The sequence below is a fragment of the Gobius niger genome, assembly GCF_951799975.1.
Source record: "Gobius niger genome assembly, chromosome: 18".
Taxonomy (NCBI): Eukaryota; Metazoa; Chordata; class Actinopteri; order Gobiiformes; family Gobiidae; genus Gobius; species Gobius niger.
Genome location: NC_136869.1, coordinates 26285430 through 26427631, shown reverse-complemented (window position 1 = coordinate 26427631; position 142202 = coordinate 26285430). Strand labels below are relative to the sequence as shown.

Here is a 142202-nt window from a genome sequence, read left to right as displayed (position 1 = left end):
TTTTGGTCGCGACAGTGCATGTTAATGAACAAGCCACACCAGATCGTAGTCTTGGGCTACTGTCCATCCGTCGTCCCCCATGCGCACTCTCAAACACACTCTCATTTATCCAGGCCTATTGTACATGTTTTTAGTGGTAGGGGAAACCTGAGTACCCGGTGGAAACCTACGCAGACGCAAGGAGAACATGCAAACTCCACACAGAAAGGCCCCGTCCAGGTGGGAATCGAACCCGGGACCTTCTAGCTGTGAGGCACGAGTGCTAACCGCTGTACTACCATGCCGGTGGTTGTAACACAATCATCCCCTATGTACAGTTAATAACACTTACTTGTTTTTAATAGTTTTACAGAATGGCTAGACAGTCAAAAGGAAAGACTGACAGATTTGTGCTAATGTTTAAAGAAAAAGCATCTGATGTGGTCAGAAAAAGGGCAAGTCAGATCAGTTATGAAGACACATGAGATCTGCCATGTAAAACTGAGCAGAAACTGCAAAACACAGCAGAAGCTGAGAGAACAGGGTCCAGTGGTCATCCCAGTGGAGGTTACTGAGGCATCAACACAGTTTTCTCTGAGGTGCAGGAGGAAGTGTTGGCGGATTATTTGACTCAGACACAGACCTGTATTATGGACTGACTCCACCTGAGGTTAGCATGACAGGCTAGAGAGAGAGACTTTGTTCTGGATTGTTCTTTTATTTAAATAAACCTCTAATTGAAGCGTATCACATGATGTGGCCTCTGTTTTATTTCTTTTGCCCCCCAGTAGTGGGGTAGGTTGTAACAAAGGACCACCATGTATTTGACATCAACTCACAAGGTCTGTGATATTCTTGCAGAGGCTTGAATTGGTGCCATTTGAAGTTAACAAATAAAAGTTTGAGAGCTCAAATATTCAGTGAGTTACAGGTGCTGGAGCAAAAAGTGTTGCAACCATACCCGGTCTCCCCTATACATCGTTTTATATATACACTGCCTCTCTAAAGTACTAACACAACCATACACATAATATATTTTTTTTACTGAAAGTTCACACACAAGCAACAGACAACTGTGAAGTGAAAGCAAAATGATACATGATTCTGTTTTTGTTTTGTTTTTTTTTAAATAGAAAACCGAGAAATAACTATTCATACAGCATGCATGAATACTTTGTGGAACCCCCTTTTGCTGTAATAACAGCAGCAAGTCTTTTGGGGTTTGACTCTACAAGATTTGCACATGTAGAGACTGACATTTTAGCCCATTCCTCTTTACAAAACAACTCCAGCTCTGTCACATTAGAAGGAGAACGTTTGTGAACAGCAGTTTTCAGATCTTTCCACAGATTTTCAATAGGATTTAGGTCAGGACTTTGACTGGGCCATTCTAACACATTAATATGTTTTTATTGAACCATTCCATTGTAGATTTATCTTTGTGTTTAGGGTCATTGTCCTGCTGAAGGTGAATCTCCGCCCCAGCCTCAGTTCTCTTGCTGACTCCAGCAGGTTTTCCTCCAAAATGTCTCTGTATTTGGCTCCATCCATCTTCACAACTATTACAATCTCCCCAGTCCCCACTGAGGAAAAGCAGCCCCACATCATGATGCTTCCCCCCATGTGTGACACTGGGGATGGTGCACTCAGGACAATGAGCAGTGTCAGGTTTGCTCCATACATAACGTTTTGCATTTGGGCCAAAACGTGAATTTTTGTCTCATCTGACCAAAGCTCCTTCTTCCACATGGAGCTGTGTCCTCCATATGACTTCTAGCAAACTTTGGGATTTCTTATGGCCTCCTTTCAATAATGGCTTTCTTCTTCCACTCGTCCATGAAGGCCAGATTTGTGTAGATACGACTTATAGTTGTCCCATGTACAGATTCCCCCAGCTCAGCGGCAGCACTTCACAGCTCCTCCAGAGTTATCTTGGGGCACTTGGTTGCATTTCTGACCAGTGCTCTCCTCGTTCGGTCTGTTAGTTTAGGTGAACGGCCGTGTCTTGGTAAGTTCTCAGTGGTGCTTTACTCTTTCCATTTCCGAATGATGGATTGAACAGTTGCTCCGGGAGATGTTCAAATCTTGGGAAATCTTTGTAGAACTTAACGCTGCTTTAAACTTCTCCACAGCTTTATCCCTGACCTCTCTGGTGCTCCTTGACCTTCATGATGTTGTTTAGTGACCACAGCTCTGAGGCCCTCACAGAACAGCTGTAATTATACTGGGAGTAGATTACACACAGGTGGCCTCTATTTACTGTTTTCTGTCTGTTTTGTGGACCCCCTCGAAAATGAGATGCTACATCTCAAGGGGCTTTCCATTAATAAACAAACAATATTTAATGGTTAGGCCAAGGAGTGAACCTTCTGCAGTCATTAGGAATGTTTTAAAGGCAATTTAATGCACTAAATGCTGTATGAATACTTATGCACGCCCCACTTTCACTTTTCTATTATTTTTTTTTAAATAACAGAATCATGTATCATTTTGCTTTCACTGTTGTCTGTTATGTTTGTGTGAACGTTCAGTAAAACATTCTAATTAAAATCTTTATGTTTAGGGTTGTAAACATGACAAAATGTGCAAAAGTTCAAGGTGTATTAGTACTTTCGAGAGGCAATGTATGTATGTACGTAATGAATGTATGAATGTATGTGTGTGTGTGTGTGTGTGTGTGTGTGTGTGTGTGTGTTTGTGTGTATGTATGTATGTATGTATGTATGTATGTATGTATGTATGTATGTATGTATGTATGTATGTATGTATGTATGTATGTATGTATGTATGTGTATGTAAGTAATGAATGGTACCAGCTCTACCAGGCCACAAACTATAAGATTCACAGCATACGATAATGTGGATCAGGCAAAAACAAAACAATAATCCCTATTAAGAATGGCTGTCTTGTGTCAGTTGCATGTAATACCTCTGTAACTGGTTGGAAGCGTTTTCTGGGTGTTAAACAGCACGTGTCTCATAGGCTATGACAGGGAATGAGAAACTTTAACGCAATCAGGTTTTGCTAAAAAAAAAAAAATGTACCTAGTGGCCCTTTGGTTGACTTTTTTTACTTCCTTCCACACAAAAGACAGGATTATGAGTTAAATATCCCATACATCCACTGTGCACCCTCCTCTTACTCTCAGGATAGAAGACTTTCTCCATAAAATTGCTACTTGACCAGTATAAAACAATAGTCATTTACCACCGCAAGCACTATCCCATCATTATACAACTAAATAATTTGAAAAATATAAAAATCTGTCACATACTATTAGCATTTTTCTTTGCAAACACGAGTGACACATCTTTATTGTTGATAGGTTTTCTTCTTTCTGCTCATGATGCTATATTTATGATGTTCTGTGCCGTCTGTAAGCTCATGTATGAAAAGTTGTCGCTGCTGGGCCCCTCCCACTGGCCCGTCCCTTCTCCACAGTAGTTGTACTGAGGACGTCTGTGCGATCTCACTTTCCTCTGTCAAAGCCTGCGGAGCATACAGGGTAAGAGTGGAACTCCTTTACTTCCAGCTGCATGTACTGCATGAATGTCCTCTTGAGGAGGCTGTAAACCTGAGTCTGTGTGCACTGTGAGATGGACAGGTGTCATCAGTAGGCGGGACAGACAGGACAGGTGTGACGTGCACCAGATATGACCAGTGTGATAGCACAGGTGTGATGTAGGACAGGTGTGACCAGTGGGGCAGGTGTGGTGTCGGACCCGTCTGGCCAATATGGCTGATGTATTGTTTGCTGATTGACATACACAGATTGTCATATTTTGGTCCTCCAGTTGAAATGAAAAGCTGCTTGTAAATCCTATAAAATTGACGGAACTAACAATAGAAATAGAATTTCTGCCAGTAAAAGTATTTGCAGGTTATGGGCACGTTTGCTCTCTGTATTTGTTAATATAGATCTTTCTTTCCAGATTTATTTAGTTTTGATTGAACCACAAAACCTGCAAAATTAGATTTTTTATTTTTTTTCTTAAAAAAAAAAAAAAGAAAAGCTAATTCAAAAAAAAGGGAAAATATCCAAAATGTCCTCGGAAAATGTTGTATCTAATTTATTTATCAAACAAAAAACATCAATTCAAACCTGGCTCTTTCCATTCTTAAAATGTTGTCAACAAATAGCTACAAGCTTTTTTGTTGTCATTTTTTTTACACATAAAATAGATAATTTCTATCTGAAAATATTCAATACCATACATCTTTATGTGAATAATACAGCAGAAGTTTCAAATTGATTTCTGTAATTTTTTTGTAGATTGATCTTCAATATTATCTAATTATAATATTTTTGAGTCTGGTTCATCTTGCGTTACTATTATGACAGTGTACTGAATGTGCAATATGACAATTTGAGCCTATATTAAGTACAAGACTATTATTGTCTATGCCCATTGTGTGACGGCAGTATATGCAGCTTCTGTTAAGTGCCTTGCCCAAGGACACAACAACATAAACCATTCTATTGAGAGACAAAAATAACTTTACAGGAGGAAATACAGGCACTTGTTACGGCAGCAGACATTGTGCAGAGTGCGGGTCTGAAATGACATCAAACGCCGTGTCGTTTTATGAAGTGGTGACACTGGTTTCGACATCTGCACACAAGGAATGCAGTGCGGCTGCGCTGAGGCGACCACAGCGCGGTGACTCTGGCCGCGCTCTCGCTCATTAGTGCGACGCGCACACATGACTCGGACGCACGTTCGGCCACAACCGCTAACGTGCACCTGGGACTGCCGCAGGGAGCTGTCACTCTCCTTTGTGTTTGTGAAGGAAAGAGGAGCAAACATTTCCAAAGAACCATCTCAAACTAAATATAGCACTGCTCGGAGCGAAGGCGGCGCTCCCGGATTTGTTTTGGGGCTGGTTGGAACTGCAGGAAGGTCCCGGGTACTGTATGTTAGGGCAGGGGTGGTTGTGTTTCCCCCAGCAACAGAAAGCATCGGTGGAGTAGCTCAAATATAACCAAACATAATGAGTGAAAAAGTACCTGGGGATAACGCTACATGAGTACAGTGAGTACAAAGTCAAATTTTCAGTCGCGACAGACTTTATGTGTCACATGAAACTTTTGCCACTTCATAGAATAGTTCACTGTTTTTCCATACTGTGATATGACTGTGAGCTTAGACGAGTTGATGTGTACCTGTCTGGCCTGTGTGCCCGTGGAAGAGCGTGGTCGCTTCCAACTTCTCCCCCGTTTGGAGCCATAGGAATACATTGGGAGAGGCCAAATGCTAACAACATCTTTGGTCTTTGTGCGTGACTGAGCGCACGCACAAAGACCAGACAGGTACGCATCAACTCGTCTAAGCTCAGGTAAGAACATGTCTCAGCATGGAAAAACTAGAACTATTCCTTTAAAGGTTTACTCACTGTGGAACGAGTAACTTTTTTTTTCTCCAGTAAGAGAACAGATACTTCATTGTAATAGAAAAGGGAAACAATGCAAGTATCAAGGTCATTATTGGTCCAGGAATTAAACCTGCCTGGATCTTTCACTCAGTATAGTAGTAAGTACAGCAACATCTGATGGAGTGAGTTATTAACGGACAGAGAGGAAGAGCCTGATCCAAGTGGAGGCCAGTCTTCACACGGCTCTCCACTTGTATCTCATCTGTGATTTGGACTGCACCACACATGACAGCTCCTCCCAAACACGTACTGTAAGGACAGGGCATCTCATCCAGCTCTCATCAGAGTCTGTCATTACTCAGATGAGATGGATATGGCCTCAGAGGTGCGGAACTAACCGCTCGCCTCATTTCAATTTAACAAAGAGAAAGAAGCACATCAAATCCCTGCACAAAAGCTATTGTTCAACTGCCTTTTATACACAACCTTTGAATAATAAGACAGGAATTTGGACGGCTAACAGCCTAGTAAACATGTTTTCACAGAAAGAAACAGGTATTAGCCGAAGTAGTTCCTTAAGCTGAAATCATGATCAAGTTGCCTTGAGTTGCCTTGTGTATGAAATGCATGGTGTAAATAAACTTGAAATCAACCCACCTCAGCAACAACTCATGTTAACGGCTTCAGGCAGTGTTTTTGTATTTCCACTGAACGCCTCTCGACTCACTTTCGGGTCAAACCCACCATTTTAGAACCACAGGTTGTTTTTTGTGTGGCTTCGCTGGACGGGACACACAATATTGCCGCATCCCGGTGCCTTTCTCTACTTTTTCAGCCAGGACCCTGGCCTTCTGGACTTTTAGCCTATTGCACATGTTTTTACCACAATGATTGAACATGGCTGAAACAACAAATAAATTTATTGATTATTAATTGATTTTTGTAATCAATTAACTGTTTTCTGGTTTACACAGAAAAGAGCCAAACTGACAATGCAGAGTGTTTTGGCAAGGCAAGTTTATTTGTATGACACATTTCATGTACATGTACAACTCAATGTGCCTCACAGCAACACCAGACACAATAAAAAATGCAATAAAAAGCATTTAAACACAATAAAATGACATTAAAAAATTCCCTTCCCTAAAAATATGTATATCTATATGTTAAGATTTGTTAAAATACAATCAATTGCCATAGGCATTAGTAAAAAGGCGTCCTTTCAGCCTGGACTTAAACATTGTCAGAGTTGAGGCCTGTCTCACGTCCTCACTGAGGCTGTTCCAGACTTTTGCTGCGTGAAACTGAACCGCAGCCTCACTGTGTTTGGTGGTGACTCTAGGAACCACCAGGAGACCCCTCCCTGAGGATCTCAGGGCCCGAGATGGTTCATACGGCTGTAACATGTCAGAGATGTACTTTGGTGCCCGACCATGAAGGGACTTAAACACAAGCAGAGCTGTTTTAAACTCAATTCTCTGAACAACATGAAGCCAGTGCAGAGACCGGAGCACTGGACTAATATAGTTGTATTTCCTGGTTCTGGTCAGGACTCGAGCAGCAGTGTTTAAGATAAACTGCAGTTCTAACAGTTCGTTTAGAGAGGCCGTTACAATATTCTAACCGACTGGAGACAAACACATGAATTAATCTTTCCAAATCTGTTTTTTATTTCGGCAATGTTTTTTTAGATGGTAATAGGCCGCTGATGTAATGGACTTAATATGACAGGTCTGAGTCCATGATTACTGCGAGATTTCTAATTTGACTTCTCGGTCCCAGTGAAAGGGTTTCAAGATGACCAATGATTATCTCAGTTTTATCTGTATTTAACTGGAGGAAATTGTTTTGCATCCACACACTGATCTGTTTGATACAGTGACACAGTGAATCTACAGGCCCATGTTCACCCGCTGTCAGTGAAACATACATTATATCATCTGCGTAGCTATGATAGGACACGTTGTTACTGGATATCAACTGACCCAGTGCGGAAGCATGTACAAGCTGAACAAGAGGGGCCCCAGAATCGACCCCTGGGGAACCCCACAGTTGTACATTGTAAACTTCATCAATATCTGTCTGTGTCCTGGGACAATCATCCAATCAGAAAGCAGAATCAGCGCCACTCTTATGCTGTAGTACCAGATCATGTAGTTTAAACCAGTTTGGAAATAAAGTCAATCTCAGCTCCTGTCCCGGATAAAGTCCCAGTCAGTGCCAGTGCAGCCTCCAGTCATTTCAGCTCAATGGCAGCACTCTGGAGGTTCTTTGCTTTCAAATGAGGAACGGTCCGGGCAAACTCATGCTTGTGTTCATGTGCAGCTTTGAGCAAAGTTCAGCTGGAGTGACTTTTTTTTTTAAGCACTAAGAGCCTCCTATAAACATTCACTCTAACTTTACTCCATCAACAGCAAAACATGCACCTTTCACAGCCAAGCAATTAATCAACTCATCGTAAAAACAGATCTGTAGGTTGATTGATTACCAAAATAACCACTAGTTGCAGCCCTGAACATGGTGGTGAAAGTGCTCCATACTTTGTCCGTTTACTATTAGAGTAATAGTGTGTTGTCCTAATTGGGCACCACTCACTCACTCTGCAGCGCGGGGTTTGCTCCGTCAGGGTCTTGATAGTCCATTCTGATTCCTCAGTCGCCTGTTGTTTTATCTGGCTCTGCGGTTACTCTAACCATGTTTGTTCTGCTCGACCAAGCCCAGCCGCCAAACAAAACATGGTGCGTATAAAGGCTGCTGTTTTGCTGGGATTTCACAAGGAAATCAAATCTCATGCGCGGCCACACGTGTTTGTGCCAAGTCAACATTACAGCAGCAGACAGCTTTTTTACGGGCGAGCTTTATGGACAGCTGCGACGCCCAGACGCGCGCCACGGCTTGGTGCTTTCACAAAGATATATTGGTTCTGAACGCACGCTCCTGCTTTGTTTCGAACTTTCTCTGGCATTTATCACCAGAGACGATCTGTCACAGCTCTCAGGCCACGCTGCACTTTGTCGCCACACCGAAGGCGGGGGCAACAGGCGTTTAAACCGAAGCCACATTTGCAACTGCGTCTAAATTAACCAGCTAATGTGGGCTCACGAGAACGCCTTATCTGTGTTGTGGGGACCTGTAAAACACAATGACACGGCCTATTCACATGGGATGAATTGAATGATGACAATGAGACGAACAAAAGCACATCCACCCACTTCCTATCAACCGTCTTTACAGCAACTCCTGAGTGAGGCGTGACCGTGATAAAAGGTTTTATTTGATCATCAGAACAACGTCGTGTGGCTTCTGGAATTTCAAGAACAAATGCTGACATACACTCAACACACATGTAAATCCAACGCTCTTGTTTTTTGGTCTCGTTTTTAATGGGGGTGAAGTCAAAGACATACAACAGCTTCTATAAACACAATTTCTCTCAATTATTGTTCACAAATCTGTCTGAATCTGTGTCAGTGAGCACTTCTCCCTCCTCTCCGACGGCATGGATATTGCACAGGAGGCTTAGGCTGTCTACAGTAAAAGGACACTCTGAAATGCTTTATTGGAGGGTCAGAAAACCAGTCAGTGTCTGGAGTGACCATCTGCCTCACACAGTGCAGCACGTCTCCTTCATAGAGTGGTCAGGCTGTCGAACACAGGTGTGCTTTTTTAATGGCACTTTGAATGACATGTCCCCCATTGCATTAGTGTCTCCAACATGGAGACACTAATGCATGCTTTTATCACCAGTCGTATCCACTACTGTAATGCCCTGCTTTCTGGTCTTCCCAAAAAGAGGATCTCAGGTCTACATCTTTTGCAAAATTGTCCTGACAAAGACCAGGAGGCGGGACCACATTACACCGGTTTTAGAATCGCTGCATTGGCTCCCGTGTGTTTCAGGATCGATTTTAAAGTTCTTTATTGGTTTTTAAATGTCTTAATGGTCTTGGTCCTTCTTATCTTTCAGAACTGCTTTTACCTTACGAACCTTCACGGCCCCTTCGCTCCTCCGGCAGGGGCCTCCTAGTTATTCCTAAAGTCAACAAAAAGACTCATGGTGAGGCGTCTTTCCAATATTACGGCCCTCGCCTCTGGAACCACCTGAGGAGGAGCTCAGGGCTGCAGAGAACGAAAATGTTTTTAAGAGCAGCTCAAGACCCACCTTTAGCTTAGCCTTTAACTGACTAATCTATTTATTTAATCCTAATATAAAATATATATGGGAGGGTGTGCCAGGCGTATTGTTTTGAATGTTGTAATCTGTAAAGCAGAAAAGATGATCACGATTTTTTTCCGCTTGACTTAGATTTTCGATTTGATACTTTCATAATAAAATAAACATATGTAACCGATTCATGAACTTTTGACTTTTATACAAACCTCAGCCTTAACAAAACAAATGCTTTCTTTTGGTTTCATGATAATGTCTTACACGTATTCCGCTTTACAAGCCTGTGTTAGCAAGTTTCTCAAAGCGCTCCCACCACCACCAAACTCACTCACTCACTCACTCACTCACTCACTCACTCACTCACTCACTCACTCACTCACTCACTCACTCACTCACTCACTCACTCACTCACTCACTCACTCACTCACTCACTCACTCACTCACTCACTACATTCATCCAGGCTTTCCTGGTGTTTCCCAAACAGGCTCCCATCCAAGTACTGACCAGGCCCTTCCTGCTTGGCTTAGAGATCTGACAGGATCGGGCAGAGCAAAGGCGGCATGGTAGTGCAGTGGTTAGCACTCGTGCTTCACAGCAAGAAGGTCCCGGGTTCAATTCCCACCTGGACGGGGCCGTTCTGTGGAGTTTGCATGTTCTCCCTGTGTCCGCGTAGGTTTCCTGCGGGTACTCTGGTTTCCCCTATCACTAAAAACATGTACAATAATTGTCCTAATCTCAGTGGGACTTTCTTGGTTAAATAAAGGTCAAAATAAAAAATAAAAAATAAGAAATAAAATGGCCTTTAGTTCTGGTTCTGGACAGCCAGAAAATGCTGTAAACTTGACGATTATAAAGTCCCGTGATGATTGTTGAAATTGACCACAGTAGACGTTGAAATTTTGATTCATTGCCCAGCCTTATTTCGGACGCTGTTCCAGTTCCTGACAATGTCCAGTCACTTGGCACACATTGAAGAGGAGAAGACCAGCATTCCACCATGAACTACCTGATCACCTATGAAGGAGATGTGCTTCAATGCATGAGGCAAATGGTGTCACAGCAGATGCTCACTGGTTTTCTGACATTCCCAACCCTCCAGATAAGCAATTTCAGAGTGTCTTTTTTATTGTAGACAGCCTTAGGCACACCTGTGAGAGGGGATGGATTCTCTGACAAAGGGGAAGTGACAGATTTGTGAGATATATTTGAGAGAAATAGGTCTATTGAGTTTATAGAAAAAACTGTTATGTCTTCACCCCATGAAAAATGAGAGCAGAAACAAAAGTGTTCCATTTTAAACTTCTGTTGATGCAAATGTGTTATGTCTCCTATGTAAACTGGCCTTATTCCAAACTGCCTTTTTGAGCTTGAACCATTTCCTCGTTGTTTAAACAAAGCATACCTGGAGTAGTGTTTTCTTTCTTTTGCCCATATCCGAGCGTGCTGATTCTGCATATTTAACGAGTGTCCCTCATATTCCTTCTAGAGTCTCCATGTTTTTAAAGGCCCTGTAGCCAGTTTTGAAATGCCAGGGACTGTGCTTCTGTGGTCACTGTGGAGCGCGGTGCTGCTCGCGACCTCTGCTGTTGAGGATGACAGCGTACGAGCAGGTAAGGCGTCCGACACATGAAGGAGCTTTTCACTGGATGACCTTATCCTCGTGTGAACTGGGCGCAGGCTGCAGCACTGCCCAGAATGACCTGGTCTACATCGTGGACGGCTCCTGGAGCGTTGGACCCGAAGACTTTGAAATCGCAAAACAGTGGCTCATCAACATCACCAGTAACTTTGACATCAGCCCTCTCTACACACAGGTGAATCAGTGCCACTTGTTTGATAGAACACAATAAGAATGTCAAACTATCTAACTTAACAGGCTCTGACTGTCTGTGCTCAAAGCTCTGTGGCTCTGTGTCCTCCAGGTGGGTGTCGTGCAGTACAGTGACACCCCGCGACTAGAGATCTCTCTGGGGAGACACCAGGGGGCAGCAGATCTCATCCAGGCCCTCGGCAGTATCGACTACATGGGAGGAAACACTCAGGTAAGACTCACCACTGATGTGCGCTTTCTGTGTACTTGATAAGGTGCCATCACCCTGAGCCAGTCCCAAGATCTGAAAAAACAAAATACAGATGTTCTATAATGGCAAAGGTCTTTTTTTTGTTTAATCTATCATCATTAAAAACAAACCTGGAGTTCTTTCATTCGACATTTTTCAGTAATACAGACATACTTCTCCAGCAAGAAGATTACAAAGCGCAACCAAGTCCTGCAGGTACTTTCTGACACATATTCTGTACCTGAAAGTAGTTGCACTTCTTAGAGAAGTTTTATCATATGGTACTTTTTACTTCTACTTGAGTAATATTATAATGAAGTAAGAAATGTATAAATCACACTTTTATGCTCAAACAGTCACTCACAGTGTAAGAAGTATTTTCCCCAGGTACTCATTTACTCCTATGTAATTATTTTTGATCACTGCTTTTTTCTTCTTCTTGAGAAAAAATATTCCAAAGTAACTTTACTCTCACACAGCTACTCTACCCACCTCTGACCTGGAGTAGAAAAATTACTTATTCATTCTTACTGCTGCCTAGAAACGGCCAATTGAATATGACCAGTCCAGCCTCTCACTTGCTACTGTCTTCACATAAACATTCATTAAAAATCTAAAACATAAGATGTCACTGATAAGGCACCCCAGAAGAAGTTTTGAAGCCCGAAACCTGCAAGATATGTCCACTTTAATGTTGACTGCATACAAAGAGAAAGAGGATGTTTGTAGGTTATAACTTAGAAAAGGGTGAAGCTGAAAGGAAAAACAGGATGCCTGATCGTGCTAGCCATAGCGTTGGTAATTGTATTTCTACTGTGTGTACAGACAGGTAGAGCCATCAAGTTTGCCGTGGAGCATCTGTTTGGCTCGTCGCAAAGAGGCAGCCAAGTGAAGAACCGCATCGCAGTGGTGGTGACCGACGGCAAGTCCCAGGATGATGTGGTACGTACTGCAGATCTCCATGCTCCGAGGTGTGGCTGTGTGGATGTGGAGTGAGGAAGAGGTTGTGGGGGCAGCTGTTGGAGCTGCCCAAATCACACTGCACCAGCCCCTATGGCTCCTCCTGCAGGTGGTGGGTCCATGGAAGGACGGCCTCACGATTCTAACCAGGCAGTCTGGTCTCTCATTCTGACCCGTCAACTAGGACCTGTTTGCATGAGAAACCCTACCAGGGGCACAAAGCCCCTGACCCAGAGCTCCCAGGATCATTCGGGTGCTCAAACCCCTACACCATGTTAAGGTGGCAGTTCGAGGAGGGGAAACTAATAAAACTTTTCATATTAGCAGGTCTTTTCTCTCCTTTAGTTGCCCTTCATTGACTACAGGTGAAGCTGAACTTCCCCTAAAATTTCACAGTCCAAACATTTAGGTATTAAATAAATTACATAATAAATTCACGAGAGTGTGTTAAATTTTTTTGAGAAGTGTTTAAGTGCAGTCTCTGTAGCTTCTGACTGGCTAACTGTGCTAACGGTGAAGCTCAGCTTCAAAGTAACACCCTCCAGCTGAATGCTGATTGGCTGCCTCCGCCTTGCCTGAAAGCTCTGCTCTTCTACTGACGCTCCTGCTCTGTGAGATTAGCATTAGCATTAGCATTAGCATTAGCATTAGCTGCTGTCACTGTGAAGCTACAAGAGCTGCTGACACCAACGTGACAGGGATGGACTTTGTTTCAGTCATGCGCGACATGTTTTATGGAAGCTTTCAAAATAATATACTTTTGTGGATAAGAGATTTCTGTGGAGAGAGTAAAAGTGTTTTCTGGTGTTAGCTCCTCCTGCTTTAGCTGCTGTTAGCCACATACAGCTACATCATGACACAAGCACAGCAGCTCAGAGTTGGTCCAAATGTGGGCCTGGTTTGTTTCTCATAGTTTGGACATGGTTTAGTTCTGGTTTACTCCCAGATTTTCTTTGTTTAGTCCGTTAGTTTTGTTTTGTTCCAGATTAAACCCTGTTAACATTGTAGCTGTTAAGCAGTTGTTGTAGGAATACTTCATTTCTGCCTAAAATTAAGCCTATTTCACATTTTTATTTTAACTGTAAGTTAAAAGTCTAAATAAATGGCGTTTGCTCAAAAGGCTGTGTTTAAAATGTGTACAATGTTGGTATAGGTTTTTGCAGGTCCTTTATAAGGTCCATATATAAAACATCATGAGCTTCCCTTGTTTGCAAGAACACCAGCCGCCACTGCCTACACATGATTCTAAACTATAAAGTTAAAGTCTAAAGGGCTGTGTTGCAGGTGGATGGGAGCGAGGCGGCGAGGGCACAGGGCATCACCTTGTTCGCCGTGGGGGTCGGGTCAGAAATCACCACGTCAGAGCTGATCACCATCGCCAACAAACCATCCAGCGCCTACGTCCTGTACGCGCAGGACTACACCAACATAGACCGCATCCGAGAGGACATGCAGCAGCGACTGTGCGAAGGTTCATTTCAGTCAGTTTGTGTTCTCACTGGGAGTCCATAATAATGCTAAATACTGGAGTTATTACTGTACTTCCATCCCAAAATCTATTCTTTTAAGCCAATTTTGGGTTCAGTCATTTTACATTTTCCTCTTTTGGACTTCTGTATAGGGCTGTTAATCATACATCTTGTTTATTGCAATTACAGCAGTCCTGATTTTAGACCCATGGGTAGATAAACACCATAATATAAGGCCTACAATCAGAATCAATCAGCAAATGTAATCCATCCTTTTTGTTTGATGTGGATTCCCATAATTATTGAGGCATTAACCATAAACAAGGTCAAAACATCTGTTCCTCTCCATTAATATGAAGCTACAGGATGTCATGATGTAATGTGAGCCTATTTACTGCCTTTTTTCTGCAGAGTCTGTGTGTCCCACTCGGATCCCTGTGCCGTCGCGTGATGAGAAAGGCTTTGAACTCCTGCTGGGCATGAACATCCCGGCCAAAGCCAAGAGCATCCCGGGATCGCTGTCCACAGAGTCGGCCTACGCTCTGAGCTCAGGCGTGGACATCACAGAGCCCACTCGGTGCGTGCCTTAGCGACTTCTCGGTTCGTAAACTCCTTGATATCATCTTAACCTTGAAGCCTCTCTGCAGGGACATCTTCCCAGAGGGCCTGCCGCCGTCTTACGTGTTCGTGGCCACCGTGCGCCTGAAGAGCGGCGGTAAGCTGACGTTTGACCTCTGGAGGGTGCTCTCCAAGACGAAGGAGGTCCAGGTGGCGGTGACTCTGAGCGGCCAGGACAAGGCGGTCGCTTTCACCACCACGGGCGTCGCAGAGCTGGAGCAGAGGGTCAGCTTTCCGACCGGCTTCCAGGTGTGACGTTGTTTTCCCTCGCTTTGTGCGGATGCTGTGTCTCAGCGAGAGTTAGCGTTTTGCTTCCCCCCTCCCCCTGCTAGGCCCTGTTTGACGGAAAGTGGCACCAGCTCAAAATTGTGGTGAGGCCTCTGCGGGTCAGCGCTTTCCTCGACGACCACCTCATTCAGGAGCACCAGCTGCAGCCCGTGGAGCCCATTTACATCAACGGATACACCCAGATCGGCAAGAAGAGCAGAGCCAATGCCACTGTCACTGTAAGAAGCCTTTAAGAGCATCAATGTTTAGAGAGGATAAGGAGGCAAAACTGTTTCCTATCATATCATAACAATAAGGTATGGTTTATCAATACCGATATCGGAAAAAAATACGTTTAGGTACTGCTGATATAGAAAAAATAAAAAAGTCTCAAATGCAGGTACCAAAACCAAACAGCTTTGATGCTGTTGGTCCAGGGACAGCATGAAAGGAAATGACTTGGGGCCTCATTTATAAAGCTTGCGACTCACAAAATTAGGCCAAAAGTTTGCATAGCCGCTTCTCTGCACCAAAGGTGGTATTTATAGAAATCAAATTGAACATGAAACATTGCGCTCCTTTATGCAAACTGTATACCTGCCGTCCAAGGTCTGCACTTCTCAGAAACACTGCAGAGAGACGAGGAGAGGAAAGAGCGAGGGGAAGCCAGTTTGAGGAAGTCAGGTTTTATCGCTTTTGAAATCATTCATTCTAACGTCATTTTCTTCAGAAAGGTAAGAGGTAAGAATTCTTTATAGCCTCATGTTTTGGTAAATTTCATACAAAAGTCAGTTTGCATTGCCTTTTATGGTCAAATGGAGGCGGGCAGAGGGCGTGTTGTGACGTCCGCAGCTTTCTGCTAAAGGGGAAATCATCGAAAGAGAGACTGCGGTCTGGTGTGCGGTCAGGTGTGTGTACTGGCACATACGCAGGGCTTTAGAACAGAATTATGCATTTTCTACGCACTTTTAAAGTCAGTCTCACGCACAGTTTTTTAAATGAGACCCCTACTTGTTTCAGCTAAAAGTTGTGGTAACACTTTATAATAATGGTACTTGAGCTCATGCAAGATTTTCATGAACTTATGTATGAACTAATGTATGATTTCATGATACATTCTTCATGCATTACTAAATCATGACGTCTCAGGAACAAACATGATCACATGTTGGTTCATGGACGACTTCATCTCTGAATTAAACGTGTAACTACTGTAATGAATGTACATGAAAATCTTAATAATTCATCAGGATCATGAGGATCACATAAGAATAACATGAATTCAATAAAACGGCAATGAATTGACAAAATAATCAACCAATCAGGATCATGAGGATCAAACATGAACATCATGACTCATATGGAGGAAATCTACCTGCAAATGATGTCCCCTCAGCTAAAGTGGTGCATTACTTTAAACTTTTTAACCTGTTAAAGACCATATGCCCTGACGAAGAAGAAATGATTTCTGGATTGTTTTTTGGTTGTTGTTTTTTTTCAATTTTAATTTTTGTGTGAAAAACACAGTTAAAAAACTTTTGTAACAAATTATTACAATTAATTGTAATAATTGCCGTAAATTGTGTCCTATAAAGTTATACTTTGTGTTTTTGCCCATAATTTGCAAGTAAATTTCCTCCATATGAGTCATGATGTTCCTGTATGATCCTCATGATCCTGATTGGTTGATTATTTTGTCATTTCGTTGCCGTTTTTTTTTAATTCATGGTGTTCTTATGTGATCCTCATGATCATGATCATGATGAATGACTAAGATTTTCATGTACATTCATTACAGTAGTTACACGTTTAATTCAGGGTCAATTCAAGTCACCAATGAACCAACATGTGATCATGTTTGTCCATTTTTCACACATTTCTTGACATTGGAGATAAACCGTTCTGTTTTCTGCTTCTGGTTGGTATCAAAATAAATATATAATTCAGGTATCGGTATCGGAAACCAAGTATCGCAAAAGTACTGGAACCGTAAAATAAAAAGTAATGGTACGCAGCGCTACATAACATCATAACATATATGAACAATTCTCAGATCATGTCATAGCTAGCACTGCTTTCATTTCACATTTTTATTCAAATCATGTTATTTTCCAACTGTTTTTTTTGGGGCATTCGACTCTTATTCCAACTTCACGTGTTGAAATAGAGCTTACATGTATAAAACACACAAACAAAGCACGAGGTCAGCCTCAAATCCAGCTGACAGAGACTTGTGCTGTGCAGGTGGACATCCAGAAGCTGCGTCTGTACTGTGACCCAGAGCACAGTGAGAGAGAGACGGCCTGTGAGATCTACTCTGTGGTAAACACTGCTACACAAAGTCACGATGGTCCAATATGTGGGACTGATGACTAACTGTTTGTGCTTTTCCTCTTCGGTCACGTGAAGGATGACCCCAGGGTAAGTGCGAGACCATTATTGTTTTGTTGTTTTCAAAATGCTACGAAAATATGATGTCCACCTATGGATGGGAGCAAAGTCTACGTCACTGAGAAGGTTAGCGCCCCCTGCGGGTGAAACAGAAGCCCTCGTCCATTGGCAGGGAAGAAATGTGTTCATAGAGGTGACGTTATGGCTTTTCAAACTGAGCTGAACTCGCTGTGATCATTACATCAGTCACATTTGCTTGATTCGCTTATATAATTACAGCTACAGCTTTTGTTGTGTCTCTTTTATATTGTTATTGAATGAAATGTCTGCAGCCGACAATGTAGTTCTGTATGTTGTGAGAGCTAAATATGCTTGGTACATTCTCAAATCTGCTGCTGTGGTAATGTGTGTTTAAGACCCAGAGAATCATAAAGGCCTTATGCTGAGGACGTTTAATAACGACTTCTTTACCGATTAATCAGGTCACAAAGGGCTGATACAGGGAGCAGTGCTCGATGAACTCTGTCGCTGTATTAATTCTCCTTTTGTTTTCACCCAGAGGGGGCGGGGCCTCAGCAAAAGTGTGCAGATGTTGCTCCTATCTATGACTGCTATATGGATCACTATGTCTCTGTGTGGTTAAAACTCTGTCCTTCTGTCATAATGCCTCTGTGCTGCCCTGTCCTCAGTGTCCTTTGAACCGGACCACCTCAGTGGAGCCGGATGACTGTAACTGTGTGGTGGGCGCTGCAGGGCCGCGCGGGCCCCCAGGACGCATGGTAACTCCATGCAGCTGCTCCTTATCAGTATACTCCTATATTTACTCTGTGCCCTCAATGAAAGGGAAAACAGGCCGATCTGATGTGGAAATGTGGCTATTTGGCCAATCTGTATTTTGGTGACCTCACTGTAATACCACACACTTCACACATGCTCTGCTTAGATTCCACTAAATATATCTTCCATACATACACTGCAGCAACACTAGTGCCCCCCGCCTGGCTCCTCAGGTGATGAGTCTTGTGTGTGCAGGGTTTCCGAGGGGAGAAAGGCCGGGAGGGCCCCCCTGGCCCTGATGGGAAACCTGTAAGTTCACCCTCTCTTCTTTTTTTGTCATTTCCATTTCCAAGGGAAAAATCATGACTTTGTGGCATGTTTGTGCAGGGCAAGGACGGAAAAGTGGGGGATCCTGGGACACCTGGAGCACCTGGGAACAAGGTCATATCACTTTCCTCAACATAGTCCCTCCCCAAAACTAAAATCAGTTTTGTTATAACTGCAACAAGTAGCACACACTACTTTGAGTGTAAAAATACAGACTCACCGCTTTACCAGAGATCGAGTCTGATAAGAGTCGACATTAACTACATTTCCACAGCAGAACATACGCGAGCAAACAGGAAGCAGAGTAAACAAATCACAAAACTCTCCTACTGTCGATGTGCTTTTGGTCATTTACCGCCGATTAGTAAAAAGCTGTCTCTCCTGTGCGCCGCCCGGAGATTGTTACTGAGGGACTTCCACATCCGAACAACACGTGACCGCAAATAAACAAACTCAAATCCATTTGAGTTTGGCAGCAGCTGCAAAAGCCACGCCCTTTCCAGACTGATATTCCTGTGAATAAAATATACAGGATGTTCACTTCAGCACTATTTGTATTACAAGAAGTTAATCCGAGTCATGTCTGGTCTGAACTGAACAGGGTGAACCAGGGCCCCCAGGACTACAAGGAGAGTCCGGCTCTAAAGGCGTCCAGGTAAGTTTAGAGAACATCAGTCATCCATTATTATTGTGTGTCAATAAAGCTCAATGTGATCCTAGGGAGACCCAGGGGAACCAGGTCTGCCCGGAGAGCTGGGACCAAGTGGATTTAAGGTAACAGCAAAACCAATCTCTGCCAACTTTAATATGACCAGCAGGTTTGAAGTTGTGTGTAATAAGTTCGCTGTTTAAGCAGGGACTGTGTCAAAGACTTTTCATACTTCTCAACCGTGTACAGTCATACAAAATTTGGTTTACCCAGCCGTTTTTCTATATTTATATTTAGAGGAGGAATGACCTACTTACAGCAATAGGCAGATGTTACCAGGAAGCTCATTTATTCAGTTATGTTGAAATCGGTGAATGTCATTGTGTAAAACTGTCCAAATCCTTGTTCCTGAAACTTTTGCACTTTTTTCCCCACATTCTTTGACCTTTTGAGAACCACCACCAGGCCTGGATCAAGATCGAAGTCAAACCCAGTCTTCTAAATGATTGAATGAAAGTTTTTGACGCATTTTAAAGCGCTTTTCCCCGCCTCTGTGTAGGGTATCCCTGGTGAGAGAGGGGAGACAGGGCCTCCCGGCGAACCTGGAGCGACCGTAAGACCCCATTCACCAGCTCACGCCCAGTTCAGTGTGTTCATGTGTTCACTGTGACGCCGGTGGGTTTACTGTGTGTCTGTGCACAGGGAGACCCGGGACCGGTGGGGAAAGGTGGACAGGCGGGACCCCCAGGCCTAAAGGTCAGTCTCAGATGTAATCAGAATCAGAATAGTTTTTATTACCATGGTAGCAGGTTCACAAACTAGGATTTTTTTCTTCATGCAACACATAACACAGAATTTAGATAAAAATAAGCTTTAAAATATAAGGCTATAGGGGCCTGCATAAAGCATACTGTTCAAGTGGCGGGATCTATGGGTCTGGATAGATTGTAGCCTCCTGCCTGAGGGGAGAGGAGTGAATAGTCCGGGTCCGGGGTGAGAAGAGTCAGCAGTGATCCGACCCACACGCCTTCTGGAGGTGACCAGGACTTGTAGAGATGGAGCTCACAGCCAATCACCCTCTCAGCAGCAGCACAATGCGCTGCAGTCGGTGCTTGTCCCGCCGGGGAACCACACGGTGATGGAGGAGGTGAGGATGGACCACACGGGGATGGAGGAGGTGAGGATGGACCACACGGTGATGGAGGAGGTGAGGATGGACCACACGGTGATGGAGGAGGAGAGGATGGACTCTATGATGGCCGTGTAGAACTGCACCAGCATCTTGGTCGGCAGCTTAAGTTTCCTCAGTTGATGTCCTTGAGGTGGGGCAGGACTGAGCCCTCAAAAGACTTCATGACCACAGCCTGTAGTCACTAAGTAAGGAACAGGGACGATGGTGGACGTTTTGAAGCAGGACGGTACATGGTATGACTCCAGGGAAGTGTTGAAAATGTCTGTGAAGACGGGAGCCAGCTGTGTTTCATCCGGGGGCATTCCGCGGTTTCAGCTTCAGGAATTGCCAACGCACTTCCTCCTCACTGATGGAGTAATGTACAGTAAAAAAAAGGAGACATTTATGGTTCAGCAACATCTCAACATGCAAACAATTGTAAAGTAAAAAGTCCCATCGATTTCTTTCATAGACATAAAAAAAGTTGGTATCTTGCCAGTGCAAAAAGGGCCTCGCTGAGGAAACATAGACTAAGGCGTGCTGTGCTACAAGCAGTGCCACCTCTCCCTCTTCACTCTCTTCTTTGCAGTAACATCGCGCTTCTTATTAAGCAAATTACAAACTCTCCCACTGAGTTAAACACTGTCATGTCTGAGAAAGGTCCCAAGTGCTTGAGGTCTCCACGCCGCAGAAACGTGGTCAAAACACCAGACCCCACACCCCTCTGCCACCCACAGTAGCAGAAAATGGTACGGTCTGTCTGAGGAAAAGGTCGGGGGGATGGAGCCTGTTCAGTCACTCACTGCACCAGGTATGAAGCTGAAGTTTGCACAGAGCGTCCCTCGACTGCGCAAACGTCTAGTCTACAGTCTATATTTAGAGACACAAGAGTGGGCGACTTTAAAGGCACGATGGAGGCTAGTAAGCTATGTGAGTCAGTACTTAGAGGCCCATACCAGTTCTTCTGATTACAACAATGAATGAGCAAGCCACTGAATTTATATTTTTTTATTTTTTTTTGTTATTTCAGGCAAAACACAAAACAAAACCAACAACAACCTTAATTTCAACATAAAAAGCAAGCTCCAATTTTGCCTGAAAGGAGGTGGGAAGAAAAAACATTTTTAATCCCACTCCCATTTCACATTCTCCGTTACATCTTCATTTAATTAAAAGCAATGGTAAGGAAACAAAAGCACACATCAACACTATTAGACAACATATGAATGTAACATTTAAGACCCATATAGATCTGTCTATATAGTGACCAGGGGTCTCATTTCTAAAGCTTGCTACGCACAAAACTTTGCATAGCAGCTCCTCTGTTCCAAAGGTGCAATTTATAGAAACTAAACTGAACATGAAACATTGCGCACCATCACTTGAGAGACGAGGAGAGGAAAGAGGAAAGAGCAAAGAGCATAGAGCATAGAGCGAGGGGAAGCCAGTTTGAGGAAGTCATGATTTGTCACTTTTGAAATACAGTTGTTCATTTGAACTTTATTTTCTTCAGAAATGACGAAGATAAGAATGAAATGAGATTGAGCATATTCCCACCACATTTGTGCAAAACATGTAATGTACAGCAGGAACCATATGTTCCTGCTTTACGTCACTGTCTGACTTTAAACCAGAATTAACAGGTCATGTCTCTGGCAGGCTACTTAAACTAGCGATCATCTTCATAATTACATTTACAGTGCAATCCCTGCAAAGTGTTTAGGTTTAGTAGGTCAACAGAAGATCAGTACGATGGACGATGATATCGTCTATTGGAACAACCCAACCCAGACCCAATGTTTATATAACAGTTTAAATCTGTGGATAGTTTGAGTTGAGCATTGCTTGAGTTGCATATCCAGTTTGTTCCAAAGTTGTAACTCTTCCGAGTGGATTGAGCTATTGGCAATGTAAATTATTAGAATGTTATTAGAATGTTAGTTGTGCTGCCAATCAACTTTTCGCTTAATGAATGACCCTCTTAATATTATGCTAAAGTCCATGGGAAAAATGAATAGGAATTTAACCCCATCAAAAATGTACATAAACAAAAAAAAGGAGACACTATAAATTTAAAGCTAGTGCTCTATCCATGATTCTGATTTCACTCCCAAATTACTGGCAAGAATTTCTTTTCTAATAAACATGTCTGTTTACTATTTTATTACTATTGTTTTAAATAGCCTCTTTTTTATTAACCTGCAGCGTCTTCGTCATTGTGTCGGTTCGAGTCTGTATTAATCAAACATGTAAAATATGTCGTAAATGGTCTCTGAAGAGCTTATCCCAGTGCATTCATCTGCGGAGAGGAGCCCACATCTAACAGACCATTCAGGACCTTCCCGACACGCTGACAATTACAACGCCGTGTCCTGCATTGTCCTCTGGTAAAGCCGACTTGTCTGTCTAATTAAGGGCCCGCTCTTGTGGTCGACCCGCACTCCTCTGTATGTGCCATGTGGCCAGACGCTTCAAATAAAAAGCTGCTCCTCCCAGTCTGTCCCGGCTGACCCGCTAACGGCATTGTTCAGAATATTAGGCATGTATATTTCAATCTTTAGGTCAAAGTAAAGTTCAACCTCAAGTCAGGGTCAGGTTGTGGGTTTTGAAGGCCCTTTATCTTCTGCTGCTTGACTTTTTGAGCCGGCTCCTACTGCAAAAGTTTGTCCTCCATTTGAACTTGTTCCTCTGTAAACGGATGTAGCATTAGTTATGCAGCTTCGCCTACACGACGTCCCCAAGACATGTTTCCCCTTGTGGGACGTTAATCTTGATATTTATGAGTCACTTTCTCCAGTTGGTTTCCTGCATCAGCCATAACACACGGCTTTATGCAAATGCAAACATTTTCATTGTGCAGGTGGTGTGTTTTAGAACAAATTTGGGTTCTAAGTTTTGTGAGCTGAATCCAAAAATCATATTGATCATTTCTCCCCCTCAGTCATATGTTGCTCAAGGGTATTATTGTCTTCATAATGTGTTTGTCCTGGAGCAGGTCTGTCCACAGTTTGGGGGAGACTGGGGCTTGTTGGAACATCGTTTACATTTGTGCAGATATTTTGGAAGCGGCTGAGCTTACAATCGAGCGTATGTTGGTGACGTTTTAAGTTTAGAAATAAAACAGACACTTTTATTATTTGATACGTAAGTTCACTTCTTTGAAAAATGTTGTTGAAAGTGGCCCCATGGCTGAGGTTGTTTTTTACAGAACTACAGAAAGTCAAAATCACGGCCTCAAGGAATACAGAGATTGGAAAATCACTCAAAAACCTGACCTGATACAGAAAAATGAATGTTATTTTCATATTTTGCATTGCAAAATTGTTCAATATCAGAATTTTAGACTCCTCACGAAAAGTATTTTTTGCACCCCTGTGTTATAAACTAACTAGTATTTATATTCATGTTGTAAATCCTGATGCACTAGTACTAAATGGAACATTTTTCTTCCTCAGGGGCTGAAAGGTGACCCTGGACCTATCGGTCCAACTGGACTTCAAGGGGATCTGGTAAATTTGATTGTCCACTCTCATTACAGCTCCTTCTGCAGATAAGTCACTGATGTTACTCTGTTTGTTAAAACACAAGGGTTTCCAAATATCAAAGGAAAGCTGCATGTCAGCAGTGGTCAGGCATCCAGGTCTTAAAAGACAAGAAAAGCATGTTCTATTTACACAAATGTTTCAGAATTGGCCTGTTCATAGTTCTTTAATTACAAACAGCGGCCAGACTTAATGTACAGGACTCGGTATTAAAGGATAAGAAACAAATGCTCTTTGTGTGCACAGAAACATTCCCCGACAATGCTGGCTCTGGCTGGCAGCGCTGAATGAAGTGGTTTCATGTTTATGTGGATCCTCTGTGTACTGTTCAAGTCGTTATGTTCACACCCAGTCTGTGTACAGGCACTCATTAAAGCAGCAGCGGTCACCAGCGCATGGCCTGAGCCAGTCCTGCGTTCTGATAAGTGCAGTAGGCTGTGTCAGCTAAAGTCACTTCCATACAGGAGCAGAGTGATGCAGGTGGAGATACTGTTGGAAGGAGAGAAGGAAGGTGTAGACAGGGCAGAGTAGTTGTAATGTACAGTACAAATGCAAAAGCAAAAGCTTCATTGATGTGACTAATGTCGATGATTTATGCATGGAATAAAATACTTGATACTGTATAAATATTAAAGGTGTTGCTCTGTCCAAAGGGTGAGCCGGGAGCTGTGGGTGTGCCAGGTCCCATAGGTGCCCCGGTATGTTCACTCTCCATAATCCTTGTTCAAATGTGCATGGTGTATGTTTCTGACAGTTCTTCTCTTTGTTTCAGGGAGACAGAGGCATACCTGGACCTCCAGGGCCCACTGGTGTTAAAGGCATAGTGGTATGTGTTCTTGTGTAATGTAGTATATTTATAACTACAGCGAAGGTAGAGAAAACCTAAATACTGTATATATTCTGAATTGTAACAGGGAGGTCAGGTGTTGGTTTTATTTTCTGTATGTGAAGCTATATCTATGGTACTGCTCTAGCTCAGTTAATTCCACTCTTTTTCAACAGGGAACACAAGGCCCCCAAGGACCACCAGGAGAATCTGGCCCAGAAGGCCCCATGGTAGGTTCTATCGTTGTATTTGAAGCTTAAACTCTTCAACCCCAACCGTCATCCAAAGTGATGAACGGCCTTCCCAGAATATGTATGAAACAAAAACCTTAGGAGCTAAAACTGATCCCTGAGGGACCCTTGTATGGATTGTGCTTTTGTCAAATGTGTACCTCCGAATGAAACGTTTGATAGTGATACAGTCTCTTGTTTTCTGGTCATCAGGGAAAGTCTGGAGATCCAGGTGCAGCAGGATCTTTGGGTCTGCCTGGAGAAAAGGTAAATAAAAACATGACTTTTACAATTGTAAAGATGTTTGGGCGATCATTTGGCTCCCATGGTTATTGGGCACTTCTGTTCTCAGTATTGTTATCGATCTGATGTTAGTCTGTTTACTGTCACAATGCAGCTCAACTATTTGACAACGTAGACATTTTTCATTTAAATGGAAAGTCATTGTGACCTTTACAGGGATGTTCCGGTGAGCCCGGTGCTCCAGGCCTGCCCGGTAAAGTGGGGCTGCCGGGAATCAAAGGTCACAAGGTGAGTGCAGAGGCTAAACATGTGTGCACGTGTGGCCAACTGTGTTTTTAGGCAAACATAGAGTTCCACATTTTAACAAGTCACTCTTTCTGGAATCTCAACAATATGCACATGGGGACCACACATTGTAATATACTGTTGTACACACAGGAGGAGAACACAATATAGTGACAGCAGAGCACTTCAGTGTACACAGAATTCAGAGTAAAGTGAACTGCCGAGGGACGAGAGAACACTGGCCTATAAAGAGTTTGGACATGTTAGAGTGCTCGATGATGATGAAATGTCAAATGTATGGTTTTGTTATTTTCAGGGACATGTCGGGGAAACAGGATGCAAAGGCACACAGGTATTCTCTATTCTGTCTTTTTCCACAGTCATGAATTCCTCCACATTTATATGGTTCTACTCAAATATATCCTTAGTCCTGAAATAGGCTCAGTGAGGTCAATTCCCAGTCCACTGAATGTTAAAGGAATAGTGTTGGTCCATGTACGGAGCCCTGTGGTACCACTTACTTCTAATCAAATCAATCGTGACCCAGAGATGAGTTATTTTTCTGTTGTGTGGTTTTCAGGGGGAGCGAGGCAATGATGGAGATCCTGGTGACCCTGGCCTCACTGTAAGTATGGACACTCTAAACCTGACACCCTCCTAGTGTTCGAAATGATCACCTTCCACATCAAAATCACTCTCACTTAGGCATGGCCTTTTAAAGCTGATGTACTTGTGTGTTGTTGTTGTTGTCAGGCTGATGTACTTGTGTGTTGTTGTTGTTGTTGTTGTCAGGCTGATGTACTTGTGTGTTGTTGTTGTTGTCAGGCTGATGTACTTGTGTGTTGTTGTTGTTGTCAGGCTGATGTACTTGTGTGTTGTTGTTGTTGTTGTCAGGGTGAAGTGGGCCCCGTAGGAAGGAAAGGAGAGGTTTGTGTCGTTTACTCTGAATATAGTATCATTACATGTCACCATTAGTCCTCACCACTAGCTATGGGCTCCTCAGAGAGGTTACCCCGGATACATGGGCCCCAGTGGAGCTGTGGGGGCCAAAGGAGACTCTGGCCACACAGGGGCTGTGGGCCCCAGAGGTTTTCCAGGCCTTGATGGACCCTCAGGTCAGCCTGGACAGCAGGGACAGCCCGGATACCCTGGAAAACCAGTGAGTGCCTCTCCTCCTTAACAATGCGATGCACTGTTCCACATCAGTGACGCTTTGGTGTTTTTAGGGCAAACCACCAACAGATGACCTTCTGCTGAAGCTCTGCACCCAGGCTCTGCGCAGTGAGGACATATTATTACCAGATAGGATCATCTCTCTCTTAGTGACTACTTTTATTGAGTAGTTTCCGTCAGACACTTGGAATATCATTGGAACATCATAACTTGCAACATTAATAAGCAGTGTGTTTGTCTGTAGGCCAGCTGCCCATGCTGCTGCGGACCGTCAGCCCCCCAAACAGATGTGCCCCCTGTATGAGCGTGAAGGGACCAGTGGGAGAGCCTGGCACACCAGGTCCCAAAGGCTCTATGGGAGCACCGGGGTACCCTGGCGCAAACGGAGCTACAGGTTACCCTGGTCCTACAGGCAGGCAAGGAGATCCAGGCCTTAAAGGTTTGACTATTTTAATTATTTAAATTAATTATATGGTTAGAACTAGAAAAGCATTCTAGAGGCAGCAGTGGCATCAGAGTTGATTGTTTTCAGTCATAATTTGATTTATATAATATAATGTCACACTCCAGAGTCTCTCTAGACCAGTGGATTCTATTCAGGGGGGCGGGCCTCCCCAGGGGGGGCCCACGGCTTTGTCACAGTCAGAGTGTCACGTCATAAGTGATATTATTTCAGCAAATGTAATGGTTAAAAATCATCCAATATGACTGACAAAGGAGAACAGTTACATAAAACACTCACATATCCTTGTAAATACTTAAATAAATGCTTTTTAGCAATTATTTTTACATTTGGCACATTTATGGGGGTACGGCCTGACTAGAGCATTCGCAGGGGTGGCTTCAAGGAATAAAGGATGGGAACCACTGCTCTAGACAGTGTAACGGTCTCTGCCGTTTATTTGCAACACTGTTTGAAACGCTGTAATGTCTCCAGGTGATATCGGACCTAAAGGGCAGAAGGGCAATAAAGGAGAAGGACACCAAGGGCCCCCAGGAGAACCCGGACAGCCAGGTATGTACACCTGACTAAAACCTAGTTTACCAGGAAATAAGAAAATATGCACTTCACACTTTTTATAGTTCCTATGGTTGTCAGGACACTGCACATAATCTGAAATTGCACAAAATGATTGCACTAACTTCTTTTACTACAGGCCCTCGAGGTCTTCGAGGCTTTGAGGGAGCTGGTCATCCAGGAAGCCCTGGTGCTCCAGGAAAGCAGGGAGCCCCCGGATATCCTGGAAAACGTGGAGGGCCCGGTCTGCCAGGGGTCTGCGATGTGTCCATGTGCTACCAAAGCTACAACCTCAGGGACCACTACAGCAAGGGCCCCAGCGAGTGACCTCAAGGGGGCAGAGACACTATCACAGACAGAGGCATCACTGCTGTGTGCAGGCTGGCTTTCCACCCCAAACACGGAATGTCTTTTCTACGCTGACAACAGCACGGGGACAACGCAGTACTCCAAGGACGTGTGATGGAGCAGGCCTATTCAAGCCAGAAAAATGAAGTTTGATTTATTTTTGTAGTTTTTGTTTTCTACTTTTCCAGTACAACCTACAACAGCACCAGATTGTCTCATTTATTTGACTTTCACAGTACGTTGGTCCATGCCCGTCAGTCCCATCATGTCCCATGTTGTATTGACACTGCTTTGGCTCTGCAGATACTGAGAACAGCTTCAAGCAGCTGCAGACAAAAGACACTACACAGGCACCAAAGTCCTCTCCATCTCAGACACACAGTTTCATGGTCATTTCAAATGTTGAAGAGCGCATTATCCACGATGCAGTGAGCGGCTGCTGACATTCTTGAGTCATTTGGACGATTTATTATTGTGCCCTGTGCATAGGACATCTAGAACTGGAGGGCACAAACATCATGTGACTGAGTGACTCTACATCACTGCACTCAAAGATGACTTGTGGAGTGGAAGAAAACGTATGGACTCTAATGGTTTTCATGTACTTGCATATATTTGCATCCATGTTCATGTGACTCAATGATAGGGCTGGGTATCATTAAACAACACCAGTTTGGTATCGGGAGAAAGGTTTAGGTACTGCTGGTATTGAAAATCCTTATTTTTGCCACATTATTGTTCTGTTTTCTGGTTCTAGATGTGTCGAAACAGTATCGAAACCAATATCATTCTTGCATCTGTATCAAAAACCAAGTGCCGTTAACATACTGGTGTCCAAAATAATGTAACCGTACCCAGGCCTGCTCAATAGTTCTGACGACAAAGTGTGATTCTCGCGTGGTCGGGTGTTTCTACATAACATTTCTTGGTGAAACTCTTCTCTCTGGCGCTGTTTTAGCAGTTTGCCAGTCGCTATCATTGTTTACACTTTTGTTTTGAACTCCTTCCTCCATCACAGCAGAGACAGATGTACGCCCTCTGCTGGCCTTTTGCTTAACTACATTCTATAACATTTGAAGTTGTTGTGGTATTTTCTATGTAGATACATGCATTAAGTGACTGTGTAAAAATACCAAACAGGTCCAAAAGTATTTTCCAAAGCACATTTCTTTTGCAATCTACCCATTATCTTTTATTTGACTGAATCGTTTACAAAATAAAATAAAAGGTTTGGATGCAGCGAAATGTTGACCTCCATTTTCCCTGCGACGCTGGGGCCGGGACAACACAACAGTCCCGTCACACAGAGGCAAATGTGAGGAAGCACGTAGGCCTACTGTACATGTGGGTGAGGCCGGCTTCCCAGCTGCTGATGAGTTACTGAACGCTCTGACGGGGAAGGGGAGTGCGTGGATACTCCTGTCGTCCTAATGAGTAATAAGTACGTACCATCATTTTGTTTTTTAATAAACAACTCAATTATTATACAAAACATTATTCCCGGCGTCTGACTTGCCCAGTTCAGAATGTGACTGAGTAGAAATAAAGTGCGGACACTGTGTTGATTTTGACGACATACCTTTTGACCAAAATGTCTTTTCCTTTTAGTCACGATTTTAGACAAATAAATCTCTTCAATGTTGGTCTATAGTCGACTAAATCTAAAGGTAATATCTGTCAACTTTACATGAATAATCTTTAGTATAATCCTATTTAACCTCTTAACCTCCGCCTTAACCGAGCACAAAAGAACTGTTACAAAAAAGTGACAACAAGAAAAGCGATGGATGAAAAAGTTACAACAACACAGCGACAATGCGAGGAAAATCTGTAGATCCGCTGTGTAGGTCTTAGCTTTCAAATGAGGCGTTCCACCGGCCTATAGGCTGTAACCTCAGGTCAAGAAGCTCTTAGATTTGGGTACAGCTGAACTGAAAATGTGCTTGGTTAAGGTCCGGAGCGGTTGGATATGAGGCTCCTTCAAACTGTCATCTTAATAAGTTTGGATAATTTTAGTCTCTTTTCATTCTTATTTCGTCATGTTTTAGTCGACGAATGAAAAATCCAAAAAAGAATAAGTCTTTGGGCCACAGGGAGCAGGTCTGGGGGCCTGTACGTACACCCAATCATAATTTATGAGTAAAAAATGCATTGTTTCCAGCATGAACCGGCGTCCACTCCCCTGTTGAGGTTGTAAGGGAGTTAGGGAAAATTTGGGGTTTGTATTCTTTGTATTATTAATACTAGACATAATGCGGTAATATTAATATTATTAATACTAGACATAATGCGGTCAGTAACTCTTGTTACTAATAAGCATCACTCATTAATGGCATTAACAGTCTGGCTCTGACTACCCAGACTGTTTATGGTCAGTTTGTGCGCTTCTTTCTTTCCTATGTTTGTGTTTTTCTTCTTCTGTTTTTACACATATAGTGGAGCAAGACGAATGGAGCATGTGTGGGCGTTTATGCGTAGGTGCGACAGAGGGGATTTTTTTTTCTTTTAATAAACATCATCTGTATACAACTTACAATTTCAAAAGTCACTTTAATAAAGATAACTTGAAAAGATGTTTTAGTCGACAAAACGGTCTGGATCTTTTAGACGTAGTTTTAGTCTCAACACAACTTTTTCTACTTTATTGCCTTTGGACACAGAAACAGACCATTTACATTAAAACAAACAAAATAGAATGCTGAGACTCAAAATCAAAATAATAATGCAGAAATGTAGAAAAGAGGAACATAAAATAGTAATAATAGGAAGTAGCAATAAATGGTAAGGTTCAATACTTGAATTAAAAAAAAAAAAACATAACATACATCACCAACAGAAGATTTTTGACACACGTGACCATCTTCTTAAAAAAACATCCATTTTAAGTTGTAATCGAGTCGTTCATCCTTCCATCAAATAAACATGGTGTGACTTTTGTGTCCATTGTGAAACTCTGGGTGGAGATGATGATAGTTTTTCTCCCCACCCTCAACAAGACATGTAGAATGTAGCGCTGAGCGTCATTAAAGGCACACTGCGTAACATTTTGGACTAAACTGTAGCCATCAGTACAAAACACGCTCCTAATGACCAGCTCGACAGAAAATGCTACTTCTGCAGTGAGAAATCAAAGAATGTATTTGGATGGGAACCTAGCCTGTTTAAATCTCAAATTCTGCTGACTTTAGTCGACATCTCCATGGAGACGAGCTGGAGACGTACCCACTCCCGGTAAAGTTATGTCATGTCTTAGGAGAGCTGAGGTATTTGAGGTATTTTTCCATGCTGAAAATATCTGTCATAAAATAAAGGCTTGTATTTCAATTTTTTGGGGTAAAAATTCTACGCGGTGTAGCTTTAAGTATGCTGGGATATACATCTAAAATGAACAGGAGGGGATCCAATGGGAGATCTGTTCATAAAAAAAAACCAGAAAATCCTTTTTGTTGTATTTTCCCAAAACATTTTCATTTCAGAAAATATGTGCGAGATCTCCAAACCAAGTCACACTTCCAGTCAAACTCTCTCCAATTTTGGCTATTTATCCCTTCATGACATTAGGAGTCACTTTCCACCATGAATCATCTGCTATAATTACATTCATCTCCAGTTCCTCACACAACTTTTAATTCAGTTTTAGTCTCACTGTAGTCAGCAAAAAAATCACTTTGACTAAACCTGATGATGAAATATTTTAGTTTACGAAATCAGCACTGCACCCAGCCTAAAATGTAATGAGGTAAAAGTATTATGAAATAAGAGTATCTGAGTACTTTTGCCACTCCCCGTGTGTGTTTTTCAGTTCCCATCCTTAAAGATCACTGATGGGGCCATGTTTTCACACTAGCACAGAATGCGAGTGTGCAGATGAGCCACACTTCCTTCCTCCTCTGACTGACTTCTATGAAGGGATTGAGTCACGTCTCAGAACGTAGCCTGCGTGAGGACCGAGCTGGACCGAGAGTTACCGACTGTCCTCCTATCCGACAGCCTTGATGCAAACCGCGGAGATGAACGCAGATGTCTACAACAACGACTACTATGGGAATGAAAGTGTCGACGAAGTGGGTCCAGACGAGAGTTGGGTCCAGCTCTACAGTGACCGCTTCCTGGGCATCGTCTATTCCCTGATGTTCATCTTCAGCCTCTCCACCAACATCCTGGTGCTGGTCATCATCCACCGGTGAGCAGAGGCCGGCAGTACTCGCTTACATTTACTCAACTACAAGCACTTGAGTCACTTTCGGAAGAAACTGTACTTAATACAGTAGTTATATCATTCAGTGCTTTTCACTTCTACTTGAGCAATATTATCATGAAGTATCTGTACTTTGGATGTGGTCTATTACTACTGCGTCAGGGCAACAGTTGCAATAGGAAAACTGAGGGGTCTGATCCCGGCTCGATTTGTGATAAATGCATTCAATAAAAACATTAACATTCAAATTGAAAAGACACCTGAGAGAAGGACTTCAAACTAATTCCAGAATCACAGATAATTCCGATCATGTTTGCAAGTCTAAACTAAAAGGTTTCTACGCGTGAGAAGATCCCACCATCATGGAGACGGGACAGATGAAGTTATATTAAGATAAGATTAATTACTAAAACTAAAACTCACTAAAACTTTGATCCAATTCCAATTAATGTTGTGGCAAGACATAATAATAATAATAATAATAATAATAATAATAATACATCTGTGGTTTGCAGATGTGAAGAAGAAGAAATTTCCCTTGATAGCACCTGTCACAGATAAAAGACTCCGGGATCATCTCACTGCATTCGACTGTTCCTTCATGGTTTTAGTCCAGTGACTCCAAACTCATTTTGGGTCTTGGTCTGAAGTTAGTGGTCAGGGTGTGCCATGGGCCCAATACTATCACAAACATCAACATTTACATCTACATTTGACTTATATATTTGATGTAAATGAATGGTAATATAAGGACCCAGGTGTTGATTGGATTAAAATACAGAATAACAAGATGCCTCTATTAAAGTGATGAAGGCAGTGCAGTGCAGCAAAGTTCATTGTAAACACTTCTGGACTGATCAGACCCGGGACCTTCTAGCTGTGAGTGCTAACCACTGCACCATCACGCTGACTCCAGTTTGAAAGCTTGGCTCACAACAACTTCACTACTGTAATACTTTACTCCACTGGCTCAGAAAATATCACTTATAAACTGAGAGTGGCCTTGAGCCCAGCTGGTGCGCTCCAGGGGGCGCAGCCACATGAGTCTGTTTTAGACTCATGTGTCACACGCCCCACATAGAAACAGCTTGTGACAAAGAGTCATGCCAGCTCCTCCCGGAAGATTCTCAGCACACCTCACTCCCTGTTTGTGCACAAGGGGAAGGATTTTCTGAGAAAAGCAATGAAGCATTGAATTGTCTAAAGTGCAGCAGATAGTATAGTTGTGTAGCCGATAGTCTAGTGGTTAAAGCTACTACTCTGCAGGCAGCGTCAGCGCGGCGTACCCAGGGTGTGCAGGGCCAGCACATGCCTCCATGGGGCCCTGAGATTATTTGAGTTAGGGCCCTTCATTAATATTAATGATTGTATTTAACTTCTCCTTTGAGATGGCGTTAAAAAACTAAGGACATTTCCCACACATCATTAGTTCAAAAATAAATGTTGGCAACATAAATGTAGCCAGACAAGGCTAAGTAAACACATTTCATTATTTTGTTAACTATATCGAATGTTGTACTCAATGGCCACTAGCTGCTCTGCTTTTTGGGGGCCGCCATTGTTGTAGTACCTCCATATCGCCGCTAGTTTCCCATTGAAATGCATTGGACTTTAGACACGTGAAAAACAACTTTGGAGCCTTGTACATCATTTTCTTAAACTTTCTACAGCTAGATATTCCTCCTGTGATAACGCTGGGTTAGTTACAATTAAAGGCACCAGGCTGGTTTTCGTAAGAACATTTTTTCGAAATTTCGTACTAATGAGGGTCAGACTGTTAGCATTGGAGCTGCGCGACTGACACGTCCCATAAGGGCGGAGTCTACAGTGAAGATCCCGCCCTTATGCCCTTTTTAGGAACATGCTTCATCAGAACCGGGGAGGGGGAGTCTGTAAACCTGCCATGATTTCCCCCTCGAACGTGGTCATTGTGGTAAATGGGGAGGAGTGAGCAGGAGACGTCTATTCTTTGTTTGTACTGCAGCTTTCACTGCATTATTTTCATACATTTTCTGTAATGACATCATTGAGCCCTGAGTGTGTGTTGTCGTGTGGACTGACAGCGTGTTGTGTTGCAGATTTGAGAAGCTGACCACTGTGACCAACCTGCTGCTGCTGAACCTGGTGCTGTCCTGCCTCCTCTTCATCGTCAGCCTGCCCTTTCTGGGTGCAGACTTGCTGCTCTCAGACTGGCCGTTCGGTGACCTGATTTGCAAGCTGGTGGGCATTCTGTACTACCTGGGCTTCTACAGCTCCGTGCTGTTCCTGACGGTGCTCACCTTTGACCGGCACCTGGCCGTGGTGTACTCTCTGAACGCGCAGCGCGTGAGGAGCAGGACCTACGCGCTGGTCTCCTGTGCGGTTGTGTGGCTGGTCAGCGCTCTGGCCAGCATCAAACCCATGATTATACATAAGTCTTACTACCAGCAGATGCATGAGCGGACCTACTGTGGGGAGGTGGGCGGCTCTCAGGTGCTCTGGTCAGTGGGCTTTTACACCCAGCTCCTGCTCTTCTTCCTGTTCCCTCTTCTGGTCATCATGTACTGCTACACGCGCATCGCCTGCACCGTGCTCTCCTCCCAGATCGTCACTAAGTTCAAGACGGTGCGCCTCATATTCGTCATCGTGCTGCTGTTCTTCATCTGCTGGACTCCTTTTAACGTAGCCCTGCTCATGTTCGAAAGTGCCACCACCCCAGAGGACCGCGATCGATGGCGAGAGACGGTCAACGTCACAGAGAGGTTCACGCACCTCTACTTCTGCATCAGTCCCATCTTCTACACCTTCGTGGGGAGGAAGTTTCAGAATTACTTCCGAATGTTATTGGTGACGCGGTTCCCAAGGTTGAAGAGGCACATTTCAGTCAGTCAGATTAGTCCGACCAACATGTCGGGCTAAAGCGACCCCTATAGTGGGGACTGAATTCCATACGCTGATCTTTTACTTATATGACCTGTTCTAGTTTTTATCCTATTTTAATTGTTGTTGCTCACCTATTGTTGTATTTCTGCTGCTTGTTGTACATGGGATGCCTCGTGTTTATTCTATTTAACTGGTTGAACATTTTCCTGTCTGTTTTTGCACAACTCTGAGTGATCTTCTTGAACGCCGACTGTAACAAGTGAATTTCTCCATTGTGAGATCAATAAAGTCTTATCTTATCTTATCTTATCTTATCTTATCTTATCTTATCTTATCTTATCTTATCTTATCTTATCTTATCTTATCTTATAGATATTACGTTGATAGAACCAGATGTCATGTTCAGTAAAGTGCCACTGGATAAGACTGATGTGATGTTACGTGTGCTCGATGTTTGTACGTGTCCAGTATTTCAGTGTAAATAAAACTGAACAGAATCAAAGGCCTATGTCATCAATCAATCAATCAATCCATCCATCCATCCATCCATCCATCCATCCATCCATCCATCCATCCATCCATCCATCCATCCATCCATCCATCCATCCATCCATCCATCCATCCAATCAATCAACCATGCATCGAAATACTTTTGATGCTCAACTCAGTTATAGAAAAAAGAAAATCCAAATGTTTTTGACTTAAAAATAGTTTTGTTAAATCCAGATTTGGTTTAAACAAAAGACTAGAGCCTGACTTTAAAAATGCTGTGGCCATTTGCACTTTTCAAAATGAAAATGTAAGCTATAGTTGGGGGTGGGGGAGGATGAAGTCGGGGTCAAGCAGAGAAGTGTCCTCCCTTATTCTGTTCTTAGGTCCATCTGAGGAAAACATGCTTAAAACTGGCCTGTTTTAAATGGAAAAATATCACAAAAGAATGTAGGCTTATAGGGTACAATAAAATGATACAATGATAAACATTCCATTAAAAAGTATTGGAGGCAATAGACAGTAAATATTGGCCTTGGTTAGAAAAGTCTTGCCCACTTGTTGCTAGTCAGCCTTCCGCATTTCTCTGTGTGGATGTTTGGGAGTAGGTTTGCCCTCCTCAAAGTGAAGTGAGCGCACACGGCCTGCACCAGCACCTGAAGGCCTCCTTATCCGAGGTCAGTTATGCCGACCCATCAAAACAATGCTGTAACAGAGACCGTCTCCTTCTCCGGTTATCGTGGCATCCACGGGCACTATGCATACGGCTGGATGCCCCCATTATTGGTCTGTTTGTCATTAAATTAAACAGTGCTATGACTTACATGAGATTTCCAGGAGTGTGACCTAAACAAACCAGCACATCCCACCCTTCGGCAAATTGAAGTCCCAAACCTCTTCAGACAATGTAACTTTTGGAACTCTTCTTCAAAACAAGAACAATGAACTGTGTTGTAACTTAGGTCCTCTGTCTTGCAAAATAATAGAAACAAAAGATATTTAAATCATCCCCCAACTTTAAACAATGATGATGATATATTTACGTTTGAACTATTGAGACTAAACTACCCAGAACTGTATAACCCCTTGTATTTGACCCCTTAAACTATACTGCACTTTGTGGTGCTTTTGTTCTTTTATTGCCTGTTAACATTGTCATCTGAACAGACTATTACTTTTGCCATACTTGTTTTGTACATGGAAAAGTATTTTTTTTAAATCATTATTTATTTAATAGAAACAAACAAACAAACAAAAAACATCCCAGTCTTATCCTTCACCCGTGTCATAGTGTTGCATTACTGCCACCTTCTGGTGCAAACTGGTCCACACGTATCAAGTATGTGCTGCTGCATCCTTATTCAATCAAGCACATAACACGAATAAGTAATTCCAGTAAAAAAAAAGAAGAAGAAGAAAAAAAGCGATGCAATAATCTTGGACCATAGTGAAGAAAAGAGGAAGAAAAGAAAAAAAGATTTTCGAGTTCAAATAAATTTCAAAGTTCAAATATTTTTTTTCGAGATTTTGAAACATGCAGATTTCTGAGAAGAAGAAAAAAAAGTCGCAAATTTGGTAGAAAAGTTCGGTGTTTTTTTTATAGCTCCATGCATGTCCCTTGTGAACGCGCAGACAGCTCCACTCCACGCCACTAGGGGCAGCACTCTGGAGTCTGACGTGGTGCTCCGGGAGGTGAGAGGTCAGTGCTTACCACGTGTGTTTGTTGCTGTTGTTGCTGCCTGGTCGCTGTGAGTTGTCACTTCTTTCCTCTGGTCTTGTTCTGCGTCAGGACGTGATTGTTTACTCTCTGTGACCTCCTGGGTGGGTTCGGTCTGAACTCCGCTCAGCGCGGACACTTCCTGTCTCTGATAACTCCGTGTGTTTCATGTGAGAGCTCGTGAGTGTCAATTACTGAATTAGCCGAATGTATATTTGCCTTTTCAGTCCGTGCCTCTTTAAATGAGACTGAAGTCTGCTCGGTTTGCTGTGACCAGACTCTCCAGTCTCCAGTCTCCGCCGCAGGATGAGGAACCTGGCAGTGGTGAGGAGCACCCGGGGCTCCTTGGTGCAGCCCGGGGCCCCTCAGTGCATGTGTGTGCGCGGGGACAGCGGCTCTCTGCTCCTGGCCTCGGCCTTCTCCATCACCGAGTTTGACCCACACACTGGCAAGGTGAGCGGCTGTGCGTCAGGGTCAGGGGTCAGGGGTCAGCCACTATCCAAGTGTCGTGAGTTCATGTTGGAACAGTTACTCAGTCTAAAATGGAGGATTATTATGTGATAGACAGTTGTGTTGACACGTCACTTGAGCCAGATGTTTTTAACCTGTTGCAACTTCATTAAATGTAGCACAATTTTTGATGTAACAAATTTACATTTCACAAAAAAACAACCTTATATTCGGGGAGAGCAGATAATTAACCGTTTCATCTTCATGTATGAGTCCTTATTTATCTTATGTATTTGTCATTGTCCTGAGGATTATTACAGGAGTGATGGCAATTTAAAGTGTCCCCATTTTCTCCCCTAAATAATGCAATTGTCTGTGTGTAAACTGTAATATGTGGCAGTAGTGAAGCTAAAACAGGCCTGTGTCCAAAATATTACATCTGGTATTAGGGATGGGCCAAGATCTCATGCTGCAAGATCAAATGCCCCAAGATTTTTCAGCCCTGAGTAGATGAATATTGTGGATATTTCTTTTTATTTTACTGCGCTGCATCCATTATACTCACTGTAGACGGCTTAAAGGTATTTAAAGGTAAATTTAGTCAATAGTTACAAATCCATCCATCCATTTTCTTCTACTTGTCCGTTGCCGGGTTGTGGGAGCAGCTGTTGGAGCTGCCCAAATCACACTGCATCAGCCCCTTATGGCTCCTCCTGCAGGTGGTGGGTCCACAGAAGGACGGCCTCATGTTTGTAACCGGGCCTGTTGGTCTCTCACAAGGGGCTTCTGAACCTGTTTACCATGGGAGACCCTACCAGGGGCACGAAGCCCCCGACAACAGAGCTCCAGGATCATTCGGGTGTTCAAACCCCTCCACCACGTTAAGGTGGCGGTTCCAGGAGGGGTGTTACCCACCAATGTTTACGTAATATATTGGTTTGCACTTTTAAATAGATTTTTATATCGTTAAACTGTTGAGCAAAAGGAATTATTTCATCTTTATTTAATATTAAGATAGTGTCTGGTTCTTGTGGAATTTGTGTCTCTGCCCGCCCCTAGTTGATAATAATAATACTAAGAAGAAGAAGAAGAAGAAGATTTGATAATAATGTAATTGATAGTATTTCCCTAATGACAAAATGTTGAAACATGAATTGAGTTTTAATGCCGTGTCTGTGACGGTCATGTAATGGGCTGTACCGCTGGCATACCACACAAACTGTCTTATGTTTTTTCTAATAATGTGAACATCATACACTTATAAAGGCTCCATAAACAGCACATTCTAAACATCAAGGAAACTATAAGTTCAAAATTAAAAGAGAGTTTATTTTTGACTCTTCGATTGTAGCCGACCTGAGTGTATCGTAAAGGTTGTATTTTCTAATTCTACGATGCCCTAAATGTGCCCCCGGCTGTGCTTTCCTGTAGGAGCTGAGCCAGGCCTCTCTGACGGCCGAGGGCTTTCTCCCGGACGATGGCGGTGGCACAGTGGTTGGACTGCAGGATCTGGCAGAGCTGGAGTCGGCCTGTGTGGCCACCGCCGCGGGCGACGTCATACTCTACAACTTCAACTCCACACAGGTTTGCTCGTGTTTGTTTATTCAGCCACGCAGATGCTGAAACAACATGGTATTATTTAGTGACGTCCGTCCTCTCCTTGTGTCTAGTTTGAGTGTGTGGGGAGTGTGGACAGTGGCCTCACCTCCATGAACTGGAGCCCAGATGAAGAGCTGGTTGTTTTCACCACAGGTCAGACCTCGATGCTCCATCTTTATTCCCTAACCTTTACACTTCATTGTGTGTCATTAATGCATCAAACTGGCAGAACCTTCACTAGCTTCATGTTTCTGTTTCCAGGTCAGGACACTTTCATTATGATGACAAAAGACTTTGAGCCAATCATTGAAGTGGGGATTCATCAGGAAGACTTCGGTGAAGGTACAGCTGTAATACTGTGAAATAAAGGGACCAAAACTCTCAACAAAATTAAAGCAATATGCTACAAAGTCTCTACGATGTTTGCTTTGACACAACAAAGCTATTGTTTTACTGAACTGATACAACTACAGGTTAAATTGGAGACTTCTGATAAAGCTGTTCAACATTTTAACCTGATGAGCTGAACTGCAAACCCATTTGAACTGGTCTTTACAAAGACTTGAGCATCACTGACTCTTGTGGAACCAGCTTTGGGATGATTGCTCTTAAACCTCAGAACTGGATAAATGACAAACACCACCTCATGTACAAATGTTTTGTGATTGTTTACGCCTTCAGGAAAGTTCATCACCGTGGGCTGGGGGAAGAAGGAAACTCAGTTCCACGGCTCTGAGGGGAAACAGGCTGCTCAGAAGAAGGCAGCGGTCAGTAAGAAAGGAAGTGTCCAGAGTGACAAAGTCTGCTGTGTCTGACCGTGCTCTGACCGTGTGCACAGGAGCTGCAGCCGGCCCCTGACTGGGACGACCGCAGGCCCAGGGTGTCGTGGAGAGGAGATGGGCAGCTGTTTGCTGTGAGTGCGGTGTGTCCTCAGAGCGGAGCCAGGAGGGTGCGGGTGTGGAGCAGAGAGGGCGTCCTGCAGGCCACCAGTGAACCCATCAATGGACTGGAGCAGCCGCTCTGCTGGAGGTAAAAGCTCATGCACTAAGAGAGAAACAAACTGGACATAGAATGGACCAGCACAGGAAAAAAAATCAGCGCTTCCACGTCACAGTGAGAAGGTCCCGAGTTCGATTCCCACCTTGACTGTGTGGTGTGTATGTTCATTAAGATCCACTGTCGCGACCAAATAATAATCATGAGATCTCACACACTGCGATTCGTTTTTAATATCTTGACTTATACTGCGCCTCAACCACTGAAAAAATATCCAGCTCTGTTCTGAATAGACAACCAGGTGCTTCATGTCCACGGGTCACAACGACTGCAGACAGACCGCCTTAACGCCTTAGCACAATGGTTCCCAACCTGGGGGGCACCTGGGATTGCAGGGGTGGCCCAGACCTTTGCCTGGTCAGAGGGTCATGTCACAAATGATACTATTTGAGCAAAATGAATGGTCTAAAATCACCATATATAAGACTGACTGCAGCTGCATTAAACGCTCCAATTTCAGTTTATTTGTTTGAAATAAATACTTATAAGCAATTATTTTCATGCCACAGTTTTGGACTGGGGAGATGCGGCCCGACTACTGCACGTGCAGGGGGGGCTTCAAGGAAAAAGGGTTGAGACCACTGCCTTGCATTGGTTTACATGATACTATGAATTCTTCTGTAGATTATTGATGACTTGTTTGTCCCTCAGGCCTTCCGGAAGTCTGATCGCCAGCACCCAGCGGCAGCACAACAAACACTGCGTGGTGTTTCTGGAGAAGAACGGCCTTCAACACGGAGACTTCTCTCGGCCTACCAGCAAAAACCAAACCAAGGCAAGCGCTCCCTCACAGCGTCAGCATGGATCATACACCAGCACTGAAGGCACTGAAGGCTTAGCATGTCTGTGCTTTCAGGTGAAGGAGCTTTGGTGGAACAGCGACTCCACAGTGTTGGCGCTGTGGTTGGAGGACATCAGTGCTACTGGAGATGGAAAGATCCGCACCCACTGTAAGACGGCACAAATGATGGTCTGACTCTGACCCCCTGTCATTCATATCAGTATAAACATTGTGGATAGGCTGGTTATCGGTACATTATTCCATAACAGTACTTTACGATACTTTTTTCGATATATTTGTCATCTAGAACCAGAAAACAGAACCATAATGTGTGGGAAATTGGGAGATATTGTGGCAAAATTGTGGAGCAAAAGTAAGACCAGAAAATAAGAAAAATTGGGGCAAAAAGGGAAAAAACCAGGACTTCCTTTATTACGTAAACTTTTCCGAGACCAAGGTGGTATCGTTTAACGGTACCCAGCCCTCGTTATGAAAACTGTCTCTTGTGTGCGACTGCAGTTGAGCTGTGGACATGTGGGAACTACCACTGGTATCTGAAGCAGAGCCTGGACTTCGGAGACGACCCTCTCACGGCCCCGGTGTGCGCCTGCTGGGACCCGGTGCGAGCGCTGCAGCTGCATGTGGTGCTGCGGGACTGGACCGCGCTCACGTACGAGTGGGGCTGGAGCACGGAGCGCAGTCTGGGGCAGGACGACTGTGATCACGCCAGTGTGGCCGTGATCGACGGACGTGAGTAGTTTCAAAACGGCACATTTTTTTTCTCTCTTTTGTGAAACATTGTAAAGACATTACAACTTTCATGCTCTTATAGGTGCATTATGCAACTTTTTATGTGGAAAAACACGTTGATATTTGTGTGTATTTGACCATGTCGTGACCCAGCGGCTGTATGAGTGGTCAGTATGGCGGCGCTACTTTCCATCACAGTGGACGCTCCAGGATCAATTAGAAAACCTACGAAACAGTTGATCCTGGAGCGTTGTAGAGACGCCACCGTCTGAATTTAAAAGCCGTTTCTAGTGTGGCGGTTTTAACTGGTCAATTTTTATTAGATTGTAAAAAACACATTTTTTTCCTCCAAAATGTCTTTGCGTACTCTGTGGGCACACTGACTACTGTTTGGGAACCACTGGTCTAAACAATCAAATGACCAATGCATAATAAGACCCCATGTGGACGGCACGGTAGCGCAGCGGTTATCGCTCGCGCTTCACAGCTCAACGGTCCTGGGTTCAATTCCCACCTTTCTGTGTGGAGATTGCATGTTCTCCCTGTGTCTGCGTGGGTTTCCTCCGGGTACTCCGGTTACCCTGGTTACCCTTACCACTAAAAACATGTACAATAGGTCTGGATGAATAAGAGTGTGTTTGAGAGTGCGCATGGGGGAAGGATGGAAATGAACCCAAGGCTACAATCCGGTGTGGCGTGTTTACATGCATGAGACCCATGTGTTCATGAGAATGCACTGTCCCGACCAAATAAACCAATAAATAAAAAATTTAAATCTAGACCAGATCTGTTGATTCCTGAGAATAAATAACAGCTTTTCTGATTCATTCATTACGTGTAAATATTACAAAACCTAGTTTTGATTCAATGGCATTAATCCCTTAGCCTTACCTCACTGTATGTGATTTCATGTTCAGATAAAATCCTCGTGACCAACTTCCGCCAGAGCGCGGTGCCCCCTCCCATGTGCTCCTACGAGCTGCAGCTGACCTCTGCCGTGAACCAGGTGACCTTCTCCTGTCGCAATGAACTGGCCGCCTTCACCGCTGATGGAAACATCTCAGTGTTCTGTCCTGGTATGATCTCACTGAAGGATAATATTCTACTTTATCTTCTCAAACGAGATACATGTACATCTTTGACAGCTTTTATGGCTTTATAAAAATCCTGATCTTGTGCCTCATGTCAGACTCGGGAAACCAGTCCAGCAAAACCAACGGCTTCAGGAGTGTGTGTCAGCCCCTGGTCTTACAGAAAACCTACAGGTAGATATCTGATGTTTGTGTGGTTGAATAGACACAGTATCAGGCTCGCTCTCCTCTTTGTGCAGCATTGACCTTGTCCAAGAGCGCCCCCTGGAGGTGCGTCACTTGCTGTGGCTCAGAGAGGACCTGTTTCTGGCCGTGAGGGCGTCACCGAGACCAAACTCCTCCAAACTGCTGCTCCTCGGCCCGTCGCAGGATTCGGAGGAGACACTCGCTGCTAGGTTTGTAAACATTTAAAATGTGAATATTTTGTACAGTCAGTGTTTTGCTTCATCTTTAGAAATATAACTTTACAAATGAACTGAGAATGTTTATCCAACACCACAATATCACAGTAAATGATGTTTGTATGTAGCAAATACTTCTTTCTAAAGCTTCTCCTGGCATTACTGCATGAACTGCAGTGTCTAAATGGATGCTTTGTAAATGTGTGCTTGGTGCAGGCGTGAGCTGGAGGTGTTGGGGCAGGTGGTCAGTGTGGTCTACAGCGCCCACACAGGCTCCCTGGCTCTGCAGCTGCAGGACGGACACCTCCAGAAGCTCCTGTGGGGTCAGTCTCAACACTTTACGTTTATCTAGTAGAAGGGACGGCACAGTTACTGAGAGGGAAACATTTTGCCATTTTACGTTTATTCGCAGTTATCGACAGTGAGGAGGAAAATATAGAGAATTTCTCAAATCATTTACAGCACTGTCGAAATGTTCACAAAAAGAAACATGGACATTATTTAAGCATTGTTTTAATTGAAAACCTATTGAATATTTAGCCTCTTATCTTTAATATTTATGCTTTTACTCTTATGTAAGAAACAAAGTTGAAAAGTTAAAACAGTTGTGGGCGCGAAATTTCTTCTTCCTAAGTGATTTGACTGAAAAAAGTCACAGTAATGCTCAGGACTGGTTCCAGTACTGTTTTTTTGTTGTTGTTTTTTCAAATTTTTTTAGCTGGCGCATGTGGACCTTATTTCCCTGAACTGTGCAATCGTGTAACTCACTGAAGTAGAATGTGCTTTGTTCAGACTGCGCCGAGCCGTCGGTGGTGGACTGGGAGGACTCCAGTGGCTGTCCCGTCAGCTTCCCTGTGGTGTGTGTCCAAACTGCACTGTGCCACATCGGGACAGAGGTAAAACACCCAAAGAACCCTCAAATAAACAAACTCTACAAAAACTATGAAGAGTTTTTTGAGGATCTGTACTTTTCCTTATTATTTTTGTTGAGAACTTATCGCTTTACTCCACTACATTTGAAAGATAAATAATATAATACTTCAATGCTCCAACGGAAAAAGTGAAAGCATATTCTGTCTAAAATAATCCTTAGACGATTGGTCCCTGCCCTGTGGCCGTTATGGGGATTAATTTGAGGACAATCTTCATGTTTTTGAAGTAGGAAGTCAGTCATAACACTTATTCAAAATACCTTTTTTCTTTTAAAATCTCTTATATGTTTGAATATACTTTGAATGGAGTAATATTTGAGCAGTAGTACTGTGGTAGTAGTTGCTGTGTATGATAGAATTAAGAGCATTTGCCGTTTTTGCCGTCGAACTACTGCTCCTGAAGACTGAAAAGACTGATGCAAGAATCTGAGAGACAAGAATAATTCCTATAACCTTGAAACTGGTTTGTACACTGTGGGTTTGCTCATGTGCAAACCGATTAGTACGTGCAAAAGTGGATCAGCAGTAGAGTTATTGATACATTTTTTACTCACACAGCACAGTCTCATTTACATATCAGATGTGGGTGCCTGATATTGTAATACAGGCAACATCAAATGGTAAATTGAAAAAGTACAAAATAGATTTTATTTTTCAGCTTGCACCCGCTTTAGCACCTGCTTTAATAATTGACGCCCTTTGCTTTTTGTTTGTAGGAGTTTGTGCTGGGACTGACTGACAGAAGCCATCTGTACGCTGGGAACACTAAGGTATGTGATACTTGAAAACATGTTGGACCTAAATCTGACATGAAAATCTGACCCGAAAAAACTAAAGAAAGAAAAAACATTAAAATAAGTGCAATCAGTGCAATTTGAATGAAAAGGAGCAGAGAAGATGATAAGTCTCGCGACAGCTGCCCCTTGTTACTCCACTTACTTCTATAAGATGGTGGCTTTTATGTGTTTCTTGAACGCCAAAAGAGTTCCTGACTCTTATTTCTTTCTGCATTCCATAATAATCCAATTCCAATTGTAATAATTCTTCATTTACTAGTTCCGTAATAAGCAGTGATTACCACAGAATCAGTGAAATGAGGAGGTATCATTGGCAAATAAAATACTCTGCAGTTTATCCGATGCTTTTCATTCATGTATAATATGAACAATAATGGCCCAAGTATCAAGCCTTGGGGTATTGATGTCACACAGGTCTGATTCTGCGTCATCTTTTAATTTGTGATCAATTTTTTAGCAATAAAATCCAATCCTAAATCCATAATTTTCTAGTTTCCAATTTCAGATGTTGATTTTGAAGTGATGCATGTATACTGCTTGGGCACATACAAGTTGACAAAGAGTGTGTCTGTTTGAAACAGGGCCGTGGGAAATAGTTTGTGTTTTTGTTTTCAGCTTGCGTCGGGCGTTTCTTCCTTCTCCGTCTGCAACGACTTTCTTCTGGTCACAACTCACTCACATCACTGCAGATGTCTCCAGCTCGCCTCCCTCGCCGTCAAGGGTGCGCTTTTAAGCCCCTCACATTTGTTCTGAGTGAAACAAAGCCTCGAGCTGTGTGTGAGCTGTGTGTGAGCTGTGTGTGAGCTGTGTGTGAGCTGTGTGTTCCTGTGACAGATGTGCAGAGCGCCCTGGCCTCAGAGGGGAGTCAGAACGACGAGACGCTGCGCAGAGTGGAGCGAGGCGCGAGGATCGTCACTGTGGTGCCTCAGGACACCCGGGTCATCCTGCAGGTCTCTTCAGGATAATAACACTCTTATCGATGCCTGCTCCCGCGGCTCCTATAGTCTGTCTGTTCTGTGCACAGATGCCACGGGGGAATTTAGAAACTGTGCATCACCGCGCCTTGGTGCTGGCTCAGCTCCGCAAATGGTTGGACAGGTCTGTGCTGCACTTCATTCATGTATTTACTCGGCTACACACTCACAACTGAATAGAACTGGAGTGTTGGATCTTTTTCCAGGCTCATATAGACTTGTTTACATGTAGTACATTCTGTATTCGATAAGGGGGGATTTGCTTGCAGCATCAAGGTGATGAACAATTTCATTTCAATTGTTATAATTGCATTAACTCGCTGGATCAATGTTAACCTCTTAACCCCCACCTTAACCGCTTTTCATCCAGTTCGGCTTTACCCCAATCTAAAAGCTTCTCAAGTTTACAGCCTATAGGCCAGTGTAACGCCTCATTTGAAAGCTACAAAATGGAGCTAAACTGATCTCATTTCTTTCATTTTTCTGTCACACTTATGCTTTTTTTGTTGCGTTTTCATCATATTTTTATTGGTCTTTTGTTGCTCTTTTGTAACATTATTGTTGGGTTTTTGTCACTTTTTTGTTGCATTTTCATACTCATTTTCGTCTTGTTTTTTATCGCTGTTTTGACGTGTTGTTTTTTTTCAAGAATCTTGTGGATTTTTGTTTTATTTGGGTAAACTGGAGAAAAAGCACTCAGTTAAGAGGTTAAAGGGACTATACAGAGTTTAAAAATGTTAAAGTTGTTTAATTAAGGACTCAGAGAAACCTATCCCTAAAATGGCTGCCATTTTTTTTTTAGTTTTTACAGATTACTCAAAAATACCGAATGTGCCAAGTCAACACTTCAGGCATGTTTTTAATGAGGGAACGACATAATAACATGATGTAAAGCTTGAAAATTTTGCATAATACCCCCCCTTTAAAGACGTTTTAGCTGATTTAAGTTCAATTCGGTTTATTTCGGTTTATTTCGGTTTGGTCATTTACAAATGATTCAAAACATTCAAAACATACAAATCAAGCAATGAACACAATAAATGACCAGGCGCAGGCAGAAGCTAAAGCTTATTGTGCCTGCCCTTCACTTTTAAATCATAAGTGCAGCACATTAATGGTAACAACCATCCGTTCGCTGAATTAACACAGGTGGACCATTGTCCGCTCCAGAAGCATATTTAATAATTTTCATTTTGTCAAATATTTTTCCATTATTATTCTCTTGTAAATATTTTTGAACTGAAAAAGAGACGTAGCTTGTTTTTAAGCTGCATAATTAATTAATCTGATGATCTTCTTTTGTAATAGGAAAAATGGATTGGTTCCAGTTTTATAAGTACGTTAGGTATGGTGTGACAAGAGAACCATAAAGTAAATGTAATGCTGATTTGTTCAAAATATATTGCAATTTATACAAAATTGCAATAGTTTTGGATACTTTCTTTTGCGTGTTTAAAATATGTGGTTTCCCATGTCATTTTACAATCAATAATCACTCCAAGAAATTGTATATGATAAACTCTTTCTATTTCATTTTCATTAATATTGAACTTGATCTCATCATTTATCCCCTTATTACTAAATACCGTACATTTTGTTTTCAACTTGATTTCTTGATTTCTTTTTACCCACACAAAGTGAATCCCTCATGTTTCTGACGTGGGTTTTGTGGTGTCGTTTGTGGTAATAGTCTGAGATTCCGAGAGGCTTTCCTGTGTATGAGGAAACTAAGAATCAACGTGAATCTCATTTATGACCACAATCCAAAGGTAAGATCATGCCTTTCTGTTTGAAACATTCACATTATTAATGAAAGGAGGATATTTTAGTCTTTTTTTCTCTTTCTTTCTCTAGTTGTTTTTGGAAAATGTGGAGACCTTTATCACACAGCTCGGCTCCATCAACCACATAAACCTCTTTCTCACCGAGCTCAAGTGAGTCTCAAACCAGATCCGCACAACCCACCAAGCCTGTCCTGCAGTCAGCTCTAAACTGCATTTATGTATTGTTTTACAGAGAGGAAGATACCACACAGACCATGTACCCAAGGCCAGAAGACGCCCCAGCGCAGCCGTGCAAAGTGCCGGGGAAAAAGGTGGATGTAATCTGTGACGCCTTAAGGAACACGATGGAGTCCATGGATCCAAACAAGTCAGCGGCTGAGGATTTACAACAAGAGCTTTTTTTTGGTCAACATTATTAAACTTGTGTTGTTTTGCAGGTATTGCTTGTCCATACTGACCACTCACGTGAGAAAGACGGTCCCGGAGCTGGAGATCGCTCTTCAGAAAGTGCATGAACTCCGAGGTAAGCAAGTACAAGCACGTCAAAGCATTACCATTAAGTATTTAGTTATTTAAAGATGTGAAGGTTCAGTTTATTTATGGAAAACGCTTTGGGGCAGTACTCTGTTTTTAAATGTGCTTCATAGTCAATGCAAAAAAGACAGACCGCACACAAAAACATACTACACGGAATAATAAGTATCTAGTACTCACGCTGACATACTTTCTGGTTTGGGCTGTACCTTTACATTCCATCGCAGTGGCCTGTGTGACACTCCAGGATCAATTGTTTGAAAGGTTTTCATTGCTGACCACCAGAAAACCTCCACAACAAGTGATCCTGGAGCGTTGCAAAGACCACCATGATCAAAAGTAAAAGTACCATGCTGACCACTCATACAGCCACTGGGTCACTACAAAATGCACCTTTAAATAAGAAGGTGGTATCATGGAGAGATTTATAAGCAAGCAGTGCAGTTTCAAACTGAATTCTAAAAGCCACTGGAGTAATGTGCTCTTGCTGCTGGATTCTGGACTAATTGTAGCGTGTGGATGAACGACTACTCAGGGCCGTAATAAAATGAGCTACAATTGTCCAGCCGTGACATTTTAACGCATTTCACGTTGGCTTGGTATCGATTTAAATGCCAAGTCTTTGCAAATGGACGACAGCCTGTGTGTGTTTGCAGTGAACCCGCCTCCTGCTGCCGCTGAAGCCGTGAGTGCAGAAGAGGCCCTCAAGTACCTCCTGTTCCTGGTGGACGTCAACGACCTGTACGAGCACTCTCTGGGCACATATGACTTTGACCTGGTGCTGATGGTGGCTGAGAAGTCTCAGAAGGTACATGCATTTATGAAAAACGTCCTGTTGTTGTGTCGTCTTGTGTTATACTCACGCGATTTGTGTTATACAGGATCCAAAAGAGTATCTGCCGTTCTTAAACATGCTGAAGAAGCTGGAGCCCAACTATCAGCGCTACACCATCGACAAACACCTGAAACGCTACAAGAAGGCCCTGCTTCACCTCAGTCAGTCTGGTCAGTGTGACGCTTCAAAATGTTATTATTAAGGAATCCATTGGTGTTGTTAGACAAAAGCCTTTCTGGATCACAGAGATTAATATAGAAAAAAAGTTAAAACTGTATTTGTAAAAAATCACTGTCAAAGGTATTTCATTTTGAATCTGCACTTTTGTGTGTGTTCAGGGAAAGAGCACTTCCCTGAGGTGCTGCAGCTCGTCAAAGAGCAGAGGCTCTACACTGACGCCCTGCGGCTGTTTGTTTCTGACAAGACTCTGCATAAGGTACAGCACAAGTGCACGGCTGCTTCATAAACAGAGCCCAGAGGTTGTGGTGCGGTCACGAACACACCTCCAAACCGCCTTCTGTTGTGTCATGAGCGATGTTCTAACACTTGTGTCTGGCCTGCAGGAGCTGACGTGTGCCTTTGCGGAGCACCTGTTGGAGCAGCAGCAGGTGGAGCAGGCGGGGCTGCTGCTGTGGAGGTGTGGGGAGACCTGCTCCGCTCTGCAGAGCTTTGTGAGCTGCTGCAGCTGGAGACATGCCCTGTGTGTGGCTCAGCAGATCCCCCTGCCCTCAGACCAGCTGGCTCTGCTGGCCCGCGACATGGCAGGTGAGGGCGGAGACTCCGGCAGGTGGAGAGGGTGTGGAGAGATGTACCAGGGTCTAATGATTAATGGAACTAATGATCTGTTATTCAGAGAAGCTGAGTGAGCAGCGGCGTTACTCTGAGGCGGCTCTGCTGCTGGACCAATATGCCAATGTAAGACTGTCTTTGGACTTGAGTTTACTTAAGGAGTGGACTGACTGTAGTGTTGTATTAACAGGACTGTGAGGAGGCCATCTTGGCTCTGATCACTGGAGCCGTGTGGGACGAGGCTCTGCGACTGGTCAGTTTCATATGTTGTACCTCTAAATACAGTCTGTGACTTGTGCCCTTTGGCCTGTTGTCCACAATTTGCTGCTAATGAATAGATTTTTAAATTCATAAATGAGTATGTTTTGAACATGGATTAATGTGCTATGTTCTCTCAGAAACTGCACTGACATCAAGAATGCCAGAATACTGTGTTAGATTCAGCTGTTTCACTGTTGTTCAGCTTATATGAAGTGTTTGTTTTATGCTGGTTTCTGTTATTTTTATATATCTCTAATTAGTCTCCAGTTACTCAGGGCTCTGTTCTTTACCGAACTACACTTTTATGTCCTGCAGATTCACACACACAACAGACAGGACATCACTGAGACCAACTTTAAACCGGCACTGCTGGAAGGTATCCTGCTCTGCGTTCATCACCAGTGCTACAATGCTCTACTGTTTCAAAGCTCAATATCATCACTTGAGTAATCTCTTCCATTTCCAAGTGTTTGACTAATCTTATCTACTTCAATAAATCTGATTTTCCACTTGAAATCAGATCTCAGTGTTCTTTTGATTTGCTAATCCTACTAAAAATGTTTTGTCCTCTCAGCTTTCAGCGCACAAACGGCCTTTCTGGAAAGTCAGGTTTCCACGTTCACGCGCCACAGGAACAGGCTGGCGGTGGTGCGGGAGCAGAAGAAGGCCAGGATGGACCTGCTCGGTGATCATCTCTCTAGAAATGTGCAAAATATAATCACATGAACGTAATTCCCTTCTAACATGCGCCTGCATCTCACCCCAGATGAGGAAGGTCTGGACTGCGCCGACGCCGAGCTGTACAGCGAGGCCAGCAGCGTCCTGACCGGCTCCAAGTACTCCCACAGCAACTCACGCATCTCCTCGTAAGACACGCACTTCCTCCAGGGGCGTGCTGGGACCCGGGAGTCCCTGATTTAGACACATCACTACTTCTCTTTTGTTTTTTGCTGCAGCTGCTTTTTCCGTTCCCTTTTTTATTTCTCTTCTCTCAACTTGAACTACAGCGGAGGGATGTTCCACTTTAACACCCTTAAACCCCTCAAAATGGTATCTTCCGTCACACTGAGTGAAAGTGTGATGCAGAAGTTGTTGTGATCCATCAGTCATTATTTGATGGATTTACAAGACAATTACCAATGTTACTTAATTTAAAGCCTTTAGGCCTGGACTTGCACAACTGTGGGAGTCTGTTATTAATGATTTTATTCTGACGGCCCACAGGGAAACGTCCCGCCTCTCCCAGTTACCCAGCACTAGGGCTGAAACAACTAATCGATTAATCGACAACTAATCGATTACTAAAATAGTTGTCAACTATTTCAGTAATCGATTAATCGTTTCCTAGTGAACACAGACTAAAATAGAGCAAAAATGACATGACAATTCTGTATTTTGGATGAAAACCTACTTTATTTTTAAAGTTAGGGTCTGCAGTGTTTTGTACATTGTAAATTTCATAAATATCTGTCTTTGCCTCGTCCAATCAGAAAGCAGAATAAGCACAAAGAGCCTCCTACAAATGTTTACTTTAAGTTCAACACGTCCTCAAGCGCCGCCACTTTCGCTTTATGTGGTCAAAAAATTGAAAAAATACAATTCCCATGCACCTTTGACAACCAAGCAATTAATCGATTAATCGTGAAAATAATCGGTAGATAAATCGATTACCAAAATAATCGTTAGCTGCAGCCCTTCCCAGCACGACACTGACTTCTTCTCACCAGTAACCATCAGGCACTTCCTCTCATCTCTGCAATTTATTTTCAATTTACGCAGGAGGTCGTCAAAGAACCGGCGCAAAGCAGAACGCAAGAAGCTGAGTCTGAAAGAAGGAAGTCCGATGGAGGACCGGGCGCTGATCCACGCTCTCGGGGAAATTGTTACGACAGTGGATAAAATGAGAGGTGCGTGTGCTGTGTGTTTTGTAACAGCTGCCTCACATATTGACCTGTCCTCTCGCGCGGCTCTGCAGAGGAGGTGCACAGCCTGCTGAAGATGCTGGTGCTGTTCGAGTGTGAGCGTCAGGCGCAGAGGCTTCAGGGCGAGTATTCGGAGGCTCTGGGTCTGATGGAGGCCGCTCTGCCCGAGGTGTGGCCCGAGCAGGAGCAAAACGACGGCGCCCCAGTGAGCAAAACCAAAGCTCAACATCATTCCCACTGAAGTTGTTGTTTTGTACTAAAGCTGGTGTTGGTTTTGCAGCTCACTGGACCTCAGAGCACAGCCAACAGCATCTCCGCCTCCTTCCAGCAGAGGCCAGCAGCTGCTCCACACGCTCCGTCACAAGGTCACACACACACACACACACACACACTGACAATCATTACTCGTAGGCACGGTTCCCCATGACGTCAGGCTAGTTCAGCTGTAAATGAACTCTGGGGATCCCCATTTCCTGTGCTGTTGGATTCCTCTGGGAGTCGGCAGAGTCTCCTCTATACATAATGCAGCAGCAAGTTACTGATGGATGGTGACGGACAATGTGTGATGTGAAGGCTTCAGTGCTCACAAAGGCTAACATGCTTAAGTAACAAAATAAAACATTAAACTGAAGACAAGCTGGTTATTTTTCATGTGTTGATGTTTGAACTTTCAATATACAGTCCCAAAAGGTTTAAGACCAGTTGGCAAAAATCATGTTTTGCATGGTTGGGTTGAAGTAGAGCTTTAAAATGCAACGAGAAGAAATGGGAGTGAGACAAAAAAGAATTGAGTGAAGCTTTTATTGAAAACAACAATTAAACTGAAGTAGGCCGTCAAAACAGAAATCAAAGCTCCAAACGTGGTAAGAGAAGCTGTTGATCACTTCAAAAATGAGTTGCCGTGCGTGATGCAAGCGTTTCCAGGAGGTGAGTGGGACATTTCTCCAAGTGAAGATGTCCTCACGTCAGGAAAGGCGTCTGTCTGGAAATGCATCCATTTTTAAACTCTTCTTGCCATCCATCCCCAAAGGCTCTCCACTGGATTTAGATGAGGCCTACACGCAGTGGTGTAAGTCCTTTGTCCTGCAGCATTGTGAACTGGAGCTGTTCCAGTCGTTACCACACATTTCAGTTTAATTGTTGTTTTCAATAAAAGATTGACTCAAAAATTGTTTTTGTCTCACTCCCTTTTCTTCTTGTTGCATACTGAAGTTCAACTTACACAAACCTTGGTAAGACCCAACCATGCAAAATGGTCTTTAACTTTTGATCGGGACTGTATCGACTTAACATGAGCTTTTAGAACACCCGTCTTTATGAGCACATGAAGTAGCCTCTGGTGGAAACACTACGTACAGTTTTGAACACATCACATGTCAGTTACTTGTCCACCACAAATGTTTTAACAATCTGAATCTATAAATGATTTATTATTTATAATAATATAATATAGATGTCATTTCTAAAGTGAAACTAGCCTCATGCTTTGTAAAATGGTCTATTGCTGCATAGAGCTTACGTCTTTGTTGTGCCTCATTATTATTTTCTCTCTTCTTTAGATGCTGTGATTCTGGTTCCACCAAAGATGAGAAACAACATCAAATGGAAGCTTCCAGTTCTTACATAACCCATGTGTATTTAGGCTTTTTTATTGTCATTATTTGCACATTTAATCATGAAACATTAAAACAATTATTGTATTTTAGCTCCATTTATTGTCCTCTACTTTTGACGCACTTGTGGGTGGGGTGACCCCTGGAACCAGCCCAGATCTTGATCTAGGCTTGGTCCCGACTGCCTATTCCATAGATTACAGCTTCTTGCCAAGTGCACCAGTGTTTGCGGCTTAGGCGTCTGCACAGAACCTTTAAAATAGTGAAGCAGATCGAATCCAGCACTTTTCTTTCTCCTGAAGGCCTGCTCCACACATGGCCCGGGCTGTGGAGGTTGGACAGTCCCAGATTAGTCTAATTACAGCTTGTGTGCGATGTGGACGGCAGACACAAACATCCAGCTGCTATTTTCTCCTCCGTCCTGACTCTTGGGATGAGAATAGGACTGGGTCTGGTCAGACTGGACCAATGCACAATAATCCTCTGCTGGTCAGAGCGCTCACAGGCCCTGGACAGCCTGACCAAAAATAGGATCGATTTACAATTTGGAACTATTTCTATTTCATGTCCTCTGAGATCTGATAAACATTTAGACTTACTCGCAGTCCTTCAGTAGCATTTTCACTAAAAAACAGAAGCATGAGCAAAAAGGCGGATTATTGGGAAATGTTTTAATGCATTTTGATCACATTTCCAACCCCTGTAATTTAAATATTTTTTTATATTGACATTATTTTATCATATCAATGACCCAGATTCACCCCAGTGCAAACGTCTGAACAAGCCCCTGCTATTTCCCCTTTTAAATCAAACTAATGACTAATGACCTCTGTGGCAGTCCCTACAGTGTAGACAGAGGACACCCATATGCTCGCGCTCGGACAAAGGCCCGTCCCAGATGAAGCCGGGGACATGATGGGGGACATAAGGGGGGACAGTGTGATTGACTTGTCCTGCTGCCGGTGTATTCATGAGCACATGTAAAGAGCTGACTCGTGCCTCCTCCACTCACATCCTCTGAGGGACGCACAAAAGGAGGGGCCGCGGTCCGCACAATGGGCCCCTGGTGCTGTTGACATGGGCATTAAGGGACAAAACTCCCCCACATCCCGGGGGCCCCGCGGGTTTCCTGTGCAGTGCTGTGATGGAGGGCAAATCCCCGTGTCTGTCTGTCACCGTGAGGTCCATCTTGTGTTGATGATCAGGATAACGTCACACTTTTACAACTGAAGGGAATTAAGATCACCTCGTGACATCAGCAGGTGCAGTAAGCACATCAAACACTTCATGTACTTGACACCAGAGGTGCACATAATAATAATAATACATTTTATTTGTTGGCGCCTTTCTTAACACCCAAGGTCACCCTACAAGTAAAAGAGGGTATTATCATACTTTATCATACTTAACTGTAAACTCATGATGCTGGAAACAATTGGATGTCACTGCTTTATCATTCAAGCTCCATTTAAGAATCTCTGTTTAGAGAAATGCATAAGAACTCATAGCACACACAAACATTAAAGTATAATTATGAAACACTTGTGAAGAAATAAGTCTGGTGTACTAAATTCAATTTCCAAGGTATTTGCCTAGGGTAAGGTATTTGTCCCAGGTAATTCATCGAGGCAGAGTGGACACTGCTTGAAAAATAAGCAAACTCTGGACTTGGATTCAGAGTGACTCAAACTCTAGCTTTATTTTAATGACTGACTTGTACTGTCAGAACTTGACCTTGCAATCAGAAGACTTGGACTTGGGTGAGGATATTGTTTAAAAATACTCAAATCACAAGGCACTCATGTGCAGTGCTGGGCACCATTAAACGATACCAGTATGATAAAAACAAGTCTAGATACAACTGGTATCGAAAAAAAATAAAAGTATCATAGGAGGTACATAAGAATATATATCTTTAGATCCAAGTTCTGTTGGTGCTGGTCCAGGGACAACATCAAAGGGAGTGAGGTTGTTTCAGCTCAAATAAATAATACACATGAACATTATTGTTTTATTGTTCTATAAATCCTACTCACTGGTTAGATTAAAAAGCCTTTATTTCTACTGCATACCCTTAGACAAGTCATATAAGCCTTGGCTTTGTAAGTCGTCCAGTAAGACATGCTGTAAAAATAAAGGCATTTAATTCTACCCAGTGAGTGACAGAATCACGTCCCTAAAAGCACCACAGTATCATCCATGATCCTCTGGAGCGTTCCTCTTGTACCTATCTGATCCAACAATGAGGACTTGAAGGCGTCTGGAACTCGGAAAAATGCGTGTCTGAGCGCCACCACCTCGTGACATCAGCAGATGGGGGGCGTGGCGTCATGAGCTCAAACCGAACGTGCAGAATTCCTCCAAACATGCACGAGAGAAACCAACCTCAGCTCCAGGTTCGTTCATCACGAGGGAACTAGTTAGCAGTGCAGTGAAAAAGTCACGCATATGGGCCCTTTAAAACTCCTCCTCCCGCGCCTCTGTGCAACATCTGGCGCCAGTCCCTCTCCAGACCGTGCGCACTCCGAGGGCCCCGGCTGTTCCACTCTGTTCTCGGGCCGGGCTCGTGTGCGCATGTCCGCTCCCCTCAGCCTGGGCAACGGTACGGGGGCACACACACACACACACACGCGCAGACACACACGCGCGCGCACAGACACACACGCGCTTTTACACTCTCTCGCTCCTAAATCCGCACAGTAACGGGACACCCAGCGGGACTGCATCTATGGAGCGGCTCACCACTCACTTCCTAAAGCCGTCTGGTCCACGATGAACTTTTGGATTTCAGTAAAATGTCTCTCCAGTTGAGCCGCTTCCTCCTCCTCCTCCTGGGTTTCTACTTCCAGCCGCTGCGAGCTCAGGGTAGGTCCCGTTCCTTTTTTTTTTCCTTTTTTTTTACGCGACATCCTGCTCTATTTCTTTTACGCACGAGCTCCTTTTTAGCCACAAACACATCACACACTCACTTATTGTAATTGTTTTAATTCTCTTTGCTAAACCAACACCACTCCTCCTCCTCCTCCTCCTCCTCTCGCTACAGCCAGAAATTGTCCAACTTTATTTGGATAAACGACACCAAAGTGCGTAAAAGTGACGCCGCGGTGTTTGCGTACTGGAACGTAAGGTCGCTTTATGAGGCGACGCGTTGAAAAAGAGGAATAAAAGTTTGTGTGTGAAGAGGCGAGACCCTGGGTTTGGCTGAAGTGTCCAGAATGAGTGAACGCTAGCCTGGACTTTCCCGTTACTTTCGGCGGAGGGGCTAGCCTGGTGCAGCGAGAGGACAGGGAACTGCTGCTGCTGCTGCTGCTGCTGCTGCTTCCCCGACGTAAACTCCTGCTAAAGCGCAAACATGGGCTACGGACAGGCAGGTTTTGTGTCAAGGAAGGGCAAGGTGAGGGTTTGAGCTGGAGACAAGGGGGACATTGAGGTGAGGGACATTCCCAGGCTGCCATAACTGTCAGAAGTGTACGGGCGGGATGTGCCTTTGGTGGGAAACTCTTCTCTGGATATTTGATGGGTTCTTGGTCCACGTCATGACTGAGATGTTTTTATTATTGGAAGTATAGACCAGTGTAGATCCACACATACATTTACCTGCGCATCATTTTAGAATCCTAATGTACGCAGAAGAATCTGTGATGCACCGACTGACCATGTTCCTGTTCTGTGACTGTGTGTGGAGATGACCACAGATTGTTGGATATGTCCAATCTTATATAGCATTTAATCACATTCAAACAGCAGGTTTCCAGCATGTCCTGGAGTCCACAGAGTGTGTATTTTCAGTTGACAGGTTACAAAGAAAAGTTCTTTTTACGGCAGTGACACACAACAGGCCCCACCAAAGAGCACTTTTTAGTTTTGCCAATTTTCACAAGGATTTTCTCCTCTGACGAAAATTTAACACAAACACTTAGATTTGAATAGATTTGAAAGTGCATTTCTTTGAGTTTGGCAAAGCATGGGATGTATGTAACAATGTCCAGAATGTATTTATTTTATTTATTTATTCTTTATTTAACCAGGAAAGTCCAGAGGGGGACCTATTGTTCATGTTTTTGTGGTAGGAGAAACCAGAGTACCCGGAGGAAACCTACACAGACACAGGGAGAGCATACAAACTCCACATAGAAAGGCCTCTTCCAGGTGGGAATCGAACCCGGGACCTTCTAGCTCTGAAGCACGAGCATATGGAGGTTCATTGCATTGATAACATTTGATATATTTGAAAGTGAGACTTTTCTAAAAGGAGCAGTCAGTTCTCCACATTGAAGTGTTGATGTGAGGTGTGACATGTGCTGGACCTGTGTTCACCGTCCAAATACAGATCACTTTATTTTACACTATTGATACATAACTAACTTTAGTACAACGTTATGTGCTCTGTCACAATGTCAAATAACTTGTTTTGTTTTTTGTACAATTTGTTGTATACAAACTTGTACCTATGGATTAGATACACCTTGGAATAATATGTATTTGTAGTTTGTTGGTACAAAATGTAATAAGACATAACTCTAACCTTAAGCCCCAACCCTAAGGTCTCGTGTCCTATTACTTTATGTACTTACAAGTACTAATACAAGTTATTCCATTGTATATCCAAAGGTACAGGTTATTACACACTGTTACAGAGTACATGACATTGTACTAAATTAAGTTTGGTACAATGTATCACAGTACTGTAAAATAAAGTGATTCCTGCAGATCTTTAGTTTATTGTTAATATCTCTGCTGGACAAATCCCTGAAACTAAACCCAGCACAAAGTTTGACTTCTCTGTCAGGAAAACCCATGTATTGTGCATTATATAAATAATAATTAAAAAATTTTTTTAGTCTTATTGGTGTGACTGTTATGAGTGGATTTATGGATCACCTTTTAACCACAATGGACAAATTCACTTGTTACATTTGGCACTTAATAAGATCACTCAGGGTGTGCAAAACAGACAGGAAATGTGCAAACAGTTCATGCTCATGCATGAGGGTTCACTTTGGACCTGAAGTAACAACTTTCTGTGTTCTCACTGAGTGACAGTGCAGGATTTCAGAGGCAGTTGTGGTGAACAGGTCTGAGCTCATTCTACACATTAGGACATGGAGGAACATGTAGGGGGAGGAAGATACTGAATTTTAACGGGGGCAATAAGAACAAATAGAAACAAGATTAAAAATACAGTAAGATTAGAATAGTATATCACTCATATGTGTGATATATATATATGATATATCGGCCCTTGCCCTCCAGAATGTCATAAACCTTTTTCCCTTTTTCTTTTTACCATTTACCAAATAACACACCCACCATAGAGGTCAGCATTGTATGTAATAAAGGGGGGGGATGATCCAATATTGTCCACAGACTAACACAGCTAAAGTTTTGATGTCATTACACTCCAAAATGACACCAACACAGCCCCGCGCTTCATTCCAAACAGCGGAGGGCGCGTTTATCTCTGTTTGTTGACACGGGCCACACGTTGGCTCTGGTGTGGCCCGAGTGCTGCAGGCAGGAGGCTTTGGAGATGCAAATGAGTCGGCCCCTGGCTCCTTTGTGCCGTGTGTGTATTGCTCTTTAGGACACACTGGCTTTAAATGAGCTCTCACTTGTTAATTGACTGAACCAGCTTTGGCCATCCTGCGCTCCGCTGTTGTTACTTTGTTGTTCCGAGCGAAGCCCATTTGGCCCGTTATCTGGGGGCTGGCGCTCAGATGTTGGTGGTGGTGGCCTTTGAAGTTGCTCCACATGGAGGCAGCATGTCCATGTGCTCAGTGTTTTTTTTTTGCCGTATCGCGATCGTCCTGCCACGTTGACCCGGGACATGAAAGGAACACTGTAAGATCCGTGTTCGGGGGACGGCACGCACGCTTTTCTTGACGGTTCTCCCCGTTAGTGGTTAAACATGTGCAATAACCCGAGCGGGGCGTCACAGGTTCGTATCACGTTGGAGTGACTTTTTCAGTGAATGATGTGAAACACGCAGCGGACACGGAGTTCTGTTTTGTTTCATGGGAGTTTGAGTAATCCCGCACGAGTCTGTCTTTCATCATCTTATTATGGGCTTTTATGTTTGTTCCCGTACCTTTCCCCCCGTCTGGTAATAAAGATTTCAAATACACCAACCCAACATCCGAAGAGTCTCGCTGATGGGTCCATTTCACCTGAGAGATGATTGAAAGCAGTGCAAGAACCCCCATAGCACATGTTTCAGCCAGAGACCATCTGTCGGACGATTTATCCAGCCAATATCGGCAAGTTTAGGCCGTCGGCTGTTGGCCTTAAAGGTGTATTATGCAACGTTTTATGTGGAAAAAGCTCGATATTTGTGCGTAATTGTGAGCCAGCGGTGCCTTCACTTTCCATCAGTGGCCTCCACAACACTCCAGGATCAGTTGTTTTGTTGGTTTTGTGGTCAGAGCAGTGAAAACCTACCACAGACTCTGAAACAATTGTTGGAGGTCATTATGATGGAAACTAAAGGTGTGGTGCTAACTGCACACAGCTGCTGGGTCACTGGAAGGTCAAACACAAATGCATGAATCAAACTTTTTTTTACATAATGCACCTTTAAAGGCCAGGCGCTGTTAAAGCCACAATGATTAGTTTGATGATTAGTCTGAATTATGAGTTCAAGAGCGACAAGAAGCTGAAGCGAAAAGTCCACGACTCAATCAACCAAGTCCAGTCGACGATATCTAAATGTCTTTTACGATGGAACAATATATGTTTATGTTTATGTTTATGTTTATGTTTATGTTTATTGATAGGATCCCCATTAGCACAGCCGTCACTATTCTTCCTGGGGTCTGCATATAAAAAATACATCAAAAGTATTAAAGGAACAGGCCACCGTTTTTACACACTGAGATATGTTCTTACCTAACCGTAGCCGAGTTAATATATCCCCGTCTGGTCTTTGTCCGTGCGCTCTGCCAGGCAAACGGAGCACATACGCAGCCTCTCCCACATGTCATATAGCTCCAAAAAAGCTCACGATAGAAGCTACCAAGCTCTTCCACATGTTCCCTATTTAAATAAAGTTACGTGAAGTGTTTTCATGCGAAGTATATTTACACAGAAATGTAACATGATTTTATAAGCAGATAAAAAGGGCACTATATTGTGAGGCGTAATGATACAGGAGCACAGCGTCTGCGCAGTAACTCCTAAAGACTTCCCCCGCTCACTTCCGTCAGTAGAAGCTGTGTGACTTGTAGAGCTGCAGAGAACAGTTGAAGAAGCGTGGATAACTTGTGAACGATGCCTTTTACGTGCATCGTGCCGGGCTGTGATAACAAGCAGAAAGTATATAGTGTAGTAATGTTTCACAGATTTACAACTCACCCCGGACGACGACACAGGACTCAGGACCTCGACCATGAGGTAGGAATGTGCAAGCACTTTCCCAAAATATATTTTCTGCTTGTTGTAAAAGGCTCTGTACAAGTCACGCAGCTTCTATTGACGGAAGTGAGCGGGGGAAGTCTTTAGGAGTTACTGCGCGGACGTTGTGCTCCTGTATCATTACGCCTCACAATATAGTCCCCCTTTTTATCTGCTTATAAAATCGACATGCTACATTTCTGTGTAAATATACTTCGCATGAAAACACTTCACGTAACTTTATTTAAATAGGGAACACGTGGAAGAGCTTGGTAGCTTCTATCGTGAGCTTTTTTGGAGCTATATGACATGTGGGAGAGGCTGCGTATGTGCTCCGTTTGCGTGACAGAGCGCACGGACAAAGACCAGAGGTTAGGTAAGAACATATCTTGGTATGTAAAAACGGTGGCCTATTCCTTTAAGTTACAAAAAAACACTGTATATCATGTGATATCGTATCACAATACTGTATATCATCAGTACATTCTTGGCATACGACAATTATGCATCAAATCTCAAGGCATAGTTAATATATATATAACTGAACTGAATATATATTCAGGTCAGTTTTACTGAATAGAAATGTTTTTGTGCTTTTGTGTTTTCTACCAGAGGCAGATTTTCTGGTTGCATGGTAAATGAACTCAACTTTTCTATCTTTATAAGGCCAAAGCGCTTTACAGTAAGAACCAGTCAGCCATTCACTCTCTCATTCATACACCAATGTACACAGACACTGGAGGAAAGTAGGATGAAGTTTCTTGCCCAAGGACACAACAACAGTGTGTATTTGCGGGAGCTGGGATTCGAACCCACGACCTTCTGATCACGAGATGGCCCGCTCTCCCACCTGGGCCACCGTCGCCCCACTGTCATGCATGCTCTGCTCTGCACGTTGCTGTGGTGTGTCTCGTAGGATAGCCGTGTTTATCATTGCTGAATAAGGCCGCTTTGATGCCATTATATTTGAAAGAAAGATGATAATGAACACAATAATACGATCGTCTATCTTATACTGACAGCCGCTCCAGTGGATTCAGCCTGACAAGGTGCTGGTCCCAGAATCACAGCGTAACACCAGTCGAGCTGCTTGGGTTTTGTCCGGTCTGTAACGTCGGTAACTCCCCAGCTGCAGCATTGGACACATGACTGAGCAATAGTCAATATATGACAGAACCAGAGCTGGGGTTATTTCTTTAGATGCTTTCCATGTTAAACCATAGCATGTGCATTAGTCCTGTGCACCGTGTTTTAATGGAGAGGCCAATTCCCATTTTGGTAACAATGCTGTCCACAGGTTTCTTCCAGGATAATGTGTTATTTAAAGTGATGCCTAAAGGTTCTTCGACCAGCTCCATCAGAGTAACACCTACGGACAGCACTACAGGGAGTAATAATGAAACACATTGAAAAGAAATGGTCTTTTATGGAGAACCAAAAATCATTAAAGTACCAAGACCGAGCACTGGCATTCATTTAAATTTTAGAAGTTTCATAACATTCTATTTGGCTTAACATTAATCACATCTGCCTCAAAGTATCGGCAGAACTTATGAGCTCTCGACAGCTCTCGGCGTGACACAACCCATTCTGGAACATCTCCTGTGTGTATTTTTGGAATAGACTTTTATTGCCATTGAAAATCGATGATTATTAAAAAAAGGCCTGGACGTCACATCACATGTCTGTACTATTTGGTAAACATACAGATTTGGAAGCTTTTGGCCTTGCTTTGCTGTGTTTTGTCCTCTGCAAATGACAATGTAGCATAACCTGAATTATGACGACCATCTCATGTCCAACCCTGACCACAGCACATGTGTGGGTGAGCGATGTGCCCGTCCGCTACATCAGATTCCATACATTTTTCCCTCCTCCAGGTTGTGTTTCTCGTTGTTTTTTTCCCCCCTTTATGTTGCCATCGAGCTGCGAGGGCCGGCCGTGAGAGAATGCATCTGGAACCAGTTAGATTCCTCAAAGCGTTCGGAGGGGGGAGGGAGGAGCGTGTCCTCAGCCCCTGTCCGCAAACCTAATTACAGTTTGGTCAGCGCTAGATTAAAGTGCGGCGGCGAGAGCGGGGTTTCCTGGCAATCCCCGGACATCGGCAACGCCAAAGCTGTGCCCGATGCCGCCGGCTCTGTATAGTGACGAACTACACAAAAAAAGAAAGATCGAGCTGTCCACTCCGCGGTCACTTTATTTGTCCCTTTTTTTAGGATCCAGGACAGAAGACAATGCATAGAGAGCGCGGCCATGTCTGACCATAGGCGGACACTGTGGCCCCAAGACATGACTAAAGTTTGAGTAATCCTGTTTACTGAGGGCGTTTATTCTTCTGCTACATCAGTGTGTCCAACATCAATTTAAAAAGTGGACTTTTTTACATCGCAGTATTGATTTTATGTGTCCATTTGTTGACTAATAGAAGGTGCAGATGGGAAGATTCAGTTTTGCAGTATCAAACAGAAAAGGAGTAGATGCAGAGAGTAGATAATAGATAATAGAGCTCGGGGTGTTGATCAGTTAATCGTCATCAATCATCATGGGCTTAATGGATTCAAAAGTATGTTGACAGTTAATCGTTTTGTTGCATACTGTATAATCGAAGTGCAAATAAGCATGAAATGTGCAATCTGTTAAAGGAATAGGCCACTGTTTTTACATACTGAGATATGTTCTTACCTGAGCTTTGACGAGTTCTTTAGGACCTGTCTGATCTTCCCCCGTGCCTTCAGTCACGTAAACACAGCACAGACGGCGTTAGCATTTAGCCTCTCCCTCTCTCCTCTATAGCTCCAAACGAGGTCAAGATAGAAGCTACCAAGCTCTTCCACGTTTTCCCTATTTAAATATGGTTACGTGAAGTGTTCCACTACAAAGTATAAGTACACAAAATTAAACAATGTGGATTTTCTAAGCGGATAAAAGGGGGAACTATATTGTAAGGCGTAATAATACCAGGAGTAGTTTGAAATCCGTGTAGTAATCTTCACTTAACTGTGCAAATGCCAAATTACTACTGGTATTATTACGCCTTACATTATAGTCCCCCCTTTTATCCGCTTAGAAAATCCACATTGTTTAATTTTGTGTACTTATACTTTGTAGTGGAACACTTCACGTAACCATATTTAAATAGGGAAAACGTGGAAGAGCTTGGTAGCTTCTGCGCTGTGTTTACGTGACTGAAGGCACGGGGGAAGATGAGACAAGTCCTAAAGAACTCTTCAAAGCTCAGGTAAAAACATATCTCAGTATGTAAAAACGGTGGCCTATTCCTTTAAAGTTTACAAATGCATTATCTGTATTTTGGTTAATAATTCAACTTTTTAACAATGTTTAATGATTATTACAGTGTTTACAATCTTGTTGGTGTAATCTGTCCTGTACAACGACACTAAGCCGACCCATTGACTGCCAATGACATCTATAGACGTCAATTAGGTTTTTCAATGGGAACAGCTGCAGCAAAGCCTTGAGCATGTCTGGTGTTATAATCTTTGTTGTGCCGCCTAATGCTGCCACATAGTGACTCAATAAAAGAACTACAAGTTATTTTATTGAGTCACTAGGTGGCAGCATTGCTCTTTTGTTTTCTCAGTTTTTTGATCAGAAAACCGCATTTTGGGTGAGAAGAGGAGAGTCTAATCTTTCTTTTGGTGGGTTTTGTGTTGTCATGGACCTAGACCTACATTTTCTGTGGGTCTTGAAACAACAGTCAAAATCCTGAAAAACCTCTTGCAGTGGGAGCGCTCTGATTTGAAAATGGCTGGCAGTCAATGAGTCAACAGTTAATCGATAGATGACGTTGCCAGTTAATGAATGAAATCCAGCAGAATGTACATCCCTAATTAGAGCTTTTAGGGCTTGATCTTGTGTTTCTAAACGCAGACTATGGCCTAACCTTATGGGGCGCATTGCGTGTGCTGGACAAACACCCATGGTCAACCAGACTGTGTCCGCGGTGGTGGGGGAGTGGGGGTGAACACATCCTTTTGTTTGTTTTCGACATAGACTCGCGTCACAGCGGGACCAGCTGCACATCTTTCTCTCCGGACACGGACAGTGTTTCACTCACGCTGGGATAAAGAATGTTTTAGTTTGACCTGATAGAGCTCATAAAAGCCTAAAATGCTAAAGTAAGAACGTGAGGCAGCGCGATACAGACGAGTAGAAGAAGTGAGGCTAAAGGAGAGCAGCGCTCAACCACGCCTCAGTCAGTCCACGGCTCTTTTTTTTATAAGCAACGCCTTCTCGCAAGTGACACAGACACACACAGTGGGAACCAGATGTTTACATACACTTCATAAAAAGACACGTTTGCATTTCTTTCTCACTGTCTGACATGAAACGCGAATTCCAGAGAAAGACTTGAGTGAAAAAAAAGAGTTTTTTAGAAATATTTTTGTTACTTTTGACAAAAGCAAGCGTTTACATACTTTTCATTAATATTTGGTAGCATTGCCTTTAAACTGTATAACTTGGGTCAAACCTTTTGGATTTCCTTCCACAAGCTTCTCACAATAGTTGCAGGAGTTTTGATCCATTCCTCCAAACAGACCTGGTGTCACTGAGACACATTTGTGGCCACCTTGTGCGCTCATTCCTTTCAGCTCTGCCCAGACATTTAAACTGGACTGAGATCAGGGCTGTGATGGCCACTTCTAACTGTACATTACTTTACTTTATTTGTCTCCCTTGGGAGAAATTTAGCTCGGACAGGGTCCCGCTACACAACAAGACACCACATTACAGTCCACAAATACACATAACAAAAGACTGCAGTGAACAGTGCATTTACTCCCTCTCAGCCTCTCATGTCGTACAGGACTGGTTTCACTCTGGATAATGACAAACTCTTACCAGGTTCAGCATCTTCACCAGGTCTTTTGTTCTTGGGTTGATCTTCACATTTCAGACACAGCACGTTCATCTCTGGGACACAGAACCCGCCTTCTTTCTGATCTGTATGATGATTGGACATTTCCATCATTGTTTGAACCAATGAACCTGAACCTCAAGTGTCTTGAAATTACACCCAAGGATGAACCAGACTCTAAGGTCATGAGATCGTCATCTGGTCTTTCCCAAACTGTTTAAAGGGATAGTAATCTGTGTGTATGTAATGTAAGCTTGTATGTATGTATGTAAACTTCTGACTCTGCAAAAGTAACAAAAACATAAAAAAAAGAAAATTCTATCTCTCATTTTTCTGGTTTCATGTCAGAAAGTGAGAAAAAATGAAAATGTATAAGGTTCATGTAAACATCTGGTCCAGCTGTAGCATCAGCTGCGCCCAGGCAAGATAACTGCCTTGTTTGGAGCAAAACTGTCCTTGCACCAGTCGGAAGATGGCCTTAGTCTGTGTTATCCCTGAAATGAGCTTCAGCAGTGATATTTTTCAGTTCGCCTGTTCCTATGACTTCTCCAGTGACACCTCTATAATAGCATAAATTGTGTATTATAGTGTGAATAACTGCGATACTAAACTCAAACCAGAATCATGCCGTTCAGAATTCTTGTTTAGAAGTCTAACTACATAATTGCAGCCTTTGTGCTTTTGCTAATTACCACTCAAATTGCATCTCTCATGGCTCACTTTCACCCTCCTCTCTGCAGCACGTCTGATATTAACGTGCACATAATGTGATATGAGCCGGCTCTGGTTAGATTGTCTGATCTTGTGGTTACCTCATTCTTCTGTAATCCAATTGTAACGCTCTGCAGCTGGCACTTGATAACAACCATTACACTCATAACGCTGCCCATTATTGTGTTTGGATAAGAAGCGACTGCTCAGCTCTGGATGATGGATGATCCAAGACGACACACTATCAACTACTAAACCAGTACAATATATACAAGACACAAGACCGCATGCATTTCAGAACATGTTTGTGGGCGCTTAAAGGACAGGGCGAATATGGATACAGGATATTTGTTACATAACTGGCTGAGAGAAAAGACTACCGGATCTAATTCATGCTTTGTTTTTAGACAACTAGAATAATTAAGTAAGTTACACTGAATTACTGAATACAGCTAAGCATTTTCAGACATGGCCAATTGTCTCCTTCACAGACAAAGATGTTCTTAGACCAATGGCCGCTGGCTGCCCTGCTTTTTGACCACAAACGTGGGGGCCGCCATTGCTCCGCCGTTGCTGCAGTACCTCCATATCGCCGCTAGGCCCCCATTGAAAAGCATTGGACTTTAGACACGTTAAAAACTACTTTAAGACTAGGCTAGATATTCCTCCTGAGATAACGCTGGGTTAATAACAATATATGAAACCAGGCTGGTTTTCGTAATATGAATTTTTGAAATCTCGTACTTAATGAGGCTCGGACTGTTAGCATTGGAGCAGCGCGAGCTACACGTCACACAAGGGCCGAGTCTACGGTGAAAATCCCGCCCGTATGTCCTTTTTAGGAACATGCTTCGTCAGAGCTGGGGAGGGGGAGCCTGTAAATCCGCCATGAATTGCCCCACGGCCGTGGTCAATCTGGTAAACGGGGAGGAGTGAGCATAAGACGTCCATTTTTTTTACAGTCTATGTCTTAGACGGAAATGAGCCATGTTTGTAAATGTGAGTCCTCTGTACTGACGGTCATCAGGCTCATAGGTGCACGTGATGCACAGACATATGTTTTTCTGACCAGGACTGTGCTGTACTAGCGGGCCCCTAAGGCCACAGATGGGTGTTAGAATGGGCCCTTGTTGTGCGGGGTCTGGCCCCTCAGAGGGCTCTCAGAGCAGGCCTTGTCCTGACGATGCTACTGCCGCTGGAGCCATCTTTAATGCCCATTATTAATCAATGCACAGGAAATCACCTCTGACTGGCAGCCATTAGCCCTCTGTGGCCCCCGTGGCCCCTGTGGCCCCGGAGCTGATGTGCTCCAGTGGAATGCGGGACGAGGACAACACAGAAACCAGACGTATGTTCCTCTACGGTGTTATTCCCTGTTTATCCAGTGACGTGTGATGATGAGTGAACCTTAGCCCGCTCCTGTGAGGTACATGTGTCCAGTTACTTGGCCTGACCCTGTCTCAGAGCCTCTGACCTCTGACCTCTGATGTATCTGGTATCCGTAGAAACAGAGCTCTGGTCCACAGCTGTGGAAGCACAGCCTCCTCAGGCCTGAACCAAACCAGACCCTCCGCTCCGCACACTTTTCAGTTTGTCAGTTCTGTGTGAGGCCTCCGACAATATCTTCACTGTTTGATCTTTCATACATCATCCTTCCCTTTCAACACATCTGATCCCAGTATGGCTGAACCAAGCCAGTGTAATCTGTGTGTGAAGGGGCGGGGCCAGCTCAGGGGCCGTGTGTGGAATGGGGCCAGAGCTCATTAGCAGCCTGGCGGGGCCCTCTCCTGTGGGGCCACATTACGCCACATGCCTTTGTGGTGTTGACCCACATGAGTTCAGTCAGGGCACTACTGTAACCTGCCCACTCATCGGCACATATTTCCATACATGTATCCAGGTGTGTCCCATGGCTGTGGCTTATTCTAATACAACGAAATACCTGCGGCACAGACTCGCTTTGACAGTGGTACCTTTCTGACAACAATAATCTGTATATGAAATTTAAAATGAAGACAATATGCAATATGTAAAAGAGAATTCCTCTCTTCCTCCCTAATACTTATTTCCATGTAATTCCAGATCTTATAGAGGTCTTAAAAAGTCTTACATTTCACACTGTGGAAGTGTGCAGGAACCCTGGTAACTCTAACAGTTAAGTAACTTATCGTCTTTTGTTGTTTCAGACCCGTCGTGCTGCCAACATGCCCCGGAGTACTCCCCCTGTAAAGAGGCCTGTGACCAGGTACATCTTCCTCTCTCCAGCATCCCCTCCTCCATCACAGAGTTTCAAAAGCATTCAAATGTGTTCAATCATTAAAAAACATTCAATTCTAACAGGTTTAAGAAAAATGTCCTATGACGTAGCTTGCTGTAGTCTTTTTTACTCCGCTAAAAATGAATAAATTGTGATCTAAAACACATTCCATAACATGCTGTGTACTTAAAAAAGGAAGCACAGATGAAGTTTTTTGTTTGGTTTGACGGTAGAAGCGTCCGGAAAGCAGCACATATGGAGTTTGAGACAGGAGCAGGTTATAATCTCCCCCACAGCCTGGTTAAACTGGTTCCACCCTCTAAATGAAGGCTTTGCTGGTGACTAATAATACTTTATTTCAGGACATTACCACAGGTGGGGTTTGGGATCGCCATGACGACGGCTGGTTTTACGCTGTTTTGGGCTGTGATTCCCAAATAAACCTACTCACTGCAAACATTTTCATTTGCACAACTGATTTAAAGTTATTATTTGATATTTTGTGATGGACATATGTCTTCTCTCAGAGGCCTGAAAAAAGTTACCATGAGTTAAGTAAAGACAGAAACATTTTTCAAAAAAGTGGCAAAAATGCAATTAAAAAAAGTGACAAAAATGGTCCAGAAAAGCAGCTATAACACATCAACAAAAATGTGACAAAAATTCAATTTAAAAAAAGAGACAAAAACAGGACAAAAAAGTCACTATGGTTTTCTTTCTGCAGTTAAGAAGCTTTTAGATTTGGGTAAAGCTGACGGTTAAGAGGTTATGATGATGTCGTCAAGTGTGAGTCAAAGAGAAAGAAGGTTTCTACAAGGTTTATGTACGTGATCGTGTTTCAACTAAGCTAACCTGCTAAGCTAACGGTCAAGTGTAAGGGAAATGACAACGCTGGACAAAGCTCATCCACACACTAGTTTTTTGTAAAAAAAAAAAGCACCACTTGAGTGATTTAAAGACAGGTATGAAAGGGTTTTATCTGTCACCAAATGTGCATATTAAGATTATTACCAAGTACCAGTAATGCTAATGACAACTGTGTTAGCTACAGAGCGGCCATTTTGAGGTTCAGGGCTACTGCTAATGCTTAAAAGAATATTTCATAGAGTTATTGTTAAAAATATGAATAACTGTACAAGTTAAAAAGATTTACACATAAATAGAGATAAATAGTGATTCATTTCATGGTAAATATAATTAGTTCAAAAGGGTTCAAACAAGTACACTTTCTATTGTGTTTTTGTTGCTTTGGTGAATATGTAAAAATATTTGTGACTAGTAGTATATATTTACTAAGCTAATGGCCACATGGATTTTGAAAAAGAACAATCCTCTTGTGCGAAGTAAACACAGCTAAACACATGTGATGCTCTCTCTATTCTTTATCACTGGTTCCTTCAGTCGCACGCGTATGCCCTCTGAACCCCAGAGGTGCAACACTAACCTGTGTTGTGTTTGCAGCTGGCCACCATAAAGAGTGAGTCCCGCCTGAAGCACCTGCTGCAGAGGCTGCCCAGCTACTGCTCCGAGTCTATGGTGAGTGAGCGCACAGCTCTTTCATAAACATGTGTCTAAAACACTTACAGTTATAAACGTTATTAAAGAATTCTCTTCTTTAAGTAATTACACAGCTGCATGTTTCAATCCATTGACTGTTTAAACATGTATTTATTTCAACAAGACACTGCTCTCAAGGACAGGAAACAGTCGTGACCCTGGGAAATTAGCTTCGTGTTTCTACACAACATTCTGTGCACAGCCATAGAAATGACAGAAATGCCTGTAGCTATCTGAGCCTGATCCTGCAAATGTGTACATTGTGTTAGCAGTCGAATCGCAGACCCTTTCAAAACTGAGCGTTCGATCCTCATACAAATGAATAGGGAAGGCAGGCGCAATACTGAAGTATGGCGAGGTATGTTTTGTCCTTTTCATGGCATTATAATTATAATTTCTCTGCTTTCTTTATCATTAATATATGATGAGATGATGTTTAGTGGCCTTGCGAGGTGTATCCGACCCACAAACAGCAGAAGCCTTTATACGCTAATTTATATCTAAATCAAAATATCAAAAGGTCTGAACATTCAAGCAAGATTTCAAGCAAGACTTTGATGTGTCGATTGTTAACAACTGCTGAAAACACCTGGATCGTTCATAATTTACCATGTTTGATGGCTAATGCTAATGGCTATAGGAAAATGCATTGAGCAGGCTAACGGACACTGAAATGTTGCCCGGACTAGCCGACATGCTAACTGCACACATACGTTTGGATTGAATATAGTCTCCAAATATAAGGTCTCCAAGTTAAAGGAACAGGCCACTGTTTGTCTATACTGAGAAGTGTTCTTACCTGAGCTTAGACGAGTTGATGCGTACCTGTCTGGTCTTTGTGCGCGCCCTCAGTCGCACAAAAAGACCATAATCTGCTGGTTCATAAACTTCACCTAAACCAAATGCTAAATGCTAACAACATCTTTGGTCTTTTTGCTTGACTGAGCGTACACAGACCAGACAGGTACGCAATAACTCGTTTAAGGTAAGAGCATATCTCAGTATGGATAAACGGTGGCCTGCTCCTTTAAAGAAACACCAGACCTGCCCATGACCCCGTGTAAAAGCCCGCGCACCACCTGTGGCCTGGTCCCTCACTGCTCCTGGGTCAGTTTGTTTTCCTAACGCTGAAACCAGCAGATCATTGTTTCATTAATCCATGTGCGGTTTTCTGTCACCCGTGTGTGAAAGCATGGTGACTCCTCATGGACCTACAGACCCAGCACATGATGCTTCCTCCAGACCCTGCGCTTGTGCAGCTGCGGCGTTATTGAAGGCGTATGAGTGTAATTGGCCCCAGTGCCGGCCGGGTGGTGGTGGTGGTGGTGGTGGTGGTGGTGGTGGCGGGGCGGTGGTGAGACCAGGTGCCACTTTGTTCTGGAAACCACCAAACCACTTCCTCTGGCACTAATGACAGGGCTTATATCAACAGCACAACAGGAAGTCATGCCCGGGGTCTGGTGCCCCCTCACTATACGCAAAGAGAGATGAAAGAGCGGCACAAATAATCGCAACTCAAATCCAAATGGAAATTTGAATGGTTGCATTTCACAAAGATTGCAATTATATAGGCAGTGCAAAATGGTCTCTTTGCTTTTACTTTCTCAGTGAAAAAGGTCCTGTTTATATTGACTTGGGCTGTGTTCAGTTAGACCTGGGGTGGGCAATTAATTTTCATAAGGGGCCACATGAGAAGCCTGAACTGAGGGCCGCACCAACAATACCTCAAACTTATTCTGCAACTTTATCCTATTGTACATGTATTTTGAATAGTATTATATTATTATGAAAATATTTAGCCATATCAAGCCAAGGACGTGCATATTATTTAGCTTATTCAACTTCTTATACTCGGTAACTTCTACCATCGCACTGAAAGCACTTCTGTGCTTCCTTCAAACAGTTTCTGGGAAGTGATGCGATAGCGGTGGGGGGGTCTCCAAGTAAATTTTCCTGGGGGCCAAAACATACATGGGGAGTGTATTGTCCATTAACAAAAGCTCCCAAGTAAAAATATGTTTTGATTGGGAAAATGCTATTGAGGAAACTTTTTTCAATAAATGAAAAATAATGAGCTTGACAGGACTGTAGCCAATGTTTGTTTGTTCGTTTAGGACAGTGTAGAATTACATTACGCTCGAGAGCAAAGACCAGACTGTAACTTCTCAGGCTAGTTTCCATCTGTAGTTCTTAGGGGAAAGTGTCATATATATACAGTGCAGTCAGGGGTCATTCATCAGCATCACATCCATAACAGATCACTCAGTCTCTTATTACATTTCATCATCATCATCATGACCATCATCATAATCATCCTCATCATCATCATCATCATCATCATCATCATCATCATCATCATCATCATCATCATCATCATCATCATCATCATCATCATCATCATCACCATCACCATCATCATCCTCACATGTAAAAAACACAACAATATTCATACCCTTACATTTTGTGTCCTGATCATAAAAGTCCATAATCATATTCTACATTTTACTACATTTAATAACATCATTCGGAGCTAATGCTGCAGCTCTGGTTCCAGTCCTTTACTTTCGTTCTGAAATCAGGTAACTCACAATTTCTGGAGGGAGCTCATTCCATTTCTTAGTGCCTATGTAAGAGAATGCAGACTGAGCAAATGAACTTTTGCATTTTGGGATATGTTGGGGAATGTGTTGTTTGAATCCTGATCTCTCATTATGTCAGTGCCCTCTGCTGGACACGTGTGGAATGCTTGCCTTTTATTTTTTATTTAAGCAGCCCCCTAGTGGCTGGAGTGAGCATTCTGGTAATAACTCTGCAAATTGGGCCGGATTCAATCATCTCACGGGCCGGATGTGGCCCGCGGGCCGTAATTTGCCCAGGTCTGAGTTAGACAGAGCAACATCAGACCAGATTAGAAAGTAAAGCAGTGCTCCATTCACTGCTATACCAAAAGACTGAGGCTTAGTAGTTTTTACACTTAGCGCATTATACAACTAAACATAAGAAGGACAAATAGTAGATCAAGGTAGACAACGCCAGAACCGGCCCTCCATCATAGAACCTCTGGCCCTTAAGATGATTTTGAGGAATATTATTACACAAATCAAAGATCAAATACCTGTTTAAAGTACTCTAGAAATGTCATTTCCTTTAAAATGTCATAGCAGAACACACATTTAGGCCGTACATGGTGATCAACACTGGCATTTGTAGAAATGACTTCAGCCTACAATTGGAGGTTCGTTTCAGGTTCGTTTCATACATCCGGTTTGGTGGTCAATGTATTTTTCTGATAGCTATTAGCATTTAGCCTCAAACATCGCAAATTATGACCAATCCAGCTGTTATCAACCCATTGTCCTCCTTTAGGTGATGTCACCTAAAGTTTAAAAGTGGCTTCTGATCCAAATGTTCAAACATATTCAGTTCCTGCTTATATAAATGCCATGAAACAGACATTCTTACCGCAGATATGGAACAGTGTTTATTTTTATAGTGCGACATCCCACACAACAACATCCTTTTGGCTGATTAAAAAACGCTCGGAACAGCTTGACCAAGGCTAATAGGGAGGGTGTCGTTGCTCAGGGCCAGATTCCCGTCTAACTCAGTGTTGTTGGTTGTGCTTTGTCTCAAGTTTGATTTTTCTGTCTTTTGCCCAGACTGAACTGTGGACCTGTGTCAACTCAACTCTCCCAGGTAAACACGATCTACTGTTCTCTTTGGTCAGTTTCATCTTTGGACATGAACAATGTGGAACAAGGGGCCAGTTCTTGATCAGAGAGTTTATGCCTAGAGCTTAATAATAATAATAATGATGATAATTAAAGAAAACATCTCAGCAATCCAAGCACCTCGGGTAAGCTCAGGTAAGAACATATCTCAGTACGGAAAAGTGGTCTGTTCCTTTAATAGTCAATCACAAAGTATGACAAGCCAAGTATGTATTATTTCCAACTGAATTTGGCATAAAACTTGAACGTTCCAGCTTAAATTCAGCCAAAAACATGTCACTGTCAATATGAGGCCCTTCACATCTTTTTTTTATTTTATGTTTTTTTCAAAAAGGTGTCCTTAGTGAAATTTATAACAGATGACTTGATAACTTTAAGCCAGGCTTGGATTCTCAGTATGGTCACGAACTCTGTAGGGAGGCTTTGAATGCTCCTCCGTGGAGCTGCTATCTCCAAACATGTACTGTGTCTCAGTCCAAAGATAAAACCTACAATCCCCCTGTCACATCAACATAAACATGCTGCTCACGGCCTTTGATGTGCGACCGCGGCCCCCGCGCCGGGCAGCGATAAGCTTTTAGCACAGCTTTGATCCCCCGCGTCTTTTTACTGACGCCGCATACTTTCCAAACGCACTGCAGGTGCTCAAAGGAACGTTGTGCCGGGTGCAGACGTGACGTGACCCTCTGTCTGTCCCGTACTAGGTGTGTCCAGGAAGTCCGAGGGCTGGGTGGGGCTGGGCTGCTGTGAGCTGGCCATCTCCGCCGAGTGTCGCCGCGAGTGCAAACAGGTCAGTCAGGTCTGTGGGTCAGTCTGTGTGTCTGTCCGTATTGATCACCGCTCTGTGCTGCTCCACAGGCTTCATCCAAGAACGACATCATGAAAGTGTGCAAGAAGGTCACGGAGGTATGTGTGTCCACCTCTAGGATGGAGACGGATGAACATATTTGTTTGATCATTTCCTTAACGTTTTCCCTCTCTTTTCAGAAACCTTTGTACAGCTGCATCACCAAAAATGAAAGTACGTATTGTGTACTGCAGTATTTGACTTGCGGTGAGGTATGTTTTAACTTGGCAAAAGTGAAGTCATGAACATTGAAGAGATTCATTGAAGATTGTGAGACTGAACTTTTGACCGGGCAAAAGTTTGGAAACACTTTTTATGTATCGACTTCTCTCTTTATTTTCAACACTGTTTCATTGTGTGATTCACAATGAAGACATTTAACTATGACTGAACACATGGGACAGGGTGGGAACAAGGGTGAAAAAACTCAAGATATGTTTTATATTTGACCCTTTATTCTTAACATTTTCTCCATGAGCTTCATCCTTGTTCCTGAAATGGTTTAACGTCTGTGAAGTCAAAACCATTTCTACATCGTGAAGCTCACTGAGAAAATGTCAAAAGTGCGAAACAGTCGTCAAAACAAAATGCAGCTATTTTCAAGAATCTATTTACCTTTTTTTTTCGTTTAAACATAACTCCATATGTGTTCATTCATGCGCATCGATCAAATATACGGAGATTAAAACTGACTCAGCGATTGAATTCTCCGGCCTCTGTGCTTCAAAATGACACACAGCATGTCCATATCTACTTTGGTTTAGTGATACTAACTCAAACTTGTAGCTAACCAAATTTCATCACAGTTTTTCTCTGCTCCCTGAGGTCTAGGAGGTTGTGGGAGAACTTGTTTTAACTCCCTGACTTCAGACTCATCAGAGGAATCATTTATTAATGGCCACACAACAGAGCTGGTGGAATTTGTTTTCGGTGCAGCACATCATGCTCACATCTCTCCTGTGTCAGTCACATACATACAGATAAATGCAACATGACAGACAGCAGATATAGGTACAGTTACTATAGGCATTGGTTTAGTGTCCTATGGCATTAGGGAAAAAACTGCTCTTAAATCTGTGTGAGTTGGCTTTCAAAGACCTGTAGCGCCTCCCGGAGGACATGAGTGTGAACAGGTGGTGAGCGGGTGTGTGTGTCTGAGGTGATTTTCAGCACTCGCAACGTGTTTCGCTCATACCACTGCAAGAAATTGGAAATCTATCACTTTTGGTCCCGGAGATGTCTATTATTGGCTCCAGATTGTAAAATCCCCAAATATAGGCCCGATATATCAACCGGCGATATATCGGTCGACCTCTACAATGGTCATCCAGGCACTTGAATCTATAGGTGTAAAACAAAGCAACTAGACATAGACAGATGTGGACAGATGTTTCGCTTTCTATCCTGTTCAAATTATTTGAATAAACAGTATGACTAAAAACAAAGATTTTAAACGTTTTTTTTGTTTTTTTTAATCAAACCTGCCAAGTTTGACCCTAAAAGTGTCATGGTGTTTTGAGCGTCTCGTAGCCAGTGGTTGTATCGTTGTTGTTCTGCTGTGGTGTCCTGCAGTCGGCTCGACGTGCTGCAGCTATGCGGGCCGCCACACCACCTGCCGCGAGTACTGCCAGGCCATCTTCAGGACGGACTCCACGCCCACGGTGTCCCAGATCAACGCGGTGAGGGAGTACTGCCAGAGCCACAGCCGCGAGCTCCTCAACTGTGTCAACAACTTCACCAAGTCCTACCCCATCCGCAGCCCCCTGGACAGTGAGCAACCTCTCTTACATGATGTACTCTGGAATAAGTCTATGTATGAAGAAGGCAGAGCGCCCCCTGCAGGTTTCACTTTTAGCTAACGGCACACTCACCAGTCGAGGTGAACTCACTTTGAGTGCAGAACACGTCCAGTGTGAGTATAGCGTCACATGGCCTGTATTATGCAAGGCAAGAGTTATTTTTTATCCAGGCAAGAGTCTAGGCTAGATCTAAAAATAATCTGTGCTGAGTTCATTATTATTATTAGTCATTTCATTACTTGAGTAAAAGTGCAGATTATTAAATGTAACTAATGCAATCTTGCACTAACGACAAATGAATAAACTACACACTTTAACAAATGAACACAAAATATGTATAGATACTACAACAAGCTATGCTAAAGAGTCTAACTAAATGCAAGGCTAATAAATCGCAAACCTGTAAATCAATATTAAGACGGCGGCTCACCATTCCAACTCTACCTCGCTGCAGAGGAGTGTACCAGACTGGGCTGCTTTCATGCCTCGCAGCGGCAGAGCTGCTGACGTCAGTTTTCACCCATGGGTGATTCAAATTCCAGGCGCAGTGGGCACCACACAGACAGTTTTTGGCACAAAATTCAATGATTGATTCTCCGCGTTTTTCCCTTAAAATGACATTCAGAGTGCCCATATTCACTGAGATTTAGTTGGTGAAAGTTGAGTTTCTGATATGCTGAGAGCCAAAACAGGTCTTTGTTTCCAGTATCGAATCCGATACGAGTATCGGATCGGTGCATCCCTAATTTCACCCAATTCACCCAAACCAATCAAATACAACCATTTATTTAATTACAGTTATGAAAAACACATAAAAAAGCTCGAAGTGGCTCACCCTCCTCAGACCTGACTGTAACTTCTCCAGCTCTTCCCCTGGACATGTTGACTAAAGGCAGCCAAATATATTTAAAAAACAAATACATGAATACGTTAGTGTTAGAGAATTAACAATGGTGCTCGAGAGGATAGATGAAGAATAGGCAGCAGTCTGGATGTCTTATACAGGAGAAGTTTATTTACCATCAGTGCGGGACCTGTCCTACCAGTCAAGCCTGTCTCTGCTTCCACAGAAAAGGGATAAATCCCCTCTCAGAGCGTCAGACTGATACACAAGCAAACATTCAGTGGCTGAGAGTTTGAGCACCACAGTCAAGGCTACGACAGAGATAGTACAACTGTACAGCCTGACCCACGGATAGTACGAGTTAGGTACTCATTCAAATCCTACATTGATCAACCACTGCAAAAATCAACAACTTTCCTTCTGCAGCTGATCTGTAGGAGCATGTTTTGTATTGCTAACAACAGTGTAATCCAAAAATATCATGCAGTGTGGCTTTAAGTTAAAGTACTGACTTGCCTTAGAAAATACTGTGTAAATGAATACATTTATTAGCATTGTGGCTCTAATAACATAAAGATTGTGCCCATGTTAGTCACCAATACAACAACACGGCAGAAACAAATCTTTAAAGTGTAGTAGAGAATAAAGTATAACTGTGGAGGAGTAAAAGTGATGACCCCCTCAGGCCTGTACTGCTGCGACCGGGCCGAGCAGAGCCACTGTCAGACGGCCTGTCGTAAGATCCTGCGCACCATGAACACGGAGCACGAGATCATGGAGGGCCTGATCGAGGAGTGCGGCTCGCAGCCACTGCCCCAGGACCCGCTGTGGCAGTGCTTCCTGGGCAGCGCTCACCCACCCTCCCCGCCCGAGGAGGAGACGCCCCACCCCGCCAAGATGGACCAGGCCAAACTGCACTGCTGCTCCAAGGCCAACACGTCCCTCTGCAGGTACGTCCACACGGGCTCAAACAGTCCAGCCCTCGGTGGGTCCAGATGCTTCAAGTGTTGAAAAGTATATTAATGATTGTGCCAAATACTAAAGTTCCAACGATCTGTCAACGAAGTGAAGAAACAGCCTGTCCAAAGATGAAAAATTGAGATCTTTTTGCCTAAAATCTTATGAACGTGGCATATTAGTGATGGAGTTTATGATCGAGGAAGCCAGTTCAAAAGAATGGCACATTTTGATACAGATTTCTTTCTTTTATTCTAAGAACCCAGGCTGTTTTTGATTTAACTCAGCCCAAGTTTACAGCAGGATTAGATGAACCTTTTGAAATACATGTATCGAAACAAAACTCTGGACTTCAATGAAAGAAAACAAGCTGCAGCTGCTATGCTAAATAACTTTTTTCTTTTTTTCCTGCCAAAAGGTTGTGCTCGTGCTGTTTCTCCCGTTCGATCAGTCTCAGCTGTGTGACGTTCTTAAAAAAAAACGTCGCTAATGGCCTCATGTTCACGCGTGTAATGGATGACTGCGCCGTTGTGTTCCCACAGGGAGATGTGCGAGGAGATGAGCACTAACTGGGGCAGTCAGACGTGGCAGGACTTTGACCAGCTGTGTGAGTACAACCCCGTGGAGGTCCAGCTCATCAACTGTCTGTCCGACGTGAGGGAGCCCTGCCAACTGGGCTGCAAGGACCTGGGCTACTGCACCAACTTCAACAACAGGTGAGCCCCGCGAACAGGCTCAGTTCACTTCTCCATTGTTAGTGAGCAAACCTCTGCGTGAGCGTTGTAAAAAGCCAAGACCACTTGCAACAAATTAAATGTCTTCATGTTTAGCTCTAATCAAGCTTTTCTGTGCATTCCTGTTATCACTTCCCGTGGCAGGAGTCGGCTGTGTAGGTAGTTTCTTCTGGTTTATGGCACTGCAGCCTAAAGTGCACTGGGTTGGGTGTGTTGGTTGGAGCCTTGTGTGGGCTGGGCTGTTGGCTTCATTGTGTGTGAACATGTGGAAAGTGTCCAAACAAACCGTGTGATGAACCTGTGGATTTGTGTAAACTAATAGTGGAAACTTGAATCTTCAGCATAATTAAACACCTGAAGCTCGACCTCTAGGTTTGGACATCCATTTTATTCACTTCCGTCCTGGACACATGAGTCAAACTTGAGCCATGCCCTGACAGCTATACACCACGTTCCAAATTATTATGCAGATTGTATTTCAGTGTCAAAAAAAAAAAAAAGAAAAAAGTTTTTCAATGAAACTCATGGATGGCATTGTGTCTCAGGGCTCTTTGAATCACTGACATTAATCTCAGAGACCTGGGATGATTAGTTTTCTGGTTAAGCCCAGTTAAGGGAAAAACTACTGAAAAAGGATGTTCCACTTAATTAAGCAGACCATCATTTTCAAGCAATATGGGAAAGAAAAAGGATCTCTCTGTTGATGAAAAGCATGAAATAGTTGAATGCCTTGGTCTAGGTGTGAAAACCTTCGATATTTCATGAAAGATTAAGCGTAATCATCATACAGATAAGAGATTTGTGGATGATTCTGAGGAATGAGGAAGGTTTCTGCCAGATAAATACATCAGATGAATAGAACAGCGGCTACAAAGCAGCGGAGCTGCTGGTGCCTCTGGAGTCTCCCGAACATCAAGGTGTAGGACCCTCCAGAGGCTGCAGTTGTGCATAAACCGTCTATCCGGCCTCCCCTAAACTGTTCATTGAATGCTGATGAACAGAAACGGCTGCAGTGGCTCAGAAATACATGAGGACTCAGTCTTGTTCACTCAGTGCCGTGTAACCCTGGATGGTCAGAAGGATGGAGTAGTGGATGGTTGGTGAATGGCCACAATGTCCCAACAAGGCTGTGGCGTCAGTAAGGAGGGGGTGGAGTCATGTTTTGGGCCAGAATCATGGAGAGAGAGCTGGTCGGTCCCTTTAGGATCCTTGAAGGTGTGAAAATGACCTCTGAAAAATATGTGGAGTTTCTGACTGACCACTTTCTTCTATGGTACAAAAAGAAGAGCCGTGCTTTCCCGAACAAGATCGTCTTCATGCAGGACAACGCACCATGTCCTGCTGTAAAGAATACCTCTGCATCACTGGCTGCTATGGGCATAAAAGGAGAGAAACTCATGATGTGGACCCCCTCCTCCCCTGACCTCAACCCTATTGAGAACCTTTGGAGCTTCAACAAAAAAACAAACAGCAGCTCTGGGAGGCTATTCAAACATCCTGCAAAGAAATCCAAGCAGAAACTGTCCGAAAACTCACAAGTTTAATGGATTTAAACTTTTTGAAGCTGCTATCACACAAGGGCTCCTATGGTAAAATATAACTTGACCTATTGAGATGTTTTTGATGTAGATGATGTGATGATGTGTTTTTGAAATAGCTTTTGATTTCACTAAATATCCTAATGCTACAAATTCAACAAACGACCATTTTCAGTTAATTACAAGCTTTAAAATGTATTGAAACGATGAGTTGCATAATAATTTGGAACAGTAGATTTTGAGTTTTATTTTAGTTTTATTTACTATAATTATTTATGGGGAAAAAATGATGCTGACTCTCATTTTTGTTTTGACAGTTTCGAAAATCAGAGAAAAATGTCATTTGGAACGCAGTGTAGTGGCAAACTGCAGATTTAAACGGCCACTACGAGAAGGTTGCCCCGGGGTATTGTTTAGGAAGAGCGGACTTCATGATATTAGCATGTCATTATGCTTTCCAGATCATAAGAGCGCCATCAGGGCAAAGTCAGGGCTTTCAAACTTCCTAGACCTCAAGGGAACAGAGAAACATCACAATGAAAATTGGTTAGCTACAAGTTTGACTAAAGTTAGTGGTTTCAATAAACTTCAGTGAATATAGACATGCTGCGTGTCATTTTGAAACACAAATGTATTTTTGATCGACATGCAAAATGCTGGGGCTTGCAACAGTATGCTAATGCTAACGGCAGGATGCTAGTGCTAATGCTAATGGTAACTAATCAAAGCTGGGACTGAAACTATGATTGAATCACCTAAAGTAATAAAATAAAATGCCACCGTTGGAGTGGCCAAGTATTTATGTTTTTACAGGATTGTAGATCAGACAGTTGGAAAAATCATCCAAAAATATCGGTCAAAAACATCAGCTGGGCATATCGGCATCAGCCAACAAAAATCTTAAAAAATCGGCATCGGCCTTAGAAAAAACCCATATTGGTCGACCTCTAACCATCACCATGACTGCTTTCATAATTACTGCGTCCACTGAATGGAAACATTTCAGCTTCATTGTGCCACTTTAATCACACTATTATGTTCTCGCCACAGGAGAAAGTCAAATCTGGAGTCTCTTCAGACGACAGGGCTGGGGACGGGAACATTCCAGGACTAACACAGTCATAAATAAACATACTAATAATAACAGCGTACCAGCGTGGGTTTGATATGGTTTAGCAGGGCCCTGGTGAGTTCAAAGCCGTGTTGTGAGGACGGGAGCGGCAGGGGACACTAACGCTCCCCTACAGGGGGCTGGGGGCCCGCACTGTCCTCTCTGTGGGCAGGAGAGTTTAGCATCTTAGATCACCAGATTGCATCTTCTTCCTCTCAAACATCGTCGCTCTGCTTGGCTTCACGGTGTCAGAAAGAATATGACACGACATGCTGTTCAACTTTGTCCATTCAAATGATCATCTGAATGTGCGGCCCTGGAAGCAAAGGCCAGGTTCATGTATAAAAACGACATTTATTTTGACTGAAAAAGAATAAATTGGCGGATGCTGTTAATTATTATAAAGTCGAGGAGTGTGTATTTGATGTATGATTGTGTGGGGAAATAGGTGCATTTTTTTTCACTTGATCATTTCGTGGTTTTGACACATATTTACCGGCTGCATAAAAACAAAAAACAAAAAAGAGCAGTGCGTTTTAGCGGTTTAATCCAACAGACTGCATGGGGAAGGTCCATAATGATGTTGTTGTGTTGAGACAGTCAGAAGAAGTTATGTCCCTCAAATGACTGAGCACTGAGTCAGTCCGGGATGAGACGCGCACATGGGCCGCGCGCTGGATAAACATGGCCTCCATAACCGAGAAAAGTGAACAGGACACACCCAGAACTGCAGCCCAGAGCTATCATCACTGACCGCAGGAGCACCACAGGCTTCTGCTGCCACGGAACACTGTGTCATGTTTACTGTCTGCTATTTCCAGGCAAAGAGAACGACTGAGACTGAAACGGACCATCTGAGCAGCCTTCACTTTTGTTTGCTTCAAAGTAGGGATGCGCCGATTCTGGAAAAAAAAGTGCAATATCGGTTATCGATTTCTAAATATCCGATACTGAACTGATGCCTCACCGTTTTACCATCTTAATCTCAATGGACATGAGCATTTTTTGTTTAAACTGCTTTAGTCAGTTTTAACTATGCTAATGCTAACATCAACTAATCAAAGCTGAGACAGAAACTATGATTGGAAACACCTAAAATAATCAAATCAAACTGGCTACTGCTGTATATGTGTAATGCAAAAGGTCCAATGATCAGATCATTATGTGTTATTGGAATCTGCCATGTCGAAAAGTCCATTGATCCTTGCTTAATAAAGTATAACTTAATGTTTTCTATTTGTTTATTAATAGATATCATGATAATATTTTTTAACATCTCATTTGCAAGAAAAAGATAAGACTTTATGAATCTCACAAAGGAGAAAAAAGGATCATTCAACTTTTTCACTCACAGGAAGACACTTTAAAGAAAATCTCTTGGTATCGGCAGATACTCAAACCCCCAGTATTGGTATCATATTGGAAGTAAAACAAAGTGCATCGGCTCATGTTTGCCTCAAAGACCTGTTGGCTTTAATCCATGTTAAATGTTGTCCTTGATGTTGTTTTGAAGCATTTTTTCAGAATTGAACCGAGGTGGGTAGAGAAGGCAACATACTTACTTAAACGTTACTTTGAAGTCATTCACGGGACGATCTGCATCTGTTCTGTTCTATTCTGATTCTGATTTATGAGAATGAAGCATTTACTGCTTAAATATTTACTCACAGTGGAAAAGTACTCAAGTAAGAGCACAGATTCTTATTAAAATTACTGTATGAAAATGCTACTCTAAGAAGTACAATTTCCTCAGAAGATTCATGTACTTGAGTAAATGTAACTGAGTACTACCTGCCTCTGGAATCTAATATGTCGTTCTGAATTCTTATCTTGGATACAGACTGTATTGCTGTATCGCGGGGAAATGTAAATGTTTATTACATTGATAATGGGGTCGGCGTATATAAGCTTAGCTTCAGCCGACTCCTTTGAGCTTCTATAACTGGATAATGTGACTGTTGTAAAAAGTTAAGAATGTAAAGTGTTGAAACTAAACTAAGCTCTAATATTTGTCTGCTGAAGTGAATGATTGTGATGAATGTATCCAGGCCGACAGAGCTGTTCCGGAGCTGTAACGTGCAGTCGGACCAGGGCGCCATGAACGACTTCAAGCTGTGGTCCAACGGCACCATCAAGATGCCCTTCATGAACATCCCGGTGCTGGACATCCGCAAGTGCCTGCCCGACATGTGGAAGGCGGTGGCCTGTGTGCTGCAGATCAAGCCCTGCCACAGCAGGTCCCGGGGGAGCGTCATCTGCAAGTACGTATTCAGTGGGAACATAGTCTAGAACAGGGGTCACCAACGTGGTGCCTGCGGGCACCCAGGGGCCCTTTGGGGCATGTCCAGTAGCCCTTGGGACTTTTTCTAAAGTGTAAAAAACATCATTTTCTTGAATCTAATTCTTAAAATTACAGTTATTTCGATTCTTGTGACTCAGTATGAGTTTAAAATAAAGCTATTTTAATATAATATGGGGTCAATATCCTATAAGTGAACAGTGTACGTTTAAGTCTTTAGGATTTGTTTTTAACTGGTGGCCCTCGAACAACTTAATGCTCTTAAAGTAGCCCTCAGCTGAAATAAGGTTGGTGACCCCTGGTCTAGAACATAGTCATACGATACGGACTAAAACCAGAAGAAGCTGGGACACTGGGGAGGTTGTTTAAAATTCTGGGGGTAAAAAAAAGATGGAATTTATTTTTCTCGAAGCAGAAAGTGGCTGGAGAAATGAAGAAATAAAGTAATGTATAAAGTGTTCAAATGCAAATATATTGGCTCCGTTTATGGTTCATTTCTCTGCAATGAAAACAGATATGAGCGAGCACACTAGGGTTTTAAGACAATATACAATTATTTAATCAACTACAATCTTTACGGAAAAAAATCACATGTTCTACAAGGAGACAAGTGGATACTGTTTACTCAATTCGGAATAAATGGATCAATTTTATATCCTCTATCTGATATGACTTCATATGTAATGATTCTGATGTATCTAACGTATGCTTTTGAATGAGGGCATGACTGTAAGCTCCCAGTTCATCTTGTTTAGCTTGTTGAAGAGCTATGATACGAGTGACTGTACATGTAATGTTGTCATCCTTTTCTAATAAAAGCATAAATTAAAAATAACAATAATATTAACTGTAGTCTTTACAATTAGCTAATTGCAGCCAAAACATTTCTGATTTCAATTTGATTGTAATTGTACATAATAATTGTACATCCCATTGAACCACACTTTAGCCTAATGAGAATTAGAGTAAATGGAAAGTTAAACATAAACATACTTTATGTTTAGATTATTGGTGCTCTGGTTACAAAATGTGTTGCATGTGTGGTCACAGGTCTGACTGTGTGGAGATCCTGACCCAGTGTGGGGACCGGAGACGCTTTCACGAAGGCCAGACTCCAGAGAGGATCTGTGAGCTGCTGTCCCCGGTGGACGACCCGGAGCTCTGCATCCCCCTGCACACGTACCTCAGTCAGTCTGTCCAGCACATTTCTGTTTGTAGCAGCTGTGGCCGTTTGTAAAATGACAAATACTAATGTTTGCATGTGTGTGTGCAGCTCCCAGCATCCATCCGACCAGCGTGGTGGAGGAGGTGATCCACCCCTGTAACCCCAGCCCCTGTCCCAGTAACCACCTGTGCCAGGTCAACCGCAGGGGCTGCCTGGACGACTTCAACTGCCTGCCCTACATCTGTGTGCCAGGTACGAGTGAACAGCTCAAAAGGAAATTCACTTATTTTGTAGACTCACATTAAGACGAGGTCAATTTTGTGAAAGAAGACGCACCACTTTTGTCAGCATTTGTAACATGCATGTTTTCCAGCGTGTAAACTGGGGGAGGCGTCGGAGTTCCTGGTGCAGCAGGACGCCCTGATCCAGGTGCCCAGCCGCAGCGCTCCGGCCGGCTGTTACGAGGTGTGCAGCTGTGGGGCCAGCGGGCGCCTGGAGAACTGCCTGGAGATGCCCTGTGTGGACACCAGCAAGGCCTGCGTGGTGGGCGGGCAGACCAAGAGTAAGTCTGTGTGAGGAGACGACACCGGAGGAATAATGCGGACAGTGTCGTGATCATGTCTGAAAGTTTTACGTTATATCAAATGTTGAGGCCAAACGGGTTATTGTTTAATGGATTGTAAAAGAGCAGAAGGAAATACAGATTGGAATCCTTATCTTATTAAATAACCAAGAATTGAGAATGATTGTAGTAGTAGCAGTAGTAGTAGTAGTAGTAGTTGTAGTAGTAGTAGTTGTAGGAGTTATTTAGTTTATTTGAGAAGTTAACTTTTTTTTCTTCTTCAAAATGTCACAATCCTACAGTTAAAGAGTAACTAAACACCAAATCCACTTTTTTTTTTGCTGATAAATGGTCTAAATGGTTGTTGAATAGAGTTAGCTACATGTCCCAGTCAATATGTTTACATTTGGTGCAAACTTGTTCAAAATCTCACTTTTGTGTCTAAAACCGCAGGGTTAGCGCCTCTACTGGTTTCACGCAGCAACTACATTTGATTTTTTGCGGTTGGAGGAGAGTGTGTCCACGGCGTCCAGGAAACGTCATCAGTTCTGCCCGTGGTTCTGCCTCTGTGCCTCTGTGGCCCCGCCCACACACTCACCCCCCTCGTCTCCCCCAAAGCCTCCGAGACCACCCCTTTCTCAGCAATTTTTGACTGTAGTTTGTGGGTGGGGAAAGGCTCTGCCACGCCCGTTTAGTTACACTTTAATGGAAGCTGAAAGGGAGTAGACAGAAACAAGAAGCTTATAAGTGCCGACCCCTTGTTCATGTAAATTACATTTGCATTCCATGATGTAACAGATAGACATTACTTTTACATTTACATCAGATAAACAAGCCTTCCTGAGTATTCTGAGTCAGTTTCGATACACAACTATATACCTCTACATGTTTGTGAGTTAACTTTTATCCTAATATAGTTACAATTGTCAACATACAATCAGCAGACTTAATGCAGCACTGGCAAACAAGGAGGTTTTAGCTGCATTTCACAGCATGTTAATACATTATCATTATTATTATAATTATTATAATTAATAGCTATTGTTATTGATCATAACAATTATCCTTCTTGTCTATCAATGAATGAACATCCAATTTCATATTATCTAGTCACATTATATTCTGTCATCTTACCTGGTTGTCATTACTATCCACTATTTATTATCGTTATTGTGATAATGACAGGCCCACATGATCTACTTTATCTAGTGTGGTGCGTTAATAAGCCAGAGTGTGTAGTGACCTGTTGAGAGTGGGGGTAAGTAATGAACCAGCAAAAAATAATTAAATAGTTCATTCATTGTCATTGTAATGACTTTTATATTTTCTCATACTTTGCAAGAACCATTTCTGTGTATTTCCTTTTAAATTGTTTGACATCATCACAGGCCTTGATTTCCACTGGCAACTTATTCCATAATCTTATTCCAGATACCGAGACAGAAAAGCTTTTTTTTGTTGTCTGTATAAACATACACTTGGAGGACAATTTATTTCTTAGTTAATAAACTCATTTTCAATAAAAAGCTTTTCAACATTTTGAATTGAATACCACTTGTAATGTTTGAGAGGAAACTAAATCTGAAAATGTAAGCAATCTTGACTTGAAACAATGGGCTGCTCTGATCTAAATCGGCGTATTGCTCTCTTCTGAAGTATGACTAATTACTGCACTTAAGTTTTTTAATTATTTCCCCATACTTCTGTGCAGTATGTGAGATATGACAAAACCAGTAAAGAATATGTAATGATCGCTGATCTAAAACCTGCTTTGCTCTACAAAGGACCACAACACTTTTTGACACTTTTATTACATACTTAATATGTGATTTCCAGTTAATCTTATTGTCCATAATGACCCCCCAAAAACTGTGTCCGTCACTGTGTCAAATGTTCCAAAGTAACGTGGACCCCGCGTGCCCCTCAGGTCACGGCTCGTCCTTCCAGATCGACTGTCACCACTGCTCCTGTTTCGCCGGAGACGCCGTGTGCTCCACCAGGGAGTGCCTGAGTGAGGACAGCTCGGACCGGGACAGGCATCACTTCACCGGTTTGTAATTTTGACTAATATCATGCATGTTACGCTCAGAAGTAGCTTCCTTGATGAGTGACTATGTTGGATCTGTGTGTGGTCAGGTCTTCCGTGCAGCTGTCCCGACCACTTCATCCCAGTGTGTGCGTCCAACGGCCGCACCTACCCCAGCGCCTGCGTGGCACGCTGCATGGGCTTCAAGGACCACCAGTTTGTGTTCGGACAGTGCCGGCTGACCAACCCCTGTGCCAGCAAGCCCTGCTCCAGAAACCAGAGGTTCGGGCCAAAAAGATCTGTTTTTACCTGTTTTTTTGTCTCCAAAATGCATGAGGCTCGTCTAAATGTTGCGTCTAAACCATCGCAGAACATTTAGGCATTCATTCTACACTACCAAAACTTTTTACATAAATGTTATTTTTGTTCTGGGAATGTCTCATCTACAGCCTCATACCTTTTGGAGATCATTTCATTTGATCCAGTGTATAATTAGATTGACATTCTCCATTTGAGCAGTCCAAACACTGCGCCCTGGCCCATAATGTGCCCGTGCTAATAATGCTAAGGCCTTTAGCGACAGTCCGCTGTGACTTTATTAATGTTCTCACCACATGCGGTGTCGTTCTGCCCCCGTGGCGGCTCTGGCTGACCTGTGCAGGTGCGTGACCCGGTTCCGCGTGTGCCTGAGTGACTCCGGGGCCTGTCCTCAGTACGAGTGCCTGGGTCGCCCCTCCTGTGACCGCAACACGGTGGAGCCGGTCTGTGACACCGAGGGCCTGGTGCACCCCAGCCTGTGCCACCTGCAGCAAGCTGGAAAGAGCCTGGCCTACAGGGGGCACTGCCAGGTACCCGTCGCTTTGTTGATTTACACTATCTGCTCCTATATCATAGAAACTGATCCTGTAAGTGCTATTTATGAATTCAGTCATTTAAATAGGATTTTATTAGGCTATTATTTTAGACACATTACCTGTCTGTGTCCACAAGTATGAAAGAGAGATGGATGAGTTGATCCGAAAATGAACAAATGGAATGTTGATTTATTTGTTGGAAACACACACTGGGGTGCCATATCCCATCAATAACACCAGTGGTCCAAGCAGACACAGAAACAAAGTCAATGCAAGTGATTTATTAACAAAAACACGGCGAGGTGCCGTGGTTTTTCACTTGAATCAGGGAGTGGCTCCAGAGCAGGCAGGAGAAAAAGGGGGAATGGCCGCAAACAATCGACAGGGCAAAAACAGACCAAAGCGTTTGTGCCACAGGAGCCACAAGAGGGAGACAAAGTCAAACCACAACAAAGCTAACAAAAACGCTTGGTTGAAATAATCTTCCTGGATGAAAACATTGGCGATGTCTCTTCAGGAGTCGTGCCGGGCGTCCCAGCCTGTGTGCGGACATAACGGAGAGACGTACCGAACCGTGTGCGACGCCTTCTCGGACCGTGTGGCGGTGGACTACCCGGGCCCCTGTCACGCTGTGGGGCCCCTCTCCGACTTGGCCCCCGACTCGTCATGCGCTCTCATCCAGTGTCCCCCGGTGTCCACGCCCGGCTGTAAAGCCATCACTCCCCCAGGTAACGGCCCATCTCCAGAACCAAGGCCAGAGGTTTTTCTACTGTTTTTGAACTTCAAGAATCAATGTCATTTTAAGTATTTCAATATACCAACACATCAGTTATCTAGACAGTATATAGTACATTATGACCACCAGTTATGACTATGTGAAATATATACTCCTAATGAATACATGAACTTCTCTGAATGGAGGTAAAGTTATAGATTCTTCTGTTTTTAAGTGTAAATAAAAGTCCTTCTGTCCGCAGGAGCCTGCTGCCCCATCTGTGCCAGCATGCTGCAGATCCTGTGGAACAAAGAGCACATCAACATCTTCTCCAAGGTATCCACCACCATCACAGATATTTGAACTGTTACCTGCCGTCCCCCCTGATCAGGGGGCCAGGGCTTGGGTTAGTCAACCCTAATTAGGATATGATTAGAGTTAAGAATAGCAAATGGCTTTCAAATGAGGTTGAGCTTTGAGATTTGGATATCAATAATTGTTAAACCTAACCCTGACCCTAAGGTGGCAGTGAACAGGTTAAACATGTGCTCATAGAAACCTGTGCTCTGGAACAAGCTGTTGTGAACACTGGCATCACAGCGTGGTCTAATTCAGGCCTACTGAAAACTTTTCACACCAGCTACCAAAATATTTCATCTGTAAATACCACCTCGTTGAAATATTTTAGATTCTCAGTATCAAGAGTACGTCCGGGTGGTGCGGCGGTTAGAACTCGTGCTTCATATCCAGAGGGTCCTGGGTTTGATCTCCAGGCGGGACCTCTCTGTGGAGTTTTACATGTTCTCCCCGTGTCTGTGTTTCCCCTGCCACTAAAAATATGTACAATAGGCCAGGTTGTGAGGTATTAATGACTTGTGTCTTGTGATTAGTTTACATTCAATATCAGGATTAAACCGGGTCTAAAATTGGCTAAATTCTAAAAATAAACACACTGCTAAAGCGTAAACTAAAGGATCTCTTGTTAAAATGAGAATAGTCTAAAAAGGCAGCATCACAGCTTGCGAACTGCTGCTCTTGTCATTTTTTTATATACAACTGATCTCAGTATGTGACAAGTCAAGGACGCCCTCAGTGCACATGTCGATGTAATTACACGTGTTTACTGCCAGAGGGCGCTGTCAGCATGCACAACATCGCACCAGAGTTTTGGGTAATTGTGATCTACTAACCAAACTCATATCTTTCAAGAATATTTTCCTTATTCCTTCAGCGAAACCATTGAGTTTAAAGATTTGCAAACCCTTAACCCACTTCATTAAATAGTAATAGTGAGTCTCTGTCCTCAGCCCGCGTTCAAAAACTCTTTAAGTGTTGATATGCAACAACTGTTTCCCTCTGACATTGTTTCTTCATTATGTTTTAATCTATTCTCTGGCCGGCCCATGTGTCAGGAGGGCTCGGCTCACTCGGCCCATACAGAAACTACTCCGGACTCAGATAAGGACAAACAGCGCAGCCACATGCATTTTTCAACACATCGATCCATTCCAGCTGAATCAAAAAGTTATGCCAAGGCTAGCTCCCTTCACAGATGGGGAGGTAATAATGCTGATGGATGAAAACAGAGACTTTCAAAGGTTTTCCACAATCTACTTCTGAAGTGTGTTCTGTCTTCTTCATTTGAACAGCTTTAAACTTTTCTTTTTGGTTTGTTTACCCTCTTTGCAGGTTTTAGTTACTTAGTGCTCAGCCTTGCTCAGCTGAAGGCTGCAGGAGGTAGACGGAAAAAGTAGAGATTGTCTTGCGACTGTTGCAACGATATCTTGCACAACCCACAGATGATTGAATTGGCCATTATTAATTAGTCATTGAGCAGAAAAGGTGACTTCAGTTTGTAATGTGTGTGTCGCGTCGCCAGCTGCAGCGGGAGGAGCCGGTCACAGTCCAGGACGTCCTGAAGGTGCTGCGCCTCCACGTGTCCGTGCCTCAGTGCGATGTGTTTGGGTTCCTCAGCATCGACCACGTCCTGGTGGTGCTCATCGCCCCGGTGGAGCAGCAGCCCACGCCTCTGCAGGTACCACACCTTTAAGGGGAACATTGTCATAACAAACAAGAGTCCACTGTGTCCTGGTGAATGGAAAAATGTCACACACCCTGTGTCCATCACCGGATCTCCACGGGGATTATACACAGACCAAACACATTCTGTCCAATCTCCAGACGATACTGTCGTCCTGTTGCTTCTGCAAGGGGACGATGAAGGGCATGGCCCAGCTCTTTACCCTCTGCCACCATCATTTTTAGACCAAAATGTCTCAAGAACAAAAGGAATGATTGTGGACTTTAGGCAAAGAAAAGCTGAGCATAAAGCCAGTGTCAGACACGGCGACGAGGGGCAAACTGTAATTGGGAACTGTGTTTAACGACAAACTGAAACTTGCCGTAACCACAGATGTTATTATTAAGAAAGGACAGAGTCTCTGTGCTGGGCAAACTGCACTCTTTTGGCGTCAGTCAGAGGATTCTCAGAGTTTGCTACTGCTCCTATAGAAAGTCTTCTCACGTTTTCTTTCATCTGTTGTTTCATTGTTTATCTGTGGGAGACAAAAAGAACTTTGACAGAATTGTCAATACAGTATATGTTCCAAGAGATCTGACCTCGCTCTGGGAGAGTCGGGTCAGTGGGAGCAGATCCTAGACTTAGATCAGAGGCTCATCCTATCCTCATGTTTTAGACCAGGGGTGTCAAACATACGGGGGGGCTAGATCAGCGAGATGATTTAATGTGGCCCCTGACCTGTAGAGCATCATTTCCAGAGTATGTGAAAACAAAAGTAAGTCTCTAACCCATTACCCTGCGGAGTTATGAATTTTTAAAGAATAACCAGAATGCTCATTCTCGCCACTAGGGGGCATTTAATTAGCAGCAGCAGAGGGCACTGACATAATAAGAGCTCAGGATATGAACAACACATTATTTAGCCACGTGGTAAATGGACAGTCTGCCCCAGGGCGACTGTGGCTTCAATAACATCTTACCTCCACCGAGTGTGGAGTGAATGAATAATGATTACTATGTAGTACTTTGAGGAACTTGTGACACAGGCTTGTAAAGTGCAATACAAGTGTGAGCCGTAGCAATTAATGAACCATTTATTGGAAAAAGAATCTCTATTATACTATGCGGCCCGTGACCCGCCGTGGGAGCTGAATTTCGGCCCTCAACCCAAAATGAGTTTGACACCCCTGTTTTAGACTCAGGTCAGAGTTATTACCTGCCTGTGATCATAATCGCCATTCAAATATGTATATGTAAATATATAGTCAGCCTGTGAACTGTTGTGCACGTCCTGTATATGTTTGGTCAGGTTTAGCCAGGTCACTGCAGAGAATGGCCCTTCATGGGATTAGTAAAGTGATTTGATTCTGATTCAGAAAACTCCATGACCTAGTGCAGGGTCATTCACCTCTCGGCCCACTTTGAGAAGAATTACAGGGAGTATACAGGCTCGATTCACAGCTACATGGGGAGAAGACTTTTTTCAAATGCATTTACCATCAATTCTTTATTACTGTGCAATTATTCACTTCCCTTCCTTTTCATTGAATATAAATGTTCTTTTTTTTTTAATGCTTGCTACATTTGACGCCGCTGATTCTACGTTTTCTGCTTCTCGTCCTGATTCAGTCTCGATTCACAAAAGACTCCTCGAGCACAGCGCGTTCCTCCGCATGAAATGTTTTTTTTTCAAGGGCAGTCGCTAATTACTCCCGCAGACATTTAATGAAGAAACTTTTTGTTCTCACCGGGTTTTTTTTAAGGCATTAGCAAGCCCTGAAGTTAGTCCTGTCGGGGGGGCCAAAATAAATCGTCTCAAAAAGAAACCGGATGACGATGAGGGAAAGAGAAGTGAGTCCTGCATGTGTGCCGTATAGCCTAACTCTTCCGGCTGTGGATTGAGACGTCCTCCAGAGCGCCGCGCTGCCTGTGCAGTGACAGCCCGACACTCGTACATCACCTTGTGCTCAGAACCAATTAAAATCCCATTTAGCGAAGCGAGTGGCGGCGCTCTGCATAGATCACAAAGAGACTCCACCGCTCTCTCCGGAGTTTTGTTTGGATAATTACACATGAATATTTATACGCGAAGAGGCGGGTGCGTCTGTCGGATCAACGGAGAACTTTTCTTTTGTCAAGTACGCTGCTCTCCGCGGCGTACTTAGAGGAACAGACGCCGGATTTGTGCCTTTCAAACAGAAAACGATACACGTGTTGCAAATCTAAATTGATATTGATTTGTCACCAAAAAAAGACAAACTGCTCCAGACACGCTTTGGAGGTGGAAGTGCGGCACGACCTCTTGCTCACACGTGTTAGTGAGTGAGGACTGGTTTGAGAGGGAAGTCTGGGAGATTTATAATATGGAGTACGTCTTTATTGTCATTTAAACTAAGATTCTTGGCTTAAAGGAATAGGCCACCGTTTTTACATACCAAGATATGTTCTTACCTAACCTTAGTCGAGTTATTATATCCCCGTCTGGTCTTTGTCCGTGCGCTCTGTCACGCAAACGGAGCACATACGCAGCCTCTCCCACATGTCACATAGCTCCAAAAAAGCTCACGATAGAAGCTACCAAGCTCTTCCACGTGTTCCCTATTTAAATAAAGTTACGTGAAGTGTTTTCATGCGAAGTATATTTACACAGAAATGTAGCATGTCGATTTTATAAGCAGATAAAAAGGGGGACTATATTGTGAGGCGTAATGATACAGGAGCACAGCGTCCGCGCAGTAACTCCTAAAGACTTCCCCCGCTCACTTCCGTCAATAGAAGCTGCGTGACTTGTAGAGAGCTCGCAGAGAACAGTTGAAGGAGCGTGGATAACTTGTGAACAATGCCTTTTACGTGCATCGTGCCGGGCTGTGATAACAAGCAAAAAGTATATAGTGTAGTAATGTTTCACAGATTTACAACTCACCCCGGACGACGACACAGGACTCAGGACCTCGACCATGAGGTAGGAATGCGCAGCACTTTCCCAAAATATATTTTCTGCCTGTTGTAAAAGGCTCTGTACAAGTCACGCAGCTTCTATTGACGGAAGTGAGCGGGGAAGTCTTTAGGAGTTACTGCGCGGACGCTGTGCTCCTCGTATCATTACGCCTCACAATATAGTACCCCTTTTTATCTGCTTATAAAATCGACATGTTACATTTCTGTGTAAATATACTTCGCATGAAAACACTTCACGTATCTTTATTTAAATAGGGAACATGTGGAAGAGCTTGGTAGCTTCTATCGTGAGCTTTTTTGGAGCTATATGACATGTGGGAGAGGCTGCGTATGTGCTCCGTTTGCCTGACAGAGCGCACGGACAAAGACCAGACGGGGATATTTTAACTCGGCTAAGGTTAGGTAAGAACATATCTCCGTATGTAAAAACGGTGGCCTATTCCTTTAAGGGGTGCTGAGGTCTTTCTTGGGAGCGCTCACAAAACACAAGCCCTTAAGTGCATTTTCTCCGGTTCATCTTTACCCTGCAACGGGCCGGAGTGACGCCTCATTTGAAAGCTAAGATCCACAAAACTCATCTAAACTCATCTTTTTCCTTTGCGTTGTCGTCAGTTGTTTCAAACTGATTTGTTGATGTCACTCTTTTGTTGCATTTTCATCCCCGCTTTTGTCTCATTTTTGTTGCTATTTTGACTTTTTTTTTTTTTTTTTTTCAGGAAGCTTTTAGATTTAGGTCAAATGTGTTTGGTTCAGGGGTGGGCAATTCATTTCTACAAGGGGCCACATGAGTTACCATACCAATGATAGGATAGACGGACAGAGCGTGCGGGGGAGAGAGAGATTTTGATAGAGAGGGATCGAGAGAAAGATCGAGCGAGATCGAGAGAGGTCGAGAGAGAGAGAGATTTAGATAGAGAGAGAGATAGAGAGGTAGAGAGAGATTTAGATAGAGCGAGAGAGAGAGAGATTTAGATAGAGAGAGAGTGAGAGAGGGAGAGAGAGAGAGTGAGAGAGAGATAGAGAGAGAGAGAGAGTGAGAGAGAGCAGGAGAGAGAGAGAGGGAGAGAGAGAGATAGAGAGAGAGATTTGGATAGAGAGGGATCGAGAGAAAGATCGAGCGAGATCGAGAGAGGTCGAGAGAGAGAGATTTAGATAGAGAGAGAGAGATAGAGAGGTAGAGAGAGATTTAGATAGAGAGAGAGAGATAGAGAGGTAGAGAGAGATTTAGATAGAGCGAGAGAGATAGCGAGAGAGCGAGAGAGAGGGGAGAGAGAGAGAGATAGAGAGAGATAGAGAGCAAGAGAGAGGGAGAGAGAGATCGAGTGAGAAATAGAGAAATAGATCGAGAGAGAAATAGAGAGAGAGCTTGAGAGAGACCGCGAGATAGAGAGAGAAAGAGATAGAGAGATTGAGAGATAGGGAGGGATTTTGATAGAGAGATAGAGAGAGAGAGCGGGAGAGAGAAAGAGAGATATAGAGAGCGAGAGAGAGAGAGATTTAGATAGAGAGAGAGATAGAGAGGTAGAGAGAGATTTAGATAGAGAGAGAGATAGAGGGAGAGAGCGAGAGAGAGAGGGGAGAGAGAGAGAGAGATAGAGAGAGAGAGATCGAGATAGAGATAGAGAGCAAGAGAGAGGGAGAGAGATAGAGAGAGAGAGAGAGAGAGAGAGAGAGAGAGCAAGAGAGAGGGAGAGAGATCGAGAGAGAAATAGAGAAATAGAGAGAGAGCTTGAGAGACATCGCAAGATAGAGAGAGAGAGAGAAACAGATAGAGAGATTGAGAGATAGGGAGAGATTTTGATCGAGAGAGAGCGGGAGCGAGAGAGAGAGAAAGCGGAGAGATTTAGATGGATGGATGGATGGATGGATGGATAGATGGATGGATGGATGGATGGATGGATGGATGGATACCTTTATTACAGACCTATGGTCCAGACCAAAGACAGACAAAAAGAGAGGTTTCTCCCAGTGCAAAGTGCTCTAGATGATAAAGACTCCTGAGGCAGAGGAGTCTCACTGTGCCTCTGATTCACCGCTTCACAATTCCACGAGGATGCAACGTGAAAGAGCTTCAATTGCACTGTGGAACCAAGGCAAAAATAAATCTCCCTCACACCCCACATCCTAAAGCCTCTTAACCCCCACCTGAACTGAGCACATTTTCTAATGTTTGGCTTTACCCAAATCTGAAAGCTTCGGGGGAAAAAAGCAACCAAACAACAAAGAACAACCAAAACGTGCTGTAAAAGCAACACAAATGTGGCAATAAAATGACAAAAACGTCACCATCACTTTTGCAGGTTTGAGCTTTCAAACTGCTCTCCACTTAAGAAGCTTCTAGATTTGGGTAAAGCCGAAGTGGAGAAAATGGGCTCAGTTCAGGGAGGGGGGGTGAGAGGTTAACAGCACTGGGCCTCGGACAACTGTGGGACTCCAAAGGGCCCCGGCTCCGTCAGAGGAGCGCGGCGAGGGCGGACTCCGGTGGGATGGGAACGCTTTGTGCTCCCAGAGAAGTTTATGAAAGGATACTGAGACAAACACGCTTCCTAAAAATACCCACAACGTGTACTACTGAGAGCGTGTGCACGGGAGAGGGGCTTCAGCTGTTTCCAAGGCAACCGTTTGCTTCCCGTTCGGAACAAATGAACTCAAAATCATCCGCAGCGTTGGCTGTCGCTGGCTTTGTCGGATCACATTGCAGAAAGAACAGATTTTGTGTTTGTTTGGACGTTTTAATCATGGAGCTGGACTGAATAAACCTTTTGTCGTATTTTCTAAGGGAGTGTGAGGCTAATATTTGTTTATTGCTTACAACATTTGAATGGTTTTGGAGCACTTTGCATACAGTAACTTTGTTTGAAGTGATGCACATGGCTCAGACAGAACAACACACGCACAACATGGACTGGACTTTGTACGTAAGGTATGAAAGAAAGAAAAAAGACAAAAAAGTGATGAAGAGTCAACAAAACAACAAAAAGAGGAAGTGAGGATTAAGGGGAGACACTACAGGCAAAACTCAATTTTTTCAGTTTTCAGGTTTTGGGCCAAATTGGTCTCTGAACATACAAGCTTTCACCCGGAAACAGAAAATATACCTAATCTTCACAATAACATGTTTAAATATTGCGCTGATTCAATGTTCCCCCATAGACTTATATGGGAGAATGCAATTTCAAGGCCCTTTTTCTCAAAACACATTTTTCGGTCATTGTGGCGACACTATGTCCACGTCAGTCGGACCTAAAGACTTCACATTTTCCAGCCTTGGACTGAACAATATTTGGAAGGTTTTTTCAGAGGGATTTTTTATTATTTAATCCCTTAAGCCCCATTTATTGAGTTTTGAATGTCAAAAAATGAGGCGAAAATTACATTTTTACACATTTTTACACTAAAAAACAGATTATTTTAAAACTAAACAAGAAATCCTAAATCCCCTCTGAAAAAGTCTTGGTAACTCATTTATCAATAAAATGAAACCATACATTTGAATGTAGCTCAAACCATTATTCAGATTTCGTCGCCGAAAAGATGGGAAATTTGGGGCATTTTTAGGCATAAAACACCTTGTTCTTATATGAAAAGATAAAATGACAGAAAACTTGCAATGTATTTTTTCCTCACATTTATGCCAGTGATCGACAGCAAAAGTTTCAAATTGACATCTGTAAATATACATTTTTTCCCTATTCACCTGCAGTGTCTCGCCTTAAGCACAGAAAAAAGCCCGCAGAAATCAGCCCTAAGATCCGCCCCTGCCCTCACTGCCGCTGGAGCTGACCCATCTCCTGAAGTACCCGGCTTTTAATGTTCCAATAAAGAGAAGCCGTTGTATTTTATGGGTGCATGTTTTAGTACTCCATTAGTCCATCTTCCTCTCTAGAGCTTGAAATTCTTGCCAACTTCTTTTTTTTTATCTAAGTCTCCTTGAGTCCACGAGTCGACAGTGGCCTCATGATGTACCTGCACTTCTCTCTACTGGTAGCCATTACAGAGTATATGCGATTTGAATAGATCAAGGTTGCGTGTGGGCTGTGTCTGGCCATGAGGCGGCACTTGTAAAACGTGCTTGTTCAGAGAGAGCGCTGCATACAGTTTTTCTCACATACAAATGAATGTTAAGTGTTGCCTCTTGCCTATAATTTAGTCAATGACTCACGTCTGTTTACTTCATTCACTTTGAGCCACTCTTTGGAACATTCCAGGTCTAAGGTCTTGTTTTGTTGTGTTGCTTGACAGTTTTGACTCGCATTAGTTCGGGTTGCCAGATATTAGCATTGGTCTCACAAAAAGACTGCCGAAAACCCAGAGGCAGTAGGTTTTCCTGTTTATAGAGGCTCTGCACTCCTCTGGTGATCCGGACCCCGACCTTTTCTCCTGACGCCTTGGATTTGAGGATTCATCGTGCAAAAAATGAGGATATTTATTTAGAAATAAGTCGTAAATTGCATGATTTATTGATAACTGCCAACACATTTGAAAGGCTCATCTTGTATCGGCCAGGGTCTAAAAGCCAGCTTGTTAACTAAGAAGGGATGAAGACTGAGGCTCACTTACCAAGGGCTCACGTGCAAAACAAGTATGTGCAAAAGTGCAGCAGCATACTCTCATTTTCATAACAGATTTGGAGCCCTGATTCTTTAATACAGGATATTTCAAATGGTAAATGAGTTACTACATTCCCTACAACATAGCATGCTTGCACTTGATAAATGACCGCCTGTGTATGGTTTTAATTTAAACTGCCGTGTACCGTTTCATGTTCTTTTTCAAACATATTTAATAGATTTTATTAGATGACACGTGAAATGGAGTGAAGCCTGGGGAGAGACATTTGGCAAACTGGTGGAGTCAGTGCCCACAGTGCGGAGGTGTCTGGCATGCAGTTGTGCTCAAAAGTTTACATACCCCGACAGAAAAAAGAAAATACCAAAAGTAATCCTGATCAAAAGTTCTTAAGGGAACAGGCCACCGTTTTTCCATACTGATTTATGTTCTTGCCTGAGCTTAGACGAGTTGATGCGTACCTGTCTGGTCTTTGTGCGTGCCCTCAGTCATGCAAAACGACCAAAGATGTTGTTAGCATTTGGCCTCTCCCAAGATATTCCTGTATCTCCAAACGGGGGTGAAGTGGGAAGCGACCAAGCTCTTCCACGGGCACAAAGACCAGACAGGTACACATCAACTCGTCTAAGCTCAGGTAAGAACATATCTCAGTATGGAAAAACAGTGGCCTGCTCCCTTAATACTGTGTATTGATTCTTTCGTGGTCGTTGTAGATGGTAAAATGTTTGAGCTCTTGAGGTCAGGAGACGGAGATGGACACTCCAGAACCTTGACTTTATTCTGCTGGAGCCAATGAGAGGCCTTGTGTGTCCCATGTGCATCCAGGCTGATGAGTGACACTTTCCCTCCAGTATTCTTTAATAACATGCTGCATTCATCTTGTTGATCCTCCAAATGTAACGTTTATGGTTATGGCCAAAAAGTCCCATTTTGGTTTCATTATTCCAAATGACATTGTTTCTGAAATGTTGAGGCTTGTCTCTGTGCTGTTTGGCATATTGTAAGCAGATACTTTGTGGCATTTGTGAAGTAATGGTTTTCTTCTGGCCATTTTAGGCCATGCAGCCCATTTTTCATCAAGTGCCTCCTTATTTTGCATCTTGAAACAGCTCTTTTTTTTTTTAGTCCTGTATTTCAGCTGAAGTTATCTCTTGGTTTTTCATTCCTGCCAGTTGTTGCTGAGAATGACCAGTTTTGCCACTAACCATGAGTGAAAAAAATGGTTTGTGTTCCATCATCGGTCACTCCTTGTGGTCCTCTGTCCTAGGTGGAGGCGTGCAGTAAGGAGGCGGAGAAGATCGACTCGCTCATCAACTTCTCCAGTCCCACGCTGATGTCCCACGTGCCGCTGTCCGCCTTCCTGTCCTCACAACTGCAGACCTCCTCCATTGAGTCGTCGTCGGCCGGGCCCGCCCCGAGCCCGGGACTGGCTCTGCTGCTCGGGCTGCTGCTCCTGTCGGCCGCGCCCACCCTCGCCACCACCCTCCTCTAAAGCGGACGCCGTCTTGCACCGCACCACGCCGACTCCAGACTTTGACGATTACGAAGCCGGGCGCAGTCCAGGTGAAGTTAGAAGGCGGCGAGAGAAAAAAAGCCAGTCTAGATACAACATTGATACAGAATTGCACTTTGAAATGATCTTAAAAGCGGCAAAGCAGTCGCCATAGTGATTGAGGAGGTCGGAAATGGCCACGTTCCCCATCCTTTGGCCCCATGGCAGCTGTGGCCAAAGTCAAATTTAGACCTAAACTACTCAGGCCATTGAAAACAACAGACAGTGTCCCATTGAGGGCAGGATTTTTCCTTTTGTTGGACATTTTTTGAGTCCTTCCTCTTCAGCGCTTGACAATCACTACCCCCCCCCCCCTGCGTCAGAGCAATCGTAAGCTATCGCCATCACAGTATTCCTTTCAAGTGAAGGTCTGCGTCCCGCGTTCGGCCTCACGCGTGCGCTTTTCAATTCCCTTCTGGTGGCTTTGCAACAGCGGACGCCCTGGACAGGGAGGAAACCAGTGCTTCGTCCCCAGTCGGTAATACCTATGCAGATGTTTGGACCTGGTTCATGGTCAGCGTCTTCTAATTACTGGGCCTAGACAGAGGTTAGTGTCTTCTCTGTGCACACATGAGCTAAAGGGATGTTTTATCTGCAATAAGGGGTTGCAGAAGGAGGCGTGGTTGAAGACATCGGAGCTTTAAGCCGCCAGATTATAATAACAGGGAGTATTACAGGCCGAGACACAGGATTTTTACTTCTACGATTTAAAAGTGCAAACTAGAGGTGGACCGATATGGGTTTTTCTAAGGCCGATGCCGATTTTGGGGGATTTTTATGGGCCGATGCCGACATTTTAGGCCGATTTTTCCAAATGTCTGGTCTATAATCCTGTGTATGATGCTCCTAATCTGAAAGTATAGACCGTACTCTTTCCAATGCAAAACACAGAAGTCTCTACCACTTTCTGTTCCGGAGATATCGGCCTTTTATATACTATACATTGGAAAATACCCCAATATCGGCCAGGCAACCTCTATATAATATGTAAACATTGGTGGGTAACTCCTAGCTAAATATTCCTTTCAGTCCCTTTAAGCCGTCTACAATGACTATATTGGATGCAGCGCAGTAAAATTAAAGGTATAATCCACAATATTCATCTACTCAGGGCCCAAGAATCTCTCTGGCATTTGATCACAGACAAAGTGTATCCAAAATGGAACCTTTTCATGTAGTGTAGTTTGCACAGATGGATGAGTTGTCGCTGTAACAAGGAAGTCGTCGTCCATGGGTGTCAGTCACATGACTCTTTCCTGTCCTCCCTTTTTAAGCTGATATTTCATCATGTGAAACATTTACTCAAGTAGTAGTGTGTCATTTTTGAAGAAACTGTACTTATTATCCAATCATCCAATACTTTTCTCTATATATTTGAGTAATATTGAAGTTACAGAAGCTCCAAGTCGACCTAAAATCTTTGTAGTTTGTACTTCGTGCCCCTTTTTCTTTAGAAATGTTTTTAATACATTTGACTTTTTTCAGTAACTAAGGAATATAGCATACAGTATTACTTAAACACAACACAGTAATATATTGGTCACTACAATTCAAGTAACTCGACTTACACAAGCATTTAAATGGTTTGTTTTGATGTAAATGCAGCACCAAATCACGTTGGACACTGGTGTATAAGATCTGCAGTTGTTTGTATCTGACATCGTTGAAACAAAACAGAGAATAGGGAAAGTGAAGGAAAAGGAAACATTTGACTGCACTTTACCTCAGTGGCATTATTACTATTTTCAGTTTACATTTCGCCAAAAGTAACTCAGAAGTAACTCAAAGTAATGTAACTCAGCTACATTTTTGAAAGAGTATTATGTAACTTGCCCAACACTGCTCTTACTTGAGTAAACATACTGGCTGCTCCACCCACCTCTGTTTGAAACCCATGGATAGGACCATGTGTATTAGTCACTCTGTCTTTTACTTTTCCTCTATTCCTTTAACCCCAAAGCGCTTTCGTCCGCCTTGTCGAACAGTCCTGTTGTGAAGCCACAGCGCCACCGCGAGGCCAGCGCCGCGCACAGCAGCTTTAGTGTGTCAGTCAGATACACTGAGTCCATGGACTGAGAATTGAACCTCCACCTCTTCAGTGTTAGTGCCTTGCTCGTGGTGACTATAACCCAGGCCTGGCCCCAGCGTTTACCCAGGCCAGTAATAACGGACAGTAAAAGGGAGCGTTCCTTTGTGTATAGACTATAGAATCAAAGCCATGATGAAGGACAATCAGCCTCTTTGGTCGAGATGACCACGTCTTACATGAAGTCAAGTCAAATGCAATATATATATATATTGTTTGTAAATGTCAACATATGTGTAACAGGGCTGCACAACATGACAAATTCAGTTTCTATGATTCATATTTCAATAATGGACATGTCTGTGTTTGTATATCATAATTTATAACCTAAAATGATGTATAGTATGTATAGAGGCATGCATGAAAGAAACACGAGATTAAAGTGATAGTCTGGAAGTCGTAATGTATTACAAATGGGCAAAATGGGCCTCCTGGTCTTGAATTTTGATGTTAAGTAATTCATAATATACTGTACATATAATTTTTTTGTAAAGTCCCTCATTCCCGGATCTCAGCAACTAATAAGAGTCTGGTATCCTCCCGTGTTGACCAATGAGACGAGCTTTTCCTGTGAACCAGCCTGTCATGTCCAATCAGGAGGAGGGGGAGGAGCTTGATCGTTTACTTTTAAAAATTCTGTCCCTGCTCTCCTCATTTTGCAAACTAAGAAGGGCTTTCTGGTTAAATTTGATTGATTACTTTATAATTTCGCTTACAGACTATCACTTTAAATCGGAGCTTGTTCAAGAAGATTTCGACTAAAACTTTGACCCTTTAATACAGTATCACAGACTTTCCTCTTCTTGCGTTGTTCTAACTCCATGTTTGCACACGTTGTGCAGCCCTGATGTGTGACTTTGGAACACCGATGTGCCAGGTTGAAATAGCTTTTTATGGCATGACAATGTAAGAGTTGTGAATGTATATCAGTATTACTGCACAGGCAGCTGCAGCAGGGAGGGAGCCACACTCCGACAGTATTGAACCAGACTTTTGCCTCTTTGTTTACATTGTGTTTCGTTGATACTGAAGCCGACAAAAGCTCCGGGGGGTATTTTCACGCTTTAAAAAGTTCTCGCCGGCTTCTTAACAGTGTTTTTGGTGCACGTTTGTCCAGACCAAACCAGTATTACGGTGTGAAAATGCCCCGCCTTTGCTCTTCAGCGCGTTATTGACCTCTTAACCCCCCCCCACGCCTTAACCAAGCGCATTTTCACCAGATTACAGTCTCTAGGCCAGGGTAGCGCCTCATTTGAAAACTAAGTCCTACAAAACTCAGTTGTGTAGGTCTTAGCTTTCAAATGAGGCGTTACCCTGGCCTATAGGCTGTAATCTCCGGCTGAGAAGCTTTTAGATTTGGGCTAAGCTGGAGAAAACGTGCTCGTTTAAGGGGTTAAAGCTGAACTAGGCGATGCAAGTCCTTCCAGGTTACTCGTTTTCTTATCGCTTAGTCTTAAAAAAAAAAAAGAAAAATGTCAGAATTTATTGAGAACTGATTTGTATGAACTAGAATATCCCGTTATTTATGGTCAGATTGCCTACTCCAGCTTTAAATGTATGTATTTTTGTAATGATTATTAGATTTCACTATATGATTACGTACACACTTTATCATTTACATTTTTTTTTCTCTATTAATTATTTATAATATTTTAGTTTTTATACAGTATTTAGCTTGTGTTTGCATGTGTATATAGGGCGAGGGGGGAAAATATCCTTTTGAAGTTTATGCCGACATTCCAACACGAGGTCATGAGGTACCTTCCGTCTTTTCAGTTTCCAGTTTCAGTGTTTTATGAAGACAGTTTGAACAGTATTATTTCAGAAATGTAGTATTTATGGTCGTGTATTGTGGGAGGGCCGGACGACGACTAGAGCTGGGTACCGGGAAAAAAATGTGATGCCAGTACTTTAACGATACTTGGTTTTCGATCTGCAAATTTACAACATGGGGTTCGTCTCCAATGTGGGAAAAATGGGGAACCAGTAGTACCTGAACTTTTTATCTGATACCGCACCGGCCCGAACGCCGACTTGTCTTAAGCGGTTTGCCAGTGTCTTATTTACTCCATTTTGGCAACTATGCAAAAAATATTCCAGATTCTAGTGCTGTGATAATTTGTATTATCATCGCAAAAAGAAGAAAAAAAAAAGCCCACCGAAAACTAATTTTGTAAGAACTTTTGTAGTATTTTGTAAACATCCATTGTGCCTGTTGGGAAATGTGTTGTTGCTTCCAATTCTACGTCTGAATGTACAAAATCAGGACTCGAGGATCATGGGTTATGAAAGTACCACGTATGTAAAAAAAAAAAAAAAAAAACTTTATAAGGTGCATATTTCTTTCAATAAATACATCAAGAACCCACTGAGTGTTGGAGTGTTCTTCTGCATGACTCTTCAAAGACTTTCTATATTTCTACAGTCGCCTTTAGAGGCATGTCGAAAACAAAAATTCTTTGCTTCTATGGAAATTGTAGACTTACTCACATGTTTTATTGTAACTACTGTATATGTTTTCTTGTAAGCTAAAGAGAATTAGGTCATACATCATGAACTGACTTTGGGATAAGATGACATCGATGTAAAACGCTTTGTGCCTTTCAGTGTTACAATCTGAGCAAGGCAGACCCAAACAGAGGACGGAGAGAAAGGTGAGTACAAGGTTTGTTTATACAAAGCTGGTTGATGGCAGGTTGGACGGAACAGAGATAGTGGTTGTATGGAGCAGACAAGGTGGTGGAGGCTGGAGTGAAGCAGGTAGGTAAAGGCTGGGCTGGGGAGAGGCTGGAGTGGAGCAGGTAAGTAGGTCAGTAATAATAAATGATGCGTTACATGATACATTTTTAATTTAATCTCCTCACAAATGTATGTATTTTTTTCCTTTTAAATTTAAGGTGAAGTGTTTATTGTGTGCCAAGGAATTGGGATACAATAATAACACCTCATCTATGGTGAGGCATTTTCGTGCTATGCATGAAAATGGTGAAGGGAATGTGGCTGGACCAAGTCCAGGTCAGTAATTTAAAATCTAATAAACATATTTTCTTCTTCTTTCTAAAATATTGTAATTGAAATTACATGAACAAAAATCCAAAACATCTTCTTGTGTCTTTTAGTGAGCAGAAAGAAGGACCTCGACGATGCCTTGGTGTCAATGATCATTAAAGACACCCAGCCTCTCAGTTTAGTGGAGGACACTGAATTTAGAGAATTTGTGGCTAAACTAGATCCAACCTACATCATCCCAACAAGAAAGGTTTGTTTGGTGACATAAATCAAGCATGAGAGTATTTTTCAATTCAACATATTGATTGTTTTCTTTTTCAACTTTCCTTTAGACGGTGAAGGCTATGGTTGAGGAGAGATACCAACGTGAGAAGGAGAAGGCCAAAGCTGAGGTCCAGAAAGTTCCTGCAGTCAGTTTGACAGCAGACATGTGGACATCTTTAAACATGGATGCTTACTTGGCTGTAACATGCCATTTTATTGATGACAAGACATGTCTGAAGTCAACATTTCTAGGTGTACAGAAATTCCCACAGGCGCACACGGCAGAAAACCTGGCCAGTGTGAAATCCTCCCTCATGGAGGAGTGGGGCATTCGATCCAAAGTAACATGTTTAGGTCAGGACACATATAGATAAATATGAGACCATGGTCACGTTATGGTGTCAAAGGTGATGGGTATCCTTAAATTATATTTGGGACACACAATCTGGAAGTAGTATCTCACTTCTATTCTATATTTACTTTTCAAAGATAGTAAAGCCTATATCTGTCTCTCTAGTAACTGATGGTGCAGCATACATGCTGGCCTGTGGCAGGGAGCTGAAGCTGCGCCATGCAGTGTGTATTGCCCACACACTCAATTTAGTAGTGAAAAAGGCACTGGATCTAACCCCAGCACTAGCCAGTATTCGCATGAAGACAAGGAAGCTGGTGGGGTATTTTAGAAGCAGTACAACTGCCAAAGTAAGCAACATCATTTTCACATTTGTTTTCACAATATTTTCCATTGCAACATGTGTAAAATTAACTTTTTATGTTTGAAGGAAAAGCTGGATCGAGTTCAGGAACAGATGGGGATAACTAAAAAGAAATTGATCCAAGAGGTCGAAACACGGTGGAACAGCACCTTCCAAATGCTGGAGCGAGTGGTGGAACTCAGGGAGCCTGTGGGGGCAGCTTTAGCAGGCCTCACATCGGACATCCCTGCTCTGACCTCAGAGGATTTTGCTGTTGTGTGTGGGTGCCTGGCAGTACTTTCGCCTTTTAGCGAGGCCACAATTGAGCTCTCGGGTGAGAAAGAAGTATCTGGCTCCAAAGCGGTGCCATTACTAAAAATGATTGAAAAGGCTATCCAGGAGGAGACTGCACAAACAGCAGTGCCAGTGGCTCGACAATTGGGAGAGCACCTCATAAGGCTCCTGAGGGAGAAGTTGTCAAAAGTACCATCGTCAAAAAGTACCAAGTAGCATCCTTTCCCTGGCAACACTTCTTGACCCAAGATTTAAGGCACTTGGCTTCTTCTGTCCAATGAAGACAGAGGAAGCCATCAAAAGGCTCACAGCAGAATGTGCGCACATTATTGGGTCAACTTCTCACTCAGTGCCTGTAGCATCAACATCTTCACAGGATCGTGCTGCTGAAAGACCTGGTCAGTATTTTTGCTTTGATTACCATTTACTTTGGAGTTATGACTTAATTTATATCTGTTTCTTCTTTCAGCAACCAGACACTGGAGTCATTTAGATACAAAGGTTTCAGAATCAAAGAAGACCACCAATCATTTTGCAGATGCAACGGTGGAAGCACGGCGGTACCTGGCAGAACCAAACATTGACAGGACTGAGGACCCTCTGCAGTACTGGGAGAGGCAGAGGCAGATATATCCAAGCCTGTACAGGCTTGCTGTTGGATACTTATGCACCCCTGCCTCCTCAGTTCCATGTGAAAGAGTGTTTTCAAAAGCTGGAGAAGTTGTCTCAAAGAAAAGAAACCGACTGAGTCCTGCTCTTGTTGAAAAATTGTTTTTAAACAGATAAAGCTCACTTGATATCCTATCTGTGTCACGTCCTTTCAAAAGCACTTACATTTATTTCATTGATTTTTTTTTGACTGACTTGACACTGGTAAAGTAAGCTATAATTATTAATTATGACATATTTATATACATTGTGTGTGTGTGTGTGTGTGTGTGTGTGTGTGTGTGTGGTAGAGCAGACAACTGTAACAGTACATTATAATTTTATTGTCATTTCAAATATATTCTTTATTAATAATTTAACACTGATATGGATCATAATCAAACAGATTCAATAATGATTCACACACAATCAAATGAAGGCGTTTTTAAGAGCCCTCTCAAACAGTTCAAATGTCAGTACAGATTTTGACCAGCAGGGGGTTTGTGTGCATATGAAGCTTCAAGAAATGAACCTTTTCTCGAACCAGATGGATGGAAAGGTTCAACGCTTCATGAAGCTTCATCAACCCATCACTACTGGTGCGGGACGAGGCTGGGATCCGGAGTGGAGCAGGTGAGTTTCTGGCAGGCAAACTGGCACGAGGATCTGACGGGGAGCAGGAAAAGGCAGTTAGAAAAAATATCCGAATACAAAATAGCAAATACAAAAAATAGGCCTGAGAAGTCTTCTCACTGAAGTAGACTGACGATCTGGCAGAGAAGTGAAGGAGAGCCCGTGCTTTATACTGCAGGTGATGAGATGAGTGGATTCAGGTGTGCCAACAAGCCAGCCAGGGAGCAGGAGCAGCCACACCCATCAGGGAAGAAGCCAATGACACGCCCACAGCAGCAACAAACAGGACAGACACCTACACTACAACATACAGATATGATTAGAATATGTGCCAAGGACAGACTATCTCACGAGTGGGACCAATCAAATATTGCATGCTCATTGTACACATATAGAATATAAAAATGGTCTATGGACTTTGTCAAGGAGAGGACATGGGAGTTTATGAATGTAACTCCCATGTTACATGGAAGTTCATGAACGTTCAACATGGGAGTTGATGAATGTAATTGTCGGACTCAGCTCCCATGTCCTCTCTTTGCCTTTACTGACTGCCTCTGAATGGCTTGTTTGAACGTCTGATTACGGTCATCAATAAATCTGGCTCTAGACCGAATACTGCTGCCTCTCTGGTTTGATTTTTCAACTTCGACACTTACCAACTGCAAAAATAGAATTTTCTGTGTCTAGCTGTAGCTGGTCCTTAGGAGCCTGGTGACCATGTACAATATATAAATATACAAAGGCTAGATGTCTTAAGGCAGAGTCAATTCTGGCATAACCGGCGGCTATCTTGCCACAGGGAAGCTTTCTGCCAAGCTCAAGTAAGTGAGTTATCAACATAAATCCTGGTATCTCGCTGAAATCTTTGCGGATTTACAAACGGTTTGGTTTCTTACAAACATTTTTAACGTAGCTATAATTCTGAATGCTGGAATATGTTGAAATAAAGATTTTCTTTCTTTATTCATATGTATGCAGTGTCATACCTACATGTCTGAGGTTTATTCACCTTATTCCGGAAGTTCCCGTGGACGCCGCCATGAATTGTGCCCGCCCTTTTTCTCCTATCTGTTAACATGGGGCTGGAGAAGTCCACATAAAATCAGTTACAATGCGAAAACCAAGCCGTTTTTTGGCCGCGCTGTGAAACGCTGCAGTGTTGACTTGTTGGTGCAAATGAACATTGACCATTTTACACAAATCAATCGACTAAACATCAGATTTGAGCGGAGGATATTTTCCCTCGTTCTCCGTTTAAATGAACGGGCTTTGCGATCGACTGGAAGTGTCTGTAGCAAAAAGTGGCAAAAAATGGGCGGAATAAGGTGAAAAGCAAGCCAAACCGTTTGAAAATCGGTAGAAAACTGAGCGAGTTTATAGTCTGTGATGGTCTTTATGCCCTCCCACAGACTCTGAGTGTCTCTGCGGTCTCTGAAGTGATCCGTTATCTTTTTGGAGTACTGCTTCTTGGCTTTTTTGTTGCCGCGGGACAGGTTGGCCTTAGATGTCCGCAGTTCCTCCTTGTCACCAGATTTGAAGGCAGCATCCCAGAGCTCAAGAGCCTGAGGACTTCACTTGTAGTCCAAGGTTTCTGGTTGGACCTGATAATGATGGTCTGTAACATCCTCAGTGACAGACTCTGTATACTCCTGGAGATCAGTGATATTGTTGTGAGTGGCAGCCTGCTTCAACATATCCCACTCCGTTGTGTGGATGCAGTCCCGGAGTTTCTCTAAAGAGTCTTTACTCCACACTTGAATCTGCACTGAGATGGGGGAGGGCCTTGTATGCTCCTTTTTTGGTGGTGTAAACCAGATCTAGGATGATGCTTCCCCTTGTTGGAAAGTCAATGTGTTGATAGACTCTGGGGAAAACGCTCTTTGGGTTTGCGTGGTTGAAATCCCCAGCTAAGATGGAAAGGCGTCTGGGCGGGTTGTCTGCTGGCCGCTGACACTCGATGTTGGAGGTGGGCGGGATGTAGACAGCCACAAGAAGTACAACAGTAAATTCCCTGGGCAGGTAGAAAGGCCGACACTTAATGATCATAAACTCCACGAGGGGTGAGCAGTGTGGAAAGTGGAAAGCCCCTCGAGCTGGATCCCACTGTCCGGTATATTTTCGTTGAGCCAAGTGTCAGTGAATATAAAAACACAACTGTCTTTCACCATCTTCCGAGAGGAGCGTAGCAGACGAATATAATCCATTTTATTGTCCAGTGAACGTACATTAGCCAGAACAATAGTAGGGATAGAAGGCCTGTGTGGTTTAGCTGTGAGTCTTATTCGGATACCTCCTCGTTTGCCCCTTTTTTGTTCCCTGTAGCGCCTCTTGTGACACCTCCACTGCACTGCAGGTGCGGGGGACCCTCAGTGGCCTGTCAGTGCTTCCGAAGATGATATCTCTGGATCTGGAGGTCTCAGATGCCGCTCAAAAGCCTTTAGCTTGTTTACAGACATCCTCTGTTCATTGCTAGCAAAGAGCTTTGGCACTAACAAATCTGGTGAACTCCACAAAAACATGGCAAAGATGTACAAAAACATCTTGTAAAACAATGTGGATCACAAACACTGCAAATGCAATTCGCAGAAAAGGGTAGAAGCGTCGCCTTGTCAAGAGAGAGAGAGAAGTCGCAGCAGCCTGTAGACGAGGAGGTGGAGTGAGGACCCAATTTCAATCAGCCAACAAAATACTGAAAAGAAATTTAATGGACGATGCCAGGGACAAAAACTCACAAGACGGAACCAGGACGCCGACAATGACAGAGACATGAACGACATTGATCCAACAAAGACAAGGGAAAACAGAGGGGTCTAAATACACAAGGAACAGGGAGCAGGTGAAACACAGTAGGGCGGGGCAGGTCATCAACAAAGGGGAAGTAAAGCAAAATCACAAGGACAGAACAGACAAGTCAAAATAAAACTCTAAGGACGAGAACACTAAACAAAATCAAGGGGGAACTGAACATGAGACAAACAGAACCGTGACAATAAAACACCGTCTGTTTCATGCAATCTATGCATAGCCTTTTGTACATCTTAATGTAGTAGAGTATGTAAAGTTTTAGAGATTAGAGCTCCACCACCTTCCAAAGTCCACTTTAACCACTGGTGACCACAGTAAACCGTAATTGCTCCTTTTTTTCACACGGGTTGAACCCTGAGGCCTATACAACAATGTGGCTAATTTATTTTACAATTTTTGTCATGTTATCAATAAGATTGCAGAAGTCAGCCTACAGTAATTCATCATGGACCCAGCTCTGCAACAGTCAGATTGGACAGTCTGCACAGAGAAACCGAGGAGGGCGGCTCTAAATGCTCTCAACTCTCTGAGCACACATTTAAAGAATGATCTAATAGAATTTAGGAACTTTTAAGTTCTTAACACACTTTTATCGAAGTAAATGTAAGGTGCTGTTCTCTTGGATTTTTTGACAGCACACAGAAAATAAAGTCCTGCATATCCAGTGCTGATGTCGCCTTCATCTTTGCTTTCTATCAACGTGGACACCTGCTGCTTATAGGCAAGAGCAGCCTATATATGTACAATTTCTTTTTAAATTTAGCTGGTGCAGCTTATGCTCAGGTGCGTTCAATAGTCCGAAGTTTCTGGTTTTCTTCCATGAAAGCCAGTATTTTGTGTACGGTGCACCCTGAACCTGTCTAGCCCTTTGGGGCAGATGACTGTTTTGTAAGGCTACACTCACACTCACAACCTTCACTGGCAATTCCCAGAAAATGAACAACCTCGGCAAATTGCCTGAACAAAAGTGCCTGGAAATGAGTTTGTTTTTTAGGCTGGTCAGGAGGGCCAGCTCTGGACTCTGTGGAGGAGGTGAAGGACAGCCAAGCTCACCTCCATCATGGACAACACCTCCCACTGCACCGGACTGTAAAGGAGCTGAGCAGCTCTTTCAGCGGCGGACTGAGACACCCCCAGTGCAAGAAGGAGCAGGTCCTTCATCCCCACTGCTGTCAAGACTGTACAACAAGACTGTAAAGTAACATGTGCAATAACCCCTTTGAAAAACTATGTGCAATAATCTCTGTACCAGCATCACTTATTGACAACCTGCACTAGGACTGTAAACTTTGCACCTTTATTCTATTTTTATTTATTCTTATTTCCTTATTGTTATAATTCCACCCCCTAGGATTTTTGCTTTTACTTATTGTACATGAGATAGGCTACCTCTTTTTTCTACTATTTAACTGCACATTTCCTGTCTATTTTGCACACCCTGACTGATCTTACTGAATGTCAATTGTAACAAGAGAATTGTATGAAAGTTAATTTGTGTTTTTATTATCAAGGTGTTTTTTATACACTGAATTTATGCATCTGAATTTTTTGCATCCGTATATCACCACCATATTGAAAAAAAATTCAGTGTATTTTTTTTCGCTGCTGAAAAAAAATACACTGAATTTTTTTTTCAGCAGCGAAAAAAAAAACACTGAATTTTTTTTCAATATGGTGGTGATATACGGATGCAAAAAATTCAGATGCATAAATTCAGTGTATGAAAAACACCTTGATAATAAAAACTCAAATTAACCTTCATAGAATTGCTCCGTTGTGAGATCAATAAAGTGTGTCTGCTAATTGCATTGAATTGTTGTCATTCAGTGTAATTTTAATACAAGTCCCTCCCATTTCCGGGTCCCGTGGCGAATCACAGTCCCGGGGCTGAACGCGTTGACCAATGGCAGGAGTTTGCTCTGATAAACAGGAAGTATCACAGCAGAGCTCTTCCAGCGGAGCGCCATGGAGCGAGAGGAGGCAGTTCAGAAGTTACTGATCCCACGGCTGCCTCCTCCATCGTCTCAAAAGAAATACAGACAGTTCAAAAGTCCAGCGACCAAACTTGCCGATAAACGGATAAGAGACCGGAGTAGAATTATTATCGGAGAGACGTTCGACAGATGGAGGGATCTGCGGAAAGTCAAAGGATTCAAAACGGACGAGGAGCTGGCTGCGTTTCTTTTGGACAGGTAACAGAACTGAACAGCCTAGTACTGTGTTGTTCATATGTTTCTTGTATGTTGGTGTTATTCATCACTTTTCAATTAAATAATCGTTATATAATTGACAAAAGCTACTGCTAGCCTTTAGCTGCTGACTGTAAACAATGCAATGAAGAACTCCAGACTTATTCATTCATCATTATTGTGTATTGGACCGACATTTCTCAGATTAAAATGTATTTTTTTTTATTGATTTCATGTAATATTCTGATCTGAGATTTTGAATCATCAACATTAAAACAAACAAAGGCTTGACATGTGTCACTTTACATGTCATGAGTCTATATCATATACTAGTTTCAGATTTTAAGTTGAATTACAGAAATAAATGAACTTTTTCACGTTATTTTAATGTTCAGAGATTCACCTGTAGACTCATGACATTAATGAGGAACATCTCAGATGATGTACAAATTCTGAAAGAACATATTATTTTCTTTCTGTGTTGTCCATTCCGTATGAACATATTGGTGTTTGCTTCGTGTTGATGTATGTCAGCATAAGGAAATAAGGGTGATACTGGCACACTGGCTCAGTGAATTCTTTCATTCATTCACTTTTTAGCACTCTGCTGGAAAATACATCTTCATGTTTGGTTCAGATGCAACAGTTATTTCAATCAAGAAGAATCTGTATTTCACCTTGTTACTAACGTTTCTCTACTAACCTACTATCCTTCAGTACATTTTAGAGAAACTTAAGATTTAAAAAAAAAAGAAAACTAAAAAATGGCACACTTTTGCAATGACTGCTTCGTAGACAAGCAGTAAAGGAATGGCTGTAGTACTGCAGTTTTTTCTCTTTGGTAACTGCAAAGTTCTTCATAATAAAAATGCACTGTTAACTCAGCTGTGTGGAATACTTGTTTTTTCCCTTCACATGAAGTAACTTACATGTGAAAGTTGATTCTTTTATTTCAGTAGAATGTTTATCTGACACTTGAGTCCGTTTGTTGTGCCTTTTTTTCTCAAGTCCCTCCCATTTCCGGGCTTAGTAATTTATCAGAGTCTGATTGGCCAATAGCTAAACCCATTGACCAATGACAGGAGTTTGCTCTGAGCCGTCCCGCCCCAAACAGGAAGTATCACAGCAGAGCTCTTCCAGCCGAGCGCCATGGAGCAAGAAGATCCTGTGCAGAAGTTGCCGATCCCACGGCTGCCTCCTCCATCGTCTCAAAAGAAATACAGACAGTTCAAAAGTCCATCGACCAAACTTGCTGATAGACGTATGAGAGGCCGGTGTAGAATTTATATCGGAGAGACGTTCTACAGATGGAGAGAGCTGCGGAACCTCAAAGGATTCAAAAGTGACGAGGAGCTGGCTAAATATTTTTTGGATAGGTAACAGAACAGCCTGGTGCTTTGTATTGGATACATGCTAATGGTTATGAATAGAATATGTCCGTGTAATGCATTCGTTATTACGTCAGCTAGCTCTAACGGTTATAGGATTGACAAAAGCTAATGCTAGCGCTCGAGCTAAAGCTCCGGCTAACTCCAGTGATAGTATTTTTCAGCCACGTGACAAGCGGCTGCTACTGGAGGCTGCCGTATTTGGGACCTGTCTATAGAACAGCAGTGTTTTGGTTGTTGGCATTCACTCACCATATGTTAATAACTGTATCACAACCTCTTGTTTAATTTTGGCAACATTGATTGAGAAAACGTCATAGTGGGAAACACAACAAAAGTGTGTTAACTTTTATGCAAGAGCTGATGGTCCGTAACCTACTAGTACTACAATGAAATGTGTGCGTTATATTTGTTTGCTTACAGTTACCAGTCAAGATCAGAAGCTTCAGAGTCTACTTCATCAACATCTAAAGAGAAGAGCTTTCCTCGGGCTTTGTTTGAGAGGTAAGGAGCTTTATCTTAAGTAGACAGTAAGCAAAAATGCATTGAAGTGCCACCCTCCCAACCCCAAAATGTTTCACACCTTGACAACAATGATCCAAGGAGCTTGCGGTTGCAGTGTTTGGTGGGTTTTTAACATTTGTGATACATTTGTGTTGTCAGTTCCGGTTCTTCAGGGAGCTCGCCCATTGTAGAGGAAGCATCAAGTAACGGAGACGAAGACAGTGTAAGTGACTGAGGACGTTTGTTCTATGTCGACTGTTTAAAAGTATTGCTTGCTCTGTATTATGCTTGTTTTTTCTCTGTTTGTCGTATTTGTAATTTAGTACTCTATTCATGTGTCTGAGTGACTTTGACTCTAATGTGTTCAGAATTATGGATCTATATTTTCAAAATGCCTTCAAGTAATTTTACTCGGGTGTAATGAATGTGCAGGGGCCAAAGAAGTATGAATGTTGTTAAGCGGAACCATTTATGAAAAGTTATTAAGTTTTGATTTGCTGCTATTTGCTGCCTGATTCCAGTCGATGTACAATATCTGCTCTTTTTTGTTTACACTTGTGGTCTTATATTTCAGGTTCAAAATGGAATCCAGACGTGCCCTCAGTTCGGAGCCTTTTCAGATGCGTTTCAGCCTGGAAGCATAGAAGTGACTCTCGAGGTGAGTAATGAATAGTTTCATTGTTCTACTTCAGTACTGAATGGCTTGTGCCAGCAATAAATCATTTTCTTTTCTTTCAGCCTGAGCAAACAGAGGTTCAGTTGAGTGAACCTGAGGCACCTGCTCAAAATGACGAAGTCAGTGAGTTTTCAGAAGAAGAGGAGGCAGCTGTAAAGAAGAAGTCAAGCTCTGATGAGGACTGGGTACCAGTGACTATCACCGAAGAACTGATTAAAGAAGAAATCAGAAATGGCTCCTCTGAGGAGGACAGTGGTGGAGATCTAGAACCGCCTTACAGTGATAAAACGTCTTCCAGCGGGCGAAAACCTAAGCAACTCTGCACAGATTGTGGAGCTTTGTATGGAGCTCAGAAGTCTCACACATGTCAACACAAACTGAAGCCTCATGTCTGCGATATGTGTGGAAGAAGGTATGCCACTGAGGCCTCTCTGAAAATACACAGCAAGGCACACACTAACAACTCTGAGCATCGCTGCTGGTGTTGCTATGCAGTCTTCAAAACGAAACAAGAAAAAGATGCACATAAACAGATTCACAAGAACCAAAGTAAGCCTTACCAGTGCCGTCACTGCCCCAGCTCATTCGCCATTTTTGCAGAACGCACCAAGCACAACAAAACACACAGAGGCCCTTTTGAATATAAATGTGACATTTGTGGAATTTCTTTTTGGGTAAAAGCGTATCTTGAGAGACACATGATGGTCCACACAGGAGTGAAACCATACAAGTGCTTATTCTGTGGCCGCGGCTTTAACCAGGACTGCAATCTGAAGTCCCACATGCGTATGCACACCGGAGAGAAGCCTTATGCATGTCCACACTGTGACAAAGCTTTCAACCACAACGTGAGTCTGAAGAGCCACGTCCAGCGCTATCACCCATCGGAGTCTGAGACCAGAGTGGACACCAGCTGTGACGCTGTTCTGAAAAAACAGGAGCACAGTGACACTGAACCAGGCTGTGCTGATGATGTACAGAAGCAGGACACTGAGCAAAAGCAACAAGAAACAGTCGTGAAGCCAAAATTTAGAAGACGTAAAACAGGGAGACCTTTAGGGAGACCAAAAAGACTCAAAGCCGAGAAAAGGGAAAGCCCCGGGCCAAAGTCTGCTTGGCAAAATACAAACTGCAATGATGAGAGTAGTGATGAAGATTTCCCAGATGAAAATAATGAAGATGTCGAAGGTGATGTGTCGTTTGACTTGATGAAGGAAGAAATAATACACTAAAGTTGAGTGCAGGAAAACAAGGGGGACGACCAAGAAAAGTATGATTTCATGTCCACGATATTGTACGGAAAAGCATGTTTCTTCTGATCTGGACAGCTCAGGACAGTAATGGGGAACATTTTCACAGGTGATGCCAAATTCAGAAAGTTGATATTTTCATTCCATGTTCATTCTGTATGAACAAATGGGTGTTCTCTTCATGTACGTCGGCAGAAGTGAATAAGGGTGGTGTTCCGGCCTGATTGTTGGGTCAGCGAATCCTCTCATTCATTCTTCTTTTGACCTTTCTTTCAAAGATATAAACACTGCCACCTTCTCCTCAGACATTAACAATCTCCCCAGTACTAATCATAATATCTCACCGCACGATCTGGCTTCCCACTACAATAACAATCTCCATAACCTGTTGGACATTCACGCTCCACTCAAAACCAGACATGTCTCTTTCTCCCACTCCGCACCCTGGTTCACCCCCGCCCTCCTCCAGCTCAAATCTCAAGGACGACAACTAGAACGACTTTACAATAAAACTGGACTCACTATACACAAAGAAATGTACAATAATCATATCATGCAATACAAGGACAATCTCTCCTCTTCCAAATCCGCCTACTACTCTGGTTTAATTTACTCCAATCAACGTAACTCTAAAACTCTCTTTTCTCTCCTCAGCAATATCACAAAACCCCCTGACTCTCTCCCCCACCACATGCAATCCGCTGACTTCTGTAACTCACTCATGTCCTTCTTTGTCTCCAAGATCTCCAATATCCATCAACACCTGATCTCATGTGGAGCTGCAGTCTCTGGAGTGGACTCCTCAGCCCCCTACTCTTCTCTTACATCTACATTTTCCAGCTTCATCCTCCCCTCCGTTCAAGCCATTTCCGATCTCATCCTCAAATCCAAACCCACATCATCCACTCATCTCTTATCTCTGGTACTGTCCCTCCCTCCCTCAAGTCTGCCACAGTCACACCAATCTTGAAAAAGCCCGGTCTGGATCCCACCAACTTCGACAACCTACGTCCCATTTCAAACCTTCCCTTCATCTCTAAAATACTTGAAAAATCTGTTGCCGCTCAACTCCACAACCATCTCATCACTAACAATATCTACGAGAAGTTTCAATCCGGTTTCCGTCCCCTACGCAGCACTGAAACAGCGCTTCTCAAAATCCCTAACGACCTCCTCATAGCTTCTGACCTCCGGTTTCCTCTTCCATCCTTATCCTCCTTGACCTCACTGCAGCTTTTGACACCATTTCTCATTCCACTCTCCTTGACAGACTCTCTTCCATTGGCATAACCCACACTCCCCTCGCTTGGTTCACTTCCTATCTCTCTGGCCGCACACAGTTCATTCAACTCAAATCCCACAAGTCCTACACTTTCCCTGTCTCTGCTGGTGTGCCCCAGGGTTCTGTCCTGGGGCCCCTCCTCTTCATTATCTACAGTCTCCCGCTCGGTCACATCTTTCTTAAACACAACATCCACTTCCACTTCTATGCGGACGACACCCAGCTCTACCTCTCTACCAAACCATCTTCATCTCTTCCTCCATCCTCCCTTGCCCTCTGTCTACAAGAAATTCATTCGTGGTTCTCCTCCAACTTCCTCAAACTGAACAGCTCCAAAACAGAAGTCCTTCTCGTAGGCACCTCCTCCACTCTCTCCAAATCTTAACAGTTTTCCTATTCCCTTCAACAACTCATCTGTCCTTCCCTCCCCTCAGGGTGTCATCCTCGACAGTACACTTTCCTTCCAGTCTCACATCAATAACATCACCCGGTCTGCATATTTCCACCTACGCAACATCTCTCGTCCAAACTCAAAACTCACCTGTTCAGACAGTCCTACACCACCTAGCTACGCGCTCACCTTCTCAATCGTTTGTATTCTGTTTTATTCTGTTGCTCTTGTTTTTAATGTTTTTAAGTGTCCATTGTACAGTGTCCTTGGGTGTTCTGAAAGGCGCTTTTAAATAAAATGTATTATTATTATTATTATTTTTCTATTTTGCTTTGTTGGAAAATAGATGTTCCTTTTCGGTTCAGACTAAACTGTTATTTTAATCAAGAAGAGTCTGTATTTCACCGTGTCCTTAACTTTTCACAACCTCCTACATTATCCTCGCGACCAACCTACCTTCAGCACATGTTACAGAAAGTGTACATCCACATTTTAAAAGAAAATTGGATCAAAACATAAATGGATTTTGCAACGTTGGTATAGCATATTTAATTTTGCTATGACTGCTTCGTAGAGAAATATAAAAGCTGCAGTAATACAGTTTCTTCTCTTTGATAACGGCAAAGTTCTTCATAATAAAAACACAATGTTAACTCAAGTTTTCCTAAGTTGTGTGGAATACTTTTATTTTATTTTTGTTTTACATGTATAGTATAGACAACGTAACAGACGTTCATTTCGAAACAAAGATAAAAATAAATACACGTCAAATAAATGTTGCTGAGGCATCATCACAAGACACAAAAATAAGATCAACAACAAAAGGATTGACGAAACTTTTCAAATACGTATAAAAGGTAGATTTTCAAAGGAGTTGTACATACACAATGTAATGTTCTCCAAGAAAGTCTCAATTCCACTTCTGAGGCCTTTTTAATGCCTTGCAGTTGCCTTATTCTTTATCCTTTATCCATATTCATGTTCTTATTGAACATTAATGAAGTTTTGAATTAAAGGAATAGGCCACCGTTTTTACATACTGAGATATGTTCTTACCTAACCTTAGACGAGTTAATATATCCCCGTCTGGTCTTTGTCCGTGCGCTCTGTCACGCAAACGGAGCACATACGCAGCCTCTCCCACATGTCATATGGCTCCTAAAGACTCCCCCCGCTCACTTCCGTCAATAACCTTTAGGAGTTACTGCACGGACGCTGTGCTCCCCGTATCATTACGCCTCACAATATAGTCCCCCTTTTTATCTGCTTATAAAATCAACATGCTACATTTCTGTGTAAATATACGTCGCATGAAAACACTTCACGTAACTTTATTTAAATAGGGAACACGTGGAAGAGCTTGGTAGCTTCTATCGTGAGCTTTTTTGGAGCTATGTGACATGTGGGAGAGGCTGCGTATGTGCTCCGTTTGCGTGACAGAGCGCACGGACAAAGACCAGACGGGGATATATTAACACGTCTAAGGTTAGGTAAGAACATATCTTAGTATGTAAAAGCGGTGGCCTATTCCTTTAAGATATTTTTTTAATTCGTTTATTAATACCTTGAAATTTTTCTTTGTGGATATGGTTTTCCTTAGAGTTAGTGTAGTGAGGTTTACAATTTTAAAAATGTATTTTTCTAATAAAGTAAACTGCTTTCTATTTCATGCCAAAACAAAATTTGCTTTCTTGGACAATTAAAAATAATACTTTCATTGTCAGTTTTACAGAAACTACTCTTGGAGTCTGTACATTTGGAAAAAGGTTAGTTTGTGGGTTGTTTGTGAAGTATTTATTTGTTATGTTTGTTTGATTTATCCTTGTACTTTGTGTTTTCTTAAGTCCCTCCCGTTTCCGGCCTCCGTAATGAATCGGAGTCCAGGGGCTGGATGCGTCGACCAATGACGAGTTTGCTCTGAGCCGACCCTCCCAAACCAGGAAGTGTCACAGCAGAGCTCTTCACCTGGAGCAACAGGAGCAACATAGAGCAACATAGAGCAACATAGGGCAACATAGAGCAACATAGAGCAACATAGAGCCTAAAACAGGGAGACCTTTAGGGAGACCTTTAGGGAGACCAAAAAGACCCGAAGCCGAGAAAAGGGAAACTCCAGGCCTACGTTTTCTAGAAATAATAACCGCCCTGAAGACAGCAGTGATGAAGATATCACAAATAATAATAATGGAAATATCAAAGATGATGTGTCTTTTGACTCATCACAAGGAAAAGAGAAGATTGAAAAAAAAAATGCCAAAGGTTTAGTGCAGGAAAGCGCAGGGGATGACCAAGAAGAACGTGATTCGATACTGGAGTGAAAAGCATGTTCCCTCTGAGCTCGCCAGCCCATATGTCTGTGACAAATGGAAGATTTCACTGAAGGTGATGATGATGTCCAAGTTCAGAAATATTAAACATATCATTTTCATTCCATGTTCATTCCGTTTGCCATTATCTTCATGTATGAATGTTAGCATAGCTGGAAAAGGGCGATATTAAGGCGTTACACATTGGGCGAGAGGATCCTTTTATGTATTTTTTTTTTTTTTTCCAGTTCTTTGTTGTAAAATAAATGTTCTCTTTTGCTTCTTGTCATTTCACCTTGTTTCTAACATATACATTGTTGAGAAACTTTAACTGGCTACATTTTATTAAGATAATTTATATATTGATTAATATATATATATATTGAAAATTCAATGTTGTAACGTCTTTCCTTTGGCAATGAATGCTTTGTAGACGTGGAGTAGGTGGATCTAAAAGCTGCAGTCAAGAAACGCTACATTCATTTTCTACTGTTTTATTTCAATAGCAAAATTGTTCATAATAATAATGCAGCTGCTTTCAAAAGCTGTGGAGAATAGGTTTATTTTTTACAGTAAGTACATACAAGTTTACTCTTGTATTTTAGTACAATGGTAATCCAATTCATGTTGGTCTCTTTCTCATAGAAACAAAAAACACTTTAGTAGATAATTGTCAACCTTTTTTTTCTACTCAGGCTTAAGAAAATTGACAAAATAAACTCATAAACCTAATCGACCGTTTAAAGGTCATTTTGTGCAGTATTTCCTGACTTATTGAAACTTAAGTTGTGTGATTTTAGCATTTAGTCATCTATATTCTATATTCTAAGGAAGACAGTTAAAATAAAGTAAGGTGCTTGGGCTGGGTGGACGTTTAAGTTTAAAAACTACAGTATATGTTTTGTAGCAAGGGTAATTTGAGCCTTGAAATAATCAGGCAATGCCACCTAAACATAACATTTAGAGTTCTTCAAGAAAGAAACGGAGTAAGTATTATGCAGCATCACTCAAATACATGATGAATTGAACAAAACTTAGTCAAGATTATCAATGGGATTTTTACCACAGGTACCGGCAGGAGGGAGACTGTTGAGCTTGCAGAAGGGGCCGAGAGGGGCCCAGTGTTCGCCGACGTGCTTAAAACGTGGTTTGTTCACTCCCCCACACAGTCATCAAAAGAAACATCACAGAAGTTTTGACCCAAAAGTTTAATTTACTTTGGTTATTTTAGACTATTATATTCAGCGGTTGACACAAAACGATAACCAAGTGGGCTGCCCTAAGGACATGTGTTTTACAACATAAAATGTGAAGAAATTCCAAATTCATTATACTAAAAGAATATAACGTTCCTTGTTTGTTTGTATTTGTACGTTGCAATAATGGCTGCGCCATTGCGATTGACTGCGGAATTGCGGGAAGCTAATGCAGAAATTGCATAAACTGTTTAAATTGCATAAATTGGTTAATTTGCATAATCGGTTTTGCATAAAGTGGTAAAATGCATAAATGGCTTAATTTGCATAAATTGTGTAAATTGCATAAACTCTTTAAAATTCAAAAGTCCTAAATGGCATAAACTCGTCAGTTGCATAAACGCTTTAAAATGCATAAAGTGGTTACTTTGCATAAATTATTAATATTGTATAAACTTTTATATTCCATAAACTGGTCAAACTGTTGAAAGTGCTTGATTGGCAGAAGCTGCACAAATGGCTGAAAGTCCTGGACTCTCCCCATTGGCTGGATTCCCCCATACACACCAATGCAAAAATTTCAAACTCCCGTATAAAAAAACTGGAAAACTGCAGAAGGCCATTTTCAAAACCCACAAGTTGCAGAAGCTGAACATGCACAAAGTGCAGAAATTGCATAAAATGCAGAAAAAAGTGCAGAAAAGCATGGATTTGCGGCAGCCCCATTATAAGTCAAAGGGAAAAATCTCCAACATTTTGACCGATTGCGGAAAAACCGTAAGTTGCAGAAGTCCCAAAAGTAATAGCACCCTTCTCCTCAACATGCGGAACGTTTTGATGCATAACTTGCATAAATTGCACAAAGCATGAAGGTGCTGAAAGCTCTAGAAAATCGGGAAAAAAATGGAAGAGGAATAATAATAAAGAACATGAAAACCAATAATTGACTGCGGAAGAATTCTGCAGTCAATCAATAATAATAATGTAAAAACGAAAAAATTAAAAATAAAACGCGGTCATGTGACTTGGAGAAGAGTCCGTTTCCGGCAGTCACGTGACGACAGACCCCGGAATAAACACGGGCGCGGATCTGATTTATTTATTTATTTATTTATTTTATTTAGCCACTATTTCGCCTGTTTTTGCCTAAAGTTGAACATGGCTGATGGAAGTAAAAAGAAGAAAAATCTATCTGAGGAGGCAATACAGAGAAAGAAAGAAAGGGACCGCTGCCGAGGAAAAACCAGAGTAGATCTCGGCATGGAATTTCCTCGCTGGCGTCAAATGAAAGACCAAGAGGGATGCAAAAGCGACTCCGTGTTTGCATCGTTATTATTGGACTGGTAAGTTGGCCCCTCGCCTGTCTTATTGCAGTCGTATGTCTCTGTACTCCTTGGCTTGCGCTGACTAGACTGCCTCAATCTCCACCATTTGCAATAAATGCTTTTCCTCTATTTCAGAAACAAACCAAAGATGTAAACATAACGATTAGCAACAGGGTTTGGTTTAGTTTGATGTTTCTTGTGGTCATCGTCAAAACGAGCGTGTGAAGATAAATGTCATGTAAACCTACTGCTTTGGACAACAAATGGCAGCAGTAAAAGGAGGAGAAACTTGCATACATGAGTTGAGTAGGGTGGGCTTTGTTGAACTGCCGTTTCCATTACCCTTCACCCCCCACTATGTTTTGACCTCCTCAATGTTGTCTAATATTTCTCTGCCTTTTCTCTTATAGTTATGCCAAAAGCAAACACAAGGAGTTTGATGATAAGAATGCACCTGTCTGCCAGCCTTATATGCTTTATCGAAGGTATGGACATAGTTTTTCTTTTGTTTTTTACTTTATGATTTACCTTAATGTCATAGCTATGTTCTGGCTAGTGGCTGTTATGGAGTTTTGGGGTCGATATCAATTTTAAAGGTGCATTATGCAACTTTTTATGCTAAAAAAAAGCTGATATTTGTGCGTATTTGACCTTGTTGTGACCCAGCACTACAAGGTCAGATGTGCACAAATATCAGCTTTTTTTTTCCGCATTAAAAGTTGCATAATGCACCTTTAAAGGAATAGGCCACCGTTTTTACATACTGAGATATGTTCTTACCTTAGCTTTGACGAGTTCTTTAGGACCTGTCAGGTCTTCACCCGTACCTTCAGTCACGTAAACACAGCGCAGACGGCGTTAGCATTTAGCCTCTCCCTCTCTCCTCTATAGCTCCAAAACTGGTCAAGATAGAAGCTACCAAGCTCTTCCACGTTTTCCCTATTTAAATATGGTTACGTGAAGTGTTACACTACAGAGTGTAATTACACAAAATTAAACAATGTGGATTTTCTAAGCGGATAAAAGGGGGGACTATATTGTAAGGCGTAATAATACCAGGAGTAATTTGGCATCTGCACAGAAAAGTGAAGATTACTGCGCGGATTTCAAACTACTCCTGGTATTATTACGCCTTACAATATAGTTTTGGAGCTATAGAGGAGAGAGGGAGAGGCTAAATGCTAACGCCGTCTGCGCTGTGTTTACGTGACTGAAGGCACGGGTGAAGACCAGACAGGTCCTAAAGAACTCGTCAAAGCTAAGGTAAGAACATATCTCAGTATGTAAAAACGGTGGCCTGTTCCTTTAAGGCTGTTGGATCTGCCAATATGATGAGTGATTTAACTGTTTTGAAAACGCAAACCTGTAAGTAATCCAGTGTCTGGACTGGTTTTGTATCAAATTACAACCATTTACACACACAAGTCTGTAAGATTTTGCAACCTACAGAGATATTAGTGATCCCATATGAAAGTCACTTTACTGGGTATAACGTAACCGAGTTTGATACTATATTGACAAACCTTTGACAAGTAGCTGTGTCTGTTTTTTGGGAACATTGAGTTAAATAAGGGCAGATGTTTAAACTTTTTTTATACTGTCATTGATATGTTTGTGTTTTCAGTTTCAGTTGTTCAGAGAGCTTACCATGTAAGGAGGAAGCATCAGTTACTGGAGATGAAGACAGTCGAAGTGCCCTCCTTTTAACCAGCGAGGTTGGTGTCTGTCCCCCATGTTCACTGTTACACTTTTATAAGCATAGCTCTCACCTTTATAAAGCTTTATTTTAACTTTATTAGCTTGATCATATTTGAATGTGTCTCAACCCCTGTGCTCATTGTCATTCTACCTAAACTTTCAATACACAGTCTTTACGTACATTGACTAAAATATGCTGAAACTAGGAAAAGGAGTTGTTAAAGCTACTACAGTTTTGAAGGTGGCACATCTCACGATATAATGTGGGGATGTAACCGTGCAGGGCCAACAAATGTCTTGTAGTAGCTTTATGTTGTGATCTACTGTTAAATGCTGAGTGACTCTAGTCACTAAATGCCTAATCTTTACCCTCTAAAATTCATCATGTGGTTTGTACATTTCAGATTCCAAATGGAATCGAGCCATGCCTTCTGAAAGGAACCCTTTCAAATGAGTGTCAGCCTGGAAGCATAGAAGTGACTGTGGAGGTGGGACTAATGGACAGTTTCATTGTTCTACTTCAGTAATGAGTGGCTTGTGCCAGTACTAAATAATTTTCTTTTCTTTGCAGCCTGAGCAAACAGAGGTTCAGCTGAGTGAGCCTGAGGCACCTGCTCAAAGCGATGAAGAAAGTGAGTTTTCAGAGGAAGAGGAGGGAGCTAGGAAGAGGAAGAAGGCAAGCTCTGATGAGGACTGGGTACCAGTGACGATCACTGAAGAACTCTTGGAAGATGAAATCAGAAATGGCTCCTCTGAGGAGGACAGTGGTGGAGATCTGGAACGGTCTGACAGTGATAAAACATTTTCCAGTGGGCAGATACTTAAGCAACTCTGCACAGATTGTGGAGCTTTGTATGGAGCTCGGAAGTCTCACACATGTCAACACAAACTGAAGCCTCACGTCTGCGATATGTGTGGAAGAAGGTATGCCACTGAGGCCTCTCTGAAAATACACAGCAAGGCACACACTAACAACTCTGAGCATCGCTGCTGGTGTTGCTATGCAGTCTTCAAAACGAAACAAGAAAAAGATGCACATAAACAGATTCACAAGAACCAAAGTAAGCCTTACCAGTGCCGTCACTGCCCCAGCTCATTCGCCATTTTTGCAGAACGCACCAAGCACAACAAAACACACAGAGGCCCTTTTGAATATAAATGTGACATTTGTGGAATTTCTTTTTGGGTAAAGGCACATTTTGAGCGACACATGATGGTCCACACAGGAGTGAAACCATACAAGTGCTCCTTTTGTGAGCGCAGCTTTAACCAAGGCGGCCATCTGAGGTCCCACATGCGCATGCACACCGGAGAGAAGCCTTATGCATGTCCACACTGTGACAAAGCTTTCAACCACAACGTGAGTCTGAAGAGCCACGTCCAGCGCTATCACCCATCGGAGTCTGAGACCAGAGTGGACACCAGCTGTGACGCTGTTCTGAAAAAACAGGATAAACAGGAGCACAGTGAGTCTGAACCAGGCTGTGCTGATGAAGTACAGAAGCAGGACACTGAGCAAAAGCAGCCAGAAACAGTCGTGAAGCCAAAATTTAGAAGACGTAAAACAGGGAGACCTTTAGGGAGACCAAAAAGACCCGAAGCCGAGAAAAGGGAATGTTCTAAGTCTGCAAGGCAAAATAAAAACAGCCCTGATGACAGTAGTGATGAAGATTTCCCAGTTAAAAGTAATTAAGATTTTGAAGATTTCCCGTCGTCTCATTTTACCTAACGCGAGGATGAAAAGTAGTTAGAAGTAGTGTTCAAGAAAACACCGGGACCAAGGATTTTTTTTGTTAATGCATGCACACAATGTATGTATATGTTACTTCTGATCTAGATAGCGCTTGACAATAATGATAATGATGATGACCAATTTTAGAAAGAACATTTTATAATTTATATGGTCATTCTGTTATGGTGTTATCTTTAATGTCAGCTAAGTAAATAATGGTGGTATGTTTTAATGTCAGCACAAGTTACTAATGGTGGTAACCAGGCCTGACACATCAGGTCAGAGAATCTTCTTCTCCATTCACTTTTTTCAGCTTTGTCATAACATCAATGTTCCCATCTGGTTTTGATTAAACTGTCATTTCAATCAGGAAGAGTCTGTATTTTGCCTTGTTCCTAACTTCTGTCACTCATCTCTCAACGAACTTTACTGTACTACTAGACACACATTACTGTAATACTTTTTAAGGCGAGACACTGCAGGTGAATAGGGAAAAAATGTATATTTACAGATATCAATTTGAAACTTTTGCTGTCGATCACTGGCATAAATGTGAGAAAAAAATACATTGCAAGTTTTCTGTCATTTTATCTTTTCATATAAGAACAAGGTGTTTTATGCCTAAAAATGCCCCAAATTTCCCATCTTTTCGGCGATGAAATCTGAATAATGGTTTGAGCTACATTCAAATTTATGGTTTCATTTAATTGATAAATGAGTTACCAAGACGTTTTCAGAGGGGATTTTGGATCTATTGTTTAGCTTTAAAATAATCTGTTTTTTAGTGGAAAATGTTGTAAAAATGTAATTTTCACCTTATTTTTTGACATTCAAAACTCAATAAATGGGGCTTAAGGGATTAAATAATAAAAAATCCCTCTGAAAAAATCTTCCAAATATTGTTCAGTCCAAGGCTGGAAAATGTGAAGTCTTTAGGTCCGACTGACGTGGACATAGTGTCGCCACAATGAAGGAAAAATGTGTTTTGAGAAAAAGGCCCTTGAAATTGCATTCTCCCATATAAGTCTATGGGGGAACATTGAATCAGCGCAATATTTAAACATGTTATTGTGAAGATTAGGCATATTTTCTGTTTGTATGTAAGCTTGTATGTTCAGAGACCAATTTGGGCCAAAACCTGAAAACTGAAAAAATTGAGTTTTGCCTGTAGTGTCTCCCCTTAAAGAAAGTCAGCTAACTGCATTCTTTCAGTTGAAGTAAAAGTGTAAACATATGTTCATGGATTGGTTGAACACATTTACTTTTGCAATGGCCGCTTTATAGACATGCTGTAAATGGGCCATTTAAAGCTCATTTTATGCTATATTTCAGGTTTGACACATTAGAATGGGCATTTTCAAATCGAGCTAAAGCCACCCCGCTGACTTTGTGACCTGAGGAGTTGATGCCTTTGAATTATTTTGAATGATTCTTGACGGTATCAATCCTCCGAGCCTGGCTGCCCTCTTGAAATACTGCCCATATAAGTTTGGAGAAGACGGACCGTCGTTGGCCTAGTCATGTGACCACAGGCTTTTGCTTCTCTTTTTGCGTCTGATCGACTCCTAGTCATCATGGCTGAGTTGAAAAAGTTTAGCTGCTTCTGGGGAGGCAAAAAAGGAGAAAACGCGCAAGAGATCGTGCTCGAGGGAAAACAAGAGTCGATCTTAAAGAGGAGTTTGCTCGTTGGCGGATGATGAAAGAAGAAGCGGGATGTAAAACCGATTCTCTTTTCTCAACTTGATTATTAGACTAGTAAGTTAAGTCTTTGCTCCTGGTATACAATTTTATGTCTGTAATTATTTTTTGCTGTTTAGTCGAAGCCAAATACGGGCAGATGAAGCAAACAGGGTACAAACTAAAGTGAAAGTTACAGGTCTCGCGCCCCTAGTGGCCAAAAGTTACACGGTGTAATAATAACAATAATGCATTGGTTTATATAGCGCTTTTCCGGACACTCAAAGACGCTTTACTTTGCATTATTCGTTCACTCCATACTCTGTGATGGCAAGCTATATTGTTACAAAGCTGCCCAGGGGTAGACAGACGGATGTGAGGCAACCAGTCTGCGCCATCGGCCCCTCCGACCACCACCACTCACTCACTCCATTCGCTAGGCTTCCTGGTGTTACTAAACGGTTTTAATCCAAGAACCGACCCGAGGGCTGTTTCATACGGCTGTTTACTCTGTAAACCAGGTTTATTTGGCCAAGTCTGGCTTGGCTCAGTTGCAAAATGTATGTTGGCCTCAAAAACGTGAAAAAAAACCCATGACATCACAAAATCAATTACTTTATGCAATAAATTATAAATGTAAACCAACATTGTCTTTGTCTCTGTTGTGGATTTTCTTACTTAATAAAGCTTAAGAGAAGTTTGTCTAGTCAACATGTGAAGTTTATTACGCATGCGGAGATTGCAGCACAGGAGAATCTGCGTAAATCTGCGGAGCAAGGTTTCAAAAGGCGGTACAACAGAATAAAGACATGGAGATACATTTGGAGATGTAAACGCGAGTGGTCAAAAGGCGCTTTGCATGGGAATGAACTCAGGCTGGCGGTGGAGGGAGAGTGGGATCTTTTGTCATGCTTTGTAAGCTGGGCCACCTTGGCCTATTGTCTTTTAGGTGCGAAACGACCATGCCCTGGATCTTTTGTGATACTTTAGGAGATGGGGAACTCTTGAGGTAGCCTGGCTAACTCCAGACTAAAATCACAAGTGAAATTTCGTCTGGGGACCACCAATTCATTTTCTCGTAGGAGAGGTGTGGTTTACGGGGCGCTACGAATGTCTATCATGCGTCTGCAGTAGCCACAGCCAATCGTATCATCGTATCCGATGACGTATGACGTACCCGCTGTAAACTTTCGAGCTAAACTATTTAGAACACGGCCTAAAGCTCGGTCGAAAAGTAGCGTCGCGTCTGCTGCTGTCATGTTTGATCCGTAAATAAACTTTTTTTTTTTTAATCCGTAAATAAACGACAAGCTTCCGTGTATCGAATAGCTCGTCATCGTCTTGCCGTCCCTCCTCGTTCTGTGATTGGTTCCCAAATCCATGCGAAATTTGGGCCATGGTCCCCAGGCTGTTGTGCAGTTCGAAATGATTTGAGCGCGCACAGCAGCCTGGCGTTAGCCAGGTTACTCTTGGGGGGCATTCCTTGCGCATTGAAGGCTTCAATTTAAATGTGTGGATATTTGGGAGCCGAGCCAGAACCGATTACTTTCGTATCCACCGCCATTGCCAAACTACAACCAGCAAATGCTGCGCAAAAATGCTCGACGTCACCTACAAGCCCCGCCTCCCCCGCTCGCTGAATGGTAGGTTGTAATTCAACCGATAACCGAGATCAGACCCAGACGTACATGTAGCGAAATTATCATTGACCGGAGTTTACGGAAGCCCAGGCGACTCCAGGCAAGTAAGACAAAACCCCAAAACACATACATTTAAAAAAAGCCAGTTTAGCACGACTCTGTTGGATAAGAAATGTCTAGCCTGCTTTGGTTCTCACGTGCAGCAGAGGATGTGGTTGTCCACGCGCAGGGAATGTTCGCGTGAAATCCGCGCTCCTAATATCGCGAGATAATTCACCTCGGGTTTCGACTTCCGAGCGCCAACTGAAGCGCCATGGAGGACTCCGAGGAGGTCCCGGCGACAACAACGACAAATATCAAGATTTTAAAGAAAGAAACATTATTGAGGAAGTTGGAAAGCGACCGGAGAAGGAGCCAGACGTGGGTCAACATGAGCGCGGAGGCAGGAGGCAAAAGGGACCCCGTGTTCGCCAGTTTGCTACTCCTTGACTGGTAAGTTTCACGTTTTCTTCACCACGCACATTCATCCTCATCATCATCAAAACGATCACGTGAAGATGGTTATTTAACAACACTCAGTTGTAAAATGAGTTGAAGTTTCGATCCTTGCAGGGTTGGGCTATAAGAAGGTGAATAGTTGAATTGTCTTTATAACACGAGGTTCCAAAGACTTTTTGTGCGGAGTGTGAAACATTTTTAACACAACGAGAAAATGTTTGCGATGTAGAATCTGAAACCCACCCGTGACATCAGTTATTCTGTATCTGTGTTGTTGTTGTTGTTGTTGTTGTTGTTGTTGTTGTTGTTGTTGTTGTTGTTGTTGTTGTTGTTGTTGTTGTTGTTGTTGTTGTTGTTGTTGTTGTTGTTGTTGTGTTCCATGAGGCACACGGTTCTTACTTTCTGTATTGTTAAACTGTAGGAGATGTTACAACCAGACCAGCCCAGGGCAGATTTCTTTAGCATTCCTGAGAGGCACCAGGACAGAAGATGTTATTTGACATTTAATTACTGAGGAATAACCCCTTGTGATGAACCATCTCGTTTTTGAGGGGGTCTTCATGTCCACGTATGGAATTGGACCTTACAGAGGCAGTCAAAGAAGACAGAAAACACACAAACAAACTTTTACGACAATGGTAAATGCATGAATAATATACAGAAGTTATGCAACAGAGTAAACACGTGAACTACTTGTACCTAAACATACATGTAGGCATCAGTAAATACACATGAAAAGATGTATGAACCATGTTTATTATAGTTTGATTTCATTTTGTTTTAGGGGAGCAGCACTCTCAGTGGTATCCACGGTTAAACAGCTGTGACCACCATAGTGCTGGAGCATCTGTCCTAACCTGTGCCCTCAAACCAGCACAGAAGTATCAGAAATATCCTAAATGGATGTTAGATAGATGTAGTTTAACTAGGGCATTTCAAAGATGGGATTGATATTGGAATGTTATTCCACTCATGGTGCTTTTTGTGGAAATGGATATTTTCTTATTTCTTAAAGGATTTGAGGAATGCAAAAATAGAATTGTTATTGCGACGTATGCGAAATGGAATTAGATTGTTTTAAAAAAGAAGGATAATCTCACTATAAACACATTTATCTCTATAAACACATTCAACAATAAATATAAATGACTAATGAAAGCGCCTTCTATCTGGTGGGATCAGCCAGGACAGTTGATGGTACATTTCACAATGGTGTGTTCAGTCGGGGCAGCAGAGGATGAATCTACACAGGCTATTATAGGATGTGTTGAGACTATTATATTTCTGACAGGGAAATGAACACAGCTAATTGATTGGTGTAAAATTCTTAGTGAGCAGTTGAGATTATTAGTTTTATTATGTACATGTGCTAAAGGAAAGATCAGGCTCTAGCCAAAGGCCAAGATACTTGACTTGCCGAGTAGGTTTTATGGGAGTTTGATCAAGAAATTTAATTTTCAGTGAATTTTTTGATGAAGGATTCAGTTTTTTTAAAGCGTACAATACGATTGTATTTTGTTAAGTAGAAGCTTGTTGGACAAAACCAAACCATTTTGTTATGTAGCGCTGATGAAATGTTTGGTTTGGAACAATAAATGGCCATTATAAAGACAATGCCCTTTGGCAACATTTGGACAACAAATGAACCTGATTGAGTTAAACTAATGTGTTCTCACAAAACTCAGACACCAAATAATCATTGTGTTTTTAAATATGTATTTTTCTTTTCTCTTATAGTTATGTAACTTGTGTGAAGATAAAAGAGAAGGAGCTCGGTGGTAAGGATGCGCCTGTCTGCCAGCCTATTGTGACTGATCACAGGTAAATCATTATTGTTTTACTTCAGACTTTCTTTTCTGTGCATATTCACATGTTGGGTGATACTGTCACAGCTCGGGCCCAACTGATTTCTGGAACTATTGTCAACATTAGGCTGTTGGAACTGCCATTTTAGTGATTTAACTTGCTGGCTTTATGGCTACATCTTTTCACACGTGTTTGTGTTTTCAGTGTTGGTTCTTCAGAGAGCTCATCTTGTGTAGATGAAACATCGGTTAACGGAGATGAAGCCAGTCAAAGTGCCCCCCTGTTGGCCTGTGAGGTTGGTGTCTGTTCTGTTAACACTTTTAAAAGAATTGCTCTTTACCTGTAAAGCTTTACTTTTGCTTCTGTCTGTAGCTGTAATGCAGTTTATCATTCGGAGGTTTGACTCTGGAATAGAGATGGGTATCGTAAAAGATTTATTGATAATACTACTCTCACTGGGCAGCGCGGTCGCACAGTGGTTAGAGCTCGTGCATCACAGCTAGAAGGTCCCGGGTTCGTGTCTCACCTTAATGGGGTCTTTCTGTGTGGAGGTTGCATGTTCTCCCCGTGTGTGCGTAGGTTTCCTTTGGTTACTCCGGTTTCCCCTACCACTAAATAATTAATCATAATTAATCGAAAAAAGTCCCGGCCCTACTAAAAACATATACAATAGGTCAGGATGAATGAGAGTGTGCATGGGGGACGACAGATGGAAATTAGCCCACGGCTACAAACCGGTGTGGCTTGTTTACATGCATGAGACCCATGTATGTTCATTAACATGCACTGTCCCGACCAAAGAAACCACCCATCCATTTTCTTCCACTTGTCCGTTTCCGGGTCGTGGGAGCAGTTGTTGGATCTGCCCAAATCACATGGCACCTGCCCCTATGGCTCCTCCTGCAGGTGGAGGGTCCACAGAAGGACGGCCTCATGGTTCCCAGGCCTGTTGGTCTCTCATAGGGGCTTCTGAACCGCTCTTTGTCTGACCTTTCACCTAGGACCTGTTTGCCCTGGGAGACCCTACCGGGGCACGAAGCCCCCGACAACAGAGCTCCAGGATCATTTGGGTGCTCAGACCCTCCACCACGTTAAGCTGGCGGTTCCAGGAGGGGCCAAATAAACCAATAAATTAAAAATAGATAGTCCTTATCGATCTGGTACTTTAACAGTACTGTTATCGGTGTTTTAAAAGAAAATAAAAGCATATTTCAGGGTTCGTACAGTCCTGGAAATCCTGGAAAAGTAATGGATCAAATTTCCAGGCCCTGGAAAAGTTTTGGAATTTTGAGAAACTTATTTCAGAATCCTATAATATAGTAGAAAAAATAATGGGTAAATCAGGAATCACGGCGCACATTTTGATTCAGGCAGTGGTTAGTCCTGTAGCGGCGACAGTTTCCCGTGTTTGCTCTGTAGGAGCTGGGCTCCCTGAACAGCTAATGCGAGCTGAAATGACAATAATGCACTTCTGGAGGAAATTATTGGAGCTGGCTTCATAATAATAACATGATCACAAGACCAGAGGATGCAAAGCGGAGAAGCGAAAGTCTAGCTAGTACCGCGCATAACCGTGGAAATGCAGACAACGTGAAGTTGGAGACGGACTTTTCCTCAGGCGAGTAAAGAATCAAGGACCTTGTTTCTCCGCTCTTGCATGTAAGTGATTAAATTGGCTACATTAGATCACGAGGACTCCGGTGCTTTAAACACGCATGTTCTTTGGCAATAACGTAACAACGGGACTATAGCAGGTAGCGCGCGCGCTACGCAGTGTTTTGTTTACGGACGCTCTCAGAGCATCCGACTGAAACCGAAGCTTCTACCTGTCTGTCCGAGCCGCTCCTCCCCGCGCGCATGTTTCCAACAGCCCGAGCAGCTTCAGGCCACTCCAGATCACGCACGGATTAGGCGAGAAAACTCACAACTCAACTCGAACAAAAAATGAGTGTTTGATTTATCACTATCGCGTCGTGTTTTGAACAACGTCACGTTAGTAAAATAAAACCTGCAGTTCTGTCGTCTCCGTGGTTAGAGTAGGTTAAAGGCGCATCTCCGGAGGATCGCCTTCACAGCAGTATTAAAAAATTATAAAAGTAACAAAGCTATAACGTCAGGCGTGCGATAGGATTAGTAGTATTTTTTTCCTGGCTATTAACATCTGAATCCTCAGAGTTACAAAATATTACCCCTAATACCCCTCATGTACCATAATATTTAGTTTTTTATCATTTCTCACACTTGTACTTATCACAAGTACAAGTCAATGACTGAACAGCTCACAGAAGTACCATTTATTGTACAGTTTATCCAAAAGTTCAATGACTGAGCCTAAATGTTGCTATTGCCCCACCTCTGCTCTACAGTGATATGGAGCCTGTGATGCTCAGAAACAGCATTAGAGCTAAAAGAGTGAGATGTTTAGTGAGTTACATTGTGTGAGCTAAAGTTGATTCAAAGGTAAAACTAAAAAATGTTCCTTTTAAAGTGGCTAAATCTTAGGACCATTTTCACCCTTTGAATTTCACTAGAATGCAGGAAAATAAGGATGATGAGCTATACATTTGTTGGGGGGGCCCCAAACCTTATACCAACCCCCACTTAAATGTATCTGACATTGTCACATCTGTCAGACACACAATTCATGAGAAGCACATTAGAAACTGATTCATAATGATATATCAGACCGCAATGTGTGTGACACTGTTATCAATTCCCAGTGATTTACCAGTTCTTTCTGCTCAGTGATCCTCTATGGCACATGCACAGGAGCGTGAACAAAAATAAAAAAATCCCAAACTGATGATGTAGTGCTGATGAATACGTACGCCGAATAATAAATGTGGCTAATAAAATGATGGCATTGGGGTCCTGGAAATGTTGTTAAGGGTCATGGAAAAGTCCTGGAAAACCTCCAGAGAAAATCTGTACAAACCCTGATATTTATTTTTTATAACTCTACATTATTTACGTACTTTACTTGTTTATTATTACTATTATCTGGTAAATCAAGGATTACCAGGCTGTTGGTTAGATTTGGTTGTAGCTGTGGGGACTGAGAAAACGGAGAAGTGACTCTCGAGGTGATTCAGTGTCATTGTTCTATCATTCTGTCTCTGTTCTGTCATTGTCAGTGCTGAATGGCTTGTGCCAGCTCTAAATCATTTTCTTTTCTTTGCAGCCTGATCAAACAGAGGCTCAGCTGAGTGAGCCTGACGCACCTGCTCAAAATGACGAAGAAAGTGAGTTTTCAGAGGAAGAGGAGGTAACTGTGAAGAAGAAGAAGAAGAATGCGAGCTCTGATGAGGACTGGTCTCCTCATCCTACAAAAATGACTGAAAACGAAGTGCGAACCTGCTCCTCTGAGGAGGTCAGACTGGAACTGTCTGACAGGGATAAAACATCTTCCAGAAGGCGAATACTTAGGCATCTCTGCACAGATTGTGGAGTTTTATATCAAGCTTACACGCCTCACACATGTCAACACAAACAGAAACCTCACGTCTGCAATTTGTGTGGAAGTAGGCATGCCACGGAGGTCTTCCTGAAAACACACATCATGACTGTGTGCCTTGCTGTGTGTTTTGACAGCTCTGATCATCGCTGTTTGTATTGCTATGCCATTTTGAAATCAAAACAGGATAAACTTACACATAAACAGATTCACCAGAACCAAAGTAAGCCTTACCAGTGCCGTCAATGCACACGCTCATTTGCATCAATAGTAGAACGCAAAAAGCACGCCATACTACACAGACAATCTTTCAAATTATGTCGCATTTGTGGAATTACTTTTTGGGAAAAGTCGCAACTTCAGCGACACATGATGGTCCACACAGGAGTGAAACCATACAAGTGCTCAGTCTGTGAGCGCAGCTTTAACCAGGCCAATCATCTGAAGTCCCACATGCGCATGCACACCGGAGAGAAGCCTTATGCATGTCCACACTGTGACAAAGCTTTCAACCACAACGTGAGTCTGAAGAGCCACGTCCAGCGCTATCACCCGTCCGAGTCTGAGACCAGAGTGGACACCAGCTGTGACGGTGTTCTGAAAAAACAGGAGCACAGTGAGTCTGAACCAGGCTGTGCTGATGATGTACAGAAGCAGGACACTGAGCAAAAGCAGCAAGAAACAGTCGTGAAGCCAAAATATCGTAAGCCTACAACAGGGAGACCTTTAGGGAGACCAAAAAGATCCGATGCAGAGAAAAGGTAGTGTTCCCGGCCAAATTCTTGAAGGAGAAATAAGAACAGCCCTGATGACAGTAGTGATAGATATAGATATCCCAGATGAAAATAATGAAGATGTCAAAGATGATGCGTCTTTTGACACGAGGAGAAAGACGATCATTTAGAAAAAGGAAACCGAAGTTCAGTTCTGGAAAACGCAGGTGACACCCCACAAAAAGTTGATTATGCCTGCGGACAGTATTATACTGAAAAGCATGTCACTTCTACTGTCACTAAATAGAAGAACAGCAGTTCAGTTACTGTCTCTGGCTTAGTTTTCGTAAATGTTTTTTATATACATCACTAATGTGATACCATCTGACTTTCCATTATCATCAAATTTTGCAGTTTGGTCAGAATCTAAAGGTGCGTACACACCAAACGTGCGTCCACGCCCCATCTGCCTCTCGTTGGACGCCAAACAACGCCGCTTCACACACGCGACAAACGCCTGTTTGCTGGCGCGTGAAGGTTGGCAAGCGTCAGACATGGGAGGCGTGTCTGGCCACCGGTTGTTGAGGGCGCACTCACACTTGACATCCGAACCTGCCACTCTCGAGCTCGTTTGAGGAAAGGCCTGGATGCCCCGAACGGCCCGCGCTCACACTTACACAAACGAACCGAGGGGGGGGGGGGGGAAGAGCAGCACCTGCCGCTCTGAGCCTTTCTCTGGAGTCATATACAGCCTGAACAGAAGATCTGACTCTCAGTTTATGTCATTCATTGCTGCTTCGGCCACTGGTTAAACAGCTTTATGTTGGTGAACTCCTGAAGTCTACGCTTTACGTTACAACAAAGCACTTAACACGAACGCGCACCAAAATCACAAGTGATAAATGCACGCGCAGGTTTTATCTGTCCCACTAAAGCCTGTGGCCAAACCGGGTACAGTAGCAGAGAGGGCGGGAGAAGCGCAGCCGCTCCCCGTATAGTCAGCCCGAGACGCGCGTGAAGCGGCCAGGGCGTCGGGAGTGAGCGGTCGGGGAGACGAGCGGTTTGTGGCCGGGGGTCCATGGAGCCGCCCGGGAGAGAAGCGGTCGGGGGCCGGGGAGACGAGAGCGATAAATACAGCCTTTTCTCACTGTTTTACGTGACAAATGCACCCGCCCATACAACAGCCGCTTGTATCTGTGCGTGTGCGCATACACGAGCAAACGCGAGCCGCGCTCTGGCCCCCCCTCCTCCAAGCGGCCACAGTCCGGAACCGAGTCCGACTCGGGCATGGTTTGTTGCAGTAACAGGTGACGCCTGAGCCCAGTCAGCATCCCTGATTGGTTAACAAGGCATAAATGAACGCACGTGTAGATTGGATTCCTTGAGTGCATGAAGCAGTGGGCGTGGCCTCCCTGTTCGCTCACCGCGCTGTTCTCCCTGGCTTTCACGCGCGTCCTTCCACATCCGCTCGCGTTTGCTACGCTCAATACGCGCGGACAGCTTTGCTTGCATTTCGCGTTGAAGCGCCTCTACATAGGGTTAACATGGAAGTTGGAGGCGTGGACGCTTTTGGTGTGTACGCACCTTTAGAAGACCAGGAAAATCAACTAGTTCTTAGTGGCATCCTGAAGGGGGCACTATAAGGTCAATATGAAAGTGCACTTCACAAAGCAGTTTCATGTTCTCTTGTTCTACTGTCATTAGCTGGCATAAACTACTGTATTATTGAATAGCGTATATGTCGTTGGGGCATGTTTACAACGGCAACATTTGAAAATGTGTCTCTTTTGACCTGGTTTGGCATAATTATCGTCCCTGAGACTTTTGCATCATCATATATACAGTGGGGGAGAAAACGTATTTAGTCAGTTTCACATAGACATTGTATTGGATTTTGGCCAAATACGTTTTTTCCCCACTGTATACTGTAAAAATGACACTTTGAGGGCTAAGGCTGAAACCCAACCATCATCAAGACACGGACGTATGCAACGCTGTTTTTCCATCTGTTCACTCCGCTGATAAAACTACTGTATATTTCTACATTTGAGCTGGACCTGGTGGTGTGTATTGTTCCCTCTGTCTTCGATCTATGAGTTTTTATTGTGTTTTTTGTATCGTGGATTGATCGTGGAAGAGTTTTACCATTGCGATCTTTGTCATTGTTGAGTGTTTTATGCTGATGCTGCACAAAAGGTTATGTCGATTGCAGCTAAAAGGAAAAAAAAAAGTGACTGTTAAAAATAGAAAGGTTGTGTCGATATAACCCAAGTGACAAGTTTCAGAAGTGTGTGCCTTTGTGAAACCTTTGCGTTGAAGCTAACAGAAAAAAAAACAAAATAAACAACAGAAAGGTCCTATATTCCTGTGTTTTTGACCCACCACCAACCAGGCAAGGTGGGTGAAGATTTTGCCTATGGAGGACACTGCAACATCCAATTTAAGCTGGGGTTGAACTGTCAGCTTTTTGTTTATAAGATGACCAGTTCATATAGACACCATCTATTTTTTCTTTCACTCCTCCACATAGTCTTTACAGCAGCAAGATGACAGGTTTTGGCATTAGGCGTATGTTTCTGAATATGCTCACTGGCAGACCACCCACAGTTTCTATCCAATATATGTGCATATACGATGGAAGGTGTATATACCGTATATGCGTACGTCTCCAGAGTCACGCTGATCTTTTATGCATTTGCTTTGGAAAGTCTCCAGCTCCCCTCATCGCGTCTCTGTTAGATATGAATGTTTAATGGTACACAAGGCTGGGCTGATGTATACTCGATGATGTGCAGACCAGAGGATGGCCTTGTTTGACTGCTTATTTGCTGCTATGCAAAAGTGAATGCTGGATGGAGGGGTTTCTGATACTAATTTATGGGAGAAGTGCTCGAAAAAGCTGAATTTGTGCTGCATTGTATGTTTTCAAACCAGGTCTGAATCGTATCTAAACCTGGTAAAACAGTAGAGAATGCTGTTGTCGGGCTTCGATATTGCAGCGTTTCGGATCAGATTGACTTTTCTGCAGCTTCAAGATCCGCTGACCTCACAGAGCGGGCACTGTGACGACACTTAACTTCTTAACCCCCACCCATCTTCCAGTTTGGAGGATGAAAACGTGACAAATAAGTAGAAAAAAAAAAGACATTTGCAAGAAAAACGTGCCGGAAAAGCAGCAACACCCAAAAAAAAAAAAAAACACGCTTCAAAAATGTAACATTAACTCGACGAAAAACTAAAAATCCCGATCAGCTTTGTGGGTCTTAGCTTTCAAATGACGTTGCACTGGCCTATAGGCTGCGAGCTCTCCAGTCGAGAAGCTTTTAGATTTGCGTAAAGCTGAACTCTGTTAATTAAACTGCAGTATATTCAAAACACTACTTTAATTAAAAAACATTAAGCAGGGTAAAGAGCACAGATGCTTGCCTTAAAATATGTAAACTATTCAAGTACCTAACATTTGTACTTTTAATGTGTACTTGTAACTTTCCCCTATACTCTCATGAATCACAGCGGTAGTTACGCTCAAAAGCATTATTCAAACATATCCCTTAACCAAGCATTTCTTTCAGCACTTTTTATTGCTCTTTTTGTTGCTTTTTCATTGCTTTTTTGACACTTGTCTTGGTGCATTTTTTATCGCTGCTCATTTACATCTTGTTTTTGCTGCTATTTTGATGCCTTTTTAAAGAAGCTTTTAGATTTGGTTAAATTGAAACTGAGAAGCAGTGCTCTGTTATGGCAGGGGTTAAGAGGTACAAATATGCTACCTACAATTGTTTTGAAAATGTAGCAGATATCACAAACAACTTTAACAAATTTTGCCTCAAAGCAACACTGTTCCTGACACTGCGATTTTGCCTCTGTGAGCCTCTGTGAGCACTCCCCCTTACTTTTACTTTTTTTTTATCCGTATATAAATGAGTACAGACACGATCAGCCGGCGCTCTTATGGCCCCCAGAGGCCATAAGGGCTACTGCAGCTGTCGTAGCATGTTGCGTTTTTTTTACTCATTAATTGTCCATGAGAGTAAATCCTACCCTGACAGAAGAGGCAAAGGGACAGAGGGATATTGTACATCCAATTACACAATGGAGATCATTTTTTTCACTCAAACTTGGCTGTAAATACTGTTTAAGTGGCGCTAGCCCGCATTTAGCTTTGTCCGTTAGCCTGTTAGCTTCTTCTTCGTGACTCCATGTATGTATAGAGCTCCACAGTCCCACCCACTCCTGGACACATGTCAGGGTCCACGTTGACTTTTCGAAAAAGTCAATTATTAAGAGTTTAAAGGCACGACGCCGGATTATCAGCTATGTGCTAACTACCGACAGTTGCGCGGGTATTTTACAAGAAAGAATCAAACAATACTTGAAAATACCACGAAATTACTTTTATAATTTCGCAGTTTATTACGTTTTAGACAAGTCTTCAATTTGACCTTGTATGTTTCATGTCCGTGAGTTAACACATTAGTCGGCACCGTGATGTTAAACTCTTAATAATTGGCTTTTTCAAAAAGTCAGTGCTAATAATACATGGGATTTTTGGTGTCGGACCCCGACACGTGACCAGGAGTGGGTGGGACTGTGGAGCTCTATAGGTGACTCCTACCCATAGGCAGGAAAGCTGCAATTGTGGTTTTCTGGGCAGAGATGAAAGACCCCCCATCATCCCATTAACACTTGCATTACCTCCAGAGGGACTACGGAATGGATTTATTAAGGTAAACAAGTTACTTAATACTTTTATAAAAGCTAAGTCCCCAGGGGCGTGTCCTGTGGGCTGAATTGAGGAAGAGAACATGGGAGGAGCCTCATCCCACGGCAGGAAAATGGCTGCTGGCAGGAGATTCAAAGATTACTCAATCTGAGCAACGGTGAAGGTATGTTTTTTTAGGAGGGAATGACACACTAACACGATATAAAGCTTAAAAAAGTGTTTTTTACATTATACCCCTCCTTTAATGGGTGATGTCGGCGGGCAGATCTCAGACGAGTATACTCTACATTTGCAGTGTAGAACATTTTTTAAAGATAAACATTTTCAGTGCATAAAAATAAACGACATCTGCACATAATTCCCCGACAAATCCACATGACGGTCATGCATTTTCTGGTTCAGCATCTCAACTCGGCACATTTGAACGTAGGGATGCGCAGTTAACCACAATTGTCACTTGAATGGTTGTAGTAAAACACTGAAAAGACTTTGGCGGTCCCAAAATATAACGTTCGATGATGATTCACAT

The 142202-nt window shown here is 42.8% G+C and overlaps 5 protein-coding genes across 9 annotated transcripts; all 5 read left to right on the top strand.

The window, feature by feature from the left end:
* Positions 1 to 11050: 11050 nt before the first annotated feature.
* Positions 11051 to 28222, top strand: LOC306977828 (uncharacterized protein; the record flags this gene model as incomplete). The annotated part of the gene is made up of 32 exons (XM_079576268.1): positions 11051 to 11135; positions 11203 to 11339; positions 11448 to 11567; positions 12411 to 12527; positions 13830 to 14016; positions 14426 to 14591; positions 14662 to 14881; positions 14965 to 15138; positions 17144 to 17221; positions 17309 to 17340; positions 17850 to 17871; positions 17980 to 18069; positions 18323 to 18376; positions 18455 to 18508; positions 18996 to 19049; positions 19115 to 19168; positions 19603 to 19656; positions 19746 to 19799; positions 23670 to 23723; positions 24410 to 24454; positions 24529 to 24582; positions 24759 to 24812; positions 25026 to 25079; positions 25272 to 25343; positions 25657 to 25692; positions 25921 to 25965; positions 26235 to 26267; positions 26344 to 26499; positions 26567 to 26621; positions 26758 to 26952; positions 27451 to 27528; positions 27671 to 28222. The coding sequence occupies 32 exons, from the start codon at positions 11051 to 11053 to the stop codon at positions 27856 to 27858; spliced, it is 2871 nt and encodes a 956-aa protein (XP_079432394.1). The 3' UTR covers positions 27859 to 28222.
* A 3667-nt stretch (positions 28223 to 31889) lies between these two features.
* Positions 31890 to 34975, top strand: LOC306977826 (C-C chemokine receptor type 1-like; the record flags this gene model as incomplete). The annotated part of the gene is made up of 2 exons (XM_079576266.1): positions 31890 to 32062; positions 34156 to 34975. 2 exons carry the CDS (start codon positions 31890 to 31892, stop codon positions 34973 to 34975), a joined length of 993 nt encoding a protein of 330 aa, XP_079432392.1.
* A 2407-nt stretch (positions 34976 to 37382) lies between these two features.
* On the top strand, positions 37383 to 54224 carry elp1 (elongator acetyltransferase complex subunit 1). Its single transcript, XM_079575906.1, has 35 exons — positions 37383 to 37598; positions 39027 to 39179; positions 39266 to 39347; positions 39456 to 39536; positions 39876 to 39961; positions 40033 to 40223; positions 40902 to 41025; positions 41107 to 41200; positions 41551 to 41781; positions 42699 to 42857; positions 42971 to 43046; positions 43112 to 43267; positions 43490 to 43596; positions 44066 to 44169; positions 44922 to 44975; positions 45618 to 45723; positions 45837 to 45952; positions 46027 to 46100; positions 47667 to 47745; positions 47831 to 47910; positions 47993 to 48127; positions 48198 to 48283; positions 48951 to 49102; positions 49176 to 49299; positions 49468 to 49565; positions 49693 to 49894; positions 49983 to 50044; positions 50109 to 50171; positions 50495 to 50555; positions 50754 to 50864; positions 50946 to 51045; positions 51959 to 52086; positions 52155 to 52306; positions 52382 to 52466; positions 53661 to 54224. The coding sequence occupies exons 1-35, from the start codon at positions 37452 to 37454 to the stop codon at positions 53726 to 53728; spliced, it is 3927 nt and encodes a 1308-aa protein (XP_079432032.1). The 5' UTR covers positions 37383 to 37451; the 3' UTR covers positions 53729 to 54224.
* A 2147-nt stretch (positions 54225 to 56371) lies between these two features.
* reck (reversion-inducing-cysteine-rich protein with kazal motifs) lies at positions 56372 to 101001 on the top strand. The gene is made up of 21 exons (XM_079575915.1): positions 56372 to 56579; positions 68880 to 68938; positions 70412 to 70486; positions 74167 to 74203; positions 74943 to 75028; positions 75097 to 75144; positions 75226 to 75259; positions 76658 to 76855; positions 78414 to 78678; positions 79228 to 79401; positions 84117 to 84329; positions 85418 to 85554; positions 85641 to 85784; positions 85906 to 86094; positions 88022 to 88144; positions 88231 to 88402; positions 88782 to 88968; positions 89492 to 89702; positions 89952 to 90025; positions 91569 to 91724; positions 100504 to 101001. Exons 1-21 carry the CDS (start codon positions 56510 to 56512, stop codon positions 100726 to 100728), a joined length of 2877 nt encoding a protein of 958 aa, XP_079432041.1. The 5' UTR covers positions 56372 to 56509; the 3' UTR covers positions 100729 to 101001.
* A 12182-nt stretch (positions 101002 to 113183) lies between these two features.
* LOC306977558 (uncharacterized protein) lies at positions 113184 to 127416 on the top strand. 5 transcript variants are annotated; one of them, XM_079575940.1, is made up of 6 exons: positions 123519 to 123750; positions 123868 to 124033; positions 124143 to 124217; positions 125357 to 125447; positions 125835 to 125918; positions 126002 to 127415. In XM_079575940.1, exons 2-6 carry the CDS (start codon positions 123996 to 123998, stop codon positions 127121 to 127123), a joined length of 1410 nt encoding a protein of 469 aa, XP_079432066.1. In that variant the 5' UTR covers positions 123519 to 123750; positions 123868 to 123995; the 3' UTR covers positions 127124 to 127415. The 5 variants fall into 5 exon arrangements, with proteins under 5 accessions (XP_079432063.1, XP_079432064.1, XP_079432062.1 ...); XM_079575937.1 differs by lacking the exons at positions 123519 to 123750; positions 123868 to 124033; positions 124143 to 124217; ... (1 more) ...; positions 125835 to 125918; positions 126002 to 127415 and adding exons at positions 113184 to 113417; positions 115226 to 115306; positions 115466 to 115529; positions 115881 to 115964; positions 116045 to 117393; XM_079575938.1 differs by lacking the exons at positions 123519 to 123750; positions 123868 to 124033; positions 124143 to 124217; positions 125357 to 125447; positions 125835 to 125918 and adding exons at positions 114554 to 114790; positions 115226 to 115306; positions 115466 to 115529; positions 115881 to 115964 and having other exon boundaries at positions 126002 to 127416.
* The last annotated feature ends 14786 nt before the right edge of the window (positions 127417 to 142202 follow it).

Bases quoted from the DNA above. Each gene is read 5' to 3' on its own strand.
- elp1 (XM_079575906.1), top strand. From the start codon at position 37,452: ATGAGGAACCTGGCAGTGGTGAGGAGCACCCGGGGCTCCTTGGTGCAG. The intron at 39,180-39,265 runs GTTTGCTCGTGT...CCTTGTGTCTAG, and splicing joins ACAACTTCAACTCCACACAG to TTTGAGTGTGTGGGGAGTGT. The intron at 48,284-48,950 runs GTAAGCAAGTAC...GTGTGTTTGCAG, and splicing joins GAAAGTGCATGAACTCCGAG to TGAACCCGCCTCCTGCTGCC.
- reck (XM_079575915.1), top strand. From the start codon at position 56,510: ATGTCTCTCCAGTTGAGCCGCTTCCTCCTCCTCCTCCTGGGTTTCTAC. The intron at 84,330-85,417 runs GTACGTATTCAG...GTGTGGTCACAG, and splicing joins CGGGGGAGCGTCATCTGCAA to GTCTGACTGTGTGGAGATCC. The intron at 88,403-88,781 runs GTTCGGGCCAAA...TGACCTGTGCAG, and splicing joins CCCTGCTCCAGAAACCAGAG to GTGCGTGACCCGGTTCCGCG.
- LOC306977558 (XM_079575937.1), top strand. From the start codon at position 113,191: ATGGAGCGAGAGGAGGCAGTTCAGAAGTTACTGATCCCACGGCTGCCT. The intron at 113,418-115,225 runs GTAACAGAACTG...GTTTGCTTACAG, and splicing joins GCTGCGTTTCTTTTGGACAG to TTACCAGTCAAGATCAGAAG. The intron at 115,965-116,044 runs GTGAGTAATGAA...CTTTTCTTTCAG, and splicing joins GCATAGAAGTGACTCTCGAG to CCTGAGCAAACAGAGGTTCA.